A 134767-nucleotide genomic window follows, 5' to 3' on the forward strand; every position below is an offset into this window, starting at 1 on the left:
ATTGCACCATTTGACCCAACATCTCTCACAAAAAAGTGGGTCCATGGTGCAAATAAAATTGGGGGGGGGGGGGGGGGGGGGGGGGGGGGGGGGGGGGAGTATAAATCAAGAAAAACACTTGCTAAAGCCAAAATGCAATTAAAAGTATATTCTTCATAAACAACCGTAAATTCTAACATATTAAAATTTTATCCAAGATGCCAAATCACATTCCATCTTCCAGCTAAAGAAGCTGCCGGAGGTCAACTTCAGGCCTCCACCCTGCCACACTGACAGTAATTAAGGGTCATTCCAAACATAACACTTCAAATGAAGAAATTTTTAAGTCCTTATAGAACATGTATGAAAGTTAGGAGTCTCTAATCTGCTGGTTTGGCCATTTAGTAGCCAAACTACTGACAAACACATTAGATAGGAGCTAAAACCAATCAACCATATCCTCTAGAGAAGATTTTTAAGCTTTTCTACACTTAAGATCTGCCTCGCCTAAGAAAGGTGTGTCCTCTGCCTTACATCTCATTCCTTTTAAAACTAAGACTAGGATAAAGAAAATTAGTATTCCGAACTAAAGAATGCTTCTTTCCTAACATTACATCTGAAAAACTATGCAAGAGACACAAATTTGACAGAGCAGATTTTAGGAGCTGAGCTGCTCAATTGCAGCAGATAAGCTGGTGTCCTTGGCATCATGCTAATTCTTGTCCAGGGATCAGGGTTCTCAAAAGTTTTGGCACAACAAAGTTTTCTCAGCCTGACACTCTTTGCTATTATCAATGCTAGAACAGGACCCTGTTGAATTCCCATTATTGCTCAAGTAGTCAAGTACATGCCAACCTTTTTTTTTTCTGCTCTATAAACAATAAGCGTTGGATAACAACAATTTTATGGATGGCTTCAAGTACTAAGAAAGTTTTTCTATGACATGCTTTCCACAGAGTTTAAACAACATAATTTTAAGTGGCATTGGCACAAGTCAATAACTTGACTTGTAAACATAATATCACACATAAGTACATAACCTCCAAACCCTATTCTCAAAGGAAAATTTATAACAACAAAAGCGCATACAGCCGATGACAGGTCTATATAAAGCTCCACTCGCATACCTAGTACAAATTGGTGTTTTCATCCCACTCAATTACAAGACCAACTTCCATCCAAGCTCTACGATTCAAAAAATATTACAAATCCGGCATACATGTCAACCCAGCTTGATTTGCACGAAATCCCGATTAAAGAAAAACCTTTTTAGAGAAGTAATACCAAGACATATTAATGACACCTAAATGGTTTAGCATTCACTGGATACAATTTCAAAGTCAATGAACTCATTCTAATTAGCTCAAGAATAACACATTACTCAATTCGGCAAATTTAACCACATCATTCAAACAGCGCAAATCAATCAAATCTCATCGAAACACGAAAACAGCTTAATGCCAATACAAGAACATAAATCAATGGGTAAGAAAAAAAGAACCTTATCATCCAATTGAGCAGAAGTAGCACAAGGCATCTTCTCCAAATCAACAACCTTGCAATTCGAATTCGACGCCCCACATTTTCGACGCTTGTAAGTTCGAAGCGAACTCCCTTCTCCACTACCACCACTACTACTTGAACAACCATGCAAAAAACCATTCACCTTATTACTACCATTACTATTACCATGAACACTACCATTCCCATTACCATTCGTTTCAATCACCATATCTTCAAAACCGCCACAAATTTAGGGTTTACAACAACCCCAAATTCAATTCAATCCCACCAACTTCAAATACACTCCACAACCAAACAAAAATCAAAAACCTCCCCAAAAATCACCAAGATCTTGCGACATAACCCCTTGAACAATCTTTAAACCCACTTAATCCAAACATTGAAAAATCAATCGATTCACTGAGCAATCCCAGAAAGAGGCAATTCGGAAGTTGCAGAGTAGAAGAAGTGAAGTAGAAACCCTAGAAAGTGGAAATCGGCGACGGAACCCTAGAAAGAGGCGGTAGAGAAGGTGGTGGTGCCGCTGAATTGAGGAGAGAGAAATAAGAGAGAGAGAGAGGGTGGTTTGGCTTATCTTTTGGTATTTGAATTTTAAAATGTGTTGTGAAAAATTATAGAGCGCTTCAAATTCTTTGGTGCTAATACTATTTTTGGAGGGATTTGGGGTGTTTAATTTTGTGTGATTTTATTAATTGATTTGGGAAAGGTGGCTAGTGACGAAAGTGAAGAGAAGGGAGTCAAGATTATGGTATATGTACTTTTCCGCTTGGCTAGGGCTATTTATGAATTGATTGAATCCTAAGGAGGAAGTAAATTATTACAGTACATCAAAATAATTCTACATTTATTTATGGTAATAGGTTTACTCGTGAGTTTCACATTTAACTTGTCGTAATAGCTTTGTTGTACTTTATTTGTGGTTTAGTGACTTTATTCTTTAACGGCTTTTGTTATGAGAGATAGGATAAGGATAAAAAGATAATAAGTGTGAAACTAATACTCCTATTCCTTATACCATATTTGCTAATGTGTTCACTTTTTAGATTAGTGGTTTATTACTTTAGATGTCGTATTGATTTTGTAAAAACACCATTTGTGAATTCAATCCAACTTGTTTAAAGTTCTAAATACTTATCAGGTGATAGAAGTTAAAAATTAAGAGTATCTTTTACATGTATGGGACAACCACCAACATATCCAAAGCATGTTGGGTGCTCTGCTTTAGTGTGATTGACGAAGGCTAGGTTTGAAAATAAGAGACGCTATAAAAATTAACTTGCATACCATGCTAAATACAACACAGTCGATTTAGAACATTATTCATGTGCCCTAACTAAGTTCGACAAGTTTTAGTTGTCACGAATTGTTGTGAGCCTTATAACCTTTGCTTGCATGCAAAAATCACCGATTATCGAAGTGACCAATTGGCAATTGACCATAATATGTACATGCGACTATCATGTTTCTTAATCACTCCCGTGCATAGGAATATATGATTGTCAATAGGGACATTGTCTCACGCTTATTTGCCCTACACATTCAAATAACAATTATCAAACACAGCAAAACTTACTTATAATCATCTCAAAACTTAACATCTCCATAACAACCAAATCGCCAAACACGACACATTCTTTGCAAACATATTTTAAGTACCTAATCCGCTAATCATAATATCAAACGCATCACTCCAACACTCTTCAACTCGCCCCAACGGGGTTTTTCTCCAAAGTACCCTTATTCAATCATACTCGGGAGCCCTCCACACGGACAGATAGGATCATAGGATAGTAGGACACTTTGAAGAGAGACAGACACACAGACTGTAGTAGTATGGAGGACGAGAGAATGAACAGGGCACAAGGATCAAGGAAGCAGCTTTCATTGCGATGCCTGTCGTGCAGAGAAGAGTACTGCTCAACCGACGCAGGAACCTGCAAAGAGTGCTACGAAGAAGCCAGCGAAACGGAAGAAGAGCTCAAGAGTGAGATTGAAGATCTCAAGGCTAAAGTTGCTTTCCTTCGCTTAGGCTCTTCTCCTCTCGACTCCCACAAACGATCTTCCTCCATTGGCTTCTCTGACGTTGTTTTGGTCGCCTCTGATGAATTCCACACCAACCCAGTTTCTCTTCTTGCTCATAAAGCTGTTTTGGTTAGTACCCATTTGCTTGTTTTTGGGAATTTTGTTGATTTGCTCAATTGCCTACCAACTGTTTGATGTTTTGCCTCAATGAGTTTGGAATTCACTTTTGTTCATTTTGTAATTTGTTTGTGTTTGATTGTTATTAGATTAAAGCTGTTAGTTTAGGCAATTTTAGCTTTTTAAGTGTTCAATTATGCCTTTGTAAAGATCTTGTTTTAATGGGGTTTTGGGAGGTTTGAGATTTTGGCAATTTAAGGGTTTATAAGTTCTAATACTGTCACTGTTATCGTTGCTGTACTGTTATTTTTAGGGTTTCTACTGTTATTAATCTCAATTACATCTGAACTTTTGAGTCAATTTTGTGAAAGTTGTGGTGGTAGTTTATACTTTATAAAGCATTACTTTGCTTAAATTTGAGAAGAATTCATTGATAAGTTAAAGTTCACGGCTGATAAGCTCAAATAAGTCCAGTTTAAGGATAATAAGGACTCCGTAAGTTCAATTTATATCGACAATAAGCAAAGTTTAAGGCCAATAAGTTCAGTTGACTAATAAGTTTATACAAGTGAAAATGTGAAATTTGATTGAAGAGAACTCACCCTAAGTTATTATGGGTTTTAGGGATTACACACTACATTACCTGTTCAGATGTTTTTTTTCCTCCCTTCGATTTTCCTCCCTTCGATTTTTGCCTAACTAAAAATTTATCACCTTCTGCGCCCTGGGTTACCATTGGCACCGTTTGTCAATCTGCTGAAGTTACTGTAACATGAAGTCGGGATTATTGATGTCAATGGCTGGCCAAAACAATAATTGTTGCTTTAGCAGTGTTTTGGATTTTGTGAATACATATCACTTTGTCAATCAAGGAATGAAAGTTGATATCAATTACTGTACTTCCAACTGATCTGACCTCTCTTTTTGTTGTTCTCATTAATGGTTATCCAGGCAAGTCGATCCCCAGTGTTCAAAGCTATGCTTGAGATTGAAATGGAGGAGAGTCGTAGTGGCACCATCAGCATCAGTGATGTGTCCTATGATGCCCTGCGAGCTTTTGTCAACTATTTGTACACTGCTGAAGCATGTCTTGATGAGCAATTAGCATGTGATCTCTTAGTTCTAGCTGAGAAATATGAAGTAAAACATTTGAAGATGTACTGCGAGAAGTTCTTAGTGTCCAAACTGAATGGGGACAATTCAGTTGCTAGCTACAGTTTTGCACATCAGCATAATGCTAATCACTTGCTTCAGTCTGCTTTGTCCATGATCATTGAGGACATGGACAACTTGACCAAATCAGAAGAATACACTCATCTTGTTGAGAAGGATCCAAGGCTTGTGGTGGAAATATACGAGGCTTACCTATCGAAACAAACTAACACTGCTGCTAGAAGCGATTGATCATGTTTTAGTTGATAATGACTTGTTGGCGATGTGGATATGGATTAATTGTGTATGTAATTTGTGTAGGAAAGTTTGGATTATGACTAGGCAGTGCACATAAGGCTATGAAGCAGTAGGATCTGTATCCTGCTTTCCATTGTTAACAGATTCAATTTGTGAGTAACATTGGCAAAATTTTGAGATCATGTATGAATCTCCTGATAGAAGCTCGCATTTTGCTGTCTTTTTAAAGGAACCAAATTAAATCACAATTTGCATTCACTTTTGAATAATAAAGAAAGTGACTTGTTATTTTGAAACAACCTTAAACAGAAATGCAGCCCATCTGGGGGTGCAATCTCGGGAGTAAATTTGACAACTCCTGTCTATTTGGTTAGTTATTACGATGAAAAAGAGCATAAAAGTAAGCATCAAGGATTAAAGAAAGGCTGATAGTCTAAATGGTGAACATTATAGATCAATAACATAACTACACAACAAAATTTTCTTGGTAGAATGTTTACAAGGTACTGAATTTATTTTGCCTTGATTAAGGCTACAGTTCAGTAAGTGTAATCTTTCTATGCTCCAATCTTTGGAGGTGTGATCTCAAAAAGTATTAGTAATTTAGTATGATACCATTATGCCTATTCGAATAAAAACTATGATACAGGTATACTGCAGTGGGGTTAAGCTATGTTATATTGACCCCTAGCTCGTTAACAACAATTTATGTGATAAATTGAGGAGAGAAAAAGTTGCAAGATGTTTCAACAATTATTAGCTAAAAGGGGTTATCGTTTCTTGCTGCATCTCAAGATCTTCCAACTAGCATGAGGACCCTCGCCTGTGTCATGAAGAAAGCATACCCAGCTCATTGCAGCTGCAAGCTCTTGAAGCTCATCCAAAACAGAGATTGAGTCTCGTACATAAATTTTGCCATCTGGTCTTAGTATACGATCCATTTCAAGCATGATGGTGGATATATTGCATCTGCACAAACGGAATAGAAAAGGAACAAGAACCATTATTCTGTGTGTTTTTCCTAACTTCACCAACATTTACCAGAAAGGGGTAAAAGAATACGCCAAAAGTCTTCCTTGTAAGTAACACATGCTCTGCTAAAATTCTAACCTTTTCCTCTCAATGGAAAAGAGACCGGATGCATGCAGCAAGTCATATGTCCTTGGGTAAGTATCAAATGCCTCGCACCTAAAAAGCACAGCACAAGCATCAAAAAACATCAATCAGATAAAATCAAGTTGCAATGACAATCAGAAGATGGAGTAATACATTATAGACAACATGAGCATTGATTATATAACCATGAAATTTCAAGTAGCTAAAAGTAAAAGACTTGGAAGATTTAGATTACAATAATAAGCTTTGTTAAATCAAAATTCAGGCAACATACCAGTCATGCATAACTCCAAGGAGACCACGATCATATATTACTGGCAAGGTATTGAACCCACTGACTGGGACCACATTCATAACCCAGCAATTAAGATCAAATTCGTGTAAAGCAGCAGCAAACCTATCAAAAACACATTACACAAGTTGCAAAATCTGCAGACTACAACATCCAGCAATTATATGTGCAAGTTAACAGAATTAAATTTGGTTATTTTTAAGCTCTGTTTTAATACCCTGTAGATCAGAAAGTGCTATGAAGCTTTCAGAAAACAAAAGATAAGAAAAGAAATACAGAGAGGAAAATATACCCTCCAAAACCAGCCCTCATATCCATTACATTCCGTATCTTCAACTCCCTCCAGCGAAAGGCACTAATATAACTTTGTATAATTTCCTTCCAATATTTTGACTCTGCCCTCATGAGTTCCTTTCTGGCAGCGAAGGCATCCATCTGAATTGTCTGCAGTCTATCTGGGGGGTGATGTAGGCGCTCAGGCCAAGTGGACACATTGGCTCCAGATCCATTATTAGGTATCTTTGTAATGCAGGCCTTCAGGCCTACATACCTGTCAATTTTTGAGTTGAATTTATTGAGGTAGTTACAGTCTCAAAGTAGAATAACATAACATTGACAGTGAACAGTGGAAAAGCAGAAGAAAGGATTAAATAATCAGAATCTTGCTCCATGCATCCTGGACAGCTCTCCTCGTTTGTATAATATGAGACAGGAGAAGTCACAGGTTGCTTCTCCTCCACTTTCATCATATATGCAAAAATGTGAGGGTCAATAATAAAGCAAAGTTACCAAACATTGTCTGGATCATCTTTAGGGTCACAAAGTGGAGGTTGTGCTCCAGCTTCACGATTCAGGTAACAGCTGTTATTCAAAGGCTTCCTCCATATAGCAATATAACCTTCCTTTTTTATCAGTTCCCAGCAAATGCGCGATGTAAGATTCTCCATTTCTGTAGATATGATAAGGAAAAAACAAAGGCATTCTTACCTTGAAAAGTACACACTTCAAGAAATCTCAACTAACAACTTAAATATTGACCCAACAGAAATTTTGTTTTAAAATGAAGGGTTTCAACCACACTCAGCCTTAACAGCAGAGAGGAGAGGGGGTGCAACTTTAAGATAAAATAAACAATGGTACTTATGACTTATGAGGCATGACATCTAGGTGCAACTACATAATACAGGTACCTTTCCACTGTTCTTGCAATTTAACTTCATGCTTATATACTGGTTGTGCTGCCCAAGCAAAATATCCTCCAGCTCTCAACATTCTATTAACTTCAAGAAGCAAGATTCCATCTGCCAAATTAATGAGCAGATTAAAACTTAAATTGAAAAAAAAAAAACACTGCACAACTACAGGCATCCAATTATCAGTTCATCACAATACAAAATAAAAACAACTAAACCTATTTAGCATCAAGGGCAGCCTGTCATGGTCACAAATCTCACAATTATACATTCCAAATTTAGAAACTAATCAGAGAGCATATAATGATTGCCACATAGCTTTAATAATTAAAAAAATAAATCTCATATGCCTTAAGAGAGTGTCATCTCAATGAAGGTGTGAATAAGAACAAAGTTTAGATGACAAAAAAAATACCATCACGTGTCCAATTTATTCTGCACCTTGAACAGTGAATCAAATCAAAAGCTTGACTTGGATACAACAGACGGTGTGTAGCAAAAACTGATACCATAGCTGGCACACCACGCTCAAGTGCAAATTGAATCTGGTTCTCATGAACATCTTTTGGAGCTATAGAAAGAGTGCTAACATTACGCTGCAGCAAAAATGCACCAAAACTAGCCACCCCACAACCAATATCCAAGACAACTCTGGTATTATGGCCAAATTTTATGTCAGGAATCATCTGCAAATCCAGCACCCACCAGACGGGGTCAACAGCAGATAATTCCATATGGATAAGTAAAAACTTTACTATGTATTGACAAAACGTTCAACCTGTGAAATTTGATCCAAGTATTGATCAGCACCGTGAATAAATTGTGTGCCACCACCAGGAAACACAAATTTCTCTCCCTTAATTAATATCCAATTCTGGCCTCCTTTATCTTCAACCAGCCGTGTGTGAGGTATATTATCAAACCATACCTACTTTAGAGTAATGTTAGATGGAAGATATTCCTCAGGCCAAGAAAAGAAGCAAAAATAAAACAAAAGAACTTCCTCTGTTATTTTAATCGAAAATACGCAAAGTAATCCTTTTTGAGAAGTTACAAATATTTTGCAACATTGCATCACTCTGCTAATGGTTCTCTCTATCTACTTATCACATGGATCCCTCTATCACTCTCCTCTCCTTCACGTTGAAGTGAAAAGGGAATGCATTAAGTACATAATAGTATCCCTTGGAGATGCTTTGGCCACTACCCATTTCAGAATCTACTGTTGGAAAAAGGAGTATCTAGTGTGTTTAAAAGGGAACATAAGGAAGTTGTGTTGATGTAACTGGGCATATAAAAAATGGAATAGAGAATATTAAAGGATAGGGAATTCCCTTGAATTGTTCTGCTCAATGATAAATTCTCTCAAAAGAACATCTTCCAATCATTTTGTATTCCAAATTTTTAATGGCTCAACCAAACTACTGACTACACCTTCTATTATACACTACTTCCTAATCTTACTGATGTGGGTCGAGCATAATGTTACTAAGGCAGTTAGGCAGCCAACAGCATAAAACTTAAATCACAGATCATGTGACAGCAACAATTACACAGCATTGTAATGAATGGTGCCATCAAAGGCTCTGGAATCTAATACATGCATTCTGTTGGTCTGACATATAAGGAAATTGACATAGCATAGTATGCAAGCAGGAAACAGGTACACACACTGAACCACTCCGTACAACTGAAACGTTTGGTAGAACCATAGAGCTAGTTATTTAAATTACAAATTCGCAACGTATTCCTTTTTGAGAAGTTGCAAATATTTTGCAACATTGCATTACTCTGCTAATGGTTCTCTCTATCTACTTATCACATGGATCCCTCTATCACTCTCCTCTCCACGTTGAAGTGAAAAGGGAATGCATTAAGTACATAATAGTATCCCTTGGTGATGCTTTGGCCACTACCCATTTCAGAATCTACTGTTGTAAAAAGGAGTATCTAGTGTGTTTACAAGGGAACATAAGGAAGTTGTGTTGATGTAACTGGGCATATAAAAAATGGAAAAGAGAATATTAAAGAATAAGGAATTCCCTTGAATTGTTCTGCTCAATGATAAATTCTCTCAAAAGAACATCTTCCAATCATTCTGTATTCCAAATTTTCAATGGCTCATTCAAACTATTGACTACACCTTCTGTTATACTCTCCTCCTTAATCTTACTGATGTGGGTCAAGCATAATGTTACTAAGGCTGCAATGCAGCCAACAACATAAAACTTAAAGTACAGATTATGTGACAGCAAAAATTACACGGCATTGTAACGAATGGTGCCATCAAAGGCTCTGGAATCTAATATATGCATTCTGTGACATAGCATAGTATGAAAGCAGGAAACAGATACACATACACACTGAACCACTATGTACAACTGAAATGTTTGGTAGAACCATAGAATCGCAGAGCTAGTTACTGAAATAATTCAAGTATGTAAAGCATAATTAAAGGACATGTTTAGTTAAATTGATAATTCTTATCAGATTATCAAATTTTGGATGACAGAAAATTGGATAAAATACTACACTTTAGCTAGCTCATCATTATATATTCATTTCAGCACCTCCCCAAACAGCTCTAAAATACGTCCTCAATTCGACAAAACACAACTTCATCAATGCAACAAACTATAAGAGTTTAGACTAGCAACAAACTATAAGAGTTTAGACTAGCAACAAACTCAAATTGATCATTCTTTTCTTTTGGAGTATCAAGAGCCACTAAGGACAGTGATGTAGCCTAGACGGCGCATAAAACAGGGATCACGGGATACAATCAGAGTACCTCCCGCATAGACTTTAACCAACTAAGCTAGTTTACAATCGCAACCAAATTGATCACTCAAACACTAAAACATCAAAATCAAAATTAAAGAACATTAAGGAAAATCATAAATTCAATATACCTCATCACGGCTTTGAGGCCACGGAATCGGAGACCGGTACTTTGGAGGAGCAGGAACCAAACAATCCAAACCTTTCCCAATCTCAGGACAATGCCGCTCAAATTTCTCCCCTCTTTCCATCGAATTCAAACGACGAATCACATCAACATTATCCAAACAAGGAATAAACTCCCTCATACTCTCATTACACACCTTATACTTCTCCAAAACCCTAACCCTAACCCTAATTTCCTTCTTCTCGTTTTCTCTCTCCTCGTATTTCCGAGTTATATTAGCAAGCATTTCATCGGCGGATAAATGGTTAATCTCCCCGACATTGAAGGTATCAACCATGGCGCCATTTTCGTCGACAATGCCTGTTCTCTCGAGCACTGGAAATGGCGGCAATGGCGGTGAAGGAGTGAGAGTTTTTAGGGGGAAAGGGGAGGAAGAGAAGGAGGAGAAGAGGAAGAAGAGGGAGATTGAGAGGAGAGAGAAAAGAGTGATTTTGATGAAGGTTGGAGATTTGAGAAGGTCCTTCAATGGAGGTGGGTTGAAGGTGTTCGTCATCATCAGTGGACAGTGGTTTCGTTGTCCTTCAGGTGTTGATGGTGAAGTAGATTTAGTAGGTGGGTCCTGGTGAATACCTAATTGTAGGGTCCATAACTGATTAACTATAGTTTGTTAACATGTTTTTATTTAAAAAAAAAAAAAAAATCTATCACTTAGGCCCCGTTCTTTAGAGCTGCTTTGCTGAAATCTGCTCTGCTCTGCTTCAATCTGCTTAAAATTAATACTTAATATTGAATTATTATAATAATAATAAATATTTAATAATAATAATAATAATAAATATTTAATAATAATAATTAATATTTAATAAGAATAATAATAATAAATAATTAATATTTAATAATAATTAATAATAATAATAATTAATACTTAATAATAATAACAATAATTAATTATTGATATTTAATAAAAATAATAATAATAATTAATTATTAATATTTAATAATAATAATAATAATAAATAATAATTAATATTTAATAATATAATAGTAATAATAATAGTAATTATACTAATAGTAATAATAATACTTTCCCTCAAAAAAAAATAGTAATAATAATACTTATAACTAATAATATTAATTATAATTACAATAATTGATTTTTATAATAACAATTAATATTAAGATAATAACTAATATTTAAAGATAATACTAATTATTAATTTTTAATAATAATAATAATTAAATAATATTTAATAATAATAATAATTAATATAATGATAATAATAATTAATATTCTTCAAAAAAAAAATTAATATTTAACTTTAAAAATTTAATGATTATAATAATAATGCGATAATATTAGTAGGAGTAATAATAATAATAATAATAATAATAATAATAATAATAATAATAATAATAATAATAATAATTTTATTATTATTATTATTATTATTATTATTATAATAAATAAATAAATACTAATAATGCGAGAAAAGAGGTTGACATTGGATTGGCCGGAGGGAACGACGAGGCCCTCAGACCCGCGGATGTGTTACTTTATTCCTGGGATCGTGGTCGCGATGTCTGTGTTGATTTGACAGGGTCTTCTCCTTTGACACAGTCAGGGCTATCTGACTTCATTCCTGGGCGGGTTGTGGATGATGCAGCTCATCGGAAGCGGGTTAAGTATGAAGCTCGATGTCAGATGATTGGATATGGTTTCATTCCCTTCTCCTTTTCTTCGCTTGGGGAATTAGAGAAAGAGGTTGTTGCGTTACTAAAGCGGATTCAGAGCTTCTCGACGACGCAAGACATTGGGGCTCGTGCTGCAGCTCATATCTTCACTAGGGTAGGATTTGCAATAGCTAGAGGAGTGGGGGCCCAGATTGTATCTCGGCTTCCCACTAATTTATTGTAGGTTGTATGACTTTTGTTTTTGAGATAATAATAATAATAATAATAATAATAATAATAATAATAATAATAATAATAATAATAATAATAATAATAATAATAATAATAATAATAATTAATATTTAATAATAATAATTGTTATAATAATAATAAATACTAATAATAATAATAATTAATATTTAATAATAATAATAATAATTAATATTTAATATTTAATAATAATAATAATAATTAATATTTAATAATAATAATAATAATAATAATAATAATGAAATCTGCTCTGCTCTTCTCGGCTCGGCTCTGCTGAAATCTGTTCTGCTCTGCTCTGCTGAAATCTGCTTTGCTCTGCCCAGAAGCTCAAAAGAGCAGGGCCTTAACCCGCTATTTTTATAAATTCTATGCCATGTCCTTAGTTTTTGAAATTTCTATATAATAACCCGCAAGTTCATTTACGAGGCGTTTGGTTGGAAGGATGGGAATAAGAGGGATAAGAAGGGAGGATTGATTGGTGGGACATGGATAAATAATCTTTATCCCATGTTTGGTAAGTAGGAGAAAGAAATTAGGAATAAGTAATAAATTTATAAAAAATACCCTTACTAACTTCTACCCTTCTCCTTACTTTTTCAATTTCATTAAGGGTAATTTAGTCTTTAAAACTCATTTTAATCCCTTCCCCTTATGCCACCCCCCCTAGTTATAGAAATGGAGGGATAAGTGGGTGATTTAATCCCTATCCCTAACCCCCTTATAATCCCCATCCCTCTAAACAGACACTACATTCCTTCCATCCCTAATTTTATCCTTGTCCCACCCCTTTTATCCCCCTAAACAAACACCCTCTTAGTAACTAACTATACAATATCCTTACTCCAAAAAAACTATACAATATCCTTGTCCTTATCCCACCATTAACAAATTCTTTTAGTAGGGCTCACTCTTAATTTTTTTTAATCAATAATCTACGTGTTAGACTGTTTAATAAATGTTCCATAAAAAGTTGAAGGGCTATTTTGGCTCTAAAGGGTTCAATTGAGCTCAGATTTGACAAATATGAGACGTAAATACCTCGTATTGAGTATTAAGAAATGTCTCAATTTGCGTGTTTACATTTTAATATGTAAAACGAGGTATTTAAATTTGTTTTTTTGGCAAATCTAAGCTCGATTTGGATTCTTAAGGACCTAAATAGCCCCTAAAACCTTTAACGGAACATTTTACAAAGCGCAAAAATCAATTAAAAATATTAAAAATTGGAGAGTGGCCCCACTAACGAAATTTATTAACGGTTTGGATAATGGCAAGGTTACTATATAGCCACTAAATGAACTTGCGGGTTACTATATATATAAAAGTTTTAAAAAGTAAGGGCACATGTACAATGTAGAATTTCTAAAAGTAGCAGGTTATATTGTATAATTTCCCCCTTTTTTTTTTGACAAGCTATACTCTGTACTTCCGTAATTTATTGCCAATATAAATTGAAAATCTTGCACAAGTTGATTCGGTTTAGGTTAGCCAGCAAGGTTTAGAACGAGAGAAATGAGTAAGGGCTTGTTTAGTTTATTTTATTTTTGCTTATCTAAACTAACAAATTTTGAGCTTTACGATAATCAATATAATAAGGAAAAAAATATCGCATGTGTTTGGTAACTACTAACTAACTTATTTGAGCAAAATTAGCTTATTTGACCAATATTAACTTATTGACTATTAAATAAGCTAATTCAAGGTGTTTAGTGGGAACCTTAATTATTTAATGAGCTTATTCCACTAAATAAGCTTTTTTTCAAAAGGAAAATTGCCCGGAATAATCTGACCTTTTGCCCGTCCGCTGAAAATAATCCCACATTTGGATTATTTTTAAATAATCCGACCTTTATACCCAATCCGCTTAAAATGGTCCTAGGTGACCAGCAACCGGTTGAAGAGGTAATTTTTTTTTTAATTAGGTTTAATTTACACGTGTCACTACTTAATTTGTCCAAAATTAACAAAAACAATTTTAAAAAAAAAAGTAAAATTAATTTTTTTTTTTTAAAAAAAAAACCATTACCTTTCAGCACCACCATCTCCACCACTACCCAAAACCAAGAGCCCAGAACCACCGCCACTGATTCGCCGACCCGAAACCACCGCCACTGACACACCAACTCGAAACCACCTCCACTGACGCGCTTACCGGAACCCCAACCCACCCCAAAACCCCTTTCGAAAAATAAAAAACCCACGACAAATCAAAAAATCTGGGATCGGGATTGGGGTTGGGGAGGTCGGAGCGATTGGAAAAGGGGCGGTGGACGGGGGAGGGGCTGGGATTGGGCCGGGAAAAGGATTTTCGAGGGTTAAGGGTTGCCGGTGTTTCCATTTTCGTGGGGGGGGGGGGGGAGGATTGGTGGTTCTGGGGGAGGGGGAGTGGGGTCAGTCTCGCGTCGGATCGAGGGGGGTGGTAGGGGGCTGACTGGCCGGAGCCGCGTGGCGGGGACAGCGGTGACTTGAGTGGTGTGTGGTTTCGTGAGGGAGTGAGGGGTTTAAGGGTGGTTTCGTGAGGGGTTTGAGGGTGGTTCAGGGGAGGCGGTTTGACGCTGGTTCAGGGGATGGGTGGCAGGGGCGGTCGGCGCGCTGGAAGGGGTGGCAGGGGTGGTCGGTGCGCCGAGATTGGTGGAAAGGGAGGTGGTTTGGCTGGTGGGTGGTTTCCAAAACTAATTAATTGTTATTTTAATTTTTTGTAAATTTTTTTTTTGGACTAATTGGGTGCCAACACGTGTCAAGTAACTTGCTATAACAAGTTAACTGACCGGTTGGGACCATTAAAAAACATCGGGGGGTCGGATTATTTAAAAATAATCCAAAGGTGGGATTATTTTCAGCGGATGGGCAAAAGGTCGGATTATTGCGGGCAATTTTTCCTTTTCAAAATGCTCTTTTAAAGAGTTTTTTCAATTAGCTTATTCAATATTTATGGTGAAATGACATTTAAACCCCCATTTAATTAAAAAAAAAAAACTATATGAAGTACATATTCCACAATTAGCTTATTGGTCATTTCGCATAATCAATCAGCTTTAAACAACAACTATTTACCAAACACTTTTCTACAATAAGCTAATAAAATAAGTACTTAATCAAATCCGTTAATACAATCAGCTAGTTAAAATCAGCTAACACAATTAGTTTCAGCTTTCAGCTTTTCCCCAAACACGACCATCAAGTGAGATCTTGTTAGATTTGTAATAATGTGTATTTTAATAATATGCAATTTTCATAATTTTTTCATTATGAAATTAAAGATACTTAGCGAATTGTACATAAATTGATGATCTGATTTGAACTTATGTTTTTTATCTGATCTAATCAGATTTTATTTTTTCTAAAATAAGTAAAACTAAGTTGAATTAAACAAGGCCTAAATGGAGTAAGTAGTATAATTCCATCTTTTGATTAAACATTATGGTGATGGAATTATACACTAGAAGTAGTAGTAGTAGTTATAATAATAATAATAATAATAATAATAATAATAATAATAATAATAATAATAATAATAATAATAATAATAATAATAATAATAATAATAATAATAATAATAAATCACTATAATGTTTAATCAAAAGACAAAATTATACTAATTAATACTCCATTTAGGCTTTTTTTAGTTCAACTTATTTTTAGATTTCACCCCTCAAAACTTTGATCAACGAAGCTAGTTGTGGATGAGAAGTGGTAGTAAACTACAAGTAGCAATCATTTCGTCAATTTAGTTTTAGACTAATAAATGGTGCAAAAGGCTTTGCCCCTATCTATTCCATTCACCAAGTTCTTAGTTCTTATTCCATTTAGAGATTAAGGTTGCTCTTCTTAGTTCTTATCGGGGCAAATAAACTTTGATTGTAGAGGGGGATAACCTAATCATAATCATAATGATTAGTGAATGCTAAAAATTAGGTCTGAAATGTACACTGAGAGATTACTAAGTTTACAAAATTGTATAGTGCTCATTCTAGCTACTAAACAAAAAATTGTAAATACAAAATGTTTGATAAAAATAAATAAAATAAAATATGCATTTTTATGAATTATGAGTTTAAGTTACTTTTAATTAAAATTGCGGTGCTTCTATGTAATGTTCAACTATCCATAAAAGAGTCCAAGCTCATATTAATCGATTCAAAGCATAGAACATAATTAATAAGAACAAATTAATTTAAACTTAATCCTTAAATAACAAAAAATATAACAGTTGATTTGAGCAAACTTCACGGTGAAGTTAGATGTCACTCTTATTAAAAGCTTGATCAACTAAACTAGCCGCATTGTTAATTAGTGAAAAAAAATAAGCGTCAATTTGGACAAATACTTAATTTTGCCACTTAGAAAAGAAATTTCATCAACATTTCAATAACACCATGTTACATGTATGCAACACCGAAGACCAACTTGAATAGTATGTCAACGTTTTTTTGATTACATGAAAATTGCATGTGCATTGAATCTGATTTTTATTTTATTTATAGCAATTGGTCAACCATTTTGTATTTTGTATTTTTTTTTTTTTTTTTTTTGAGAAAATTGGTCAACCTATTGATCACAATGGTTTTCCTTAAAATGTTTTATAAGTCGTACATACAAATCTACAACCGGACAAGGTTATGCTTTTAAATCTTGCATGAACCATTAATAGATAAACACGTGTCCATGCATTGTGAAAAGTCAAGGTTATGGTTTTTTTTTTTTTTTTTTTTTTTTTTTCACCGAAATTGCTCCTTAACTACTTGGAACTACCTTGGAATTTAGTGCATAGATTGACCAAGATAAACAATACTCGTAATAAACATCATTTGTTCAAAGGTATGTACCCTAAACGTGTTGATTTTATACATTCGTGCCTATAGTTATGGTAATGCTTATTAAATGGAACGCCAATCTTGCAAATGTCAACTAATATTATTATAACTTAATACTGGTACATGATATTCTTGCACATGTTATTATTTTTATATCATGGATTTTAAACGAAACTTCATTGTTTATATATTATCATATAACCAGTCGCCAACTATGCTTATTGGAGATGTTGTTGGAGAATTTACCTTATGACAGTTGTGGTTATAAGTTTGAGCCCCATTATGAGCATGAGCAATAACTCAATAAAGTCTTTTGGGGGAGTGGGAGAGAATCCTCACCCCCAAGTTGTCTTTTAGGGTGTGTTTTATTCACATGATTTCTACTAATTTGAACTTATTTAAACTTTTTTTTTTTAACTTACCTGAACTCATTAGACTTTATTAAAACTTATTTTAGTTGTAATTTAAACTTGGACAACCCTTATCAGAATTTATTTTTCTTGAACTGAACTTATCTAAACTTATTAGACCTGAAATAAATAAAAGGCGAACAGTAGTTGAACAAGTAATTTTACTTGGTATTACTCTGGAGATACTAATTGGGCTATACCATTCTTAACAATATAATATGCCTCATTAAGAAAACTAAAAGAAATCAATCTTGAAATTTGCTTTTTTTTTTTAAAAAATTAATTTATTATTATTATTATTATTATTATTATTATTATTATTACCTTTTTTTTTTCCGTTTGTTTACAATTCATTGAAAAATGAACAAATTTCCTACTAAAATATGTTCAGATAAGAGTTAATAATTTCAAATAAGCTTTCAGAAGTAATAAGTTTAAATAACTTAAAATAACGTGGATTAAACACATTTGTAAGACAACCTTTTATTTTCATACCACTTAAATTTGTGCCCATGAATAGAGAATCAAAATTTTGTAAACACAAATTAAAGTAGGGAGTATATGTATATATATATATATATATATATATATATATATATATATATATATATATATATATATATATATATATATATATATATATATATATATATCTTTATTTGTGATGACCACATATCTTGTGGAATAAGGGGCTACCATTTGGTGGACTTGGTGAACTAAAGATGTGGTTCATGATAGAGTACATTACTTCTGCTTGGAAATTATCCAAACTTAAAAAAGAATGAGCATGTAGTTAATTGGACTTAGGCCCTATTCATTTTAACCTTAATAAAAGATACCTAGTAAAAACAATTTCAGTTCATTAAAATTAAGTTTAATTTGGTAAAAATAATTTTAGTTCAATACAAATCAATAACTTTAGGAAAAATATAATAGAAAATTAGTAAAAATAATTTCAGTATAGCAAAAATAATTTCAATTCAACAAAGATAAGGTTAAGTGATCATAGCCTTAATTGACGGTTTAATTTTGTATTCTAAAGTAAAAAGATTTGTAATAAAATACTGTAATTATAGAGAAACTATAGAATTCAAAGTTGTCAATCAATATTTATATCTTCATTGTCTTTCACTGATTAAACCAAATATAGAAAAAATAAAATCCCTGTCCATTCTCTTCTCTTCCTTTCCTTGGCAAATATTGCACCAAGTGAAGTGTAGTGCACGAATTTGTAATTATATTATTGCTTGTACGAGAGTGAGTAGTAGTTAATTGCTTGTCTTTGCCAAATTGCCACAATCAAGGGAGCCGTATACATCCAAAAAGACGTATCCTAAGCTCCATCATCTATCGGCATATAAAACCAAGCTAAGCTTAATCTAGTGGTAAGTTTGTCACCTTACAATCAAAAGGTTGTGGGATTAAACTCCACTAGAGGCAATTTGGGGTGGGGATTCCCTTACCCTTCCCCCCCACTTCAAAATTGTCTAGCTCGCTAACCCGGGCCGGGTTGGACCTGTGAAAAGTTCCGATCCGATAGGATCCTTCTCCTTACCGTATAAAAAAAAAAACTGTCGGCATATAACTACGAGTATGTCAAAAGAAAAATGGAGAGTTTAACTATTTATCAATTTATTTTACAGCGGAGTAAAGTTTGACTTTTGCAGAATATATTTTCGCCGTTATTTATTTATTTTTATTATATATATGTATTTGTATTAATAAACTTATTTTTAAAAAAAGGAGGAAATATATTACCTCTGATACGCAATTTTGAGGTATTATTTATGTAATATAAAATATTCCAAAGTTGCACGTAACACTTAGCGGAAGTAGTATACGAGTATATTCCATGCGTAGAAATTTGGATGATTTTCTTTTTGTATGATGTCCAACTGATCATGTCATCATTGCTTGGTCAATATTGACTTATTCATTTCAATTTCTTCTTCCGCCTGTTCTCAGCAGCTAGTTTCAGCTAAGAAAGAAAACGTCCATTGTTTATTATTGCCATCCTTATGAACTCCACAATATATGATCTTAACAAATATATACATAACTAATTTAAGCAATTGAAACAACATCAGTTAAATGAAACAGCCTAAACTAGATTGTATATATTTCATAATAAGACAGGAAAATCCAATGACTTCAATGATAACAAATCACAAATTCATACCAAACAATGATATGAAATGGATTTCATTTTAAGCCCATATTATTATTGTTACACAAGTTCAATGTGCAAGCATCATTGATTTAAACTCACTAAAATCTACAAAACCATCACTATTAACATCATATTTACTCATAATTCTATCACAATCTAAATTATCCCACATTCCCAATTTCCAAAGCACACTTTGAAGCTCTTGAGGAGAAATAAGTCCATCACCATTCAAATCAAACACCTTAAATGCCTTAAACAAATCTCTATCCACTTCTTCATCCTTCACTTCATCATTCTTCTCATTTCCAACATTATTATTGCCCAACAATATCATGTCATAAAAGTAAGAAAACTCATCAAAGTCCAAACCTTCCTTACCCACCAAATAGGCAAGCTCGTCTTCACTAACGTGTACACCGGTCTTATCTAGTAGCCAAACAAGCTCGTCTAGGCTTAACAAGCCGTCTTTGTTTTGGTCGAGGGAGTTGAACATTTGTTGGACGTCGGATGTGCTTAGAGAAGCCATGGTGACACAAAACATCTATGAGAATGCTAGGAAGATTGGTGGAAGATTATATTGTAAGGTGTTTTTTTCAAGTTGTTATGACTTGTGTTTAGATTACATAGACGATGTATTTATATATACAAAGAGAAATGAAGGATATGAATGACATATACACGTACAAAACGTTAGCCAATATTGATGAAATCGTTAGAAGGTATGCAACCACAACGAAAGTCACTAGGAAATTTCTAGGAAGACGATGAAAACCGTGGGAAAAAAAAATACAAATTTCTTTCTATTTTTATCTCTTAAAATCTTAAATTATATAGTAAAATTTGTTACTCCGTATTACTTTGATGAATATTTATTTAATTGTATTGTAAAAAGGAAATTGAACCTTCAATATTACCTAATAAAACAATGAAAATAGTCAATCTTCCTCTTTGGGCTAAATTTTAAGCTTTTAGCTCTCTTGATCGATTACGACTATTACGAGTATAACATGGATAAATTTTGCAAAATTACAAATATAACCCTTTAATTAACCGCTATATATACAAGTTTAGATAAACAATATGTGGCCCTACCAAATTGGAGGAAACTTTGTAGTGTGTGTTAGTGATAAAATTGGGGATGATATATGACGATTCCCCCTGCCTTTGATACAAAGCTCTGTCTAGAATATATACAGTCTGCTCTAAAGCTGAGAAAAGAGTGCTACCTAGGAACTAGAGAAGCATTAATTACAAAATAAACTGGTTGTACGTTACTAATAGGAAATAGTTATCTCTTAAACTTCCTATACTCCCTCTCAAGTGGGAGTGTGAGGATCACGAACACCCAACTTGGACATAAGAAAGTAAAATTGATCAGTCCCTAGTGCCTTAGTGAAGATGTCAGCTAGTTGAAGAGAAGTCCGTATATGAGCTGTACTAATAACCCCGGCAACCAAGAGCTCTCGAACAAAATGACAATCGATCTCAATGTGCTTAGTTCGTTCGTGAAAAACAGGGTTTGCAGCAATGTGGAGTGCAGCTTGGTTGTCACAAAACAAGCGAACTGGTTGACGATGAAAAACACCTAAGCATGAGAGGAAGGAGCGTAACCATTTGACCTCGGCACAAGTAAAAGCCATGGAACGGTACTCTGCTTCCGCCGAAGAACGAGACACGGTTGCTTGCTTCTTTGTCTTCCACAAAATAGGAGAAGTGCCGAGGGTGAGAAAATAGCCCGAAATTGAACGACGTGAAATAGGGCAACTCGCCCAATCGGAGTCACAATAAGCATATAGTTGCAAATCATTGTCTGAACTAAGGAACACACCTTGACCAGGATGAGTTTTAAGGTATCGCAAGACTCGAATTGCTGCCTCGTAATGTTCTTGCAGTGGAGATTGCATAAATTGAGATAGAATGTGGACAGAATAAGAGATGTCTGGGCGAGTGATGGTGAGATAAATGAGGCGGCCAATGATACGTCGATATTTGGCAGGATCTTGATACAGAGGACCTGAAGCAAGAGCCAACTTATGATTCTGAGGTAATGGAGTATCTACTGGTTTGCAAGACCCTAAACCAGTTTCAGCAAGAATGTCAAGCGTATATTTGCGTTGAGACAAAAACATTCCTTCCGAAGTTCGAGCACATTCAATACCCAAAAAATACTTAAGAGGACCCAAGTCTTTTAGCTTAAAACAATCATTCAAATACCGCTTAAAAGACGAGCAAAAAGCTGAGTTGTTACCAGCTACCAAAATATCATCGACATAGACCAAAACAGTGAGAATATCAGTCCCCTTTCGAAGAGTAAACAGAGTATTATCAACATGTGATTGTTGAAAACCATAGAGACGCAAAGCGGAAGTCAATTTGGCAAACCAATTTCGAGGTGATTGACGGAGACCATACAAAGATTTTCTAAGGCGACATACTTTGGTTGGAGATGTCGTAGTAAACCCGGGAGGTAGTTTCATATAAACCTCCTCTTTAAGATCACCGTGTAAGAAGGCATTGTTGACATCAAGTTGATGAACTTCCCATTTCTTAGCAACCGCTACGGCAAGAAAAGTACGGACACTTACCATTTTAGCTACTGGGGCATAAGTATCAGTAAAATCCTCCCCTTCTTTTTGATGATTACCCAGCACTACAACACGAGCTTTGTCTCTCTCAATCGTACCATCGGGTTTGAACTTAGTCTTATAAACCCATTTACAACCAATGGGTTTCTTTCCCGGAGGTAAATCGGTAATTTCCCATGTGCCATTTCTTTCTAGAGCCTCAACTTCATCTTGCATGGCTTTACGCCATCTAAACTCTCGAACCGCCTCTTTATAAGAAGTAGGCTCAACATTAGAAGTAATGGCAGCCAAAAATTTTCGATGATCAGTAGAAAAATTATTATATTGAACATAATTGGCAATGGGAAATTGCATACCTGAGGATGTCGAAGGAGTAGGCGTTGTTGCTTTAGAAATGGGGGGTGAAGATTGAATCGAGTGGCATATATAATCAGTCATCCAAGAAGGAGTACGTCGCACACGAGGAGTCAGATCGGCAATGGAGCTCTCAACAATTGGAGTGTTCTGATCTTGATTATGGGTGACTATGGGAGAAGTTGGTTGGTGAGGTGTGGTGGTGCTAGTTCCAGAAGGGTGTTGTGTTTGGGGTGTAAGTGTATTTAGCATTTGAGGGGATTGAATTGGTGGAGTAGTATTTGTAATAGTACTCCCCCTGTCCACATAATCTAACCCAATATCCCAATTTAATGACACATCATCAATGCAAGCAGGTAGTGGAGTTGTAGGAACTTGGGCAAAAGGAAAAACATTCTCCATGAAGCGAACATCTCTAGAAATAAAAATTTCTTTAGTTTCCAAATCATAAACTTTCCACCCCTTTTTCCCAAATGGATATCCCAAAAATACACACTTCCGACTCCGAGAGGCAAATTTGTCCTTATGACGTTGCTTATTATGAACGTAGCATAGACACCCAAAAACTTTTAATAAGTCAAAGTGAGGAGATGAACCAAAGAGAAACTCATATGGTGTCTTGCCTTCTAAAATTTTCGTAGGGGTTCTATTAATAAGATGAACAGCAGCCTGCACACTTTCACCCCAAAATTCAATTGGCAAGGATGCTTGGAACCGAAGAGCTCGAGCAACCTCTAAAATGTGGCGGTGCTTTCTCTCAACCCGACCATTCTGTTGAGGAGTTCCTACACATGAAGTCTGAAATAGCATGCCTTGCTCATCAAAAAAAGGTAACAAAGGCAAAAACTCTGTTCCATTATCAGAACGCACCATTTTAACAACTTTCCCAAATTGTGTTTTTACCATAGCGAAGAAACTACGAAAATAACTAGGAACCTCAGTTTTGTCCTTCATTAAATACACCCAAACTGCACGTGAGTTATCATCAACAATAGTGAGAAAGTAGTGAGAACCTGTAGAACAAGATTTTGTATATGGACCCCAAAGATCACAATGAATCAAACCAAAAAGTTCCGAATTTTTATTATCACTAATAGGAAAAATAGTACGAGTTTGTTTTGCTCGATAACAAACATCACAAGCATCCAACATTTTCTTAATTTTGCTATTTCTACAAGAACTAGAAATAAGAGACATAGTCTGACTAGAAGGATGTCCAAGCCTTTGATGAAGGAGCAAAGTAGTATCAGCAGTAGTCACACAAACACGAGCCTCTTGTGCCACAGACTTGAAATAATACACCCCATTTCTAAGCTCACCCATTCCAATCGACGTCCTCGTATTGCAATCCTGAATCACACACAATTTGTCAGTAAAAGTCACAACACAGGGAGATTCAACAGCTAATTTTCCCACAGAAATAAGGTTGCATTTGATATTTGGGACATATAAGACATTGTGGAGTACTATTTCTGTACTCAAACGAACACTCCCTTGCTTTATTGCATTTGTCTGCATTCCATTTGGCAAGTTCACAGGTTGATGAGTTAAATCAACACAATCAAATAAAAATTCCAATGTCCCTGTCATGTGGTGGGAGGCCCCACTATCTAGTAACCAAATACCATTATCAAACATTTTCTTACCATTCATAGTTGATGCAGAGGGTGAATCAAGGAGATGGAGTATGCGTTGCACTTGGTCTGGAGTAAAAGCAGGAGCTAAAGAAGAGGGTGCTGCTACATTGGACGCTGATGCAGCATTTGCCGTTGGTAGAGTGTTAGCCTTGTTGTTTCTTGGCTGCCCTCGACCTCCCCCTCGACTACGACTGCCCCATCGACCACGTCCACGACCACGAGTGCTTGTTGGGTAACCAAGACGCTCAAAGCAATGGTCATAGTCATGACCGATTTTGTCACAATAAGTACAAGTAAGAGGAGCTAGAGGTGGTTGTGATAAGGGTGCAAACCTTGGTTGAGTAGTAGCCACACCAGGTGTTGGAGATTGCATAGCAAAGCTCAAAATATCATTCTTATCATCCCGACCTCGAATAATATTTTTGTGTCTCTCCTCTTGTGTGACTAAGGAGAAGGCACGGTTAAGTACAGGAAAAGGATCCATCCCCAAAATCTGAGTTCGAATACTACGAAATTCCTCATCATCTAAACCCATAAGAAAATCATGAGTTTTGTCACGCTCGACCCTAAGTCGAATCTTAGTAGCAGCAACACAACTACAACCACAAGTTATATCTTCAACACCATATAAAGCATCCCAAAGAGACTTGAATTTATTGTAGTAATTGACAACAGTCAAGCCTTTTTGACGAAGTGTATGATACTCAGTTTTCAGTTGATGAATACGAGGGCCATTCATGACAACATAACGTTCCTTGATATCATTCCACATATCAATTGCTATTTTATGACCAACAACACTAGGTTGGATAGAGACGTCAATAGAATTAAACAACCAGCCACATATAGTCGAATTATTTGAACGCCAAGCAATAAATTCATGTGATGTTTCATCAATTGGTTTAGCAATTTCACCATTAATAAAACCTTGTTTGTTCTTACCCTCTAATCCATTCATGACTGCCAAAGCCCACACATCATAATTATCTCCATTCAAAATATACTTGGTAATAGACATACCTGTGCCTTCAAAAGGATGAAGATAATAAATTGAAGAGGGGTCATGAATTAGCATTGGTGCCTTCACATTTGTCTCGCCTCCCGTCATTGTGAGAAAAAAAATGAACTCTTGTGTGAAAAAGGTTGAACAGAAGGAACCTAGAAATTCAATATGTGAAGAAAAAGAAAAAAAAATTGAGGGTAGAAAAATTGGATCTTAAACCCTAGGCTTTGATACCATGATAAAAATTGGGGATGATATATGACGATTCCCCCTGCCTTTGATACAAAGCTCTGTCTAGAATATATACAGTCTGCTCTAAAGCTGAGAAAAGAGTGCTACCTAGGAACTAGAGAAGCATTAATTACAAAATAAACTGGCTGTACGTTACTAATAGGAAATAGTTATCTCTTAAACTTCCTATAGTTAGGCACACTCCATGAAATATCATTTGTAGAGGATCAACATCCCTCCATCTTCCCCCGGTGTGACCGGGGTTCAATCCTCAGTTCCTCACCCCCAATCTCATGCGATAGAAGGGGCATTCCGTATCTTACCGTATTATAAATATTTCTCCGTAATATTGATGTTCTAAACATGTTTATTTATATTTTATATCCTTTCTACATAAATTTGCTAGGTAATTAAGAAGAACACTTTACTTAATCAGTACTTGTAGATTGTTCAAAATTTACAGGAAATTTTCACGAGGTATGTATCTTTGGATTTAAAAGAATCCAATAAATGTATAGACAATACGTACTCTACGAATATCATCATTATGATTTAATAAATACATAACATAATATAATAGCACACCCATAATTGGCATCCATAGAGAACTCTACTTAATTCTCGATTCTGCTTAATATCGAGTTCTCTACGAATACTTTTATGCTTTATTAACTATATAGACATTCTTATGCGTCAAAGTAATACACTTAAAGAAAAAAAAGGAAGAAGTAATGAGTTTGACCTACAAATTCAAAAATAAAATACGGTATAAAATAATTGTATAATACTTCCTACAAATTACCACCACCAAAAAAAAAAAAAAAAAAAAAAAAGACGTATGCTATCCTTACACCCATTAGACGTCAGAAAAAAGATACACCGACCACATCTTTCTTTATCGTCCAAAATTGGGTAATCTACATCACAAAGACGTTAAGTATGAATTTCAGCCTAAATTGAACGTGGTCTACTCATTTTCATACCACCAACACTTCCATGAGATTTTTTCGACAATACATGACGTACCGTTGAGTTTAATTTTGATCCAGCCATGACATTTACAAACCTTCTGGAAGCTTTAAACAAACCGCCCATGTTAGTTTGAAAACTATTTCCTACACATGACATATCATAATACTTTGTACTCCGTATATTATTGTTTGGTACATCTAGATTTACCATCTAATATTCTAATATATATATATATATATATATATATATATAGAGAGTTTTTTCCCGAGTTTTTAGATAGTCACATAGGATTTAATTTTTTCAGCGCGCCATGATAGGGATGGCAACGGGTCGGGCTCGGAGCGGATTATGCTAAATCCGACTCCGACCCGACAGGAAGTCGGAGGTTAAATCCGACTCCGACTCCGACATCCGAATCCGACTCTGACTTCAATATCCAACCTCCGACTTCGACTCCGATCCGACCCGACTCCGAGTTTTTTTTTTCATTATTCAATATACTTTGAGATGTTGGGCTATTTGGGCCTTTACAACCCACACTCAATGCCACCATAACCCACACAAAAATCCACTATCTATTAGAGTCGGAGTCGGATAATCCGTTAAAGTCGGACATTTGTCGGAGTCAGATTTTTTGTAGGATCCGACTTCAACCCTCCTCCGACTCGGAGTCGGATTATTTTAACGGAGTCGAACTCGGATTACTTTTTTCTCGGCGGATATTTTACCTCGGATCGGGGCGGAGTAGAGTCGGATCCGGATTAGATTGCCATCCCTAGCCATGAAAGATGATACTCCCTTCGTTTTTAAATACTTAATCCATTTCTCCATGAGCGGAGTTTTAGTAGAAATTGAATAAAGTAATAAAATATGGAGGTAGTGGGGTAGCTGAGAAAATAAAAAAAAAATTGTAAAAAACAAAAGTAGTGAAAGAATAGGAGGAGAGAGAGTATTATGTTGATCGAGTTCACTAAGTATGAGAAATGAATTAAATATTGTAAAAGCTTTCCAAAAAAGGAAATGGAGCAAATATTTAAAAACGGTCGGAAAAGGAAAGTGGAGCAAGTATTTAAAAACGGAAGAAGTACATTTTTAAGGTAGCCAATTAAATACGAGATTATTAATTTCTTTTAGAATTAAATAACTTAAATGACACGTAAGCAAAATTGGCGAATGAGATTTCCCAGATTAAATTAATTAAATATAAAATATTATCTTTTGTTATCAAATTATATATATATATATATATTAAATTCAAACAAACCGTGCGTCGCACGGGCTTCATATAGTATAGTCATATACATAACATTTTTTACCAAGCCAACCTTAGTCTAGTGAAAAGGAGAGTACCTTCTAACCATGAGATTGGGGGTTCAATCCCCACTAGTGATAATTTGTTGAGTTAAGGTAATAATTGGGGACTAAAGTTTTATACTTTTCACCTTTTGGGACCCGAACTTTTTTCTTTCACCGTTTGGGACCTAAGAAAGAATTTTAAACAAATAAATTAACTATGGTTAAGCATTGGGACCCACTAATTATTTTAGGTTGAATTTATTTGCAAAGAGAATTTTTATTGGTTTCTCCAAAATAAAAAAAAAAAAAGTAACCGTGTTTACCCAATTTTTTTTTTTTAAAAAAGGTGTCTTTTCAACTCTCATTGTTCATCAGAGTAGTCCTTCATCATCAACCTCCCTTTGAAAAAAAATTGAAGCTGATTTTAGTGCAGATAATTAGCGGTATATTAAGCATCTTAACACAAGTAAGTTGTCTAATCTTGTACAAATTTTTTACTTCAATTTTTTTTCTTATAAGTTATCGCTAGGTTTAGGGATTTTTTGTAAAAAAAAAATAAAATTATGGGTATTCATGAATTTTGATGTTAAAATTGACAATTAGTGTTGCTATAGTGTTGAATTTATTTGTTTGTTCTTGTATTTGAGAATGTATAATTACAGTTTGGGGTCAATTTATGCCTAGTCAAATTTATGCTCTGCAATTCTCGAACATGGTACTAGTAAAATTATCAATTATATAGTTTGGCAAGATAACATCCACACCACTAGTAGAATTACCAAGTATATAGTTTTGATACGAAAGGTTAAAAGTTAGGCAACTAGTTTACTACATTCTCATATTTAATAATTTTAATTATATAATTCATGGATCAGACGATCAGATGAAGAATTAGTTAACCGTTTCAAACTAAATCAAATGATTGTACATTGATGCAGGGTTTTAGTTACCGAACCAATAACCATACTAACTAATGAGAAATAGAACATAACTTTTGGAATTTTGATGTATCCCTGCGAAAAGGATAATGCTCACCACCCAATACCTCACGATGTTTATTTGGTTTGGAATTATTTTTTTTTTTTAAAAAAAAAATATATATAACTCCAATTAATGCTCAAGTTGGTTAGTAAATTTTTCAGATGGGTTAAATGGCTTGAAATTTAACCACAAGTCTCAAACGGTGAAAAAAAAAAGTTTAGGTCCCAAAAGGTGAAAAGTATAAAACTTTAGTCCCTAATTATTACCTTAACTCATAATTTGTCAGAGTGAGATTTCCTAATCTTCCCCTCACTGTTTTAAATTGTCTAGCTTGCTAACTTGGGCCGGAAGGACTTGTGAGAGATTCCGGCCCGATATGGCCCTTCTCCTTATCAACCACATAGGGCCCTTCTCCTTACCATAAAAAAAAAAAAAAAAAAAGTGACACTTATACAACGTTTCTTTTCATTTTTTTAATGCACATTTTATTAATTGGGTTTACCATACTATACGTTCTGTTACATTATGTATATTATTTAATTTTTTTTAATTTAATTTAATTTAATTTTTTATTTTGAGACATACCAATCACATACTGATGAATTGATGATGACTACATTTTCTTTACCAGCCTAAAACCGCTACTGATATTTTAACGGTCAATATACGTAAAATTGCTAACACCAATACAATATTTAATTACTTCATAGGTCTTTAGTAACTAGAAACAATAAAGCGTGAATGGATTTCTACAAGCTAAAGAAACTACGACCTCATATTTCTTTTATACAAGCAAAGAGAAAAAAAGACTAATCTAATACTTCGTAATAACTCATCATAGTATATATCGTCACAATTTTCTTTTACATAAAAGAGGCATATTTAAAGTACGAATTTTGGAGAATATTTGGCCTTCCAAGAAGCGAAAGGCGTATGATAACAAAATCATATATTGTGGATGTCGATGTGACAAACGCAAGATGAGGCAAGTTTAATCTAGTTCTAGGAAGAAGAGATACAAATTACGTGATTCAATTTGTAGTCCAAAATAGAATCACGAGTGTTAGGATTGAGGAAATAGGGATGGAAGTTGCAGCATGCCTGCAACAGATAAAGACGTCCATAAACTAGCTTAGTTTGTTGCTTGGTACAAAACACCCACTTCGCTACTCAATTTTGTCATTTACTCCGTACTAGATTAACAACAACATTTGCTAACTAATTTAGACCTCGACTGTCATGGAAAATAACGCACAAGAGTACATACGACAACATTATTTTAAGGCGTTGTAAAGCCATTGAAATACTACCTCCATTTCATATTATTTGCAACGATTTGACATAAAGTAGAGGGGAAAAATGTCAAATCGTTGCAAATAATATGAAACGGAGGTAGTAATCGAATTAATCCGTAAAAAATAATTAGTTTTCAACTTAAACAATCTGATCGATTCGTGATCCAAACACAAAACTGACCCATACCCGACCTGAAGTGGAGTTAACCTGAACTTGACCCGATACCTGAATTGACTCGACCTGAATTAACCCGACCCGAAGTTGACCTGATACTCGAATTAACCCGACCCGAAATTGACCCGAACCCGAAGTGACCCGACCCGAAGTTGACATTGATTGACCCGAACGGACCTGAAACCCGAAGCGACTCGAACTATACTCGAAATGACCCGATCCAAAAATAACAAATGCTCAAAATGATCTAAGTGATTTAGGGCTTGCTTAATTACTTTACCCAAATAACCACCTATTGAAATTAACCTAAATTAAATAGTATAGTATTGTGTGTATAATACTCTTGAAATGTGTGTGTAATTAGTACTCGTAATTCATAAAGAGTTCCATTTGATTAAAAACACTAGTTATTGTTATTAATACTATTACTCTTAACTTCTTCTTTTAAGTGTTACATTGAATTTTTTTTTTCCCAGTATTCACTTTATCTAATTTGAATTTTGAAACAATCCAGTCTTGTGTATATAGTACTGTGGAATTGTCTAATGAATATATTATTAATATTCAATTGTTATACTTTATACTTATTGATAATTATAATATATCATTGGTCAAATTTCTACATCGACGACATAGACGAAGATTAATCGGACCTGAATTGACCCGACCCGAATTTGACTCGACTTAAACTTGGTCCAACCCGAACTTGACCCAATAATTGAACCCATAGACTGACCTGACCCGAACTCGACCCGAATTACCATTGACTCGAAACTGACCCAAAACCCAAATTGACCCGACTCAAACCCGACCCGAATATTGATTGAGCCGAATTAACCCAACCCAAATTGGCCCGACCCGAATGACCCGTTTGATAATTCTCTTGCTTATACCTTTTGTATAAATCTAGGAATGGCAACGGATCGGATTCGGGTCAGATGTGGCTAAATCCGAATCCGATCCGTTTAGTAAACGGACCCAGGACTCGGATCCGAATCTGAATCCGAAAAATCCGAGTTCGAATCTGACCCGACTCATAATTTTCGGATTCGAATTTGGTCCATTTATATGAACCTCCGAAATGATCCGAATATTTTTTTTTTAATTTTTTTTTTTTTTGGTAATGTCATATACCTATAATTGTTTGTATTGTCATACCAAGTAAAGTATAAACATAACATATTTAAATTATGAACTAAGTTACAAAACAAAATTTTACTACAAGACAAGCAAACAATTGTCCCAAGTTATAAAGCATATGCTCATACTCTCGGACGGACCCGGATCAGACTCCGTCGAACTTTGAGCCGTGTCCAAGTCCGATCCACCTCCTATTCGTATTCGGATCTATTTTTATCGGATTCGGACTTATTTTAAACGGATTCGGTTCGGATCGGATCGAATTCGAATCGAACTCTGATTTCCCTATGTATAACACTTGTATTACAATACAATTGTATATTTAGCTAATCCGGATTGGTTTGGAGCTTTGGACTGTGTGAGGTTCCAAATTGATAGAACAGTTCTTCCCACCCAAAAAAAAAAAAAAAAAACCCAAAATTATTTGCCACAATAGAGCTACCCCAGTAAGTCTTTCTTTCTACGTTCTTACTCTGCAAGCATCTGAAGAAGTATTTTGAGACTCCTGCATGCATCTTTGGAAATCACCTGCAGTGTTCCATGAAAAGCTATATGTTGCTATCAAAGATGAGAACTGGTGATATGTGATCTTTTTTGCTGCGAGCTTGTACCATATTTGGTTGCAAAGAAATCAGAATGTTTTCAGCAACAATTACCATAAGCTGAGTCGTAAGGGAGATAAAACCCTAAGATGCTTGTTGAGCAATTGAGCAGCAAAAGAAATTAATGCTTATTTAAGCCTATTAGAAATTATGGTTATAATGTTGCTCCCAGCCCTTCCTAGAAGGCAGGGAAAAGTTTATGCTGATGCTTTTGCTAAGAACTTCACTCTTTTTGCGGTTGAGGTTTCGAGTTATTTCTGTACTATACTTGTTTCTCAAAAAATAAAAATAAAAAAAATAAAAATTCTGTACTATACTAAACTAAAGACTAGGTTGAGGTTTTGAGCTATTTCTGTACTATACTATACTAAACTAATGACTAGATTATCATATCATGACACAAGTTCGAAAAAGGCCAACCTGATTCAAGACTTATTCACACAGCCTGAATTCTTCCCAGTTTGAGTCCCCTAAGGCCCAAAATATATTCATTGGTTGCACCTCCTTGAAAGCGGATCACATCAGAAGTGACAGCATCCTCTGATCGATTGCAGCATATGGTCTCGAAACTTAACTTCAGGAATCCTCTCCTATATCGAATTACCATGTTCATCAATAATAAAGACAAGTAGTCCAGTATCTTGGCTACTTAGGTCAGACCCATACATTGAACTAGTACATAGCTCATAGCTGGACCTTGGAAAAAGAATTCAACCCATCTAATAGAAGAGCTGAAAGTATTTTTACATTTAATCCCCATAGAGTTCAGCTCTCTGATGGGCAAAGGTCATCTAGGCTTTGCATATTCCTGAAAGTCTTGGCAAAAACTTATTCTGATTTGAAAATCGGAAAGACCAACAACACAATGCAATGTAAAAGTAATGTCCACAAGGGGTGAAAGAAGATCAACTATAGTTTTCTGCAAGCTCTTCAAGGCATAGGCATTACTCCCTTCGTCCCACTTGAACTGCCCCATTTGACACATCTCATAAAAAAAAGGGGTCAAATAGGGCAATTCCACAGGGATGGAGGGAGGAAATTTTGAATACCTTGAAATAGTAATATGAGTTCTCATATGAGCCACATAAAGACCTTCCACATTGACAAAGCTTTGACTTGAAAAAAATCAGTTGGGATTGATATGATGGCATTACATAACATTCTTCCAAAATCATCACAAATTACTTGAGCAAAGTAATCAGTAAACAAGATTGAGCAACAGACCTTGTCGTCCAATGGAAAATTTGCAATTACAAGCCTTCATACGGCGTGTATATACTTCCACAAATCATAAACTTTTACTCATAGATGTAATGCTTATGTACAGCAACCCGGATAATATAGACAATTAGATAGCATTATAGCTAAAAAACATTTAAGTAACAGAAAACTTCAGAATTGCTACTTAGCCTTCACCTACCAGACATCCATGGCGCAGGAATAAGCTCTTCTCATAATCAGTTGGAACAAATCCATATGGAGGCACTATTTTCCTCAGCGAAGGCCTTGAGAACACCATCCAAGCAACAATGTCACGACTCATTTCACGACACCAATTCAAGTTGATTTCCTTCAACCTTACACAATGATAGACCACTTCTTTCACTCCTTTGGAGGTTACTCCGGAGCACCCCATAATATCCAAATACACAAGAGCAGGACACTTCTTTGCAATCATCATCAACCCTTCATCATTGAGCCCTGACCCGGATGCTCGGAGAAATTCTAATTTACGAAGTTTTGCATCCATGCCGAGACTTTTAATTGCCCCACATCCATTCATATGTAAATGCTTCAAACTAAGGCAGTTGCGTAAAATTTCACCAATGCCTTTCCGTGTAATACTAGGACAATCACTCACATCTAGTAGCTCCAGGTTTGGGCAGGAGTATGCAATTTTTTCTAGACATTCATTGCTCAAAGTCTTGTTGGAACTCAAAATAAGAGCTCGAGTCTGTGGGTTGGTAGCATTACTGACAGCAAATTCTTGCTTTCCCATGTCTGTTTTCTCCATTTCCAGATTGTCCAACAGCGGGCAATTTTTAAGCATGGTAAAAAAGCCAGAACTCGTCACCCTTGAGCAGAAATTAAGCTTAACAGTATTAGCCTTACGAAGGAATTTCGATAGATCAATTATGGTTCTATCTGTGATCCAGTAAACACCTTCCAACGCCAAATATTCAAGGGAGTGATAAGTACGCAAAAGCGACAAAACCCCAGAAAAGGTAAAGTCCTTACAATGGTACAAAGTAAACTTCCTCAAAGGAATGGAAGCTTTGACAATCGAAAACAGCAATCCATCCGAAACAGCCATATACGAAAAATCAAGCACAGACAAGTTCTGAGCACAAGCAAACGAATGAGCAATCTCAGGAACACCCAAGTCCATCCCTAAAAGACCAACAGATTTCAAATTCCTACAATTTTGGAATGCAAATGCCATCCCAACTTGAGTAACAAAAGTGCAATTCTTAACTACAATCTCCTCCAAATTCAAGCATTTCTCTGAAAGACTGATCACAGATTTATCAGAAACAAAGTAATTTCCAGACAAATTAACCTTCCTTAACTTAGTTAACTTCGAAGCAATTAGATCAATTCCATCATCAGTAATCCCTAAACCACCCCCAGAAACATCCATATCCCCATCCCCAGTTACACAATAATCATCCTTAGGATCACTAACATCCAACTCTTCCAAATTAGCCATAAACTGCGAAACAACCCCCAAATCGGAATCATTCATAATCGAAAGATTACGCAACACGAGTGATTTTATAGAGCTGAGAGATGATCTGGGAAGTTGTTGAATCGCATTACAAGGGAAATAAGTGTGATTAGATAGATCAAGGGATTGAAGTGGAAAGTGGGCAAGTGAAATTAATTGAAGAATCGAACTGGGTTCGCCATTAAATTGAGAAAGAGAGATAATTTTGAGATTTGGAAATCGATGAAAGAGTTTTGGGAGGAAATTTGAAGTGGGGTTTGAGATAATTAGGGTTTGTTTAAGACGATTTGTGATTGAAAGAAAGGATTTTGAAACAAGAGATAAAGGTTCTAAATATAAATCATGATCTAACAGTGAGATTATTTGTTCCCAGATTTCTTCTGGGACATCAACAATATTTCGATCTTGCATTTTTTTGTCAATGAAATTTCAATCAATACTTAGAAATTTTAAAGAGAAAAACTGAAATTACCTGGAATTTGATCTGGGGTTTTGATTTGAATTGAAGGATGAATTCGAAAAAGTTGAAGATCTGGGTATTTTAGCATAATCAATCGGAGTGAGATCATATTCTGTAGTACAGAAGATGAAGAAATGAAGAGGAAGAACTGAAGAAGCAGCCAAGCAAGTGTGAGTGTGACGAAAATTGTACTGCAGAAAGCAGTACTATAGTGTTGTACAGTATTTTTCATTTTTCTAGGATATGAATTATGGACACGTGGTGGGTTTTGTTCGTGATTTTACAAACCCAATTGCAATTGTTTATACGTATTTTTGGAAAATAACGAAAGTATGGAGTACTGATCTTGCTATAGAGTTGTCAATTTGGCTCGATGGATGGGGGTTAAGTTGAGTCGGGACTCGGGATAGAGTTGTCAGTTTGGCTTGATGGAGGGGGATTGGATCGAGTCGGGTTTAGATTGTGTTAAATTATTATGTACCGCATTTATAGATGGAATATCAAATTGTTTAAATATCAAGTTAAATAGTACGGAGTATTAGTATCTAATCATGTTGAATCGTTTTTAATATTTAGGGCATGTTCTCTTATGTTGAAATTCAGTTCAGTTCATAATTTCTTTCTCTTATAAAATATTCATTTCATTTCAGTTCAGCTCAGTTGAGTTCAGTCAATAAGAACAGGCCCTTAGTGGAGCGATTTCCATCCTAGTTAATTAAGGAGTTCATAATTCAATATAAGGGGCAGATATAATGCTAGTAACAATGTTTTTGTTGTATTCAGCTTATATGTCATGCACTCATGCTAATACTTACGGTGTAGTTGTCATCTTATGAGGTACACTATTTGTCAGAAAAATGTACTAGTATTAAAGAATGAACTATATATAACGGTTCCACGAAATTGAAAAAATAAATACGAAGTATATATTGTCATGTTTGTATCAATGTGTACTTGGCAAAAACCTATGATGAATGAACTAGGATGAATGAACCGCAAGCTGAGTATTCTTCTACAAAAACAATTTTTAAGCACCCTTTTGACCAATAGTTAAGGTGGCGTACAATGAATGAATAAATGTACAATTGAAGGCTGCTTTGGGAACTTCACACACTAAACTAAAATTCTCTTTATTTAGTAAAAGAAAATACATCAAGGCTTCAAGGAGTATGTTCCAGGTTCATGGAAATTTCCTTCAAGTTGCTCCACTTTATTTATTTTAAACCCTCTGATCCTAATTTCTTCAGGAATGGAAGTGTCCTTATAATCAACATTTTCTAAGATCCAACCCGAGTTTTTCACCGAACCTTCCACTTTCACCTGTGAAAAGATTAGAGTAACGACCAAAAGTAAGAATATAACCAAAGAGAACCAAATTGGAAATTTGTTTTCCCATCTTTTATTCTTCTATCTAGAGTGCATGTGGATTTGGGTGCTTAAATCATACTTATTCTAAAAGAGAGCTCACATTGTAATGGGTTTTTGGAGTAACCTAGACTAACAATGCAACTTTCCAAGAATTATGAATAAGTTCATACCTCGGCACCATCAATTGAGTCTACAACAAGAGCTCCATCTAAGGAAAGTTTTTCAATGAAAATATTTTTGCCCTTGAGAACCATGGTAGACTTCTGTGAAATGGAGCAATTTTCTTTAAATTTTCTTTTCACGTCTGAAAATGTAAGTGCCCATTTTGGCTTCCACACAATGCGAGGCCAGACCTCCACTTCTTGTCCATTAAACACATGCATTATTGGGTCACCGGGCATTGTAGATAAACTAAGGGAAAATCGTCTGCGTTGGTTTGGACATGTAAGACGGAGACCCGAGGGTGCACCGGTGCGAAGAGTGGAAGAGTGGGACCATGGAGGGATTAAACGAGGAAGAGGGAGACCAAAGATGACTTGGTTGGAAGGAGTGAGGAAGGATATGAAGTGCATGGATTTACGTGAGGATGAAGTTTTGGATCGTAAGGGATGGAGGAGAAAGATTTATGTTGATGACTACACGGAATAATCAAACTTGGTTCATGTTAGCCGACCCCACTTTTGGGATTAAGGCTTTGATTGATTGATTGATTGATTGATTGATTATTGGGTCACCGATTTGGACACCCGCCTAACAAAGAAAGCAGTTGATTAAAAGCCGGATCTAATAGAGTTTTAATAAATTACTTGTGAGATATCACACCCTCATGGTGGTAACGATTAGCAAGATCAACAAAATAGATACCTTTCTCAATATAAGGCTGTGTGCCCTGTAGATAGCCATTTCACCAGAAGTTGCACTATGGTATGGATTACCCTTTGGAACCTTCACCAATAAGAGAACAATCAAAATCGCATCGGTCTTCATGATAACAAATTGACACTCTCCCTCAGTTCTTTTTTTTATCTACCCATTTACTATTTATTTGGTCAAATTTTTAACCTTTGGCCACTTAGATTTTAGTCCTATTGCATAATTTCTGACATTCATTAAAGATGATGCAAAATTTGGAATATGAATTAAAAGTGCTTTCATTGAATAAAACCACACAAACCATTTCTATTGAGGTTTCATAATTCATCATCAGAGGGCCTAATATTTATATTGGAAAAGCTATCAAGCATGCATATCATGCAGACCATGTGGAATTGTGGATGAAGTTTTAATAGATCCATTTAGTATTTAATTCCATGCTCACTCTACTCTTATTCTGTCCCTCTCTGAGTCTCTTCTTAAATTAGGTTCACAGGCAGGGGCGGAGCCTAGTTATAACCAATAAATAGCTAATATTTGTCCTACATATCATGATGTTAGTGATAGCCTAGTTGATTTGTTGGAGTTTTTCATGGTTCTTGTTGGTAAAGAGGTCTAAGGTTCAATTCCCCACTTAGAGCATTTTTTTATTTTTGCTTTTTTTTTTTTGTTACTTTATCGTTTCTTGGCCCCCATAGATTTTTATTACAGGCTTCGTCCCTGTTCACAGGTATTTTTCACTGTGAATCACTAGCACATAAGCAAACCATGGATTCCCTTATACGAAGTATGAAACTTCATGCTCACTCCACTCTCTTCGGCTCACTTCTCAAATTCAAAATCTATTTGGGGAAGTAGAAGCAGCTAATTTTTCATCATCTTAATTCCTTATATCACTTCAATTGTAAAAGTAAATACAATTTACCTTTGCGGCATCCTCAGGATTGTTCTTCACAGGTGCATAAGCAAGCCATATATCCATCACCTAAGCAAAAATGAATTGATCAAGCAAATTTGTGTCAAGATAATCCCAATAACAAGGATGATTATTACATATAGAAAGGCTGCAACTTACTGTAAACCCAACCCTTGCAGTTGGAGGCAAAGTCTTAGGGTAATCTTGCATCATGCACTCCAATCTCGTAGAAGATTTGAAGGAAGTTTTTGTAGCGTCCTTATACCTACACAAGGATAGACTTTGGCGATTAAAACCTCACCATCATATTAACTGGAAACAAAACAGTGTAGTAACAAGAAAAGTGAGAGTATATAGAACTTCTATTTCATGGGCAAACAAATTTTAGTGAAATAAGTAAACAGCAGTGAGATGTGTGACAGTCTGGAATAGAATTGAATGACATATTGGCAAATTTCAGGAAACAGAAGATTACTTGGGGTTTACAAATTCTTTGATGGCACCTCCTGTCTTCTGAAGTTCCTCAATGTATGATTCAAGTTCCAATATTAGCTGCAGAGTAATGTCACAACCTCATTGGTTAAAATTATTAGAAAAGAAAAGCAAAGCAACCAATATATGTAGGCACACAACATATTCCTTCCCCCCCCCCCCCCCCCCCCCCCTTCCCCCCCCCCCCCAAAGCAAGTTAACAAATCTCTACCAACAGCATTGAATACCATTTAACCACCATCCTATGTATCTAAAATCATTCAGTAAATGCACATGCGCCTTACCTAAATGCAGGAAGAGGCAGAAAATAACACTTTCTGAGGGGTGCATGAGGATAGGAAAGAAATTCGGTTCAGACTTTACCTGATTAATATTTCCGGGAAAAGGTGAAAACCCATTCTCAGAGTTGACATCTCCTTCAGGATTGATAGTTGCTCGGAGCAGAGGGTCAAGTTGATTGTACTCAACATTAATCACCATTGTTCTCCCTGAAGTTCACCTTACACAGTCAAAAAATTGTAACATAGGAACATGCTGAGTACTGCATCTACAAGTACATTGATCACATATATGTGATTTTATCTTTATTTTAGAATACATGCCAATATCACAATTCACTTGTAGTGAATGGCCAATATCTTTATCGTAACACAAAGGCAATAGCCTTGGCATCGCCATGGAGCATTAATAAACTTATTTGATCATGAGAAGCACGGAAAATACATGAGGAATGTTAGAACATAATAAAGTCATTGCCTTATAAATAAATACTATTCAGCTTTAAGCACAACAAAATCAAAGGAGAACAGACACTGACAGATTATTGAACTCAAAGATGTGACAATGTGACATCATACATGCTTTAGTGGGAATGGAAAGAGTACTTATCAAGTCACTTTTGGCAAAATAAATGCAATATTCTTTACCAAAACAAAGAAAGGTACAATTATCTCTTTCAACATCCCATTCAATATGAATCCAATGCTTAGTCAATAGGAAAAGATAAGCATGTACACTGGTCACCCATCACTTGTAACACCTATTAATATTACTGCATCCCAATATCCCATATAAGTTTGCAACCTTGCTTTCTTTTATTGTCCTAAATTAATAGCACAAAGGTCTTTTCAAGTGCACTTTTACTTTCTTCATCTATCTGCAACCATACTGCATAAGCTCCGTGCCAAATTCAAGTGTGCAAATTAATTCCGGATGTAGTATTTAGGAAGAGTGTTAAATTGTAGGAGTTAAAACTTATGCACCAGATTACTATAAGATGAATGGAATGAGGTTGTGGATGAATGGAATGAGGTTGTGATAAATATGTTAAATCTAATCCAATAAATTAACTAAATACCATCAGCATGTGTAAGCTTAGCAATGCCTCCAATAGCTTCTTTTGCTTTTCGCGGAACTGCAAGAGAATTAACCTGGTACTGTCTAATGGCACTGACTCCCAGTGATGCTGGAATTGCCTACAATAGCAAAATTATAAAGAAAAGGAATGAGCTGACAAAAAAGGAAGTGAAAAAAAAGTGCAATCAATGTTTTTCTGGCTCTTCATTAGCAGTTCACAGACTTCACACTTATGTTGATGCAAGGGTGTGAAACTGTGAACTATAGAACAACACATAAGGTCAGGGTTCAATGCCGTTGGCATTTAGGAGTGACTCGGAATCAAACCGAACAAATTTTTGTCAGGAAAATGAGAAAATGAAGTAATGAGCATTTAATATGGAAAATAGAAGGCCACTGGGGCTGGAAACATGACCGCTAAAAAAAGTTATATCAAGTGAAAATACATGTCCCACAAAATTTGCTCAAGCTCTTCATTTCCTGAGCAAACTTGCATAATTTTTTTTTTTTTAAAAAAAGCACACAAGGACAAGGTCAATGTCTAATGCTGTTGGGAATGACTTGACCTCAAATAAGATATATTCTCGTCAGGGAAATAGAAGAAACAAGCATTTAAAAAGAAGGCCAGCCGGAGACATGCTGAGTGGAATATTTTGACTAATTCACGAACTAACCAAGACCCAGTTAGAAGTACCTCTTAAAGCACAAACACCCTAATCTTTAATTTATAAGATAAATAAAATATCACATGTATTGAAAGTCAAGAAACAACTATACTGTATAAGATTTACCACTTTATAACATTAACCTAAATCCACAACAGGAACCTATCCTAAAATATGCCAAAAATGTGAAAACACCCTATATCATCATATTAATATCACATTATACTCCCCCGTCTCAAATGCTTGTCAGTATTCTAGAAAGATCAAAATCAATATACAAGGAAATAACAGTTATAATTGTTTTCCCCAATTTTTATTCATTGATCTTTATTCATGCACTAGTTAGGTTGTCATTGTTAGGTTTGAGAGTGTGGAGAACGGTTTCAAGAAGGCTAAGGGGGTGCATAGCTTAGGAGATTAAGCTATGGGCTATTGCTTGGTGTTAAGCAATGGTTGATGACAAAGGGCTGACTTCAAATGGGCATATCTCAAGATCTAGAAGTGATATTGAGATGATTCAAGTTGGAGGTGATAGCTCGTCTCAAGAGCTTTCCAACGACTGGTCATAAGCTCGATTTGGTTAAGAATCGAGGGACTTATGGCTGTTTTAAGAAGAGATGTCCGCGCAGTGCGAGAGTTCGACCAAACTCATGAAAGGTTCGGTCGAACCTAGTTACTTCTGAGTAATTGAGGCAGAATGTGTATCCTTTTGATTTCTAGAGCAGGTTCGGTCGAACCAAGGAAGAAGTTCGACCGAACCACCTCATGTTCGACCGAACGTGGTTCGGTTGAACTCTGGGAAGGTTCGGTCGAACCATAGAGCCCCTGTTCAGCGACGCGATTTCTTTTATTTCGCTCGGGATGTAATCTTAGCCGTTGATCTTTTAGCACTATATATATTCTTGTATTGTCATTGTTGAGTGTTTGAGAGGGTGAGCTTGGGGTGGGAGCTTTAATGGTGATTGAAGCTTGTAATCTACATTGTTTTTCATCAAATTGTTACTCCATAGTGGATTGGTGGGTTTTTCTCCCGGTTCTCGGGTTTTCCACGGTAAATTCTCCTTGTCTCGTTTATTGCTTGTTTTTCCGTCTTCGTTGTTGTTAATTGTCGTTAATCGCAAACTTAGCTAGCACGTTCGTAATCCCTTTCAGTCATTGAAGCAGGAATCTACAATTGATATAATTTTTATTCTTTTATGAGTTTTATCTCAATGTATAATCCGTCGACAAATCAAATTAGCAATTATTCCAGTGATGCATACCAATTTCCTTTAGGGAATTGGCAATTGGAGTAGGGATTGAGACGCTATCCCTGTACCTATATAGTCACTACAGATTAAGTCCCAGTGCCAATCAATTTTACAATACACAATCAAGCACTTATATCAATCTAAGAAACACTGCTTCCTGTCAGACCAAAGAACAAGGGGGGAGGGACCAATGAGCTAAGCTAACCTTGAAGAGAAGTCCATTTGTATCTTGGAAGAACAAAACCCATTTTACACCAGCATCATGCCTAATTACAAGGCATTCCAAAAACAAAAAACAGAATTCAGGCTTCCTCAAGTTAACAAATCAGAATTAAATGTGAGTAAATTCTTAAAATAGCACAAAAATTAAATGCCTTAGGGAAAGGAAATAGGTTAGTAAATCAAGCAATTGATATAACAAGAAATTTATATCTTCTCTAATGGGTAATACAAAAATGTATGAACCCCACAATAAGAGGAATACATACCATTTTTTTAGAAGGCCACTTGAATACAAAAGTGAATGTACATCACCATGACCATGAGGTTTTGTCTGCCACAACCAGCAGCAAGAAAAATTTAGTCCAAGAGAGGTTACATAACTTATGGTTATATACAATTGATTCCTATACGTGACAATATATTTAGCACCTGAATTCTGTACTTATTTTGTGGGTCCACAGCAAGCCTGGCATCATTATCAGCCAAACAAGCAACTTTTTCCTGAAAGAAGTTCCCATATGAGCTTCTTATAAAATCAATATTCAAATAGTTCAAACCCAAAATGTTTAGCATTACCTGCTTGATAAGTGTGACTTGTGATGGTTTCATTCCAAAATAAGCATTAGACTCCAACAGCTCCAATGTACGTGCATGAGTGTCATCAGAAGTCATAATAGCAAAAGGAATCTCCTTTTGAGGTTCACCTACAAATTTAAGGAAAACTTGCAATATTAACTAGGAGTATACAAAATTATTACCAAACAAATTGGTTCACTTGGCCCCAAGACATTAGTCGTACATAAATAAAATACAAATGCTTCTAAACAGATATTAGTCCATCTGTCACTACTTATATCTCAGACAAGCTCATTCTGCTTATATCAACTTTGTTGTCCCATAATCTTTATACAGTATCGTCTGAATTTATCATTGTCCTCTTAGGCAAGTAAACATCTCAGCAATGGGATAAATCAGGAGCATTACAATGTAAGAGGACAAGGCAACCCCACTCAGACAAGAACGGCTAAGGGTGGGAAACCTTCTAGTCTTAATTTGTATCAGCTACACAAATGAGATAAAAAAAAATGGAAAAAAAAAAAACTTCAGCGGCACTAGATGACAAGGAGACCTTGAAAATTGCTTTGTTCCTATATCTGGTTGACTGGTTCCACCCTCTCAGTATGTAAGAAGTCTTGGAACTCTCTTCAAAAAAAAAAAAAAAAAAAGTCTTGGAACTCAAAGCTTCTTTCATAATTTCTAACAAATTTAACAAAAACATTGGCGTTGCCACCACACATGTCATTTGCCTTTTCTACCTAAATCCCAGATACTTCATCTAAGAACCAGACATACTGTACCAGCATACATAGATTCCCTTGCTCACCAAATCACTGAGCAGTGATACGGGTCATTGATGTCTGCAAGGAAATTATGATTTACTACGTATTTTTCATTATGGCCTTGGAGATCGGACACACTTTTTATTGAAAAACTAGCTGGGATCAGAGACTGCAAGTGTAATTAGGCCCCGTTCACTTCACTTTATTTTTGCTCAACTGAAATTATTTTTACTCAACTTAAATTAATTTTACTGAACTGAAACTAATTTTGCTGAACTAAATTTTTTTTTACTGAATTGCTATTATATTTCTTCTTTAAGATTACTGATTTTTACTAAACTGAAATTATTTTTACTGAACTGAACTTCCTTTTTTTTTTTAGGAAAGAACTGAACTTACTTTTACTGAACTGAAATTATTTTTACTGAATGTTATATTTTTAAGGTGAAGTGAATAGGGCCTTGGTGATCTTGTAAAGAAGTTGTCCAAGAAATGCCTTCATTGAGGCGGAAGTTCAGTTTGAAAATGAATACATATAGTGTGAATGAAACATGGTCAGGAGGAAGTAATTAGCTAATTAGGTTGTCATAGACAGACTCACAAGAAAATACAAATGATGAATTGCCTCTTCAATATGGCAGATGGACAAGTGTAAGACAGTAAGGTACATATGTGACCAGCAAGGTGAGATAATATTTGATGAGGATTTGGTTCCCACTATGCCTATTAAAGTTGTTACTGATGTATACTTGGCTTCACATTTGTTTTGGCACTCAGATAATCAGATTTTTAAGAATCTGAGATCTAAACAATAGCTTCACAAATTCAAGGTGAGAGATGTCTGTTCATAGTACAAGTGAAACAGGGAAGGAAAATAGTCTACTGATCTACCCCCTCGTCAGCCTGTCTAGCAGTTTCGTAGTATTTCTTTCAGAAGCAAAGAAAATAAAAAACTAGCAGCTTTGTGTGGGACTGTGGGATAGATATAAAGCGGGATCATCAATGAAAACAGCTAAAGCTTATTACTCAACCTATTCAAGGCAACACTCCAAAGTTTCTTTCAATTAATTAATATCATCCCCTTAGCTCAAGAAGGATATTACATAAGCATAATACCCAAATATATTGCTTGGCCCTCGGATAATTCCAGATCCTAACATTGGAATAATGGCTAGCTAGTCTTCACTCTGAAAGTTCCTATTTCGATGCGATAATTAGAAGTGCTACAACACCAACAGACCGGCAGAATGAAGAAACAGGATAAAAACCATCTCACATTGGAAGAGAACGTCAGCTCCTGTTGGAGCATGCAGCAGTTAATCATGGAACCAAGTGTTTATCTCTATCTAGATACCAAAGTGCATTTTTCACTTCCCAGCAGTATCATAATGTTCAAGGATCTCTTAGAAAACCTAAAGCTAGAAAGGGTCATCATGCATGCAAGAGAAACAAATGGACTCACTGTCAAAAACATGGAAATCGACTTTTACCAAATATATAACTCTGCCTGCAAAAGACTAGAACAGACTTTAAATTAATAGTAGAGAGCATTTTTCAGAAACCTTCGGATAGTTTGCAACTAGCTTCTTGAAGAGCAAGAATAGACTCTATGTACAGTTGTAAGAAGCATGTTCCAGTGGAGGTTTCAGAAGGAAGAGCAACCTGCAAGTGCACAGAGAGCAATAGACTCTAAATTAATGTGACTGTCAGATTTTACAAAAGAACACATCTACGCAACAAATTTGCTTTCCAACAACAATAGCAAAAGAAAAAGTCCAAAATTTTCATGCACCCAAAAAAAATTGTTGTTGGACATAACAGACTAGATACCACAGTATAAAGGAGATGTAATGAAAGTGGAAAAAGGAACATATAAAGTACATATCCAGGAGGAAATGGTGAAAGAGGGTGGTTAGTGTCTTCCAAATGCAAATCACCATTATATAGGTTGCGTAAGAAAATTCTGAAGCAAACTCTTCTAGAACCACACTTGCTTGCTTATCATATTTCCTTAGGGGGGTGGGGGGGGGGGGAGTTGAAATTTGCAGAATATTTATCACCTTGATTCCGTTGTATCCAAGACGTTCTCCAAGTCCCCCAGCAACAAGAACAAATGCAGCGTTTTTTGCTTCCTTGACGCCAGCCTCTTCATATTTGATGAAGTTCTCGTCAGCAAAAGTCAGATTTTCACCTGTTGGAACCTATATGATTTTTTTACAAAAAAAATGTTAAGAAAAAGAAGGATTATACGTAGTATTAACAGCTCAGAAAAAGGAGAACAAGTAAAAGAGGATAAGCAGTTCTCTAAAACGGAAAAGTAACTAACAGATACAGATTAATCCAGTTTTGATAAACTTATCAACATGTCAATCAGCTACTTCCACCAACAAGCCACACACAGCAACTCTACATATTTCCTATCCAATCAAAACAAAGAACATAAATTGTCCCTTCTCAGCACATCAAATCTTTATAGTAAACAGATGCATGTTGGACTGTACAAAGTATCAAGTTCAACCCTAGGAGGTAGTACAGCTATAATCTAGAAAGTAGTGACCCAGAAAAGAAAAGAGAAATTTATAAAGCAAATGAGTCCTTTCCCTATTCAAAATAGTCTTTATCTTTTCCCTTCGTTTGACTCTTCTGTGACATTGTGTAATTTTGTAGTACCTAACTTAGACTGAAAACATTGTATTACACGAGCACAGTTGCTTTAATGGCTATGTTGTTTGCAGTTGAGACAAATTCCATTCATCTCACTGTGGCTACTGAGGCAGCGATCTCCCTTCTTTGACTTCCTTTTTACCACATGATATATTATATATACATACATCAGATTATTATTTAAACCCAATTTCTGATTGACACACTATGGTCTCTGCAACTCTGCCTCGCTCAGTGGCTCTTTCGATCTCATTTTGTACTTTTAAATGCTTCTTCTTCAGATCTACTACAGCAATTTATCTTCAGATAATCAAGATCTGATGGTGATTTTAAAAAAAAAAACTTTGTAGTAAATTTCTATTTCTTTCTCTATGTTACACATAGAATCCCTGATTGAAACTTCTGGTCACTAGAATGTTCAGCCACTGAAAGATTTCAGCTAGCTTTTATTAATGGCCTTATGGGAATGTCTGGATTCTGGAATTCGGAAATCATCTACCTAATTCATAATCAATTTTGAACTAGGTGGACAGATCTAGCAGGAAGCCACGCAACACCCTGGACTAGGCAAAAATAGCTTGCTTTACTGGCTGGGAGAGTGATAGTCATGAAACTCACAACTGTAGTCTACACATTAAGGAAAGACATACATTGAGGAACCGAAACTCAGAGCCGAACAAGTACGCAATGGTAGCATGGATATAATAGATATAAGGAGCAAGTAACATTTAAAAGAGAGGAATCAGAGAGTTTGTTCAAATCAACTGAAACTCAAGACTTACAGAAGGTGTAAAACCATCAAAGGGATTCTTTCCAGCCTTTGAATCTGCCAGAAGTTCTCTAGCATTTTTTATATATTGCACAAGACCACCAGGATAACTGGCATCAAGGCGAGCAACCTGGAAAAACAGCTAGTAACATTTAGAGGTTGTAAAAGATAACAAAGAAGATATCACTACATTAAAAGCAGTATCTACAACATAAAGCACCATAAGGACATCAATTCACGGTCATCTTCTTCATAAACATGATTCATAAAAAATCAACTTTAGAATAAAATAAAGCCCCTATCAAGCACATTATGCAAAAATAATATAGAAATTTTTAATAAAAAAAGATGAGAGAGACAGAGAAAGCAATATATGCACTCCACCATTATATTCTAGTTTTATGGTACTCAACGCTTCATTTCACTTCAAGAATCCGCGTTGGATCCTCAATACTACACCATAGGTCAACTTAGACGCTTCGTTTCAGACCAAAACCATTGAAATCCTTCAAGAGTCGGACTATTAGAATGTACAAATGTCAGACTCAGACATGAGCATCTAAGCCCAGGTAACATAGGTCAAGTTTGTAATACATCCTTTATAAAAAAAATATTGAAAAAAATTATCAGTTGCAAATGTTCTCATCACAAGGACGCCAAGGAATTGTCTCTATATATAAGAAGGAAGGGAGGGATTGAGCATGCCATCAAACTCATATACCCTAGGAAACAACATGCATCAATGTGGAAGCAACTCAAGAAGCCATAGAAGGTTAAATCTTTTTAGTATGTTTTCATTATTAATACTCTAAAGAAAATAAAATCTTAGACTACGAGTTAGGAAGTAGCAGCTTAGGACTGATAAAACAAACAGTAGCAGGGTAGAAGCCTAGAAGCAGTAGTAACAAGAAGACAAGAACATTTTGATTGTTTCTCAAATCTACATTGGTCTAGTTTATTTAAATCAAGATTAGTGTTTTTGTTTAGAACTTATGCAGTCACCATAACATTTGTAAACAGCAGCTGCAGCATGTTGACAATTGCTATCAATTTCAGGCCAGATTAACCGATTTGGTGTATGAAGGAATCTGATCTTTAACTGTTAGTAAAAGGGGCTTAGCTCTAATATTACAATAATTTAAAACAAACTAGAATGTAACTAAAATAATATCTGAAGTCAACTGCAGGAAGCAGTTAAGAGCTTCAATCAATCATCTGCAGGACAGTGACAAAGGTAAAGCTTACCCCTAGTGAATTTAGGACCGAAGTTCAGATTTTAATAATAATGTGACAACTTTTTTTTTATGATGATTAGCCTAAACTCTAAAGTGAACCCTGAGATTAGAGAAGTCTATCATCTGAGTTTGGTAAGTTAAAGATCGTCCAAAACTAGAGAACCAGTTCCCAACCTTAACCTGTTCCTTTGCATGGCCAACAGGAAATAGGGCTACAGCTGGTCAGCTAGGAAAGATGAAAGAATATATATATATATATATATATATATATATATATATATATATATATATATATATATATATATATATATATATATATATATATATATATATATATATATGTGGACCAAACAAGCACGTCCACATAAACTATCCTTCGCTTTAGTAGCTATGAAGTAGCAAGCTAGCCAAACCCTTTTCAAATACAAATTTACAAGTCTGCAAACAGTAACCTTTTCCAAGAATCCAAGTCCCCCCTATGTCTTGGGTGAGAGTCTCACTAGAGGCATCGAGGCATCGGTTATGGTTCCATGTGGTATGGTATGGCACGAGTGTAACAACTAGAAAGCCCACACATTAAGGCCGGACAATTTAACAGGTAGAAATGCTTGAAAGGGAATCATGAAAATGATATAATACACTATAAATTTTTGGGTAATGCTATATATAAGCATTTAGTATACTTTCTTTTTTAGTATTAAGTTGGGAATTTATCGACAATTCACGAGTAAATCGGTGTAATGAATGTTTATTAATTGTCAATTCTTTCCATTTTTAGCTTCTTATATGCAGCCTTTTTCCTAAATTTTTTTTATATGTAGAATAATCTAGGGGGACAAAATTTCATGTAATCATATAAATTACATATATACTAGTATAACACAATTATAATTACTCCATAATTAATGCTAAGAGTGAATTTTGAGCTCGCATTTGCAGTAATAGTACGGAGTAGTAGTTTTGAAATTCCATTTGGGAATATATACATGGTAGTATGGTACATCCTAACAAAAAAGTACAATACTTTTCATACCTGATTCGAAGTACGAAATATGTTGTATACAAAGGACTCAATAATAAAATGATTGTTCACAAATCACAACAAGTGTATCAATTATCAAGTAAAATTATGTTATATGCAGCGAATTCCTTAAAAATGATCTCTAACCAATGTGGCCGATTAAAGTGGGACGAGAAAGTATAAAATTATCAAATATCAATAAATCTTTAATGCTTTAATAGTAAAAAGTAGGGAAAAAAATCAGATTCAATGAATTAACCTGATCAAAAAATGCTCCTTTCTCATCATCATCAACACCAGGTTGAGGCCAATTATCAAACAAATGACTCTGCCCATTCTCAATCAACACTTCCGCTAATTTAACCTGAATTCAATTCAAATAAAATGCTACAAATTCATTACCAAAATTACACAAATTAAACTTCAAAATTTTTTTAAAAAAATGATGATAATTGAGATGAAATTGATACGCGCATGATTAGGAGAGAGAATTTGGCGGTTTTCCCGGAAATTAGGACAACCCAGTTCGGAAATGTCGAGGTTTGAGAGTTGATCGGCGGTGGAATCAGCCATTGGAGAGCGATTCAGATATCGGAGAAAGGGAGATATCTGATAAAATTATATGGATTTAGAATATTCGAATCAGGTGGAATAAAAAGGTGCTCTCTAAATAGCTTTGATAATTCTAAATCAATTTAAGACTTCATCTTCGAGAAAATCCCAAATTCATAATGATAATATGGAGTGCAACTTTTAAATAAATCGGGTGTATAAGTTAGTTTTAAACTTTTTATAAAGTTAGTTTTAAACTTTTTATAAAATAATTTAAAATTATCTAGATCAAATTCTGAAATTGTTGCTTAAAATTATCATGTGGATCAAGCAACAAGATTTAGGAGTATTTTTTTTTACAATTTATGTTATCATATTCATATGATTTACTACGTGTCTACGTATATAGGATAAAGATTATAAATATTTATCCTTTTGCAAGATATTATTAGAGTTTGTTAGGATTTAATTTTATCTTTTATTTTATTTTATTTTTTGAAAAACCCCTCAAAAGAGAGTTTAAATTAATGAATCAGATGAAGCTACATCAAGAATATGCGGGATTACATTATTCCACACTCTTTGACTGACTGGATGTGGATTAAACTACGGAAAGGGATACTAGCAATTAGGGTAAACCTAAAACTTAGAAACGAAAATTCTCTCTAGAATGAGCCACAACCATTTGCCTCCAAATTCATCTGAAATGGTCGATCAATTGATTCATCAAATAAAAAACCTAAAAGAAAAGTCACACATCTCTTCTTTAATCAGGAGGAGAATTCTGGGCAAAATCAGAACAATTCTGAAATGGATCTTGAGGATGGAAATATTCTGAGAAGTCACCAAAGTCCTTTTGCAGATATAGCCAAGGAAGTTCCTCAAAACCCTAACCCCCTTCCTTCAATTGCTGCTAATCCAAAGTCCTTTAGAGATCTCATACGAGACACTCATCTAAATTCTACTGCTGAGATGGTGAGCCATATAGAGATTGAGGATGATGAGATCTCAGATGATGATGAGATGCCTGAAGGGGTGGAAGACAATGAAAGGTGCCCTGTTATCCTCTTGACAAAAGAGGAAAAAAAGGCTATGCGTAAGCCATGGAAGCATACTCTGATAATTCGAATGTTCGATGGAAGCCTTGGATACATGGGACTTATGAAAAGACTTAAGAAGAAGTGGTCTTTGAAAGGTGAATTAATTCTAACAGACATTGGTTGCAAATACTTTATTGCAAGATTCAACAATGTAGAAGACTATAACTATGTGTTAACGCAAGGACCATGGCTAATAGACGACAAATATCTTACCATTCGCAAATGGTCTCCAAATTTTATCCCAGAAGAAGCTTCTATCAATGTCCTTACATCATGGGTTCGAATACCCAATTTGTCTGTGGAATACTTTGACAAATAATTCCTTAAGAAAATTGGTAACAAAATAGGTAAAGTCATCCGAGTAGACAGGTCTACAGCTTATGCAGAACGAGGTCAATTCACTCGACTAAGTGTAGAAATAGACTTGTCGAAACCATTACTTGCAAAATTTTGGCTGAAGGGAAGAATTTGGCGAATACAATACGAGGGAATTAAGATGTTATGCTACAAATGTGGAATGCTAGGCCATGTAGAAGATCAATGTGCATCGAGAAATCCCATTGATAATATGGTGATTGATCAAGTCAATAGTCAAATTAATAATGTCGAAGTCCAACAAAAGGCTCCACCTGCCAAACCAGAAGAACTAGATAATTATGGGGATTGGATGTTGGTTAAAAAACCAGGTCGAAAACGTAGTCCACGAGTAGATAAGCCTGGTCCAAACCAAGGTAAGGAGGGTCAAACCTCAACTAAAGGCAGTGGTCAAAATTCCCTTAATAACCAAGCTAAATCAGCGGCGGGAATTTTTGGGTCGAAATCAAGTTTCGAAGTTCTTGAGGAGCAAGATAATGCTCAGAATATGCAGGTAGAAGATCCTGTGTCAAAAGATATACTTCAAGGAGCTAAAGATTTGGGAACAGGGGATTCTGTTAACAACTTGAATTTATCTTCCCAAAATGGTGTGCCAAATATTCCTACAATTAATCTAGGAGATAATTCACAAGATAATCTCAAGATTTTCCAGAATTCGAATCCCTTAATTTTTGGGAAAAATAGCCAAGAAAAGCGTGTGAGTAGCAAAGTAATTTACAAAAAAAAGGAGTTAGGAAAAGCTACCAAAAATATAGGCCAAAATTCTCAACCTTTAGCCCCGATTACAAACTTGGAAAAAATAAAAGAACTCAGCCAATTACAATCTTCCAAAAATAAACTAGGCAAAGAAAACTCAAGTAACTCGCCTTCAGAGTCAAGATTACAGAAGACACAAGAAGCACCAAAAGAGAATTTTGAAGAAGCCACAAAAGATGAATCAACAAAGAGTATCTCACATGTTTCCCCCACCCTCAGATGTAGTTCAACTATCAATCCCGACGGAGAAAATTCTGTGTGTGGGACAGCCTATGGAGATCTCGTATTTGGGCATAGCCGACCCCCTGACGAATGTGCTCGAGGTAATAATGGAGTCTTGGATGGAACCAATACCGGAGCCAATGGAGCTGGTGGTCACATTGAAGATACCCAATGAAATCAACCGTTTGATGAAACTCATCTCCAATGCATATGTAAGTACCTTACCATCTATTCCAACTATAATGGAAGATACTATTCCGAATTTAGATCCATATTCCCAATCTATTTCATGCATGGTATGGAATGTTCAAGGGGCGGGAAGTCGTACCTTTATTAGTGCTTTAAGAGAAGTGGTGCGGAACCATCGTCCAAATGTGATTACTCTAGTTGAAACCCATATGGGGGGCCAACAAGCGGAACGTATTTCCAATATTCTTGGGTATACAGGGCATACAAGGGTAGATGCCCAAGGCTTTAGTGGGGGCATTTGGGTTTACTGGAAACCAGAGTTAGTAACAATTGAGCCAATTTATCAACATAATCAATTTATTACCATGAATATTCGAAGGATAGGTGAGGAGCCGTGGTATTTCACTGCGGTTTATGCAAGCCCCGACCCGGTTAAAAGAGGGGATCTTTGGAATGAATTAAGAAATTTTGTTGCTACTCACAATAAACCTTGGATGATAGCAGGTGATTTTAATGATACTCGTTTTGCCCACGAAAGGAGTTCTAGTTGTCCTGAAACAACTAGACGAACAATAAAATTCAATGAATGGGTGGAGAGTATGGATTTTTTGGATATTGAATTTTGTGGACCAAAGCACACATGGGCTCGTGGGAATTCGTTAGAGACCCGAACCAGTGCTCGTTTGGACAGGGCTTTGTGCAACACGGAGTGGAGCCTCCGTTTTGCGAATGCTGCAGCTAAGAATCTTCCAGCCATTCAATCGGACCACTGTCCGATATTGATATCCCCCAACGGCTTTGCACCTATAGCATCTGTTAATAAACCCTTTAAGTTTCAAGCGGCTTGGTTAACACACGACCATTTTCGTGATTTCTTAGAGCAAAAATGGGATAAATTGAGTCCCCTTGTACCTTTACTAAAGAAGGTAGGAGAGGATTTGCAGGAATGGAACAGGGATGTGTTTCACAACATTTTTAAAAAAAAAATAAATTTGTTAGCCCGCATCTCAGGTGTACAGCGTAGTCTAGCGGATCAGCGTTCGAGAGACCTCATTAAATTGGAGGCAAAATTACGCAAGGAGTTAGATGAGGTATTGGATCAGGAAGAACTATTGTGGTACCAAAAAGCGCGTGTGGAATGGATTCGAGATGGTGACCGCAACACTTCTTTCTTTCACTTAAGTACAATTGCAAGGCGTTGGAGAAATAATATTACAGCCATCAAAGACTTTGAGAGTGGTGAATGGATATATGGCAAGGAACTTATTAAGCAGAATATTGTGAATTATTTTCAGTCACTGTTCTCGGCCGAGGATCATCATCCAACTGGAACTCTTCCCACGGGTATCTTTCCAGAATTCAGTACGAGGGATTGGGACTTGCTATCAAGACCTTTTGCTAGATGTGAAATTGAAAAGGTTGTATTTGAAATGGGCGCATTGAAGGCCCCGGGGCCGGATGGGTTCCAAAGTTTATTCTTTCAAAAACATTGGGATCTAGTTGCGGAAAATATCTACAAAGTTGCCCTTGACGCCTTAAATGGCAAAGGCTTGCCTGCAAATTTAAATGACACTTTCATCGTTCTCATTCCCAAAGTAGACAAGCCGGAATTAGCAAATCAGTTTAGACCAATAAGTCTATGCAATGTAGCCTATAAAATTATCACAAAGGCTATTGTAAACAGAATCAAGCCCATGATGCCTCATCTAACTTCCTGTACGCAAACTAGTTTTGTACCGGGAAGACAGATAACAGATAACATAGTTATTGTCCAAGAGGTTATACACACTATGCGCCAAAAGAGAGGAGGAAAGGGACTCATGGCGATTAAAATTGATTTTGAGAAAGCTTATGATCGCCTCCGTTGGGATTTTATAAGAGACACCTTATATGAAATCCATTTTCCCCCTTTGATGATCGACCTTATTATGGAGTGTATTACTACCTCCTCTATGAAGGTATTATGGAATGGTGAACCAACCCAAGCTTTCAAACCAGGAAGGGGAATCAGACAAGGAGACCCCCTTTCTCCCTATATTTTTGTCCTGTGCATGGAGCGCCTTAATCAAATAATTGAGGAATCAATTATTGAAGATAGATGGAAGCCAATTTATGCAAGCAGAAATGGTCCAAAACTCTCAAATCTATGTTTTGCGGATGATATAATCTTATTTGCTGAGGCCACAATTGATCAAGCCATCATTATTCAAGAATGCCTATCGAGATTCTGCAGCAACTCGGGACAGAAGGTGAGCTACCCTAAGTCTCGAGTATATTTTTCTCAAAACATGCGTATGGAGCAAGTTACAGAAATATGTCACGCTTTGGGAATTGATGAAACTGATGATTTGCGAATGTATCTTGGTATGCCTACCCTTACTAGTAGAGTTACAAGAGATATTTTTGCCTACTTATGTGAGAAAGTTGATAGAAGATTGGCTGGATGGAAATCAAAATACATCTCTCTGGCGGGAAGAATTACCTTGGCAAAAACGACTTTGACGACCATGAGTTCATATGCAATGCAAACTGCCAGACTCCCTAAATCTATTTGTGATGACATTGATAGAAAAATCAAAAGATTCATTTGGGGAGGGGATGATGATCACCGCAAAATTCACTTAATTTCTTGGGATTTCTTGCAAAAATCGAAGGAACAAGGTGGTCTGGGTGTAAGGTCAGCTAGACAGACAAATGCGGCTTTCTTAACAAAGCTGGGTTGGCGAGTATTAACCGAGCCAAATGCTCTTTGGGCCCGAGTTCTTCGTGCAAAGTATTGTAAGGGAAGATGTGATCATGTTTGAAGCCAAAGCTAATATGTCTAATGTGTGGAAAGGAATTGCTGAAAATTCAACCTACATTGCGGCTGGAGCAAGAGTAGCAGTAGGTAATGGTGCGTCTACCCTTTTTTGGGATCATAATTGGGTTATACCCAAACCCCTTAGAACGATGGTTGCAGCGGCTATACCTGAGAACATAGAGGGTGCGACAGTAGAAGAGATGTGGGATTCTAAAACTGGGTGGAAATGGGAAGCCTTTGCTGACTTGCTCCCAACTGATATTCTCCGAGTGATCGAAGCCCACGCACTTCGACAAGATACTAATGTGGGTGACTTATTGTATTGGGAGGGTGGAAAGAAGGGTAAATTTTCTATAAAATCTGCTATGAGAATCATCAGACGAGATGATGACATTGGTGATGATGGAACTTGGAAGTTAATTTGGAAAATTAAAGTCCAACAGCGTGCTAAGGTTTTCCTTTGGTTGGCTATGCATGATAGATTGATGACAAACACAAATAGACTAAAGAGAAACCTCACTAACTCACCATGGTGTAAAACGTGCAACAACTTTGAGGAAAACACCCTTCATGTCTTGCGAGATTGCCAGGCTGCGAAGGAAGTATGGAGACAAGTTGGGGGTCCGGCCCTTGATCCTACTTTCTATCAAGGATCATTGAAGCAATTGATCGAAATATCAAGCATCAAGTTCGCAATAATTTGTCAACTGAAGTATGGCCAACATACTTTGCAATCACCGTATGGTGGATTTGGAGATGGCGTAACAATGTTGTATTCGAAAGAACTCAAGACATTCCTATAGATATTAATCAATTCCTGCTGGCTCGTTTTGAAGAAGTATGGCGTGTCTTAGGAGAGGATAACAATGTTACCTCTCAGCAAAACCCAGCCCGGAACGAAGCTTTTATTCGATGGATAGCTCCCCCCATAGGATGGCTAGCCTTAAACACTGATGGGGCGGCAAAGGGGGCGCCAGGACCAGCAGGGAGTGGGGGTCTAATTCGAGACTATACAGGAAAGATGATCCATGCATTCTCTCTGAAGATTGGAGATTGTGATGTGTTTATGGCTGAACTAAAAGCAATCGAATATGGACTGGAGCTGGCAAAACGTATGAATGCTGCTAAACTTCAAGTTCAAGTGGACAGTCAACTAGTTGTAGGAGCCTTGAGGAATGACGAAATCAATCGAGGCCAAGGCTACCACATCATAAGCCATTGCAAAAAGCTATTAGAAGAGGGTAATTGGCAAGTACAAATAATCCATATTTATCGTGAAGCAAACCGTGCTGCGGACTGGTTAGCGAATCAAGGGGTAACCTAGAACAACAATATCGAGTTGATTCAATTCCCTCCTATCGAGCTAGGACGTATTCTTCACGATGATATTGTTGGAGTGGCTTGGCCACGTTTAATTTCTATTTAGTTTGTTTTAGTTTATTTTTCCGAGGCTTTGCCTCTCATTTGCATCAAAAAAAAAAAAACACTCTTTGACTGACTTCTCAATGTTGAAAGTGAGCCAATTCATGTGCTAGTGTGCTACACTATTTCCCCCAAGTTTCACAAACGACCCCTTAACATTAACAAAAGAAAAACATAAAGCTAAAATATCATCAATAACAAGATGAAAGGAACTAGAGCTACTGCTTTCTCTAAGCTTGAATAACACTGAGACAATCCCCTTCAACCACAACCTTCCTCACTCCCTGCTGAACTGCGAGCCTCAAACCCCAAATAATAGCATTTGCTTCTGCTATTTTAGTATCCCATTCTGCTATCGGGCATGAGATTGTATGCCTATAAATATGATTATTTTCATTAATAAAATTAGAGAGATGTCTAAGAGTTTATAAAAACATGAAAATTGTGAGCTAGTTCGAGGAATCGAGTTGATTTCAAAACGTTATTTTCTTTCAAAAAGGAAATTCACGCTGGTTTTTTTCTTGTTAAAGTTGAAAAGAAATTTTTTATTATTAAATTAGGTTCACCCTAATTGGTAGTATCCCTTATTAGGGTTTAAACCACATCAAAATGGTCAAATTACCTCAAAATAGAGTTGAAGTTATCCAAAATTGAATAATACTTCCTCTGTCCCAAATTACTCGAAACAGTTTGACTTTTTACACTATTCACACATCTCCCTTTGATCATCTTTTTTAACTATTATATTTTAATGTATAGTTTCTTAATATAAACTTTTTATAACTTATATAAATATATAACAAAAGACATCAACGATCAAACATGTGCATCGACAAACGTGTCCAGTCAAAATGTTGCAATTAATCTAGGACATAAGGAGTAAAGGTTTTTTTTCCAAAAAAAAAATAAAAAATAAAAGCTAAGTTATGCTACAACTATTCAAAGTACACTAATGTGAAGAGATTAAAATGAGTTATGTTATTCAAATTGTTTTGTCTAAACTTATATGAATGAAATTATTATTATTATTAGCTTGATTATATATTGATATGTGATATTATGTAAAAACTGAGCTAAGGTAAAATACAGTCCCTAAACTTTTGTATTTATAATATTTTAGTCCCTTAACTTTCAAATGAGGCAAAATGGTCTCTCAACCACCCAAGCCTCACCATTTTTGGTGGAGAAAAAGCTTAGTCAGCAAAGTTTAGGAACTTTCAAGCCAACTAAGCAAAGTTTAGGGACCATTAAATATGAAGTGTCATTTAGTTATTTATTCTACATTATACCCCTGAGGTATTGACTATTCCACGTTGTACCCCTCCCTTTGAAAAGTTCCACATTGTAATCTCAAGGTCCCAAAAGTGATTAAGTTGTACACCTACTGTTATCCCTCCGTTACATGTTGTCATTAGTGGGGCCCACTTTACACCTATTTATTTTATTTTTCTCGATTTTTGTGCTAACAAATTTCCCATTAAAGGTTGTAGGGGTTACTTTAGGCCTAAAGGGTCCAAATTGAGCTCGAATTTTGCAAAAAAGTAACGTAAAAGCCCCGTTTTACGAATTTTAAATTTAACTATGAGAATTCAAATTCAGAAAACGGGGCTTTTACGTTACTTTTTTGCAAAATCTGAGCTCAATTTGGACCCTTTATGACTAAAATGACTTCTAAAACCTTTAATGGGACATTTTTTAGCACGAAATCGAGAAAAAAATAAATAGGTGTAAAGTGGGCCCCACTAACGGCAACATGTAACGGAGGGATAACGACAGGGGGTACAGTTTAATCACTTTTGGAACCTTGAGGTTATAGCGTGGAACTTTTCAAAGGGAGGGGCACAACGTGGAATAGTCAATACCTCAGGGATATTATGTAGAATTTCCCTTATTTTTAAGCAAAAGTTTAGGGATTTGTGATTTAGTTGTTCCAAAAAGTATACATCAACCTCTAAAATTATACACTCCATATTAATTTGGTCTTAATCTTGCATATTTAAGGTTATACATCAATACAAATAGCCAAAACGTCAATTATTGGGACAAATTATAGTTTCATTATCTTGACTTTGGTGCCTAATCTTGTTGCATCTTTGTCGAATTGTCGTGACGGAAACTCATAGCCAAATGGACCCATGAGGCTGCCATGACCCTTACATGATATGGATTTGAAGTACATAATAAATTAATAACAATCAACTTATTATACACGTGGAAATTTGGTTGTACATAGTGTAATACTAGTATATTATATACTAGATGAAGTCCGTGCGATGTACGATTTGTTTGATTTTTTTTTTATTATTCTTTTTTTATTATATTTATGAGCTAAAATTTGTTATATATTTAGATAAAATTCCTAATATTAAAAAATAATATTTAATATTTAATTAATTTAAACTTAAAAATCTCATTCGTCAATTTTGCTTACGTGACATTTGAATTATTTAATTCTAAAAAAAATTAATAATCTCTTATTTAATTGATTACTACTAAGATGATTTGTAATCCTACATGGCGCGCTGAGAAAATTAGATCCTACGTGGCTCTCTAAAAACTCGGGAAAAAACTTCCCTTTAAACATATACGAAGTATATATTAGATTATTGATGTTTAGTTGTATGTTGTATGTTATAGGCCGCAATTGATGTTTAGTATACTAGTAAATTAATAACAACATACATCATCCTAAGCTACGACTAGTAGATTGAGTAACCAAAGAAGACTGACAATAAACTAAAAAACGAAGTATGTAGTAACAAGGTTAAAGTTATTAATAATGTAATGGTCCAATGCAATATATATGCATGTCTCTTGCGGTATAGTAAGGATGGTCAATAAATATCAGTCGATTTAAGTATACTGTATGGATTGGAAATTTTAAATTAATTGTTGTTAAATGGTCAAGTTGAAGGGGAAACAATGTCAAGTTTCTGTCATTACTCATTTTTCAGTGTAGATTTTATCTAGTGTGCGTGTATGAGTACGCTTTAAGTAAAATCACTCAACATTAATTATGGATAAAGCACTTAATAACATGAATTGAGTGGTATATGGTCATCTACGTAAAACGTAATTGGGGATTGATGACTCATTTCAAGAAAGACAAGAAAAATGTCATAATAATTGTTGCGCATATGTTAAGTTCCTTGATGTATTGATAAGTCGATGTTTTAATGAATGATCATCAATGTTTGAATGATGATCGAGCTACATGAATGTCAAAGTCCGAGGCTTTAGCCAAATAATAAAGATTGAGGGCATGTACGACGTGTATGATAGGTTATAACATGTTCGAATATCATTCTCTAAATAACTCAACTAAATTTTTTATGAGAGCATGAATCCACTAAATATGTATATTTATGAGAGCATGGATTCACTAATAACTCTACTAAATTTTTTCAAACAAAATTTATTACACGAATATGAAATACCTAAATTATATATGAAGAATAATTACCTTGTCAAGCATACAATTCTCCCTCAAATTTTCTTCTCATGTTACGTACTTCATTTTGACATCAAATTTTGAGTTAGACATCTCAACAATATACTCCATAATATCTAACCATTCAAAACTTCAGCAATATATTTTGTATATAATTAACTACCACTAATCCTAACTTGTACAAGTAAAGCTTCACAAATCTTTCATTCAAGAAACAATAACAATTCTCTTGTAAAAGAAATGGCAGCCTCTCTATACTCACTTACTATCATCACCTCCACCATTCCTCTTAACCCAAATCCCTTATTTTCGAAGACATTGCTTCCCCCTATTACTCGAAATCGTACACGACGCACCTATGGTTACACACCAAAAATATTGTGCAAAGTAGCCAAAAATGACGATTTTGATCATCAAAGCCCTAAAACAACAAATAATATTGATGACAACAATAACATCATGCTCGATAGAAGAAATATACTAGTCGGATTAGGAAGTCTTTGCGGAGCTACTACCACCACATTCCCTATTGCCTCCACCACCCTCGCAGCCCCTATTGCCATGGACGTCACTAATTGTGATGTTTCCGAAGATGAATGTTGTCCTCCCATACCAAAACATATTCTCAATTTTAAGCCTCTCGACAACCAAAAGTTAAGACTTCGTCCTGCTGCTCATTTAGTGGATGACGAATACTTGGACAAGTATTCTAAGGCTATAAGCTTAATGAAGAAGCTCCCTGAAGATGATCCGCGAAGCTTCATCCAACAAGCCAATGTACATTGTGCATATTGTGTGGGGGGGCACTATCATCAACTAGGGTTCCCGGATTTCGATTTTCTTATACATGACTCTTGGTTATTTTTTCCTTTTCATAGGTGTTACATATATTTTTTTGAAAAGATTTTAGGCAAATTAATTGATGATCCATCATTTGCTTTGCCTTTTTGGAATTGGGATCATCCTGATGGTATGTATATTCCCTCTATATATACAAACCCAACGTCAACCTTGTATGACCCATTTCGAAATGTAAGTCACCTTCCCCCAACCTTAATGGATCTTTCCCACGACGGGGATGATAATAATGAACTTTCCCCCAAAGAGTTGATAGACTCAAATTTGGCAATTATGCATCGCCAAATGGTATCCAATGCCAAGAACCCAACACTGTTCTTTGGTAGGGCATATCGAGCAGGCGATGAGCTACCAATAGGATCCGGTACAATCGAGTTAATGCCACATAATGTAGTGCACAATTGGACGGGAGATCCAACCCAACCTAATGGGGAGGATATGGGTATCTTCAATGCTGCAGCTCGAGACTCAATCTTTTATGCCCACCATGCTAACGTGGACCGAATGTGGGTGCTATGGAAAACCCTAGGGGGTAAGAGGAAGGACATTGAAGATCCCGATTGGTTGAATGTTTCATTCCTTTTTTATGACGAAAATGCCCAACCAGTACGAATTAGGGTTCGAGATTGCTTGGATCACAAGAAACTCGGATACATATACCAAGATGTTGATATCCCGTGGCTTAATTTTAGGCCTAATTCTTCTAAGATTAAGCAAGATAAATCGTTGTCTGTTGCAAAAAGGAGGGAAGATTTAACATCAGGGATTACACTTCCTAGAACTTTAGACTCTACTATACGAACACGAGTGGCAAGGCCACAAAAATTAAGGAGCCAGAAGCAAAAAGAAGACGAAGAAGAGGTGCTAACGATTAACTTGGAGTTGTCGCGAATGGATAAGTTTATCAAGTTTGATGTATACATTAATGAAGAAGATGATCCTCCTAAGAGGAAGAGTCGTGTGAACGCCGAGTATGCCGGATGTTTTGTGAGTTTGCCACACAAGCAACACAAAACTAAAGATCGTAATAAAAAGACTTGTTTGACAATAGGGTTGACAGATTTGATTGAGGATCAAGGAGTAGATGGCGATGATAATATCGATGTGATATTGGTGCCTAAAGCTGGATCAGATGCAGTTGTCATCACCGATGTGAAGATTGAATTCATTTCTTGATGGTGGTTACATGATTACATCTACTAAATTACTCTCAACTTATTGTCATTTACTCAATCTCATATATGGTCTTATATATAATTAGATGCAAGTAATGCATAGATATGTTTTATCGCGAGTTGTAATAGATAATTTCACATAAATTTATATATGATAATTATAGGAGAACTAAAGCATCTATCATACATTGTTTATTCGAGGTTAGTATATGCTAATTAAGCATTTCCATAATTCAACGGGTTCGTTTCTCAACGTGATATTGCATGAATGAAAATAAAAGCAATAGATTGATTGTCTTTGAATTGTATTGTCCAGTGTCCACCTAATTAATAAATGGAAAATTTGCGAGGAATGTTCTTTTATGAGGTCGACCTTGTGTGGAAGGTCCTTTTATGAAAAAGGTGGCACGAAAGGTCCTTATATGAACATTGGGTTGTGAGGAGGGTCCTTTGACCGTTCTTCGGCGTTGACCAAAATTTTCCGGCCATTTAAAATCACATGCAAATCACGTGACCCCTTAAGTTCCTTTTTTTTTTTTTTAATTTTTTTTTCCTTTCCCCTCTTTTCTCACGATTTTCCATCTATCCCCCATTTCTCCCTTATGAAACTCTAATTTTAGAGCAAAATTAATCCCAAATCTTCAATTCTTATCCCTGAAATTACAATTGAAGGCCAATCAAAGACATTCAACCATAGCCGGTGCTGCGTGCTCTTCTTTCCTCCTCACCTTAGTGTTGTTGCTTGAACTTTTCCCATCGTCTTCTTCATTCTTTAATTTTCGCCGGTTGTTGGTGGGTGGGTGTTCGTGGGGGTCGTGGGTTTGGGTTCTAGTGGGGTGGATGTTCGAGGTGTGGGTTTTAATGGGTGGTTTTCGTAGGTGGTCGGTTCTCAGTGAGTATGGGTGGTTATGGGTAGATATAGGGTGGTTGGTTAGTCTGGATCGGTGGTTCTTTAATTAGATTAGTGGTTCTGGTGAAATTAAACACTATAACAACCATAATTCTAATTCTAATTGTTGTTTCCAAGCTTAATTTAAAGGGGAAAAGGAAAATTAAGGAAAAAGAGGGAAAAAAAAAGCTTAATTTTTGGCCGGAAAAAAATGGTCAACGCCGGAATTTGGTCAAAGGACCCTCCTCGCAACCCAATGTTCATATAAGGACCTTTCGTGCCACCTATTTCATAAAAGGACATTCCACACAAGGTCGACCTCATAAAAGGACTTTCCTCGCAAATTTTCCTTAATAAATTTTTATAGGCAGATCGAAATTGGTATGCACTACAACACTTATTGAAATTTTTTTCCGAGGAAGCCCCGGTTAATCTTTGGGATAAACAAATTTATTTATCACATGGTATTTTGGAAAATAAATCAACAACTTTATCCAATCATCATCATTGTGGGACTTATTTTTATTGAAAGAATTGTTGATTTATTTACAAAATTGTCATGTGATAAACAAATTTTGTATATCTCAGAGATTAACTTGTTGTATTTACCCATTTTTTCCATACAAAGTGAGAAAAAAGTACTTTATTAGGATGGAGGTATATTCCAAGGAAATCATCTTGACACATTCCATTATGAGAGTGTATGTTTCTATACTCTTCTGACACAAATGCTTGCTAATATCAATTTAAGGTGCGACTAAATCTTATTTTTATTTATTTATTTTTAACAAGCTGTACATAAATCATTTTAGCTATTGTACTTCGTATAAATTTCAATTCTATTACGTCTGTAAAAAAAAATAAAAAAAAATCTATTACGAAAGTTCCACTATAGATTCACTTCAATCAATGGTTAGGATCAACCCACAATTTCTCTTAGATTTCTAAGTTAGACCGCTGTATTATACTCCCACAAGAGAGGTTCATATATACACCCGGATGTCCCAATCAACTCTTTTTTTACAGTAAAGTCCCATTAAACTTTGCCAGTAGGCCAGTACGTAGAAAAACTACCATTTCGTGTTGTACTTCGTTAGTTCGTTGTTTATTTTTAGATATCCCCAATAAATATTTACTACGGAGTACTACTACTTGTAACTGTTGCAATTGGACAAAATTAATACGGAGTACTCTTCACTTACTTTTACTTTTCTCACTTTTTGTTTCGCCTTCTCCCGCATTCTCTCTCCGGCGACACCACTCCCACCGCCGGCGACGCCGCCGTCAACCGGTTCTCCTCAATTACAAGGTTAGCTCATTATATTAGCTAAATTGTAAGTAGGTAAAATATATTTGCCTTTTTTTTTTTGTTGTTTTAAATAAAAGATTATTTGTGAAATTGAAATTTATGTACTTTCTTTTTAATTACATGAATTATTGGTTATGTACATTGTTGAATTTCATACCAATTGGGTATTATAAAGGTATAATCTTGCTTATATTTTCTTCAAGATGTTGAGTTGTGTGAATTTGTATTAAATTTTGCATTTTGCATTTTGCAAGTAATTGAATGATCCTTCCTGTATTTTGTTGCGCCCCGAATTTTAGGGTTTGTTTTGATTATGAGTTTTATGTTCTGTGTTTCTGTGTGCCTGTGAATTGTGGTCAATTGCCGGGGTTTTTGAATCAATATTGGTTTGTTTTTTGGGATGATACAGCTTATTTCAGGCTCGGTTTGGTTTGGTTTGGTTCCGGTTTTTACCCCGGTTCGTTCGGTTTTGTTTTGGGTTTGTTGATGTGTTTTATGGTTTGTTTATGTTTGTGGATATATATGCTTGTGAATTGGGGTCGATTGGCCATTGTGGGGAAACTGAATAGCTGTTATTTTCGAGTATTGTGTAACTCTGTGCTAGAGTCAGTATCAGAATGACCCGGAAGTCTTATGGTTTGTTTGTGTTTGTGGATATATATGCTTTGGTATCTTCTGTTGTATTTTGATTTTTATCTTGTGTTATATCTATATGTTTATTGTTTATGTATTATGAATTATATGCTTGTTAATCATGGTCGATTGGTCATTACAAGGAGATTGGAACAATGTTGGTTTTCGAGGATTATATAGCTTTCTAATCATTTGGTTTGTAATAGGAGGGTGACAAGAGAAAGGAGGAGAAAAAAGGCAGGATTTAGCCATGGATATGTCTATATTTGAAGGATCAGATCTTTTATTAGACATGGAAACAAACGCATGTAATAAAAAAAGACGGAGGGGTGAATCCTTTGTTACTGCTCAAGATAATAAAGCTGATGAAGATTATGTTTCATTTTTGGAAGGTTTACAACAGTTTTGGGAAGCGAAGTTTGTGGAGGATGACGATGTTGATCCAACATATATGGAATTCTTGGGAAACTTGAAGGAGTACAATAATGCATATATGTGTGATGTGTCAATAGAAAACGGTGTATTGTCCCCGATCTATTATGAAGATGAATACGAGTCACCTAATCTGATGAAAAGGAAAACTTCACAACCTCGTTGTGGTACTGTTATTCATGAGAAAAGGAACTTACATCAGGATGTCGGTTTAAAATCAACTCGAAAAAATTCCGGTGTAAAGGATAATTCATGTGATGTATTTCCCAGGAGCTTAGATGCAGCTGAAAATCCAAAATCTGGTTGGAAAAATTCCAAAGCTGGGAATGTCTCTGATGGATTCAAGAGGAAAACTCCTATATCTCGCAGGGGTGATCGTGCTAGGGAGAATAGGATCTTATATGTTGATCGTAATCAGAAGAGTTCTGATTCCAGGAATGATCATCTCGAGGAGAATAGGAGTTTAGACATGGATAGTGATCAGAGCAATTCTGATTCTGAGAATGTTCGTCCTTATGGAAACAAGAGGAAGACTCCACATTCTAGCAAGGGCAATTGTGTTAGGGAGAATAGGAACTTAGACGTGGATAGTGATCAGATACTAGGTCCAAAATATTCTGGATCTGGGAAAAAGATGTCTATAATAGTTGATGAAACTTATGAAACGTTCTTGAATAGTCTCCACATCACTGAAGACTCTGTGATATATGAATATGGAGACCTACAGCGAATCTCTTATGAACCCAATGATCAGCAGAAAACTGGTGTTAGAATTAAGAAAGATACAAGACCACCATCATTAACTCGTAAACCTACAACACCAATTCCAGTACCACAAACTCCACCTTCTAGAGCAAAAATTACATCACAAAAGAAATCAACTCCAACAGATAGCCTTAATACACTGAGCACGTCTGTAAGTGTTCTTTTAGCAATATTCCATTTCATCTAAATAGTGCATTTTTTCCCCACCTCTGACATTCACACTAACTTGTCTATTATCTTGATGCTTTCCCATAGAACAAGACGTGCAAAAAGGGGAAGATACAAAGAGTAGATTCTTCTGAGTACTGGTACTTGAATAAAGAGTTACATCGTTACCTAAGAAGACCCTATGAGAGAAAGGAGTTTGACGAGCTTTGGGCGGAATTTAATTCTAAAAAGCCTGTGTCAATTTATAGAGACTCCCGTAGCGGTGGATCTTACAGGCCGGGACATATGGGCAAATCTTTGCTTGAAAAATTTCCAGGTAAGTTTGTTCTTGGTTTGGTTGATTAGAGTGCTTCTTTTCTGTCTTCTCTTTCATCATTGCAGCTTAAGAAAGCTGGGAAACTACTTAATTAAAATTTTAGACTACTTGGTCCAATGAGTTAGTTATTACATGAGATCACTTATGTGAAAAGTTTTTTCTGAATGATTCGTCTAGCTGTTATAAATGATGTACATTTATTTGTTTCACCCAATTTTCTGTTTTTGAAATATTGACTTACCTGTAACTCTGTCAATAAGAATGAAGTATGAGACACTTAAGGTGGTAAAGCAAACGGATAAATTGGTAATACTTTCCAAGACGGCACTGTCATATGTGGCTCTTACTCATAAGAAAATATCATAATTCTTTCTCCTTTTTTTGAATTGCCTGTATTGTGATGCTAATATGCTATTAATGCTGTCACTTGTATGTCCTTCCTTTTCTGCGGTGCAAAGATTAATTGTTTCAGTAGAAGTTGGGTTCATGTGTACTTTTAGACAAACAATTCATATATCTGTTGATGTCAACTTAAAAATTTCTCCATACTATATTATGGTATTTGATGTCATTTTGAATGTAAGAGTGCTATGTGTTTTCCTTTTGCTACCTTGACAATAATTGATATTTGTAAAATAATAGGTAGATAAATTTACCATCTTGAAGAGAGAAAAAATTAGGCCCTGTTTAGTTTGCCTTATCTTTGCTTATCTGAACTTATCTGATATAGTCTGATCTGATCTGATCTGAATGTCAGATTTGACCAAACTTTGACCTTAAATATACGATAATCTATACGGTAAAAATGTAGCAAGTGGGGTTTTGTTAGATTCGTAATAATGTGTATTTTATTAATATGTGATCTTTAGAATATTTTTCATTATAAAATTAAAGATATTTAGCGATAAAAAACTACACATAAAACGATGATATGATCTAAACTTATTTTTTTTTATCTGAACTTATTTTTTCTGAAATAAGTAAAAATATGGTGAACTAAACAAGGCCTTACTTGGCTTTGCGGATGAAACTATAATATAACCATGGATAGTGTAATTTGTGGAATAACCTTTTAATCTATGAGGACCATGACTATATATATATGTATGTATATGTGGCTTGTATCAATAAGTAATCGAGTACAAATCATAAGCAGTTTCTTTTGTTGCTTCTAAGTTTCCTACTTTATTAACAATACGCATAAGGGTTCAAATCAACTGAATTTCTGAAGTCTCTGACTTCTGGTGCACATTCAACATCCTATCTGCAAAATAGTCAAACTGGTGTGTTAAATCATTTTAGAAATATATCTATGCTCGACAAAATTAGGATCCATGACAAAAAAAAATTTAAAATCTTTTCCATCGCCATACCACATTAGTACAAAGACAACAAATGAACAAACTCATTCTGTGCGATGTTTACATTTGGCATAATTTTTAAAGGATGATAAGTTCGTATTGCTGGGTTTCTTTGTAAGAAAAAAAAAAAAAATTTGCTTAGATCGTTTCATATTTTTTGCAAACGATTTGACATAAAGTGTTAGTGGAAAGTGTCAAATCGTTGCAAATAATTTGAAATGGAGTTAGTACATCTAAACTTCAAAACTGGATATACAATAAAGGAAAATAGACTTATGTATGATTGTATGCTAATTTCGTTATCATGTTGCTTTTGTGGCTAAGCAGGTTCCTATGGTTTGAGTAGATAGTTTACTACCTTTGTTATTTATGTTCAACTCACTTTCCATTTAGCCCCCCCCCCCCCCCTCTCCGTTCTCCTATGTTCTACTCATTTGTACTTTATTCCATTTTGGCAAGCCCCCCTTTGCTGTTGTTTTTCTACCAGTCCTTGAACCCTGGACCTATGGTTTCAAGAATCTTGAAAGTCACCACCAGATCCAAAGAGGACTAGTTTGGCAAACCCCCCTCTACTATGCTACCTCATTATATTATCTCCTTTCCATACTCTCTTGCCCTTTTCTTACACCCACCCGCCCTTTTACTCCATCGCTCCTGCTTTATTTAACTTTCTCTTACACCCACTAACCTTTATCAAGCTTTCTTAATTTACGTAATTACAACAATAATATATATGTAATTCCTCTGTTTGTTTTTAGTTGCCACGCTTTACAGTGCAAAATTCAACCATTAATATTTATAATTATCGCTAAGCAAAAATTATAAAAAGTTGATATTTTGAAATTATAAATCGAGACAAATATAACAAGACCCCACATGACTCTATGTCTTATTTTGTATAAATCACAAAAGACGGTCAAAGGAGAGTGTGTGAATAGTGCCAAAGTCAAAACGTGTCAAAAAAAAAAAATAAAAAAGAAAGAGATTAGGTATGTGTGTGTAGGGGTGTTCAAAGTTTGGTCCGCACCGGAAAAATGGACTGGACCGAACCAAATTAATCGGTCCGGTCTCCGGGCCGAGAAATTCATTTTTTTGGACTTCGGTCCGGACCGGTCCAAAACCCTATAAAAACTGGTCTTGGACCGGACTTGTTTTTTGCTTAATATTATACATAAAACCTTTAATAATGATTAAAATTATCCTACCAAGCTTGAAAAATTTTAGTCACACTAGTCTTTTTATACTAAACATACAAAAAAAGACGTTAAAATATTGTTTTTCATTTTTTTTTAATTTCCATAAATCATATAAATTTAGGAAATTTTTAATAAAAATTCTAAAATTGGTCCAAACTAATCCGGTCCAGGTTTTGGACCTATTTTTTGGGTTCGGTCCAGTCTTCGGTTTTTTAAATTCAATTTTTCGGTCCTAACAGTGTGTGTGTGTGTTTTTTTTTGTCAAACTACATATGTTTTTTCTTGCTTATATTATTCTGCAGATTTTTGTCTGTCATTGCATCAATCATTTTCTTATCTTGATGTCAGATCTGAAACTTGAAATAGAAAAGGCACAACCCAATCGCCCCAAGGTTTTGAATCTCCTACGAATGTGTAGATTTTATTTGCAGGTAACAACTCATTTATCTTTTGTTTGTTTTGGTTTCTTCTCTTCCACTTTCTTGAAGATTATGTCACTAACATAAACTAGTTTGAGATTAAATTTATTTAGCCCCTGCTGTTCCTGGGATATAAAAGCCCACCAACAAAACTTGGCTTCTTCATATATTAGTAGTTTTAGTTTTATTTATTTATTTATTTATTTTGGTCAGTATGGTAGCATGCTTTCAGTTCACACTATACCCAAATAGAAATAGTATGGCCTTTATTCTAAAACAAAACTGTAGAGCCATATTGGTTGTAGAGTAGACATAATTGGAAATGGAAAATCTCTCTTTGTTGGTGATTTTAGATCATCATCCTGTTCTTCCTGTGTGAAATTTCTGGTCCTTGTAAGAGATAAACTGTGTATGTTAGGGGTCAAGCCAAGTCATTCAGTCTATTTTACTCCAGACTTAAGGCCCGATCTCAGTGTTCATCATACATCATAACCACTGGGTTTTTGTATAACCTCTTTTGACTATTTTGCTTATCAATGGACAAGATCTTACTGAAATGTAATGATAACTCTGTCTGTGAAGTAAATAAAATCTTTGTCAATTAGTTGTCTTTTGAAAATAAAGGGTCTAATCTTTTGGAAAGTATTGTCTGCTTCCATCAATGTTCTTGTGACTGCTTCCACCAATGATGTTTTATTTACCTTAACCAGGGGAAGGAAGTAGCTGGAAGAAAGAAAATCTCTGTACTAAAATGAAATAATATGGAATTAGGAAGTTAAGCTTAGATATTTTAAGCAAGAAAGCAGCATAAGTTGATTGAAAATTTACAGTTCTGATCTTCATAAATTATGGCAAACTGTGCTAGACATTTACAGATGCATGGTCTCATTCCAGTGAAAAGCATGCTGCCTAGGAGCATTTTAGCTTGAAGATATTTGTGCCTTTGTGGCAATATATGTAAATATTGAGAGGAAGTTGCTTTTTGGCAATGCCTACCTACGTTTGTTTTTCTATTTAGTGCAGAACAACATTGTTTTAATGATTGTTTTTTTCTAGTCTTCTGACAATATTAGCTTTTATTTTTGGCACCAGAAAATCCCTTCAATTCCCAATGGAGTTTGTGAGCCTTGGAAGGATGACCAGACTAAGAAAATTTTGCCCAGATCGTCCTGAATGCCCATAAAATGGTTCCACTTGACTGTGGTTGTGTGGCACGTCATGGTTTATTTTGTAAAAAGTCTCGTATCTAATTCTGATTTTTGCTTCAGTGAACCATGCTGATGATATACACGAATGTTAAGCAAATGGAAGAAATAGGTTGTATATTAGTGAATCATCTGGCTCATTGAAGATCCCTTTTTGTATTACAGTAAAACAAGCTTCAATGTGTAATAATAATATGGTTACATCTTATTACATACCTGTTTCCACTATCTGATTCTTGATATTACTGTACATCTGGTAGCTCATTGCTGTTGAATTTCATTCGCGGTTTTCCCATGCTGAAGTTTAATACTCTTGAATTCATGTTGTATTTTATCTCACCGTCATAGAGCATCTTTCTGATGTAATGCTCTATGTCCGATCCAATGAGGCGAAGTGTGTATTCTGTCAGAGGTGCACCCTGGTTTCCAATCAAAGGTTATACTGTCAGAAAATTCAGCAGTTTTACTGACTCAGATATATTGGACAGTATGCAATTTTGGCACTGCATGTATTTAGCGCTTTCTACTGATTAGTGATTACTGATTCAGACCTCTGGTAGCAAAGTGGACCTAAAGTTTCCTATTTTTGACTCCATCAGCCACTACCTGTGAGTTTTCCAGTAGAAAATTCTTAGTTTCTTTCTCAATTTCAGTATCAAATACGCAGTATTATACCAAGTACAGGGTTACATCTGAGACATTTTTTAGAGCTTAGGATACTAAATTATTCATCACTATTCAATATTTACGGGGGTGTTTGCCTGTTTGGCTAATGGCTTTTTGTTGGCTTTTTAATGTGGCATGACCAGTCGTCTATTAACAAATAAAGGGAGTATCTTTTCACTATAGAATTTGGCTATGATTAGAAAATTTTCATTTCAGAGTTAAAGCTGTTGGGATTGGTTATGGAAGTACTTGAATTTTCTAACTATTTGATTACACTAATATGATTATAATTAGCCCATTTGGCTGAGGTAATTAGAGACGATACCTCATAATGATCGACGAGCTCCTGGAAGTAGCTGTAAACCTTGTTGCAGTTGTCATCAGTCCACAAGAATTCATTAGTTGGATCAAGAATAAGGGTGAGTTTATCCATCTGCGTCTGATCCATCGCGCAGGTTTCAGGGTCAATGTAGGCAGCATAGATCCTAACATGCCTGGTCACACTGCTGAGCCACTGCCCTCCATATTCTCTTGCTAAGTTTCTGTTCTTGACATTCACTTGGGGTTCAATTGGAGTCGGTATTTTCTGCTGTTGCTTCATTCCTTCTTGCTCTTCATTTTCATTTTCTGCCTTCAGTTGCTCTGATTCTTGAACTTCAGCTTGCTGTTGAGCTGAAATACGGAAGCTGAGCCTCTTTGGCAGGGCTTGTTTGCTTCGGATGTTCGAAGAAAAAGTAGGGAGTTTTATTGAAGGTATGTATGATGAAGCAGCTGCCATAGTTAAACAAGTTGCTTTGGTTATTGTTCTGAGGCATAGCTTCCAATGTATTTGAGTCCTCTATTTTTTTATTTTTTATTTTTTTGATTTTTTTTTGGATAAGATGTAAGTTGTGTTGTTTTCATTTTAGGGGAAGGGGTTGAAAATTTGAGATTAGATGAGAACGGTACAAATTACAATATGACATTCCGTAGAGCTTTTTTTTTTTTTTTTTTTTTGACAATTTAATTTAGATAATAAAGAGCATTTTGAGTGGAGCAAAATACTCCAATGAATTAGAAAAAGCCCAAATGTCAATACAATGTAGATAGTGATATTTGTGACTTAATACCATTATTGAAAATTTACTCCCTCATTTCCCTCTTCAAACCTTTATGGAAAAATCACTACCTCATTTTCTACAATGACTGTTAAATAAAAGTGTGTAATGTTTTTTCTTTCATTTTGATGATTAAAGAATGATTATTAGTTATTTAATTATTAAACGAGGAAAAAATAATTGTGCATCTTACAACCTGGTGTATATACAAAAAATTTCACAAATTTTAATGATAATATCATTTGCATTTTACCACATTTGCTAAAATTTGTTCCTATTATCCTTTTTTTTTTTTTTTTTTTTTTGGTTACTTGACATAAAGAGCATCAAGAGCTGCATCCTGTATGATGTGGAAGAAATTGCCTTGATGTGTTTAATGATCCTCCAACCTTGTAGCAACACAAGTTCAAAACAAGCTCAAGAGGAAGTTCTCAAATGATTGGAAAAATTATCCCTTCTGTAAATCTCACTATTCATTGATCATTACATAAAGTACAAATGTTATATAGTATAATCTCTACAACTTTACAAGGCGGTATATTAAATAAAAAAGAAATAAAAAAAAAAAGTATACTACACAATCCCTCCTCTCCCAATGAGCACCCCAAGAAAAAAGGAAAAGAAGAGGAAATGCATATAAACAAGACATTTACAGATGACTGCATCTCCATGACATTCCTTGTCCTTTCAATGACTGCAGTTAGTGGCGTGTTTAAGGACTAATAAAACCTAAGATTTACCTAAAGCCTACCCAGTAAGCGAAGAGGCTTTATCAGTTCGTCAAAATCATCCAACTGAGAATTCTGAGGGCCGTCCTCAGATAAGAAGGTGTGATCACTCGTCGGTCCATCCTCTTGTGCTTCATCATCACTAACATCAAGGCTGACAAAATCACCCAAGTCTCCTTGAATGAGAACACTATTGACTTTGTTGGGTTCAGCATGATTCTTAAGCATAATGGGTTTTGTCTCAGGATCTACAACCACTGAGAGACCAGAACCAAAATAACGTCCCTTAGCATTCTTCTGATCTCTCTGGCCTTTCCGTTTCTTAGTCTTTCCTTTCTTTGGATGGTAAAGTTTGCATTTTGATCCTTGGGGGCAGCTACCGGAGGCTTCAAATTCGGGGCAGATGTAACTGTGCTTCTTCCGGCACTGCAAGTGTGTAGACAGAGATTTGTTCTACTTGTTTCTATCAGGTAAGTCGACATGTGACACTCACAAGCAAACAGAGAAGTTTGGTTGAAGAAACCAATAAATGAAAACATAATAGTCAATTTGAAATCCCAAAACAAAACTTGAGATACCCTTCTGATAATTGTGTCACAGGACTTTATTTATGCATGCCATGAAATGAATTGTTAATATAATCATGATGGTAAAAAAGAATCCTGCTATGATAGACCTAGAACAAGCTGGACAAGAAAATCTGACAATATCCAGAGAAAACACGACAAACAATGCCACATCCACCATTGCAAAGTCGAACCAGAATCCAGAACCCATATATGTGAAGATGTATGCACTACCTCCAACTAATTTAGTATCCTAAGATTGGTAAGATAGAGCCGGTAAGGAAATGTCAGGCAGGGGAGGAAGAAAAATCTTCTGTACAAAGGTAATAGCATTGAGATTAAAAAAAAATGCTACTTGTCTGTGCCTCTATTTTCTTTTATGTTCTTAATATAATTTTCAAAGTAAATGTTGTTTAATCAAGTAAATATTAATCATACTTTCAAAACGCAAAAACTACACAAGCAGTAGAGTTTGCAATACCAAGGAATTTTCCTTCTAATCTAGTTTGGAAATAATGGGGCGTTTAATAATAGAAAGACATGAATGAAGGGGACAAAAAGAAACTATTTTGCAGAAAGAGGATAATGATTTGACAACAAAGACATCATATTTTACCCCCCTTGTCCATAATTACACTTTTAACTCGTAAACTTTAACCAACAAAATGGGAATGGCAATTAATGTGCAGCGGCTAACTAAAGAAAATTATTCTAGACAACTAAAAAAAGGAAAGGTGGACAAATGCATTTGGACAGAGACAAAATGCAAAGGGCTAATGACTTGAAAAACAAAGATTTAAATATATTAATGTTAGCAATTAATACCTCATTCCCTTCAGCACAATAGCCCCTGAGGAAACTCTCACATATAGAGGCTTTTGGATTCACATTGACATGACGATAAGGACACTTCTCATTGGAGCATAAGCCTGCATGAGAAGGCAGTCAACATTTATGCCCGTTGTGATACTAATCAAATGCATAAAAGATAGAAAACCACCTTGCAGGAAAAATGAACAATCGGGCATTCTTTCCGGAATAACCTGCATCACAGATATAGAATTAAGCAACAATGGTCCAAAGACAATCATGCAGACAGAGGGCATAGCATGATAGACCTTATGAGTCAATTTGCAATCCAGATCGGCACATAAACCCTTCAAAAATTTGGTGCAGACAGCAATTTTGGATGGATCGTGTATAAATGAACATTTTCCTTCACCCTTGTTGCATTTACCAAATCTAGTGAAAAACTGGCAGAATTTACGTTTTTTGGCTAATCGCATCCTAGCAGTGTGCAAACTCCATCGAACTTTTTCACTAGCCAAAATGCGAGTGCGCCTCTTTGGGTCTCTAACAAGTTGGTTGCCATTGCCAATCCGAACATACCTACCAAATAGGAAGATATTTATCCAAAACCAGAGGGAAAGAGTGAGTTTTATTCCAAGAAATAACATTCCTGCAAACAGTTGCTAGTAGTATTGACATACTCATCACTTCCAATTATTAGCCTCTTTGGCACATAAGTTTTTCTGACATCCTTATCTGTCTTTGAAGCAGTAAAGTCTGATGCTTCCTCATCTATTCAACAATTTATGGTTAGTTTAAATACTATTGAATATCAATCATAAATAACAGATGAATTCTTAAAAGAAGATTGAGGGAAAGGAGGAAATCAACAGGATAATCTGAAAGGTAAATTGATACCATGTGGATCAAAATTCCAAGCAGCTATGTAAAGGAGCATTAACAATTAGCAACACAAGGCCACCCATTAATTTAGTTAAACTTATATATAGAGCATTAAGATATCCTCCAGCAACAGTAAAATTTAATATCTATATTGAGCGAAGATGAATGTCACTCACAAATCACATCCTTTAGCAGAAGAAATATAGAATGCCTACAACTACAACTAAACGGGATGGGAGCCAACAATTGACTCACTACCACAAGTTTTAAATAATCAGAGCTTAGTAAAACTGCACTTTGACACACTCAAAAGCTGTCCATGACCATCCTCACACAAGACTAAAAACAACTCTAACCATGGCCTTCTATGACCGCATATTGTAATTCTTTAGCTGTATCCTCTATCAGGACTTAACAGTTTATGCTAGCTAATTTTCTAGTGGAGTGACAGTAGAAACCATCTAGCACATCCCATTATTCCCAATCGGCAACAACTACACAAACCACATTCTAAAATACAAAGAACTGAATAGATGCACAATGTTCGTATAGCACTAGGTGACTATAAAAGCAAGTTGCTAGGAAGAAGCATCTATCAGCTGTTGATCCTCTACATCCCACAAACCCCTTCCAAACACAAGGATGCACGGTGCAATACTTGGATATAAATATATTGACCAACTACTATTAACGACAGCATGAGAATCAACTTCTACCTCCTGATTTTGACATAGCTATGAATAGGCTACCGACTACCCCATTGATATACCTCTCGCTGGATAAATGTTAAGAGTCTATGTTGTAATTGAAACAAAACCAAAATTTCTTTTTAGCTCTTAATCATATGATGAAGGAAATTAATGAAGCAAAAGAACCAGGGCAAAGTAAACTAGAAACCTGAAATCCTTTGAAGTGTCCTCCTTGAAGGATCCATACGGTATCGAAAAACGCCAATACGAAATATTCTTTCTCCTGTTCATCACAAATATTTATAACCAGATCAACTAGAGTGGTGAAGGTTGCAACAAGACCATACCAAAATACACAATACTTAACCAGGGGTATAGGGGAAGCCCACACTACGAATTAGTTATTTATGTCTCAAAATAGATTACAGAATACATCATGACCTAAGAATCTTGTGATCAACCTACCTGCTTTAGAATTAGTTTGTAAGGATCCAGATTTTTGTACAGAATTCATTGCAGCAACTGCCTTAGCAGCTTCCTGTGATGGTTAATAAACAAACTAGTAAGACAAAACGGAGTACAATACCCAATTACACACAAAAGAGCCATAGGAAAACAATATCATTTGTAATCATCACATTGAAATAATGATTTGACTAACCTCTCCAACCTTCTTTGAACGCTTTTCCATGGACTTCGACCATTTTAAACTAGTTCCAGGAAGACTTATGACCTTTGATCTTCTTAAAGAAAAACCACGACTCGACCTTACATACACAGCACCCCTCTTTTTGGAAGAAAGCAATTTTCGACTAAAAAACAAACCACATAATTTCAGTCATACAAATGCATCCACAAGCAAAACCATTGAAATAAAATCAAATTGATATAGCATATGCTTTCAGAAAATAGAAGCATTTTAAGAGCTGGCCGAGGTCAGCCAGACAAACCTCCAATAAGTAGCTCTTTTCCAAGGTAACAAGTGGGACAGCAGTCTCCTTGATCTCATTGAATCAACACCTTTACCACAGGACTTGGACTCACCCAACTTCCAAACAAGCGAAAATTTCGTAGATTTAACTGCATAATATAGAAAAATTAGTATGGACTCTTTTCCAGGTAGATGATTATAATATGACAAAGAAAAAAAAATTACGCACGCAGACAGAAGCTAAAGCCAGATGGAAAATTCCAACTAATTATTAAAAAATATTACAAACATAAACTGCTATGTAATAATCCAGTATTCAGTTAATGAACTAAAGTAGTCAGATGGGAAGGCGAGTAATAAGATACCTTTATTTGATAGTCTTTTGGTAAAACTTCTGCCAGAGGAAGCATGAAAAGCCCTTTGAGAAACTGACATGGGATTATCTTTATTTACCACAGCCAATTGCTGAATATTGCCATCAGAGGAAGCTCTAATGAGTTGGTTTTTTCTTCTCTTGAAGTAATTGACATCGGAAGATGTAGCTGTGCCCTTGTCAGTGTTAAGCAAAGATGATTGTGAGGACTTTAAAGCAGCAATCAATTGATTTAATTTGTGCTTAACATATATCATCTTCTCTGAATTCGATCCAACCAAATCTCCATCACTCAAAATAACAGGATCCTCCAAATTTCTGTTCACAGCAGATTCAGGATCCATTAAGGAATTCAATGCAACATCAGGAGATTTAAGTGCCTCTTCACTGTCAGTTCCTACAGAGTGATCCACATGTAAGGAAGATATGCATTGTCCAGAGTATACAGCATCATTATCTGATGTCTTACTACTGCAGGGTAATGGAGGTGTTTTTGGCATTTCAATGGGGGCATTTCGCCCTCCTTTCACAAGCCCATCAGGTAACCCAGTAGACTCAATCATCACAGAGCCCACAATCTTGCTGATCTTGTCTGTCTTATTTGGCCTTGGCCGATCGATGGATGCACCAACAGCAAGAGAACCTGAAGTGGATGCACCAACAGCAAGAGAACCTGAAGTGGATGCACCAACAGCAAGAGAACCTGAAGTGGATGCACCAGAAATGGGATTTCTTACAAGACTGTTTCCTTTTCGTATGTAAGAAGTGTCCTGAACCTTCACAGCTTTACTAGACAGTGCCCTGTGTGGTGGAGGAATTCCCACGGATGGCTTTTTTGCAGGTATGTTAGCTGTTAAGTTACTTGTTCGATGCCATGTACGAGGTTTTACTGGAAAAGTCTGTGATTTAGAGGGTTTAATCACGGCTGAAAGATGGCTGGTGGAAGGACTTGCTTCAGAACGGGTTAGCACATTCTTCCTCTGTCTGATCATGAAATTTGAGCTGGATTTTGTAGTCTTTTCCTGCTTTGATGACATCAATACACCTTTCTGAGCAAATGGCTGAACACCTGATGTTGCTGATATACCTGGCTTCGAGCTTTTCTTACGACTTTCAGGAAGCAGATTGGCCTGGGAGGTAATCGAGCTCTGTTTTGCAAAAGGTTTACTTGATTTTTTGTCATCCTTACACAGCTTCTCACCTGAGGTCACATGAATCACTGGACTGGCAATTGATGTATTCAAGGATGAAGGAAGAAGAGAGCAAGCCTCAGTTAGGCCCGAATTGGATGGTGTATCCAACATATCAAAGTTAGCAGTAACTCCGCCATGAGTAGATTCAGCATGTGACTGCAAACAACCAGACAAAGAGGACAGATTAGAATTTAGAGCAATAGCACCATCACAATCCAAATTCATTGCCAGAGATCCTTGCTCTGCATCCCTGGTATGATCAGCCGGCAAGCACTGCAAATTACTCTTTCTCTCAATTGTTGTCAACGTATTGAGCCCATTTCCATCATCGGCTCCAGCCGTCATCAAAATCTCATCTACCTTCTGATGACACCCGGATTCAGGCAAATTAGACTGCTCTACGTCTGGTGGGGTACTCTCTGTGATAGATAAACATGAATCTGTGCACAGGAAGTCAGAGATTGAATTGTCAGCTAAGTTACATGTTTCTGCACACAAATTGCTGGCTGCTCTGCCAGCTGCACCTTTCCCAGTAATTACAGACTTTTGTAGTTCAAATCTCTCTGAAAATTGTGGTGAATGATTGGCGGAGGGCTCATCAGCTACCGGTGTCAACAATTTTCCAGACACGGGTAAATCAGAACTCTCAAACTCTGGTGCATCAGAGAAAACTGATTCCAATGGATATACTTTCCTTTTCTTACCAAAACTAGAAGAATGCTCAATTAGATCTAAATCAGGAGGGTGATTCATGAAATTCATACCCTTCAAACAACTTCCAGCAATTTCATTCCCATGTGCAATATCTGATTCGACACATGCTGACCCTGAAACTGCAGAGCTATGTTTCTCCACAGGATGGGTTGCATTCTCAATAGGAAAGCTTAAGTTCACAACCAATTGACACGATTCCGATATTCTCGAATCTAAAGAGTTTGGCTCAGTTTTGGATTTTCTCTTTCTGTTGAGTTGAGAGCTATCCTTGTTAACAGGAACAGCCAATACACCACCTGCATCAACACAAGTCTTTGAATTGTCTTCTTTTCCTAATGTGGTATCATCATTGACTAACATGGTCTCTGAACCTTGACAATGTTTCTCCTGAATGTCATTTGTATCCCTGACATCAGAAGCACTGTTTTTTACATGTTCTAAGCTAACGGTAACATCATCATTGTAACTGAGGGAGGTTCTTTTGTCACTACAGACATCAATTGAGAAACTTTCCAACTTTTCATAATCCTCAGAATACTTTGATTCTGGCTCATGATTTCTATCAGAATACAAACTCCCTAATGATAGTCCAATAGTAGCATTTTCAGGTGAAGAAAATACCTGATCTTCACAAGACTTAACAGCATCAGTCAATGGGCATGATAAATCCACTATATTTTCTTTCTTTGAGACATTAGCTGGAATTGAGACAGAACTCATGTTTTCTACAAAATCCAATGTATCCACGTTTCCACGACAATTGTCATTACTATCCACATTGTCTCCAACACGTATCACCAACTCAGAGGAACCTTCCTCAGAACCATTATTGATGACCAATACAGGAGCCATATCCTGATCCTTGACACTGTCCTTTTCAATATATACGTCTGAAATAAATTTCTCCACAAGTTTTGTCACGTCCTCATCAGGATTAGAGATTTTCTGCTCATCTTGTAACATACCCTCCATGTTTCCATGACCATCAGAAAATCCAATCCTCAGGGATCCTGGTGAACCAGGAAGATGTTCAGACATTCCAATCTCCCTAATTCTCTTAGAAGAATCAGATGCTTCAGTAACAGGATGACCTAGAACTCCCCCTTGATCTGAAGCAGCAGAGGATTTACTGAAATCAAATTTGCCCATATCCACTAATATGTTCAGAGCTGAATCAATAACATTGCCGCCACAAGAAGACTTTGTCTCTAAATTCTTTACAGAGACATCAGAAGGCATAGAGACATCAGAAGGACGATTGGCTGAACAGTCAACATTTACAAGCCCACTATCTGTCTTTGTGGACACTGATCTAGATAGGCGGGAAAGAGGACTATTGGCTTTCCTCTTCTTCCTAGCAGTACGCGAAGATACATTATCTAATCCAGCTTTCTTATTAACCCTACCCAAAACCTCACCTTTCGAATCTGCCTTAGAAGTAATACCTCCAGACACGCTACTAGATCCACCAGAAGACAATTCTGAGCGACTACCGTGTACCTCTAGATTATTTGGACTGCCAAGTCTCTTCATGATAGAAGACACTCTAACCCTATTCTTAATATCTTTCTCTTCCCTTTTAGATACAGAAGAATAATCAGTAAGACTCCCTACTTTTGGCAGACTATCACCATCTATTCTAACACCTAAATCAGTCAATGAGTTATTCACATTACATTCTACCCCAGAACAAGAAGGGGCAGCCATGATCGGCTTGGCCACTAAAGCATTTGATTTAAAAGACACGTCAAGCTCGACAGAGTTTCTCACTCTCTCTTCACTCACCCTACAATCTAAAGACTCTGAATTCAACTCTTTTCCTTTGTGTGGACTAGGAGTTTTATTACTGGCATTATTTTTATCAAACCTATTCCTAAAACTACTACTATGTTGCTGCTGTGGTTTCCCTGGTTGTATCCTAAGAAATGCACTCTTCTTCTGCACATTCTTCTTAGGAGTACCGCGATTACTATATTCTTGAACCTCTTCCTTCCTCCCTCTATTACTTCCCTTATCATCAACCTCAACCCCTCCAATCCGAAACTTGATGGGAGACCGAGACACTTCCCTCGAACCACCACCGCCACCGCCACCACCACCACCCCGCCTCATATTCACATTCTCCTCCAACACAACATCATCCCTACCACCCCTCACCAATCCCTCATCATTCAACGACCCTCGACGACATTCACTACTCCCCGAATTCAACTCAATCTCCTTCCTAGCCGGCATCATCTCAGGATAATACTTTTCATGATGCTCAAACTCACGATGATCACGACCAAAATCCCCTTCCAACCTATCAAAAACCCCCAAAACCCTACGCTCATCACCCCGATCCCGGTCCCGTTCCCGATCCCGCCTCAATTGATACTCAACCCCATCAGAATGATGAACCCTAACACGAGATTCTAAACCCAATTCCTCCCTAAACCTAGGAGGACTTTCAATCTCACGCCTAACCCTATGAACAAATTGAGTAGGAGAACGACACACACCAGGCGACATCGGCGAAACCCTAGAATCCGACATCGGCGAAACCCTAGAAGCCGACATCGGCGGAAGCGGCGGCGGCGGCGGGAGTTGAGATGCCCGAAATCGAAGCTGATTTTCAACATCAACATCATCAATCCCATGATGATTATGATTATGATTATGATTATGAACATGATGGTAATGATTAGGAGGGATTACCCGAGTCGGAGATCGAAACCCATCTCGATGTTCATCTTCCAGAAGACGGCGATGATGAAGATGAGGCTGTTGGTGGGGGTTATGGTGGTGTTGGTGAGGAGGGGAGTTGATGAAATTGAAGGGGGTTTCAATGGGGGAATGATGAGAAGGTGGTGGGGGTGGAGGAGGAGGATGATGAACGAGGCGAGGAGAGAGAGGATGATGATGATGGTGGTGGTTGTGGTTGTGGGGTGGAGGAGGAGGAAGGTGGCGTTGCGGCGGAGGTGGGAAGTGATGAGGGTGGTCGTCGGGGAAAGACGGCGGCGGCAGCGGCGGCGGCGGAGGAAGGTAGCGAGGTGAGTCGATGAGTTGAGGGTGTTGGTGGTGGTGCTGTTGTTGCCGGGGTTGTTGGTGGTGGCGGTAATGGTGGTGGTGGTTGTTGTTGTGGTGGTTCATGGTGGTTGAGGGGAAAAGAGAGCGGTTATTTGGAGTAGGGGGTTTGTTTGAGAAGTAGAGGAGTTGGAGTTGTTTACAAGAAGAGTGGTTGGTAATGGTTTTGTTTAGGGAGATTGAATTTTGACTAGGACTATAAGAGGAGTCTTTGATGATTTTTATTGGTCAACATTACAGTGGATTCAGGGATAACAGGATGATGAAGGGAATAAGGGTTGATATTTTTAATTTTTTTGACGGCCGTAATTTAAGGGTTGATACTTGATATTAAGCCGTGGGATAAGGGGGCTTTGATACACTATTACACTTGTCGTGTTTTGGAGAGTATTGTGGCTATAGATGTCATTGGGTTGGGTTAGTTTATGACACAACACGACATAAGTTAGGAGGAACATAAGTACAATATGGTTATGATACATTGATATGTTATTGTTTGTGTTAGGTTACTAGGTTAATCCCGTGCGATGCACGATTTTATAATAAGAATTGAACACATATTGAAATAAAATAACTACTTCCTCCGTTTTCCTAATTAATTTTTGATTAAATATGAATATACAATTTCCAAAAGTGCATAATTTTCATATTTAATTAGGAAATTTCAATTAAATTATATTATTAACTATTGTTAACAAATCATAAATAACTAAATAACATAATATCTATAGAAAACCAAAAATTTAAAAATTCAAATGGAATTTAATTTTCAAAACAATGTTAAATAGGGTAGCTTGTAAAGGAAAAATATGACATCATCCATGTATTTTGGAGGGAAAAAAATAAAATAAGAAAGTGACACGTAGGCAATGATGACATCAGCGGTTGTTACTTTAGTATATATATATATATATGGGTTGTGCCTTTTTAAAACACGACATTATAAGAAAGGTAAAATAAGTTATACGTATTTGACTTAGGTAGGCAAATAATGGTACATCAGCACATGTGCTTCAAGGTTGCTTGAGTTGCACTTTTGACAGGTAACTTATGCAAGTTTTGTACATCTTTTAAATTTTTTAATATAGTATACAATTACGAGCTAAACTAGATTGATATCCTATATTAACAAAAACATGTTAATATCACCAAAATTCCTCTCTCCTCCCCTCACATGGATATTTTTTCCTGCTCCCTCCTCCATTCCCATGGCCACTACTTCCTTCTATCTCCTTCCCTCCTATGGTCATGCCCAAAATCGACCACCTTGACGACTCTAATGTGGTCAGCCTGTCGGCCGACCCACATAAGACACCCTAATACAAATTATGAAAAATGGGCCTATACTAACCCCTTAGGAAAAGGGATTCTCTCATACTGATGGTGTTGCGGCAGTCGGATGGTGGTGCTAACGGTCATGCGATGGTTGTTTGGTGTTACTAGAGTTTGTATGGTTGTTGACCGGTGAAGCTAAAGGTTGTGCGATGGTCAGCTGGGGTCGAATGGTGAAGCTAAAGGTCGTTTGGTGAAGCCAAAGGTTGTGCGGTGGTGCAGTTGATAGAGGGGCGAGAAAGGGGGTGTGGTTGCTAAATTTACAAAATTATCCTTGGCGTGGCTACTAAATTTACAAAATGAACCTTAATATTAACAAATTTTGTTAAAATAGGATATCAACTTGTATTTTCTCTACAACTTCAAGCAAAATGTAGCAATAGTAGTACTAATTTATGTCATTCTATGCTTAATTAACATTGCTTTTTTTATATGAGTTGTGTCTTATTTCAAAAACGCTCAGACACCAATTGCAAACTCCAAACTAGAAACTCCTATTTCTTATGTAAATTTCTTCTTTTCTTAAGAACCACCTAAGAAACCCCCGTTATTGATGCTCTTATCAGACCACGAAAATTTTGAAGGACTCCAACAAAAGATAGTGGTTAACTGATTACATGATTTAGTACACATTACATGGTATTTCATAGTCCATAGTATATAACCCAAAAATATCTAGTTATAATTTTTAGGAAAATTTGGATTTTGGTACCTCGAAAATGGGGGTAATTGAATTTTAGTACCCATCTAAAATTTTATTTTAAATTGGTACCTCAAAAATGACTAAACTATAGATAGCAGTACCTCCGTTAGCATTCTGTCAACTTTGCCGTTAGTGGGTCCCATTATCAAATTATTTAATAATTTAATTTATTAAAAAAAAAAAGAAAAAACATTTAATTAAAAAAAACTTAAAAAATAATTTAAAAAAAAAAAACTTAAAAAAAATAATAGTACCCCGCCACCCAGCCCTGCCTCCCCGCGCCGACGCCACCCCCCCACCAGCCCTGCCTCCCCGCGACGACGCCACCCCCCCCACCACCAGCCCTGCCTCCCCGCGACGACGCCACCCCCCACCCACCTGATCTGAAAACCACCACATCGAAAACCCCCTCCCTTTCCCGTCGCCGATTTCCCTCCTCTTTCTCACTCTTGGCTGCCTCGACATCACCCCTTCCCCCTTTCCCCCAAATCAATTTTTAGGGTTTTAGGGTTAAATTTCTGGGTTGTGGGTGGTGGGTTTCGGGGTTCGTGGGTGGTAGGGTGATGGGCTTCTGGGTTCGTGGGTTGTGGGTGGTGGGTTTAGGGTTCGTGGGTGGTGGGGTTGTGGGTTTCGAGGGTTCGTGGGTGGTGGGGTGTGGTGGGTTCCGGGGTCCGTGGGTGGTGGGTTTCTGGGTTCGTGGGTGGTGGGTTTATTGGCACCCGTGCCTGGCCGCGGCGGCAGCTGCTGTGGCTGGGCTTCGTGCCTAGTCGCGGCGGCAGCTGCCGTGGCTTGGTGGTCGCCGTTGGCTGGAATAAGGAGGGAAGCGTGGCTGGTGGTTTTTTTTTATTTTATAAGTTTTTTTTTTGTTTTTTTATTTTTAAAATGTTTTTTTTTTAATAATTTAAATTATTAAATAATTAGATAATGGACCCCACTAACGGAAAACTTAACGGAACATGGACGGAGGTACCAAAACCTATAAAGTTACACTTTTGGAGGTACCAATTTAAAATAAAATTTTAGATGGGTATTAAAATTCAATTTTCCCCATATTCGAGGTACCAAAATTCAAATTTTCCTAATTTTTAAAGGTTGTCAAAAATGTTTTACTTGTAAAAAAAATAATTGAAAACGAAGAAGATAATGTCTTATCTAGTTATCTTGGATCATCACTAGTTTTGTGTGGTTAGGAAAACAATTGATTGAAAATGAAGTGTAAGATAAAGAATAACCATTGATATCGTTGAGAGGGAAAAAAACAAACAGGTCCAGGATTAGCATTTTGCAATCAATAAGCCCTAGCAAATGAAACAATATCAACCATAAGAAAGAATACTAAAGTGCAATATCACTTTAGTTACACAATCAATCTCAACTATTTCATTTTCACTTTATTATATAGTACAATATGTTACATATCTATGTACAAGATTCGGCCATATATTAGAGAACTAACAGTCTAACAGGCCTTTTACAGCTACAGTTTCAGCTTCACAGCTTCATTTCACTATCTATCTTACACTTGACAACAGAAAACATACCAAAAAAAAAACCACCGAATAATGCATCATTTCTCGCAGTCAGATATACTGTAAGTAAACCCGACAACTCCTTTGTTACTACATATACAAGCAAATTAGGCCAAGAACTGGTAGGGATTAATTGTTGATCTCAGGAAAAGGGAAGAAAAGGATATCATATACAGAAAAAATTGAGTTGTCATGTATAGTTAGGATCTCCCAAGAAAAATTTGCGTCTCAGTCAAGGCTTGATGAGCGACTCCACCTGCCTCGGAGGTACTCTTCAAGTGAAACGTGTTGCTCCAAGCTGCTCACGGAGAGAGAATCATCCTCGACATCAAGCAATGCTAGACTAAGGTGTGACTGGAGATCAATCTGTGTAAGACCATCCTCGTCCTGCCTGTCAATGTTGTCTGAAGCGTTGACTTGGAACCTTGCCCATTTTATAGTATCAGGGTCCCCTTGCAGGAGCTTCAGTATCTGTCTCAACCAAGAATAGCAAATTAGAAAGAATGAATACAATCGTTCAAATAAACACAAAATTAGAAATTTGGAAAAATAAAATAGAGGTATATGAAACATATAAGATACGAGGGAATAAATTTGTGCCAATCTATCTCACAAAAATAGTGATATGCTTCTGTATGACTCTCCTAAATGAAGTTTTAAAGGAAAAATAACTTCCGAGTAAAAGAGATACAGGTTAAGACCTTATTTTTACCATAACTATATTCAAGGGAAAAAAGACATTCACAAAAACAAAAAATATGCTGCTTGTAGATATTTTTCTCTCTAAGGATGGCAATGAACAAAGCCTGACCCTCAGTCCTACCTCAGGGAACTTCCCAGATCAGTCACAAACTTAAATTTTTACTAGTACAGTACATGGAAATACAGCTTGTGGATATAAAAATGAGACTATAAAGTGCTTTAGTCGTAATCCTTGTAAATTCAACTTCTAAGCATAAATCAAATTGCAACTTACAACTCTCATGTGAGGCCGAGCTCGTGGTGTCCGTCTGATGCAAAGGGTAGCAGCCAAAACCATTCGTTCAATCTGGTCTTGGTTATAGTTACTGCCCAAGCAAGGGTCTAGCAACTTGGAAACTTTACCGCCATTTAGAATTGGCTTAGCCTGATGACAATGAACACTCATTATATTAAGATGAAAAATCAAAACATAATGCACAGTGTAGAGTATCCATACAGGAACAGGAAGAGTAACCTACCCACATAACTAGGCTCTCTTCACCTTTTGGTAACTCATTGCTTATGGGTTTTCTTCCTGAGAGAAGCTCAAGAAGCACAACCCCGAATGCAAAGACATCAATTTTGTCCGTCACTTTGCCGTACATGAAGTATTCAGGGGCCAAGTAACTGCAAAGATTAAACACATTTCAAATTATGCACCGACATTTAAATTATTTATACATGCAGGAAAAGGTGCAAAATTATAAAATCATGTTTCAAAAGGTTAAAAGCATGTTCACATGTAGTGATGGTTACAGAAAACAAAGACAAAATTTAGAAGTTTCCGAATACAGACCCAAATGTTCCAGCCACATCCGTACATGTAATATGTGAAGAAGTTGATGCCCGCTTAGCAAATCCAAAATCAGAGAGCTGAAGACAATAGAAGCAATAAGTCCATGAGCATCCATAAAAAGAGAAACCAGAAAAACTTGCACAAGTTACATAGCTCATTACCTGTGGTTCAAAATCCTTAGACAACAATATATTTGATGACTTCACATCCCTATGAATTATTTGTTGACTGCTATTATTGTGAAGATAATAAAGCGCCTCAGCCACACCCAATGCCACCTTGAACCTCTCATTCCAACCAAATGCAACAGGGTCTTTTTTGTCACCTGCAAACAATTATTGAACTATTTATTGATATCACATCCAACTATACACAGTTTCTAATAACATCATGATTAAAGAAATGCTTGATCAGCAAACTACCATGAAGATTCTCTTCGAGGCTTCCTCTGGATAAAAGATCATAGACCAGTAGAAGGTTACTATCCTCAAAACAGAACCCAAAGAGGGAGATTATATTCTTATGATGTAAGGAAGTAATTATCTCAATTTCCATCATAAATTCCTGTAATACGTCCTCAGAAGGTTTTAAGATTTTCACTGCCAATTCTTTGCCATCAGAAAGAGTACCTCGATAAACCCAACTACTGCCTCCTTTTCCAATCAAATTATCTGTAAGCAACAAATAATAAATCATTATGAACTATAATGATTATCTACATGATCATTGAAATGTATAAATTTGGTGTCAGAAGTCAAACCAGGCATGAAGTTTGATGTTGCTGACTGAAGCTCCTCATACTTGAACAACCTACATGTTGAGGAATACCTCTCATGAAGACCTTTCAATTCTCTGAGTACACTTCTAGAATCTTCATCCAGAGTGTGAGATGGGATTTCAGTGCTAAATGGAACCATAGCATTATTCTGTACTCCTTGATCGCAGGAATCTGCATCATGCTCTTCGTGATTTTGTGCAATTGAAGATGAGCTTACAGTGGACATATAATGTCTGCTGGGCAATGATGTTGCCCATTGCACAACGGAGATATCACGTGAAGAGGATGATGTAGAGCCTTCTCTTGCAGACAACAATCTACGTCTAAGGAGTGGCCAACCCGGTCTAAGTTCAGGCAATTCTTTTACCAGCAACGAAACTGAGCTTGATGCTGCTTCCAACTTCTGGAATGGAACTAAAGCCTTAGGGTTGTCTTCTTGATTATTATCACCAGGCTCTTCAGTCATGCTGGTGCAAGGGAGGGAACTATTTGAAGAAAATGAATGAGAACAAATACAACAAGTCTGTGTTGTCACCATTTCTGGACGCAAAGCATCAATTTTTAGCCTGGTTTGCTCCAAATCTGCATCTATACCTTCATCACGTCCCACTTCAGGTGAAATATCTGCATCATCATTGTTGAGTATTGAGTTGATAGTTGATGATCTTTGAAGTCCTTCCAAGATACTATTCTGCTGATCATTGGCCCCTGAATAACATGAAATATTCAGATATCTATCTATCTACTAAAATTCAATTAACCCAAATGATCAACCCACACCCAAGCTGTATCCGACCTGATGGCCCTTTTTATACCTGAATTGAAAATGACTTGATCCAACATGAATATTAATAGGATCGAAATTGATTTATTCCTTTGTAAACTACAATGTACAATAGACATAAACGTGACTAGACCCCATTGACCCGGACCAAATGACTCATTAGCTAAATTATCCCAAACTGAACCCAATCCAAATTATCCTCTTCTACCTCCAAACATATGTAACGACATTCAGAAACAACTTGAATACAAACTAAGTGGATAGACTGATTATAACCTTTCGAATCCTTGCGTTTTCCTGCAGCAGATGCAGTGGCTTCTCTTTGGAAGACAACTTTCCCATTACGAACAGCAAGAACAGAACAGTCCTTAGGTAATTTCTTGGCACAATACTTGGCCACTGAAGTAGATGAGCGGATGGTGTGATGTTTAACAGCAGTACCAACTATAACTTTATTTGCAGCATATGAATTCGCTTCATGGACTATAATTTTACGGACTGATGAACCACGGCATATCTTCAGCTTAAGATCAACCTACAAACATAGATACCAATTTAGCAACTTAGAATCAGCCCCACAAATTTTACTTGTGCAGGACTCAGCTTATCTTAGTAGGCTCTGTCTGATCCAAATATTTCGAAGAAACTAGTTATCCGATTTTCATTTATTTGGTTTGTATTGTAAGGTAAATCTGTTGGGAAATTAAAATACTTCTCAAACTATTTTCCTCCTAAAAAACACAGCCTTTACTTTGTTTCCTTTTCTGCCAAATTCTGCACAGCCAATCACAGATCAGACGCTTACCTGTTTCAAGTTGCAAAAACCTTCATATACACCAAGAACAGAATCAAATGCCTTCACCAGTGAAAGAAGCGATGATTTACCATCATTATCAAAAATTTCTGTTCATAAGTGAAACAAAAAAAAAAACCAATTAATCTCAAAAATCTCTAATATCATAAATTACAATTAAACATACAAGAACACATCATTGCATTTCCCAAAAAAAAAAAAAAAAAAAAAAAAAAACATAAGAAACCAAATATTTTCAACAGTAAGTTATACGTAGTACAAAATGAGAAATCAAAGAGAAACATCCACATTTAAAATTCACCATTACTGCCCATAACATCAAATTCAATGACAAAATCATCCAATTTTTAGTATTTATTTTTGTTACAAAGAAATCAATAATTTCTGGCTTGACCCCAGAAATTTTTAAACATTTTAGAGTAAAAACAATGAGAAATTTTGGAAAAACACCCAAATTTGATATCCACCATTGGTGCTCATAACATTCAATAACAAAATATCACACCCATAAAATTCTACCTAAAACCCAGAAAAAATTGCGCCATTTTAAGAATACCCACATAACAAAATCACTAGAAAATGTCAGAAAAATACCTAAAACTAAAATCCACCATTGGTGCCCACAACATTCTAATCCAATATCATAATCAGTTTAATCACACCCACCAAAATCTACTTAAAACCCAGAAAAATTCACATTAATTTAAGAACACCCATATAAAAAATTCACAAAAAACTTCCATAAATTAGTCAAAATGATAAAGAAAAATTTACCGTTTGGAGCAAGAACATGAAGAGCAAGCACAACATCACCAGGTTGAGCAACTTTAACAAGAGACCAAGTAAGCAACTCTCTACTTAAAGCATCCATCTTCACCCCGACAACCACCGTCTGCGACGGCCCATCGCCGCCGTCATGATCAGTCGGAATCATTTTCCGGCGAGAAATTAATTAATTGAAAAATGTCAAAGTATATTGAGAAATGTTACAATGATGATATTTTAGTAGCTTGTAAAATTGGGTTAAGTCCATAATATATGATTTAGAATCAAATATTTATATAAATGGAAGATAATGAAGGTAAGTTTGGTTTGGGGTTTAAGGTTTAACCGCCGTCTGGTTGCTTTTCAAGGTCGAATAACAGATTAGAGGAGAGAGAAAGAGAGCGTAGTGAGTACTAAATATTCTTACTTTCTGGTTGGATGAAGGCACTTTGTAGAATGGGAAGGTGGCTTGGATTTTTCGATCAGCTAATTGCCTGTTGCCTAATTTGTGGGGCTTTTTTTTGGTGCTACTTCTTGTTTTTATGTTTTTTTTATACGATTTAGAAACATGTCTTTTACTTTTTTTAATTAAAAAATAATGTAGACGTCAATTATCAAATTATTAGTAAATAGCAACATAATAAGTCTTGACATGAACTATCTAAAATATAAAATCGAATTTGATAACGTATAATTTAATGGTATTCCGATGTTGATTATAACCTTTGCTGGTAGTACTTCCACCTAAGAATAGGATTGAAAGGAAACTTGGTACGAATTATGTTATGTTAGGTTTTTAGGACTTTAGGTACTTTTATAAACAAATTCAATAAATCTTAAACATCGTTAAAAAATATGAATTATATATACATAAAAAATTAAAATTAAAAAAAAAAAAAAAAAAAAAAAAAAAAAAAAAAAAAAACCCTTTATATCTTAAATATTGAGTTGTATAGAACTATAGATCACTCAATATTTGCATGATCTTATTTTATAAAAACAATTAATAGGATTAGGAAATACTATTAAACTACCTAGGTAGTTATATATAGAGTATTAATTATGCATATTTTTTTATATCTTGACATTCCAATAGTGGCCAAATGGGATGTTTTTTTTCTTTTAATAACAGCCAAATGGGACTTCAATATAATTAACTACATTATAATTAAACTTACACTAGTATAATCTTCATTCTTTAATAGATTAAATTGGAGTTATGGAAGCTATGTGGGGTTGGTAGGGTCTAAGCGATCATATAGGTAAAAATGTTGACTTTATAGGGGGGCTATGGTACATAGTGAAGGGATGAAGGAAGGCTGAGGGGGATGTTTTGCTCTTGCTTGTCAATAGCAACTTACATAGCCTAGAAGACTAATGTGTCAATCAAAGAATCGAGTGATGTCTAAGTATACATTACCCATTTTAGCAAGATTGCTTGTTTATGAATAGTAGTCTCCAATTCTTATCCCTTTATCTTAGATTAATCTTATACAAAGTACAAAGTATTTAGCATTTTCAAACCATATGAAAATTTTGTATGATTATTACCCATTTCTAGCTTTTAAATGTGCTTTGTATTTGCTGAAATTTTTTTATTGTTTACATGTGAGTTGTCTTACATTGAAAAAAGATGAGCGAAATATCATCTTAGATTTAGAAAACTACTGACCTACTATGTGAGACTTCCTTTGAGCTTATAAGTGATTTGAACACTCCTCTAATTGTTCACTTCATCTTAATTTCAGTCCATTTCAGTTTAGTTAATGTGAACAGGCTCTACATTGTGTGTTTTGCTCATTTCAAAAATTTAGTTAAAGAAAGACTAAAATTGAGTGCAGCTTAACTAATTTGATCTTGTTTTATCTTAATTTCTAATTTGATAAAATTTTGACATTTTTTGTAGACTAATTAATTATCCAAATAAAATTTTGTTACTCTTTTATATGTGTACTCTTCAAATATTAAACCTTATTAAACCTTATAATTAGTCTAGTACAATTTTAAAGATTTTTTTTATTTAACGGTAAGTAAAAACAATAAAGCAATTTAATTTGATCATTTATGAAATAAACAAAAATTTAAAATAGAACTCGACATGGCCTAAACTTAATCAATTGAGTAACCTTACAAAGTTACAATTAATGAATCAAGTACGAGTAGCTTAATTATTGTTGTACCACAATTGCTTAGAATCCATTAATAGTTCTCCCAAGAAGCTTGGATTCATTTATAAGGTGGGCAACAAAGCAAAGTTAACCGACCAATTTCCCTCGTGACTTTCACAACGGACTCATTTAGCAGTTGGACTTGAGGCTCCAATGACCCGTTACATGTGACTCCTTCAATTTATTGCATTCTTACGCGTGTCCTCTCCTCTTTAGCTCATATTTGTACGTATTACACTTAAGATGGTCACACGTAATAAGACCAAAAATGTTATTACTTGATATGCAAGTTAAGCTAATTACTTAAAAATCGTATCCAAATTATATGTTATAAGACTTCTAATAAGTTACATTTTGAAATTTTTATACTTGTACGTATGCAACCGTCTCATATAAGAATTTCTTTAGTTAGTTATTGATGCTATTGCTAAATTTAATGTGTTAAGAATTTTAAGACAATTTAATTGATGATGGTTAGAGATAACGCATAAGAGATTAGATCAATTTTAACAATAACGGTCAAGAAGGTTTACATCCTCAACTTTTATTTTTAAATTAATACGGATTAAATGATAAAATGTTGCTTTTTTTGGGTAGTACTATAATCTGAATTTTGGGATGGGTGATTATGTTGCAACTTATGATCAAGCTTGGAGTTTATTCAAGTACAACAATGAGCTGAGAATTGATTAATAGATAGAACTAAGGGTCTGTTCTCATACGTTGAAATTCAGTTCAATTCAGTTCAGTTCAGCTCAGCTCAGCTCAGTTCAGTTCAGTTCAGCTCCTAATTTCCTTTTTTTTTTTATAAAATACTCATTTGAGTTCAGTTCAGTTCAGCTCAGTTCAGTTCAGCTCAGTTCAGTTCAGTTCAGCTCCTAATTTCCTTCTCTTATAAATATTCATTTCAGTTCAGTTCAGTTCAACTCAGCTCAGCTGAGCTCAGTTCAGTTCAGTTCAGCTAAGTTCAGTCAATGAGAAGAGGCCCTAAGTAAGAGTTTTGTTGCTAGCTAGCTAATTCAAACTTAGTTAGAGTATTCTTATCTTGAATTTTGAGACGGATTTACAAATTTTAATTACTATAATTATATATTGATGATACATATAATAATGTAACGACTAGCTATTGTGTATATTACTTGACGACTTATTTTCTAAGAATAACTTTTATGTAATGATTCATACTCCGAAATAAATGGCTGTGAATCCACCTCTGTCACATTAATACTAGTAGATGAGAAAATATCCAATAAAATGGCGAGTACTAGATCTATGTCACAGTCTATAACCAAAAGTTATAGCAACAAATTAAGGAGAAATGTCCCCTTTTATCAACTGTTTATTAAGTGATAAGATTTCAGAATCATCTCATAATCATATTCGTTAAATCATCAACACAATATAAGTGAACAATTATCAAAAAGATAAATTAAAAGAGTAACAATGAGTATTCTTGTGATTAAAATAAACATAATTATAGTAGAAAACAATTTAGTTTAGTGTTTTCGGATTACAATCAAGTGCACAATTGATTTTAAACTTTTTTTTTAAAGGTAGTTAGTCATAATGATGATATTATTCCACTAGAATTAGATTAGTTTGTGGATTGTTGTTTGCCTCCAAATATTTTCACCAGAAGTCGCATCAAAAACTTAAAATGACATATCAACTAAAATTTGTTCCAAACATCAACTTGGATTCATTTGTTTCACCTTCAATTCATACCATTCAATTTATTGGTCTATAATTTAAAACAAGTAGTTAGATAAGCTAAATTTACATCTTATTTTATGGTAAAATTAATACGGAGTACATAGATTACCAAAAGTTATTACTCCATACTAAGGACTAATTTGGATAATAAATAAGGCTTAAATAAAACATGGTAAGAGACGTACCTATTATAACCGATACTTCTTTAATTCTTTTGTCCCTTTTAGTTGTTCCTTCTTTTTAGGTTGAATGTCCCTAAAGGTTGTTTATGCTTTGAATCTTGTTAGTTTTTATTGTTTGGTAAAGGGTTTTTATCATATAATCCAACTATGTTTGACTATGCTTAAGATATTATTTTTATTTTTAACTCATTATATACATGTCTTGCTATTGTATTTATTATTTCAGTTGCACATATCATATATGACATGATCACATGAAGTCTGAAAAATGTTATAGAATGATCATATAATGTAATGTACCAATTGGTTGTTGGTGTAGTGGTGATTGAGACTACACTTGATAAGGAGGACCCGTGTTCGATCCCCCGCAACAACGATCAGGAGGGGACTGGAACCTAACCACCCAGACTGATCCCGAATCCGGATTAGCCCAAAGGATGAACCGGATGGAACACCAAAAAAAATCATATAATGTAATGTAATTTTTATGATAAATTATGTTGCTTCTATTAAGTTAGAATTTTGTTGTCACAAAACGCACTCACCTTAATTACTAAAATAAACAAAAACTATAAGGAATTGGATCTTATTTTAAAAGATGCAATTTTTTTATTTTTTTTATTTTTTTTTTTGGTCCATACAATGAAACAAACGTAATTCATTGCCACATAATAAATTTGTAAAAGGGTCGTATGATGTCATTATTACTTGAAGATGAATTATGTGCTACAAAAGCGACTTTCACAAGCTTCAAATTCAATTACTGAAGATTGGGAGAAATATCAAGGGCTTTCGTAATCAATATATTTGGCACCATTCATCTACTTGGACTATTTCATTCACACATTACTACGTTAGTCACTACTTAACATTTTTAGCATGTGAGTGACATTATTAAAATTTTGATGTGTAAAAGGTAGGTATGTCTCCTTTTCATGCATATAATGACATGAATGGAGGATATTTGATTAGGTTTGCTCTTAGAGTTCATATCCTCTCTCATTCCAATAGACGGAAAACAAAATCAATTAAATCAGGTTTAATACGAGTCAATTTAGTCAAACCGTATTAGATAATAATAAATAATCCAATTTTTTTGCCCTGTTTGGATCGATTTATACGATATAATAATTTAAGGTCAATAGCTAAATAAATTATAATGAGAGTAGATCTCTCTTAGTCATAAAAATTTTGAGACTAGGTCAATTTCGGTTTGGTCAAAAACTCAAAATTGAGCAGTTTGTTTCAAATTTAATGTTTATGGATCGGATCATCTTTGGGCTGGGATAGGTTTTTTATTAAAGAAGGCAGATATTGGGCTAGGCCTACTTTTATCTGGGCTAACTTTTTAGGGCTTTTCAATAATTTAGTCCTTGCTTGCTTGGGCTTCAGAGTTACATTCTAATCTACCATCTTATCCACTATCCTTTTTTAATGTTTTGAATTGTGTAAGATTGGGCCAAAATTATTTTCACAAACCAAAACTCGGTATGTCCCTAATATTTTGCCCATTGCCAATTTTTGTTCAAAGTTTAATACTTCATCTGTGTTTTTATAAGTGTCACATTTATCAAATTCGGCCGTGTTGTAATAAATATTACACTTCTCTTTTTGGCAAAAAACTACATTAATACTTCCTCTGTTCTTTTCTACTTGACCTAAATTTCTTTTATCACGCTTGCCAATGCAAAACTTTAACGATCAATAACTTAAATTCTCCATAAGTAAAAATTATAAAAGTTATATATTATGATAGTACTTATTGAGACGAATCCAAAAAGATCTTACATAAATATATTTTTCCTTACATATTATTCACAAAAGACGGTCAAAGGAGGGATGGTGAATAGTGTAAAAAGTCAAAGCGGGTTAAGTAATAAAGAACGGAGGAAGTATATGATATTTCTTGCCTCTCATGGTCTCCACCAAAACTCACTACTACTTTTTTATTATATCTTTCCTCTCACATTCATTACTTTTCAATAAACTATAAACCCCACTATCTTTCTTTTATAATTTTTTTAATACTTCAACTACCCCACTTATCTCTTATTTTATTTAAGTCAATTAAATTGCCTAAAACTATGTACCGGTCAAACAGTAACACTGAATATAAATTCCCATTAACGTATAAGAGATAAAACAGTCATGTGGAATTTTGTTGATCCATCTCATTGTATATTTTATTAATATAAATTTCATAATTTTATTCGTATAGATTTGAGATATAAACGTTTTAAAACATGTATTTGAGATTGTGAAAAGTCAAATGAGAAAAAAATTAGGGACATAGCAAATAATAAAGAGAGGTTTCTGCCAAATAGCTAAATGATAGATTGATGCCCCCTATGGCCCTATACTAGAGTAGTTTATACTTCATTCATTTTTTTTCCTTTAGGCTCGGTTTGTTTTGGAGAAATTGTTATATACATCCGGATATATCGTACACCCATGAATATTTATTCTCTTTTTTATGATTGTTTTTTCATTTTATCATCAAATGAAAAATTAAATTAACCTTATATATTAGTTGGGTGTACGGTACACCCGGATGTATATGATCGAAGCATTTTTCAAACAAACTACTCTGTACATGATTTTGATTTTCCCATTTTTTTTGTTGTTTGTATATAGGATGGAAAACAATGAATTTTGAAGCTGGAAAATAAGTTTAGGCTATAATTTTCTATGTTCTCAATTTCCAAAATTAAAATGATTATTATGGAGTATTGAAATAAATTGTATTACTTTTTAAAATCAACTAGTCTTCTGCCCCGTGCGATGCACGGGTTATTCATATAAAATTGTATTGATAGATAAGTGAGGAAATATCAGTAAGTTATTATAGGGTATAATATGTAATCGGAAACATGATTAAACAAATTAAAATTTTGGAACTTTAATAAAAAAAAAAAAGGGTTAAAATTAAAGAGAGAATTGGAAAAGGTTGAATTAAAGGAGAGAGATAAAGTGTGTATGAAAGATGAATTATAAGTTTAATGAAAGAATTAAAAAAAATGGTGTAATAAAAAATTAATAGTGTAAGATGACATGTGGCACTATGGTTAGAGAAATGTAATAGAATGGATGGGACATGTGTCTTTCTTTTTTTTTTTGAAAAAACATGTGTCTTTCTTAGTTTCTTGGTTATAGTTTTTAAATACTAAAGTATAAATAAATATAGATTATTCAACCTATATTCATGACGCTATCAATAAATCATTTTTAAAAAAAAATAAAAATTAAGGGGTTGTTTGGTATCATTTTTGGTTTTTAGTTTTCTCTTTTTTTAAAATTTGCTAAACGCAGCCTAGGTTTACTTAACGTAACCCTTTTTCTCCATATTTTTCAACCCTCACAATTCACAAAGCTCTAAAATTTAAATTCCCTCTCTTTTACCTAAATATAAAATCTTAATAAAACTTAAAATATTTGCAATATAAGTACTACATACAATTTAAAATACTCATTGGCTAGAATTGCAATGAATGATTATTGTTAGCCATGGTCTATCAATTATTTCGACTTGAAGGACCTCAAAAATGATCTAAGTTTTCAATTTTTTTTTATTTAATTTTTGAGTATATATCATGTTAAATGAGTGAACAAGATAGGTCATTTTTGGTTACATTGAATAAAATTAGAGTATCAATTTCACGTATTGAACAAAATATTGAACTCTATTTCACACATATTGAACAAAATAGAATATTGTATTTCCCACAAATTAAACAAAATTCTATGCTCTATTCCACACAAATTGAACAAAATCCTTGCGCATTGCATGTATAGTCTCAATTTTAGCCCAGTTATACAAAACTTTTAGTCTATATAATCTAGATTATTCGTATCCTAATTTGATTTTTTCACTTTAACAAAAAAAATCCCAATATAACTATATAAGATTACATACTCTTGATTTCTCAACATGTTTTATCCATGATTCTCTTAAACAAAAAATGCAGCCCTTATTATTCAACAATGATACCAAAAAATTCTGAAATAATACACAAATTTAAATATAATTTGCACTTCGTACTACAAAATTTCGTATCTTTTGAATCTAAGAAGAAAATGTTACAAGGAATTTAGGGGAATTATTAACTTTCATTGTTTGATTATTTGACTTTAAAAGTGACAATCCAAAATGAAATGGGGAATGGGATTATGGTATTGATTTGAATGACGCTAAATGAACTGGAATATTGGGTAAATATGAATTGAAAGGGTGAGGATTAAAGTTTTTGGGTTTTTAGGCTGAAAAAAGAGAAGCGATTAAAGAATGAGGAAAGGAGGAATGAAGGGAGGGTATATTTGGTTTTTTAGGAGGGTGTGTTAAAGTAGATAAAGGTTGTATTTAGCAACCGTGAATTAAAAACCAAAAACAGGTAACAAGAAAAAGGTGTTTCTACTTTTTTGTTGTCAGTTTTCAAAATTATTATGATTTTAATAAATTTAAATAATTTTTGAGTCATTATGTGACATATATTATATACTTTTATACAACAAAAAACCAAAAAAACAAAAAAACACAACAATGTCAAACGAACCGTAAGCTTTTGTACTATGCCTAAGAACTAACGGCTTGATTGTTTTCACATATTTAAGTGAGAGATGGAGATAATGTTAGTGAATAACAATAATTCCTCATAAATACCTATAAATTCGTAAAAATATGTAGAAGCTTACCGATAATAAAAGACAACTAATTTTAACAATTACTCCCTCCGTCCCAAAAAGAACGACTCATTTGGCCAAAACTTTGTCCCAAAAAGAATGACCCATTTACATTAAAACACCACCAATTTGCAACAATATTTGTGCAAAATTAGCTTCCCCGTATAAAAATTTGATTTTCCATGTTATTTTCTTACTTTCTCTCTCTATTTTTTTACAAACCCCGTGTAAATTTATCTTTCCAATATACTTTTACTTCTTTTTACTTAACTTCCTTAATACCCGCGTAATCAACCAAAATGGGTCGTTCTTTTTGGGACGGAGGGAGTAGTTAATATGTTAAAATGTATCCAAAACTCGAGACCATCTACATAATATATACTTCCTCATTTCTTTTTATTTGCACAATAGACTTACTTTTTATGAGAGATTTTTTTAGGTTAAATGGAGCAAACAATAAGAGACAGAGGGAGTACATATAATTTTATTTTATTTTATTATTTTTTTTTTTTTACGTAAGTGAGTAAGCGGTAATTATGCAAGTAATTAATAAATTAAAGCTAATGTAATGAAAATGAGACCCACCACCACCGACCATTTAGAGAGATAGGTCCAACTAGTTCATTTAAAAAAAAAATCCGTAATGGAGGCTGTACTCGAAGTTGCTTTCATTCAGCCGTCCCACATGAAATTTTGAGCTACTTGCAAACGGACGCTTTTACCTACGTCATGCTTCACATTATCCATTAATATTAATTTTAAAATGTTATACGTAACTTTTTTTTTTTTTGTTTTTTTGTTTTTCTTTTAGGACAAGCGAGCTAATGCATTTTATTAATCAATGGACAAAGTGTCCGAGAGAACATAAGGAGCAATCATTTCATGGCAATGGTTGATCCAAACTTGTTCGACACCAAAAGACATTAGCTTAGCAAGGTAATGGGCTACATTATGCCCATCCCTTTTGACATGAGACCAAGTAAAAGACGTAAAAGCACAACTTAAAGACAGAATATCCTCCAACACATTATCAAAGTCAGTGTAAAACGCAGCAGCCTTGGACAGTCGATTCACGAGCACTTGGCAATCTGATTCGAGAATAATTTCTTTGTAACCAAACCTTTGCGCAAGCTTCATGGCATGGAGAAGAGCCTTCCCTTCTGCTATCTTAGGTGGCCACCAAGCCTTCACCCTTCTTGTTGCTATAAACAGAACCTTTCCTGCATGATCACGAGTTACCATTCCCATGCCCACCCATCCCTCGACACACAAAGATGCATCTGAATTTACCTTTACCACACCTGCAGGAGGGGCAGCCCATTTCCTCTAGCTGGGTCGGGACTGACGAGAGGGAATTGCATAAATTCTTTTGCTGTACGTGCCAAATTCATCAGCTAGACGTCGCACTCAAGCCACCAGCAGGCCATTAGGAGTTTCTAATCCAGCATGAACCTTGCTATTTCTTTATGTCCAAATTACCCAAGCAAGGTATGCTGCTCTTTGCTTGATTTTTGCCTCTAGTGTACCCCATCTCACCAGCAGATCACACACGGTCTCACCATCTTGCGGTCTAGCAGCGGCACAGCCACACTCATCCCATAAATCCCATACACGAGTGCACAAAAAAATCGCATGAGTGGCATTTTCCTCACAACCACACACCACGAACACGCTGCAAAGTCCGTCAAGTGTCGAGTGTGCAACAACATCTTGGTCGGCAGTGTATTCGTGCATAGCCTCCATAGAAAATGCTTAACCTTTGGGGAAGCTTCTAAACCCCAAAGTTCCACCCAAACTTGGTGAAATAGATCAAAATCACAGCCCTTACCAAGCATATATGAGGTCTTGGTCGAGTATTCCCCATCCTTTGAAAACGCCAACGTGATTTTGTCCTTTGGAGCTCTCATACTTAGTGGTATAGCTAGAATGAATTTTCTGTCCCGTTCGTTAAACCTGGCAGAAATAAGCTTGTCATTCCATTCCATTCTTGTAAAGTCCACAAGGTCACTCACCAAACATAAATCCTCAGCTTCAGGGGTTGTTAAAAATCGTCCATTTTCGTCGTCTACCCACGGGTCCTTCCAAATATTCACATTTGCTCCACACCCAATTCTCCAAATTATTCCTTCCTTCACAAGAGCCTTTGCACTCCAAATGCTTTGCCATGAATAGCTACCCGACAGACCGAAATAGGAATCAAGAAAAGTACTATGAGGATAGTATTTCGCCTTCATGACCTTCCCTAAAAGAGAGTCTTCCCTAGATACAAGCCGCCACACTTGTTTCCCAAGAAGTGCAACATTGATAGGTTGTCGTACACCTGTCAAAAATAAATTCCTAACAAAACCAACTAACAATGTAGTATGGTAAGTAGGGTCGAATCCACAGAGAGATGGTTATTCAATCTAACTTCTAAGGTATGGAGAAACTAAACTATGTCACGAAATTGGGATAGAAAAATAGTCTAAATTAAAAGAGGGAAAAAATAATAAATAAAAAGACCTAGGGTTATGGTTCACCATGTTTATAGTTCTAAATCTATCAAATATCAATAACAATTCAATCAATCAATTATCTAGAGCAATTGCTAAGCCTACTGTCGGGTCTTTGACAGGGTAAAGTCGTATCCCCTAATAAAAAATAATTACCTAAATCACTAACTACAGTAGATAGGGAAGTAGGGTCGAACTCCACAGGGAAACAGGTCTTTTTAATTCTAATTAATTATTATACTCTAAATTATCTAAGTAACCAATATTTTTGGGTAAGAATTCTATACTACGAAGAATAAGTTTAGGGAGGAAAGAATCAATAATAAGGAAACCTAGGGTCACAGGTTCACCAATAATTAATATTCCGGGATAGAACGAAGTAATTAATAATTAACAATGCATAGATAACATGATTAACAGGCTCTCGCAATTTATTAATCAACATAGATCTAACAGGCTCTCGCAATTTATTAGACATAAGTTCCTATTAAAAATAGCCTTTAATATTAAATCAACATCTGCTCGATTCATCAATTCAATATTGCTAAACATTCACAATCAAATTACATCTGCTCGATTCATAACCTAATTGCAAAGAATTAAAACAATTCAATAGGAAATTATCATGCAATATCAACAATCAATAATAACAAACTATCCCTTCATATTAATTATGGATCCCCATAAACCCTAGAATTAAACTACTCACTAATCATCATAACTAAACCCATCAAATAAATAATTAAAAGCATAATCAAGAAAACAATTAAAATAGCTGAAATTAAAAAGGGAAGAAATTGTACCAAAGTAAATCTGGAATTAATGAAAGAATTAAGAACAAAAGTTTAGAGAGAATTTAAGAGAGAGAAAAATACTAAGTAGAGAGAGGAAGTCTAAGAGAAAGAGGTAAGTAATTATTCCGTACAAATCGTATTTAAACCTTTCCTAAAACACGAATTAAAACTAAACTAATCAGACTCTAGGAAAACACGCGCCCGATCGAGCGAAGGGCCGCCCGATCGGGCCCGCCTTTTTTACTATGCTCCTACTGATGTGCCGCGCCCGATCGAGCCTAGCTCACCCGATCGGGCGCGCCTCTTCCTTGAGGGCACTAATGCACGCAGCCGCCCGATCGGGCGTATGCTTGCCTGATCGGGCCCGGTCTTCATCTTCGAGGCTTGGACTTCGATTGGGCTAGATTTCTAGGCCCAATCCATATTTCCTCTCGGGTCTCGAATACATGGTCCAAATGCCTCGTGATCCAAATTACCGAGCCCTTAGTCACCGGCTCTCACTGATCCTGGGCTCCAAAAGTGGTCGTGTCCTCCTAGCTTCCGTAGTCGATCCAATAAGGCCCGAGAAAATTCTCCAAGAGTGCAATTTCCTGTAAAATACAACTAAAACTACGAAAACACTAGAACACACAAATTAGTAATAAAAGTGGCCCGAAAGAGCCAAAAACACTACTAATAATGACCACGGGACGGGGATAAAACACTATATAAACTAAACATATCAAACTCCCCCAAGCCAAACCTTTACTTGTCCCTAAGCAAAGAGCTCATCAATGAACATATAAAACATACTTCACCCCAATAAACAAATCAAAAGCCAACGATTCAAGGTAAAATTAAATGAACATGCTTCAACATCAATCAATCTTATTCATCTAATCACCCTTCCTCCCCAACAATTGTCAAATAAAGCAAACCACAAGAGCATATAGAATTCACGACTAGTGCTCACACACTCAACTCTCATTTGTGTGGCGAGTAAAGAATGTACTCGATCGCACTCCACCCAACCCCTCTAATGTGAACAATGCCCTCCCAACTCACACTCTCGTGTGTATAAAAACATTGAACGCTCATCCTACTAGTCGACTCGAAATATGCCAAGTCATAACTTGCATTGAAAAACAACACTTTCACATTTACATAACTTCTATGCACAAGGTCGGAAGGTCTTTTAAGCTTGTAATGTAAGGCTAGGGTAAAGGTAGGATAAATTTGGGATTATGTGAGAGAAAAGCTATGCTAAAAGGGAGCCAAATCCTAATAAAACCCATGATCAAAATAAATAATGATCATACATCTCCTACATAACCAACTCTAACATCAACCAAATATACTCCAAACAAAATAAACCATCCCAACACTTACAATTTCACTCATAAAAATATGATAATGTAGAACTTTGAGTGAAAAACAAACTTTGAACTCATAACTTGAAATATTTACATTGAAACTCAACTTTTTTTTTCTTTTCTTTTGATTACCCTTCACTTAGAACATTTGAACATCAAACATTTTTTTTCTTAGAAGTTTACTTTCTTTTTTTTTTTTTTTCAAATTTCTCACTTTTTTTTTTTTTGAACTTCTTTTTTTTTCCATCACACTTTTATTTTTCTCAAATATATACAACTTTCAAACTCATAAAAACAAAAATATGATCAAGAACAAATTACTTCTCAAAACCCACCCAAATTGTGCAAATAATGTGCACACTACAAATTCCCTCACCTCACTCACTAATAGCTCCCCCAAGCCAAGCTTGGGACTAGTAACCAATGGGGCAATTAAGGCTTGTAATGTGGCTATAAACAATAAAAGGGCACAAGCAACAACATGGGTAACAAGAAGGGAACAAATGTATCTAATACTCTGAAGGCTACCTAAAAGAATGAACGCCTTCGTCCTCCTCGTGTGCATAATAATAAGTCATGAAACACTACTCATAGTTGTAAATCAATACTCAAATTCATTGACATACCAAGAATTATGGAACTATCACACATTTCCTAACCAAATCAACTAGTCAAGCACTATATTCACAAGTAGTTGGGCAAAATTGACGCATGTTTAGGAATCCAAACAATTAGACTTCAAATCATGACCAACAAATCCACAATATTCATCATCAAATACCAAGAATCAAAACAAATTTTCTCAAGTATGGGGCACAGGGAAGTATGATTTACGATTCATTGAAACGTATTTTTGAATTTTTTTTTATTTTTTCAATTTTTTTTGTATTTTTCATATATAAGAAAGCAATAAAAACTATACTAGGAAAGCAAATAAAAACTATACTAGAAAGCAAATAAAGAGAGAAAAGGAAGAGAATTTCCAAGTGAAAGAACACCCCCCTAAGCCAAATCAAGCAATGCCCTCATTGACTTGGGAGAGTAGCCTACTCCTCTTCCTCATCCATCCTAGAATAACCCCCGCCGTGGCTAGAACCGGCTCCTCCATGGCTAGAGCCACCACCTCCATACCCCGAACCACCCGCATAGTAGTTAGGGTCTACATTCCCACCCATACCCCCATAAGGAGCATCACCCCCATATCCGTGGACCGAAGAGTAGTCCACGTAAGTATCATATGCACCGGGGTGAGAATACCCTCCTTGGGGGTATTGGAACCAATCGGGAGTAAGTGAATCGGGAGGAATAGCCCCTCGACGGGCATAATAATCATACATGGGGTAAAGGCTCCTCCCTAGGTTCCTCTCTATAAGACCAACCCGCCCATCTAGGGTGCTTAACCTAGAGTCTAGGTTTTGCATCATACCCTCAACCCTCCCTTGCCCCGTCTCAATGCGGTCTAATTGGCTCCTAAAAGCCGAAAAGTCATATGGGGCATTGGGGTTGACATTGTAATCGACCGAGGAAGTGGGCATGCCATAGGTGAAAGGTGGGGGTGGTTGGTAGTGTGGTGAGTGGTGAATGGGGGATTGGTGGGGTTGTGGTGAGGGGTGAGGTGGTTGAACCTCACCTTGACCATTTATCTCGAAAGTATAAGAGGGCTTCTCCCTCTCCACTTCTAGAAAACTGCTGTTTTCCGACGGAAAAAATCCCTCGAAAACACGTTGTTTTCCGTCGAAAAACCCGACGGAATTCCGTCGGAAACTGTCGTCGGAGAACCCTTCGTAGGAAAATCAGCCTTTTCCGTCGGAAACACTTTTCCGACGAAAATTCCGACGGAATCCTTTCGTCGGAAGGTATTTTTGGGCACTAGAAAAGTCAGTCGGAAAGTTCCGACGAACACAAATCCGTCGGAAAATTCCGACGGAATTTCCGTCGGAAACTGATTTAAAGAAATTAAAAAAAAACACGCCACGCCACCAGGGGCGCGGCGCATCACCACCTCAGAACACCACCAACCCTAAGCCCAAACCGCGCACTCCCTAAACTAACCAAGATCCATCCACCACCACCACCAAACCCTAACCCAGACCCACCCAAATCACCCACTTATCATCATCAAACCCTAACCCAGATTCACCAACCACCACCACCGCACCCTAACCCAGATTCACCAACCACCACCACCGCACCCTAACCCAGATTCACCAACCACCGCCACCGCACCCTAACCCAGATCTTCCCAAACCCTAAACTCACCTAACCCAAATCTCGCTAAACCCAAACCCAGATCCACCAAAATCCTAACCCACACCCTAACCGAACCCACACCCAATCCGACTCACCTAAAACCATCATCATGAATGACTAAACCAAACACCACAACACAAAAATTTAATAAAAAATTCAAAACATTAAAACGTACCTTAAAAATCGAATTAGCTTCAAATTTAACCTCGAACTTGGTTTACAAAGGCCAAATTCGACCATGAAAATTCTAGATCTAGCATTTTCATGGTCGAATTTGACCTTAAAACCATTAAAGTTATATAAGAACTCACCATTTTCAGCTTTACCCACCATAGAAAAAAATCAGAGAGGAGAAGAAGACTAGGGGGTGTGAGAAGAGAGCGTGAGGAGAGAAAGGAGAGGAGAGAGAAAGAGAAGGCGTGAGATGAGAAGAGAAGAGAAGGGCGTGAGAAGTCTGAGAACTGAGAAGAGAAGAGGGAAGAGGAGAGAGGAGAGAGGAGAGGAGGCGGTGAGAGAGGAGAGAGAAATGAGAAATGAAAGGGAGAGGGAATCTGATTTAATTAGGGTTTTGTGTTTTTTTTTTTTTAAATTCATAAATCCGTCGGAAAGGGTTTAAATTCCGTCGGAAATTTCCGACGGAATTAATTTCCGTCGGAAATTTTCGAGGGAATTAATTTCCGTTGGAAAATGTAACATTTCCGACGGAATTTCCGTCGTAAATAAAGAATTTTCCGACGGACTAAAATTCCGTCGGAAAATTCCGAAGGATGTTCGATGGAAATAAAATCCGTCGGAAATTTTGCACTTTCCGACGGATTTTCATGTCTGTCGGAACCATTCCGTCGGAATTTGACTGTTTTCTAGTAGTGTCTCAAATTTGGTCAAGGCGGGGTTGGGTAAGGTAAAGGCTTGGTCTCTCCTACCCGATTGTCGGTGGACAATCCACCAAGTATCACTCCCCACAGGTTGTACCCAGTTCAAACTCCCTAAATAGGGTAGGTCCATTAGGTTCGATCCCAAAACTTTCCTATGGCCATCGGGGTTCCAACCTAAGTGTTTCCTAGCAATATGGGTCACTAACCCCCCAAAGTAAATAAGTGCTCTAGACCTACTAGCCTCGGCCGCATTGGCCGCCCTTTGAAAATGATTGGCTATCCTATGGGGTATGTTCAATTTTTCAGCATTAGGAATTATATAGGATGTCAATAGTTCCAATTCATCTCTCCGAACATTTGCCGGTTCATGCCTCCCAAAAATAGTGAGGTCGACAAATCTTTGCCAAAGCTTTGGAACGGGATGTTGAATCCACGTCCCTTTGGCATGTTGGAGGTTCACTAAATCCTCCCCAGTTAACCTCTTATAGACCACGGCGGTGTGGTCTTGAGAGGGCTCAATAGGTTTATCCGATTTTAAATCAAACAACTTTCCAAATTCTTTTAGAGTTAGTCTCACATCGTTGTTTAATAATCGGAATTGTACATGAGTGATTAGTGCATTCATTTTAATAACATTAAAACTTGAGATAAATTCCAATGTTAAATAATCATATGTATCATGGCACATTTGAAAAAGCCCACTCATGCCTATACCCTTAAACAATTTTTCCACATATTTATCAAGGCCTAACCTAGCTAATGTGGGATGATGAATAAAACGGGTAGAGATTACCTGACGATCGATGAGGTTGACCATCCTAACCCGTTGCTCCTCAGAAGTGATGATAACCTCCTCCCATCCCGGAATTTGAAGATCCGGGTTGATTGTTGGTTGTGTGCACTTGAGCTCTCACCCCTTTGGTTCCTTGAACGCTTGGAGGCCATTTCTTTGTAAAATAGTGGTAAATTTGAGGTTTCTCTCTCTTAGGGTTTGAGAAAATTTGAGAGAAAATTGGGGAAAATTAGTGTAGATTGTAGAGGAGGATGAGGGGAGATGGAATATGTAAGAATTTTTGAGTTTGGATGGAAGAATTGGAGGAGATCTTGGATTGAAGTGTGATATGAAGGTTTGAAAATGGAGGTTTTAGAGAGAGAAAGTAAAATGAAGAAGATGAAATAAGGAGAAAGTGAGGAAAGAAAGAAGAGAAAAGAAAATAAAGGGGGGGACGGGCTGTAGGCGCGCCCGATCGGGCGAAGGTTTGAAATTCCAGAACTCAAGTTGCGCGCCCGATCGGGCGAGCTCCGCCCGATCGGGCGCGAACGCGAACAAAATTTTCGCACTTTGCTCGCCCGATCGGGCGAGCTTCGCCCGACATATCTTTTCTTTTTCACTCGATTTTCCAAAAAAGGCGCCCGATCGGGCGAAGATAGCCTCTGAATTCAACCTTGCTTGCGCGCCCGATCGGGCGAAAATAGTTCTGATTTTTGGCATGCTTGCGCGCCCGATCGGGCTGCGTCGCCCGATCGGGCGAAAATGCTGCTGATTCCTGGGTTGCTTGCGCGCCCGATCGGGCGAACCTCGCCCGATCGGGCCCGAGAGGCCCTTTTTCTCCGATTTCTTTTCTTCTTCAATTTTTTTCTAAGTCTTTATACCTGTCAAATTCATACCTGTACAACAACACTTAAAACTGGTGAAATATCACTCTCCTCGCCGCTCTAAAAAAAAAAAACAAAAAAACAAAAATAAGGAAAAAGGAAAACTAGTCTAGAAAGCATGAAATACGGGTTGCCTCCCGCAAAGCGCTGGTTTATCTAGGTCCCGCACGACCTTCTTACCACCTTGAAGCTCATGTTGGAAGTGGAGTTAGGAGAGTCTCCTCCACATCTTTAATGGTAGTGCCTTCATGATACACTTTCAACCTTTGGCCGTTTACCTTGAACTCTTCACCTTTGTCATTCACCAACTCCACCGAACCAAATTTGTTCACCTTTGTGACAGTGAAGGGACCCGACCACCTAGACTTCAACATTCCTGGGAAAATCTTCAATCTAGAATTAAAGAGAAGAACCTTATCACCCGGTGCAAACTCTCTTGGTAAGATCCTCTTGTCATGCCACTTCTTGGTCTTCTCCTTGTAGATCCGCGCACTATCATATGCCGACAATCTAAACTCATCCAACTCATTGAGTTGAAGAAGTCTCTTCTTACCCGCGGCCTTAGAATCCATATTAAGCTCTTTGATCGCCCAATAGGCTTTGTACTCCAAGTCTACGGGAAGATGACATGCCTTACCATAAACCAATCTATAAGGTGAAGTACCAATCGGTGTCTTAAATGCTGTTCGGTATGCCCAGAGTGTGTCATCAAGCTTCATGCTCCAATCTTTCCTTGACTTGGCTACTACCTTTTCTAGGATCGCCTTGATTTCCCTATTAGAGACCTCAACTTGACCACTAGTTTGAGGGTGGTAACTAAGCCCTGTTCTATGATATACGCCATACTTCTTAAGGAGGTTATCCAATTGTTTTTCATGGAAGTGGGTACCCCCATCACTAATAATAGCTCGTGGAACACCAAACCTAGGAAATATGATCTTCTTGAAGAGCTTAATGACTACCTTAGAATCATTTGTTGGTGAAGCTATGGCTTCTACCCACTTGGACACATAATCTACGGCTACAAGTATGTAACAATTCCCATTGGAAGATGGGAACGGCCCCATATAGTCGATACCCCAAACATCAAATATTTCAACTTCGAGAATCCCAGTTTGGGGCATCTCATGCCTCCGCGAAATGTTGCCAGTCCTCTGGCAAGAGTCACAAGCCTGCACAAAAGTGTTAGCATCTTTAAACATAGTAGGCCAAAAGAAGCCTGACTCATTGATCTTGGCCACCGTTTTAGTGGGGCCATGATGTCCACCGTAGGGTGAGGTATGACAACTGGTAAGGACGCCGTGAACCTCCCATTCGGGAACACACCTGCGAAATAATCCATCTGCACACTCACGAAACAAAAAAGGATCATCCCAAAAATAATGTTTAACATCATAAAGGAATTTCTTTTTCTGTTGGTAGGACACGTCAGGAGGCAGAGTACCACCCACTATATAATTCGCAAAATCGGCATATCAAGGGTGATGCTCTACAACTGCATACAGGTTGTCATCAGGGAAAGAATCATCTATAGGTAAAGAATCCTTACCCTCATCATACCTGATACGTGACAAGTGGTCTGCCACTACGTTCTCTGCTCCCTTTTTATCTTTTATTTCTATGTTGAAATCTTGGAGCAAGAGAACCCACCGGAGTAGCCTTGTCTTTGATTCCGCCTTGACTATCAAGTATTTCAATGCTGCATGATCAGTAAAAACAATAACTTTAGAACCAACTAGATATGATCTAAATTTTTCTAAAGCATAAATAACAGCAAGAAACTCCTTTTCGGTGGTGGCATAGTTGACTTGGGCTTCATCCAAGGTTTTGCTAGAATAATAAATAGCATGAAAAACCTTGTCCTTCCTCTGTCCGAGCACGGCTCCTAGTGCAAAGTCACTTGCATCACACATGATTTCGAAAGGAAGGTTCCAATCGGGAGCACATATGATGGGTGCCGATATCAAAGCCTGCTTAATCTTGTTAAAAGCCTCAAGACACTCGTCAGTAAAAATAAATGGGGCATCCTTGAGCAAAAGTTGTGTCAGTGGTTTAGCAATTTTAGAAAAATCTTTGATAAAGCGGCGATAAAACCCCGCATGACCCAAGAAGCTTCTAACTCCCTTAACATTGACTGGGGGAGGTAATTGCTCAATCACTGATATTTTAGCCTTGTCTACTTGTATGCCCTTATCAGATATAATATGGCCAAGGACTACTCCCTCTGTCACCATAAAGTGACATTTTTCCCAATTAAGTACTAAGTTGCACTCTTCACATCTTTTCAAAATTTTAGCGAGATTAATTAGACATGAATCAAATGAAGAACCATATACGCAAAAATCATCCATAAAGACCTCCATAATAGACTCTATGAAATCAGAAAAAATGCTCATCATGCAACGTTGAAAGGTAGCAGGTGCATTACATAAACCGAAGGGCATTCTACGATATGCAAAAGTGCCATAAGGGCATGTAAAGGTGGTCTTTTCCTGATCTTCAGGGTGAATCGGAATTTGGAAAAATCCCGAATACCCGTCCAAATAGCAAAAGAATTTGTGGTTGGCTAACCTCTCAAGAATTTGATCAATAAAGGGAAGAGGGAAGTGATCCTTTTTAGTGGCGATATTTAATCTACGATAGTCTATGCACATACGCCACCCTGTTACAGTTCTAGTGGGAATTAATTCATTTTTATCATTAGTTATCACAGTCATCCCACCCTTCTTCGGTACTACCTGCACAAGACTTACCCACTTGGAGTCAGAGATAGGATAGATAATACCTGCATCAAGTAATTTCATCACCTCCTTCTTAACTACTTCCTGCATGTTGGGATTTAATCTTCGTTGGGGTTGAATGCAGGGCTTGTAATTTTCCTCTAGATGAATCCTGTGCATGCAAAAATCAAGGCTAATACCCTTGAGATCATCAATACTGTACCCTATAGCCTTCTTATGGGTTTTGAGGACCCCTAGAAGTTGGGAAGATTGTAGGTCAGTGAGTGCAGTACTGATGATCATGGGGTGTAGTTCCTGTTCATCAAGAAAAACATATTTCAAATGAGAAGGGAGAGGTTTCAGCTCAGGTTTCTTGACCTCTGCAGGTTTTGATTCCTGAACTAAATTTACTACCTTCATTGTCTCCTTGGGGCTTAACTCTTCTAAGGAAAGAGCCTTTTCAATATCCTGTACCTCATTACCCCAAACGCTTGCATTGTCGCTAGATAAATTCCCGCAGAGAACTTCCTCTAAGGGATCCTTCGCAAGAACCTGTGGCAAGCTATCATCACAAATATCATCCATTATATCAATTGTATCAATATAGCAACAATTTTCCTCTAACATAGGCCCTTTCAAAACCCTCCCTAAATTAAAGGTAACATTATCGTCACCTACAGAAAGGGTTAGTTTACCATTTTTCACATCAATAATAGCTCCTGCAGTGTGGAGGAAAGGCCTACCTAATATAATGGGTATTTGTGTGTCCTTTGCCATATCTAAAACAACAAAATCAACAGGAATAAAAAATTTACCAACTCTGACAGGGACGTCCTCTAAAATACCTAAGGGGTATTTTACCGAACGATCTGCCATTTGCAAAGTTATATTAGTAATTTTTAATTCCCCCATATTTAATTTAGCGCAGATGGATGATGGCATGACACTGACACTAGCACCCAAATCACACAAAGCTTTATCAATAAAAACATTCCCAATGTGACAAGGGATAGAAAAACTACCGGGATCCTTTAATTTAGGAGGGAATTTATTTTGCAAATAAGCGCTACACTCCTATGTGAAAGCTACAGTTTCTACTTCATTAAAGGCCCTTTTCCTAGTCAGAATGTCTTTCATGAATTTAGCATAAGCAGGTACTTGAGTGATTAAATCAGTGAAAGGAACTGTTACCTGCAGGTTTTTCACAACCTCTAAAAACTTACCGAATTGTTTATCAAGCTTACTCTTCAGTTGTCTATTAGGGAATGGAAGCTTGATAACTGGGCTCTGCACATCTCCTCCCTTATCCTGCAATTTACCCTGCACAGAAACATTAGTAGGGTTAGTATCTATTTGTAGCCCTGCAGGGCTAGAAGGATTACCGTTTGGTATAGAGCGAGGAATCTAGATCAGGAACTGGTCCATCTTCCTTTGGCATAGGAGGTCCATCATAATGAGAACCACTCCTTAGAGTGATTGCATTAGCATGATCTGTAGGATGGATAGGTTGTGATGGTAGAGCTCCCTGCTGACGGGATTGTAGGATAGATGAAAGTTGTGCAATTTGATTGTCCATGATTTTATTATGGGCTAGAATAGAATCAATTTGCGCATCCCTACTCTCCATATGCTTTTGCATATTGGCAAGCATTGCTCTAATTTCTGTCATGGCAGGGTCGGAAGATGATGAGGGTGGTGCTTGGCTTTTCTGGCCGGCATTAGGATGATAATATTTTTGCTGTGGTGGTGTTTGCTGTTGTGGTTGTTGTGGAGGTGGAGGGTTTTGTACATTGGTACTCCGGTATGAAAGATAAGGATGATTTTTATAACCGGCATTGTAGGAATTGGAATAGGGGTTATTTTGCCTATAGGTTTGAAAGGCATTAACTTGTTCCATAGAGCTCCTACAATCTTACTCCCAATGACCTACAATTCCACAATTTTCACAAAAAGCTTCATGGTTAGCAACAGCAGAAACATTAGCTACAGAGTTAGGAGTAGCAGTAAGATTATCTAATTTTTGACAAATAGATGTTAATTGAGCTTGCAAAAAGGATACGGAATCGACATTATGTTTTCCCTTATTTGCAAACCCCCTCGGATTCCCATATTGGGAATTGTGTATTGCCATGTCTTCGATAACCTGTCCTGCATCATCCACATTTAAATTCATAAACCTCCAACTAGCTGCCGAATCTAGTACTGATCTAGAAGAATTTCCAAGTCCATTATAAAATGCTTGGATCAATTGCCATTGTGCTAGATTGTGGTGGGGGCACTCTCTCTGTAGATCCTTGAACCTCTCCCAAGCCTCATATAATGTTTCGTCGGCCTCTTGAGCGAAGTTTTGAATAGCACTCCTTAGCACCGCTGTTCTCTCTGCAGGATAATATTTATTATAGAAATTCAAAGCAAGAGTTTCCCAGTCAGTAATACCAAGTGCAATTCTATTCAAACCATTAAACCATAATTTTGCTTTGCCACATAATGAAAAGGGAAAAAGAATCTCCCTGATTTGGTCTTGCGTGACCCCGGCTTGTCTAATGGTCTTACAATATTGGCAAAAATCTGCGATGTGAAGATTGGGATCTTCACCCTTAGCTCTGCTGAACTGCTTCCTTTCTATCATAGTGATAAATTGGGGCTTGATCTCAAATTGAACTCCATCTAGAGCCGGAGTAGGAGTAAGGTGCGGGAAATCTGTGAGCTTCGGTTGCGAATAATCACTGAGTTTCTTCTGGGCCGTCATCTCTGATTCTGAATCTGAAGGAATATCTGTATCACTAGAATCAGGGGGAGGATCTCTTCGATCGTTGTCCTCCTTAGAACCCGCCAGAATTTGTCTATAGAGTCTCCTTTGCCTATGAAAAGAACGCTCGATCTCAGGATCAAAAGGGATGTCACCTGATCTAGAACACCTGGGCATAAACAAAGAACTAGAGACAAATATGAGATTTGCCTCAAAGAACTAATGTTCTCTGAGGCAAAAAGGGGGATAATCTAGACTACAAAATTATAATCTGAAAATAAAAATAAAAATCGTTTCCCCGGCAACGGCGCCAAATTTTGACAGGGTAAAGTCGTATCCCCTAATAAAAAATAATTACCTAAATCACTAACTACAGTAGATAGGGAAGTAGGGTCGAACTCCACAGGGAAACAGGTCTTTTTAATTCTAATTAATTATTATACTCTAAATTATCTAAGTAACCAATATTTTTGGGTAAGAATTCTATACTACGAAGAATAAGTTTAGGGAGAAAAGAATCAATAATAAGGAAACCTAGGGTCACAGGTTCACCAATAATTAATATTCCGGGATAGAACGAAGTAATTAATAATTAACAATGCATAGATAACATGATTAACAGGCTCTCGCAATTTATTAATCAACATAGATCTAACAGGCTCTCGCAATTTATTAGACCTAAGTTCCTATTAAAAATAGCCTTTAATATTAAATCAATATCTGCTCGATTCATCAATTCAATATTGCTAAACATTCACAATCAAATTACATCTGCTCGATTCATAACCTAATTGCAAAGAATTAAAACAATTCAATAGGAAATTATCATGCAATATCAACAATCAATAATAACAAACTATCCCTTCATATTAATTATGGATCCCCATAAACCCTAGAATTAAACTACTCACTAATCATCATAACTAAACCAATCAAATAAATAATTAAAAGCATAATCAAGAAAACAATTAAAATAGCTGAAATTAAAAAGGGAATAAATTGTACCAAAGTAAATCTGGAATTAATGAAAGAATTAAGAACAAAAGTTTAGAGAGAATTTAAGAGAGAGAAAAATACTAAGTAGAGAGAGGAAGTCTAAGAGAAAAAGGTAAGTAATTATTCCGTACAAATCGTATTTAAACCTTTCCTAAAACACGAATTAAAACTAAACTAATCAGACTCTAGGAAAACACGCGCCCGATCGGGCGAAGGGCCGCCCGATCGGGCCCGCCTTTTTTACTATGCTCCTATTGATGTGCCGCGCCCGATCGAGCCTAGCTCACCCGATCGGGTGCGCCTCTTCCTTGAGGGCACTAATGCACGCAGCCGCCCGATCGGGCGTATGCTTGCCCGATCGGGCTCGGTCTTCATCTTCGAGGCTTGGACTTCGATTGGGCTAGATTTCTCGGCCCAATCCATATTTCCTCTCGGGTCTCGAATACATGGTCCAAATGCCTCGTGATCCAAATTACCGAGCCCTTAGTCACCGACTCTCACCGATCCTGGGCTCCAAAAGTGGTCGTGTCCTCCTAGCTTCCGTAGTCGATCCAATAAGGCCCGGGAAAATGCTCCAAGAGTGAAATTTCCTGTAAAATACAACTAAAACTACGAAAACACTAGAACACACAAATTAGTAATAAAAGTGGCCCGAAAGAGCCAAAAACACTACTAATAATGACCACGGGACGGGGATAAAACACTATATAAACTAAACATATCAGTCTTAACGCTCTCAATTCAACATATGTAGTCCGGTCGCTAACATAATCAGAATTGCTAATTGTAGGTAAGCCTCTAAAAGTAAGATCTTTCGATTCAAACTCTTATTAACAATAATTAATCAAAAAATTGATCAGGTTGCAAGATTAACAACAAAACACTATTGTAGACACCCATTTGTGTCTCCCCAAAACCAAACCCAGTGATGAGTGCCTTTCGCGTCGAATCATAATCGAATGAAGCGAAAGTGTGGAAAGTCTAGTGTTGCAGATAATTTTAATTTCTTTTCTCTTCTCTCTGTTTTTGAAAATTTATTTTAAGAAAAACAGCTAATCCAGTTTGGTTGGTCCATGATATGGGTCCAATAGTAGTGTAGTTGGATGGGGCTTGACAAGAGATTTCCAAGGATATATTATAAGCCCAATTCCGATGAATATTGAGGAAATTATGGCCAATTTACCAAACTGGGCCCGCTTTGAGCTTTATATGCGGCCCAATGATTTAGAGGAGGGCCTAATATGATTTATCATTCCTAATGCAATTAGGAATGGTTTTAGTCTTCTAGAAGGTTCTTTTCATTCCTAATTCAATTAGCATTGATAAATTGACTTTTGTTGACTTTTTAGAGTTTTAATTAAAATCAAAGAGCATTTTCGAGTAAAATATACGATTTTATCCTCCAGTGCAGCAAATTTATCTGATTTTCGAAAACGCGTCAAAAACAAGCCTGACGCCCGACTCCAGGCATTGGCGCCTGGAACCAAGCTTGGCGCCAGCCATTGGCGCCTGGCGCTAGTGTTGGTGCCTGGCGCTAGTTAGTCAGGGTTGGCGCCAGCTCTGTTTCGGTTGCGCCAGGACTCTGTTCTGTTAATTTATCTTTTTGGCTGATTTTCTCTACAAATAACGTATTAAAAACTCTGTTTTCATTCACCAATTCTCATCAACAACCAATTCTCATCAACATTTGTCTACATTCACCTACAATTAGTTTTTAATTCTCATTCTCTTCTAATTCATTCATTCATCAATCAATTCATCTTTCTCTTTTCTAAAATTGCTTTTCAAATACAAAATTCCGCATTCACAAGATCTAGAAACACCTAGCCATATTCGAAGTTGCCTTCGCCCTAGACGTGAAAGGTTTAATTTCTGAGGATTTGGTCCCAAATCTCTATTTCAATTATTTAATTTAATTGTTTGTTTATTATTTTCCTTGAAGTTACTAACGTGTGTATTTTGTTATTAGAAAGAGGTACAAGGCATCAAAGTAAGTACTTTAATTGATTTATTGATGTTATGATCATGTACTGTTTATATTGTTATTATAATATTCCTAGTATCATGTCTAGGGTAATTTTAATATTAAATATGATTGTTATGATGCTTCCTATGTTCTTCCTAATACTTATGATTGTTAGTATCATGTTAGGGCTAAAGATTTGATTTTTATTGCTTAGTGACATACTAGGGTTTGTTATTAATCTTGTTATATCATGCCCAGGATCTTGCTATTTTCATTATGCTCTAACATGAATATTATGATTATGATTATTATAATTATTGTTATGATGATTATTTTGTTATAATTGTTATAATTATTATGATTATTATTTTTATGATTATGATTATTATTTTTATGAATAAAGTAGAGGCCTATTATTAGGGCAGGTTCAATCTCTTTTAGGTTGGATTTGTACCTTCATCCCCGAACCCTTATTTGGTTCTAGACCTTATGGAGTTGACGATCTCTTGGATCGTTAAGGGGTGTAACCTTCACCCTGTGAACGGTTTACAAGTTCCTAAAACTTGTTGGCGACTCTTTTGCTCTATCTTCTTCCCTTTTGGACGCCACCGTACTTTAGTGTATGATCACAGTGAGGTTCAAGCTAAGGGGTTTAACGCTTGAAATTTATTCCCTACAACTATCAATTAGAGAAATCAATAATCAAAATATTAAAATTATCAATCAAGATTCATAGTATAAACATGGATTCCCAAACTCTAGAAATAAAATTACTCAAACATGAAATAAATAATTAAAACTAGATCTAAGGAAGAAAACATAATTAAAAATAAGAGATAGAAATAAAATACCTCAATGAATAAAATTAATAAACTCAAGAACAATCCATGGAGAATCCATGGAATTGCTCATGAGAAAAACTAGGGCAAAGAAAACGAACGTAAAAACGGCCTAAGGGAAAAATAATAATCCCTTCAGTATTTATAAACTTCCTAAATTCTAATCTAAAAATAAATAAAGAAAAGAAATAAGAAAATACAAATTACACAAGTTGTATTACTATTAGGCGATAGATGATGACGTGGCACGAAGATGATCGATGCAATCGAGGAACGAATGAAGATATGCAGAGGAAAAGCCTCGTGGGCTGCTGTGGCTGGTCGGCAGAACCTGCGGCCGCAGGGTGGTGGCCACGCCCTGGCAGTAGCAGCAGGGAGGATCGAGTGGGCGCGGGGTTTGGTCGCAGGGTACATAGCTCGGATTAAAACAGCCATAACTTCTGTTCTAGGAGGCTTCTTGGGGCATGTGACATATCATTGGAAAGATCTTCAAGTCTAGTTTCCAACGCAATTTGAATCGCATCAATAAGATATGTAGAACTCAAGTTATGATCAAAAGAGTGAGCAAAGGTCAATTTTGCCCCTTAGTAAAATATCGTTTTTCTTCATTTCTAACTCAAATTCAATTCCGAAAAGTGCATAAAGACCCTTGTGGATTCTATATTCATTCCTCATGCATATAAATCTTAAAATCAACATCCATGAACATGGGATCTTCGATTAATAAGCTCGATTCGTCGGCTTCCATCTAAATATCATCCGAATCAACTCCAAACACTTCGAAAGCGTCTAAATGATCACTGAAATCACCTGGAACATTATGAAAAACACAAATGGAGCGTAATAGAGTACAAAACAAACAACTTATGCATTTACGACCTAAAAAGCGACCAAAAGACCTAAAAAGCAACTATAAACTTAGCATAAACGTGCCTACAAATCCTATATAAATGTGATTTATCACAACATTGAAAACCTCTAAGTCCTTGAAGCCCATACCTCTAGAGCATTTCGGAGTACACATTACATCCCATGACTTCCAATGTATTTTCCATTGGGAAGTCGAGTCACTGACAGGGTAAAGTCGTATCCCCTAATAAAAAATAATTCCTAAATCCTCTAACTAAAGTAGATAGGGAAGTAGGGTCGATCTCCACAGGGAAACAAGTCTTTCTATTCCTAATTAACTAAAATAATCTAGATTATGAAGTAACCAATATTTATATTTGAGTATGAAACTAAACTACAAAGAATAGGAATAGGGAGAAAACAATATATAAAAGGATCTAGGGCATAGGTTCACCAATAAATAATACTCCAGGGTAAAACATAATAATCAATCATTGACATTGCATAAATAACATGATTAACAGGCTCTCGCAATTTATTAACCAACATAGATCTAACAGGCTCTCGCAATTTACTAGATCTAAGTTCTTATTGAAAATAGCCTTTAATATCAAATTAACATCTGCTCGATTCATCAATTTAATATTGCTATACTTTTACAAGCCGCAATTGTAAAACATTAAAACAATCCAATAAGAAATTATCATGCAATACCAATAATCAATAATAGTCAATCATCAATGCATCAATTAACCAGATTGTAAAGGGCTCTCGCTACGTATTACAATCACACAATTAATTTACCGGTATTAAATCTCATCTCTCGAATCTTGACTTAACCATTTATAAATTAACTTGCCTATTGAAACTAGACCTAAACATTAATTCTCATCTCTCGATTCTTGAATCAATATTGTCAAACTCATGCATAAAAGATAGGCCTAATCTAGTCACATAACATTAAATCAATCAATAGGAAATTAATCTAGCATTGATAATCAACAACAATAATTTACCCTTTCATATTATTTATTAGATCCCCATAAACCCTAGAAATTAAACTACTCACACATATTAAAAACTAAACTAATCAAAGCAATGAAATAAGACATGATTAAAGGAATAAAATAAATAACTAAGATTAAAGGAAGATAAATCGTTACCAAAAATAAATCTGGAATTAAAGGAAAAATTAAGAACAAAGGTTTAAGAGAAAAGAATTCTAAGAGAATAATTAAGAGAGTAAAGAAAGAGTAAAGAGAGAAGAAGAGATGCTAAAATCGTATTACGGAGGAGTATTTATACTCCGTACAAAAATCCTAAGCTAAAACAAATTAAAACTACGTTAAACATCAACTAATAAAACACGCGCCCGATCGGGCGAGACACTGCCCGATCGGGCGCGCCTTTTTGTCTCTAATACTAATCTCGCGCCCGGCCGGGCGCGTCACCGGGCGCCAGACTAAGCTTCTCCCGCCTGGCCGGGCGCGCCTCCGGGCGCCAGCCTTTTTGGCCGGGCGGCTCATTTGGGCCACTATTTGGACTTCGATTGGGCTCCAATTCTTCGGGCCAATCTGGGTTTCCTCTTTGGGTCTTGAATACTCGGTCCAAATGCCCCGGTATCACCTATACCGAGCCCTTAATCACCGGTTCGATGGCTCTAACCGGCCCTGGGCTATAAACTCTGGTCGTGCTTCTCCAATGTTCGTGATTGCTCCAAAATATCTCGGGAAAATACTCCAAAAGCATAAATCCCTGCAAAAGTCAACCAAATCTACGAAAACACTAGAAAACACCAATTAGTAATAAAAGTGGCTCTAAAGAGCCAAAAACACTACTAATTATGACCAAGGGACGGGGGTAAAATACTATATAAAATAAATACATCAGTCACCCCAAAAGAACCTTGCCATAGCCGACCTGATATTATGAATAACCGAGCTAGGAAATCTGTATACTCCCATTAAATAGGTTGGAATTGCTTGATTCACGGCTTTAAGGAGCACCTCTTTTCCGGCCCTGGAGAGTAACTTTTCCTTCCAACCCTGAAATTTCTTCCATATTCTGTCTAAAATAGCACCAAAAATAGCCTTCTTCGATCTCCCTACCACAGTAGGGATACCCAAATATTTACCATGTCGATCAACACGTTTCATATTGAGTACCCCAATCAAATCATCTTGTTGCTCTGCGCTTACCCCTCCACTAAAAGACACTTCTGACTTCTCATAATTAATTTTTTGCCCGGATGCTACTTCATAGCGGTTGAGTACATTAACTATCACTTCGCATTCCTGTCGTGTCGCTCTAGCAAAAAGTAAACTATCATATGAAAACAAGAGATGAGATATAGCAGGCCCACTCCTACTCGCTTTCGCCCCATGCAACATATTAGTTTGAATTTTATTATGCAACATGTGGGAAAACGCATCAGCCACCAATTCAAAATAAACAAATAAGGAGAGAGAGGATCTCCTTGTCTCAATCCCCGGGTGGGATTAATAGCTCCACCCACTCTTCCATTAATAATAAAAGAGTAAGAAACCGAAGTCACACAATGCATTACCAAATTCACCCATCTACCGTCAAATCCCATTGTGAGAAGCAATTTCTTCAGAAAACCCCATTTGACTCTGTCATATGCTTTGCTCATGTCTAATTTCAAAGTAATTGTGCCCTTTTTACTCTTACTTCTTTTCTTCATTGTATGAAACAATTCTAGTGCAATAAGAGCATTATCAGCTATAAGTCTACCAGGAACAAAAGCACTCTGATTTTCTGTTATAACTTTAGGAAGAATCGACTTCAACCTAAGCACAATCACTTTCGAGACCAGCTTATACAATACATTACATAAGCTAATTGGCCGGAATTCGGACATATTTACAGGGGATTTTACTTTCGGAATTAAAGCAATATTAGTACTATTGACATGCTCCAGAGTAGAAGTGCCACATAAAATACTACGAACAAAGTTAAACACATCATCCCCAATTATATGCCAAATTTTTTGATAAAAGATAGCATGCATACCATCCGGACCAGGAGCCTTACAGGGGTGCATCTATTGTAGGGCTAGAAATACTTCCTCCTTGGTGTACGGCCTCATGAGCTCTTCATTCTTGTCACTAGAGATTACTGTCTTCACATGTTGCAACACTTCTTGAATGTTGACATCAGAAGGGTTAGAGGAGGTGAAAAGTTGCGAGTAAAAATTACCAACAATCCCCTCAATAAATCCTCATCCTCCTGCCAAATCCCATCCTCATCGTAAAGTCCCTCGATTGATTTTTCTTCTTCCTCTGAGAAGCTTTGTGATGAAAATAGCTAGTGTTGTGATCGCCATCCCTTACCTCCAAAACCCGTGACCTCAGGAACCAATATGCCTCGTGTTTGCAATGAAGCTCATCTAATTTTTTCTCAAGCTCTTTGCACCTCTCGCAACTCTCCATCGTCACCCGTTCTTGCTGAGCCGAATGTAGAGCTTTCTCCACCTTCTCGATTTGCTGCCCCAAGTCATCAAACTTCTTCTTGCTCCACACTGCCAAATTGCTGCTCGTGAGTTTAAGTTTCCCCATCACATCACTACCTCCCGCCTCCTCCGACGCTTTCTTCACCACATTCTCACAGGAACTATCTAGTAGCCAGGATGTTTCAAATTTAAAGCTCTTAGTTCGGTTTCCTCTCCTTCTCGGCCTAGCAGTCAACCTCAAAACAATTGGCACGTGATCCGAGCGATGCCTCATAAGATGCTCAACCGAAGCATGGGGAAATAAACTAGTCCAAGTAGTCGACACTAGATATCGGTCCAACCTCTCCCTGACCCGAGTGTGGACGGTTCGACCCCGTTCCCATGTCCACCATTGGCTTTATAGCCTAAATCACGAAGATCACAAGCATCCATAGCTTCTCTGAATCCCTTCATATCCATCCTCTCACGATCAACACCGCTTTCCTTCTCATCATAAGACAATATTTCATTAAAATCCCCACCAACCACGATAGGTAAATTTGTCCCCTCACAGAGATGTCGCACCAAGCTCCACGTACGATGCTTGTTTCCTGAATCAGGCCACCCATAAATCCCTACAAAAAGCCACTTCTCACTCCCACTCATAACCTCTCCACAAATATGATTTTGGGAGAAAGAAATTAAACTAAAATCCACGAAATCCGCACTCCAAAATAATCCTAAACCTCCTGACTTCCCTCTACTTGCTACCCTAAAAGAATTATTAAAGCCCAACCTCCCTTTAAGACCCTCCACCGCCTCTTTACTAATTTTGGTATCCGAAACGAAAACCAAACTCGGGCATAAAGTAACACTTCACCTCCGGAGTCTTCAAACTGTCCAAGGGTTGCCCAAACCCCGACAGTTCCAACTTAGGATACTCATTGGAGCTGACGGGGTTAGAACTCGCCAACCTCTGTCGAAAACACAGATGTCTTAGGTGATTCGGAACTACTTTTGCTTCGTTTCCTAACACCTTCTACACTATTTGCTAACTGCTCCATCACTTCTTCAGCCCCCCTTTTTTATGCCTCCATCTTAACTCCTCTCACCCCATCATCCACCTCCATGCTTACTTCCCCCCATGCCTCGCCACCCTCTTCCATCCCTTTTTACTCCCCTGCTTAGTCCCTGCTTCAAAAAGAAAAGTAGAGGAGCTCTTTTCCTTTCCCACCTTCTGTCCTTCAACAGACCCTTCTTTAATCAAAGAAAGGTTACTTTCATTCAGTATTCCAGCCGAATAAGCCAGCAGCAACGAATCAGGGACCCCACCTCCTTCCCCACTATTACTTTGCATCTTATTAATTGCCCCATCAGTCAACTGTTGAATTTGCTCTGATTTATCATCATTCTCATGTAAAGCATGTTATATCCGAGGCCTAAGGTATCCTCCTCCAACTCAATAGTTCAATACAACCTGTAAAAGTAGAACATAATCCGTAAATATAATTTGATGGTAAGGAGTCTGCTTCAAAACAAGGCATATTACTATGAGTAATGTTATATGTAGCCCTATATATAAGCATTAAATATACTCTTGAAAATTGTATAAAATTAGGAATTCATGATCAAAAACACGCGTAAATCAGTGTTATTAGTATTTATATTTTGATGATTTTTTACCTTTTTGCGATTTTTAAGTGAAAATTTAATTTGCTCTGATTTATCACCATTCTCATATAAAAAAAATGTTACTATGTAAAAAATAAAGATCACTATGTAAAAAATAAAGGTCACTATACTCCGTATTAAATATAATGCCAGTTATGTACTTACGTGTGAATAAACCTTAGTTCCACAATAATATTACTGTGAAACAAGTCCACATCAAATTTTCTGTGAACTATTTGATGATTAATTTAAATTTGAATTGGATGATATTCCTGATAAGGTGAATGTATGTAGAATATTATGTTTTACTAAATTTGTAATGTTAAGTGAGTTTTACTACCTAGTATCTAAGAAAAATTATTTGATCAAGTATAAGAATTTATATGTTCATTTTAACAAAACTATTTGGTAAGTAGTAATTTTTTTTATATCTTTAAAAAGTTTTACTTTGTATTTTAACCTAACAAAATCAACTATTTTCATTCTTATCCATATAATTCTATGTTTTTAGAAAAGTAAGAAAGAGAAAATTTTAATCCGATTTGAATTTTCAATTACCCAATTCAAGGTGTATAAAAATATATTCATATAAGTAAACAACTTTTTTTTAAAAAACATATATCATTAAATAGTATAATATTTTTATGTTTTTGTCAACCAAACAACTTTACATTTAAAGGATATTTTAAACTTATTTTGACAATCAAACAAGTACATGATTATGTGAGGTGGTGAAACCTTCACTTTCCATGAGTTCCGGCGTGTTGGCCAAATGTTTGATTTTCATAGGTTGATAATGTGTAACTTAGTAGAATATTTAATTTAATTAAAAATTATTAGATAAATCTATAAAAATAGTTTTGTGTTATACTTCACATATCATGTATAGATTGATAAGATAAATAGGATAAAGATAAAGGCAAGATGAATAGAAATATATCATGTATAGATTGATAAGATAAGTAGGATAAAGATAAAGGCAAGATGAATAGAAAGAAATTGGACACACAATATTAAACGTGGGAAAAATTATAAAGAACTCTCATATCTTACATAGCGGTATTTGTAGGTAAATTCTCTCTAAGCATGGAAGGACACTCATAGAGTGTATGAGAGTATCGGAGTATCGGAGGATATGTAGGTAGAAACATATCCCAAATGATGCCCAACACCTTATATTTATAGGTGATGTAAGGAGGTTGAGGAAGTGTGTGAAATTTTTTACACACAACCTCTTCAAATTGTCCACATAAATCGAGAATATTCACGAGTATTCACTAGTTCTAGATTCTTCCACCATTCTCAATTAATTTCTCAATAGTTTTAGAATTTTCTAGAAATCTTGAGAAACCTTGATATATAATGAGTTGGGCTATGGAATTTGGGCCATACAAAGGGTCATAAAAACTAAACTGAACTGAACTGAACTGATGAGAAATTAGGAGATGAACTGAGCTGAGTTGAGCTAATCTGAACTGAAAATAAACGTATGAGAACAAACTCTAACACAACAATCATCGAATTATTAAAAGTTTTTTAAAACCCTCTAACAAATAGACCAATCTAACCTATAAGATCTCCAAATATGCACAAACTATCCATTGTCGACCGAATCCACGAATGATCATCTCTAGAATGGAGCTCATACATTCAACTTTTTAACTACATCTTGGGTTTGTAAAATTAAAATGAAATCAACAAAAATTTCCCAAAATTCCTATTCTTTCAAATTCCCCTCACTTTCCTCTCGGGAAAAAAGGAGAATGGGCCCACTCATTGACAGCGATACTGCCCACCTTCTTCTCATCACTAATTTATTCCTCTTCCACTTGAACACATCCAAATTACTTGTATATAAAAAAAAACAATTAAAAAAAATATAATATATGCTCTGTTTTTAGCCGTCAGCAAAGTCAAGCTACAAAATTCCACTCATTTCAGGTAAGTTTTAAGCATACCCTTTCTCTCTTTTTATTCAATTTTCATCTTTAATCTTGTTATTGATGTTATTTTACATAATTATTGAATTTTTGATGTGGGTTTTTCTTGTTAATTTAGATTATATTTCATAATTTGGTTGTAGCTGTGCATAATACTCAATCATTGGACTTGTTAATTTTCTGGGTTTTTCATGTTTTATGCTGGATTGTATTTTTTAAGATCATATCTTAACTAAATTGAGAAATGAGAATAATTTCAGTAGTTTTTTCCGATTGAATTGTATTATTGTTGAGAAGAATTAATTTGGGGTTTTAGTGTTAATATGTAGTGAAATTTTATAAAAAATTCTAATGATACTGCTCAATCAGATGAATTTCATGTTTAGACTAGTATGCTACATATTCTCTTGAACCTTGATGCTTTTATATTGGAGGAGCTTTATATTTGAGGTATAGAAAGGTATGCCTTTTTATTGGCAGAAGTGAATAAGTTACTTTTGTGTAATTAGTTTGATAGAAGTGGAGTATCATATTGCTGAAAGTTTTTCTTTTTAATTTGTTATAGGGTCTTAACTGATTACTTAGAGATTATACCGGTTTTCGAGTCGATGTGAGCTTCATGGATTAAAATTGACATACTAATGAAGTTGAATATTCTATATTTTGTCACGTAATTAACATGGTTTGCTCACTTGGAGGTGATATAAATATCTCTAATTATGGAGTCTGTTTATTATTATATGGATGAGGTCATGGTGAAAGTAAGATATATAATGCTCTAATATAGTAAAATGTTCAATGTAATGCCAATACCATTTGCTTGAATCTTATAATCGATGTGGTCTATTGCCTTGCTATTATATTCGCCGGGAGGTGAGGGGGGATGAAGTTTTTACTTTAGTTTTGGGACTCATGAGTAATGACTGTATGGAAATTTTAAAGTTTTTGCTTCCTATATTGTGTTCATTATCAGACTTTGTGTACTGTTCTGAAATCTGTGTCCTAAGCTTATTTACACCCTTCAGTTGTGTATTGTGTCTTATTTTGGTCGTGCTCGCCCCTTTGCTGTTTAACAGGAAGCTTGTTAGTGTGTGATTGATCGGATAAGTTTTGAGATACTACCTACATTACACCCTCGGAGTTTATATTGATGATACAATGCAGTTGTATCATCACCCCTTCTCTGTGGATAGCCAAAAGGTGAGGCTTGCACTGGAAGAGAATCAAATTGATTATACATCATATCATATCAATCCTATCACTGCCAAGAACATGGATGCATCATTCTTCCGGATGAACCCAAGTGGGAAGTTGCCTGTGTTCCAGAATGGTTCTCACATTCTTTACAACACGATTGAGATACTGCAGTAAGCGATTTATTTTGCCATTGTTTTTTCTTTTTTTGTCAATTTTCAATACCTCTAGCAACAAATTTTTTTATCCTTGAAGCACTCATATGGAGTTCAATGGACACCGTCGCTGTATATTCCATTAGTTTGAGGATATGTCTTTGATACATGTTTGTTTTTATTGCTGATTTTGTACTTAATTCGGTTATGCTATCCTTAGTTCAGGGTATTCAGTTTTGGATGTCTATATGTTGTTATTCTAGGACGTTGTAGATGTCAAATACTCAAACATACCATCACCGTAATGACTCTAAAGAGGTTCCCACTTATGAGGTAGGGGGTGGGTCACATTTGCGTAGCCTTTTCCTATACGATTGTAAAGAAGCTCTTTTAAGTCTTGCAAAAAGACAGTATCCATTTAACCCTTGATCATAAAGGTAGACCTCCTACCTTTACAATTTAGTGAAATACTATGTATTTGATATTGTCCTTAGTAATTCTAGTTGAAATATAGCCCATCAGAAAGTTTCATGTATTCACGTGTCCTAGAAGATTTTCTTTCAATTATGCAAAAAAGGGAATGCTATCAAGCCTTAGGAAAATGTAGGAGTGATGAAACCTTTGCAGCGTATAAGGAGGCTAAGAGCAAGGCAAAGGCAGCTGTTCGCCAAGCAAAAGAAAAGGCATATCAGGAGGTTTATGAAAAGCTTGATTCCAAGGAGGGAGAAAGGATCATTTATAAGATGGCAAAGAGAAGACAAGAGGCAAGGAAGGATATTGGCATGGTGAAGTGTGTCAAAGATAAGAACCAAATGGTCCTAGTGCAAGAGGAGGGCATCAAGGACAGGTGGAAGGGGTACTTCGATGAATTATTTAATGGAAGTAATGGAGTTGTGATAGGAGATACCTCTATGAGTGATGAAGAAATCAACATGGAGTATGTGCGAAGGATTAGGAGAGTAGAGGTGGAGATTGCACTGAGGAAGATGAAACCTAAGAAGGCGGTTGGCCCTGATGGGGTACCGATAGAGGTGTGGAGGTGTTTGGGTAAGATTGGTATTGATTGGTTAACAAACCTTTTCAACAAGATATGGACGGCTACAAGGATCCCACAAGATTGGAGGAAGAGCACCTTGGTCCCGGTTTATAAAAACAAAGGAGACGCTCAAGATTGTTCTAACTATCGAGGAATTAAGCTTATGAGCCATACTATGAAGTTGTGGGAAAGGGTGATTGAACAAAGGTTGAGGGCATGCACAAGCATTTCAGATAACCAATTTGGTTTTATGCCTGGGAGATCTACTATGGAGGCAATCCATTTGATAAGACAAATGATGGAGTTTTATAGGGTAAAGAAGAAAGATCTTCATATGGTCTTTATTGATTTAGAGAAGGCATATGACAAGGTGCCAAGAGAGATACTTTGGTGGGCAATGTTGAAGAAAGGTATCCCACGAAGGTATGTAGACCTAGTTAAGGATATGTATCGGGATGTGTCAACAAATGTGAGGACATGCGGAGGGTTGACAAAAGATTTCCCTATTACAATCGGATTGCATCAAGGGTCTGCATTAAGCCCTTTTCTTTTTGCAACGGTTCTAGATGAATTAACTAGACCAATTCAAGATGAGGTTCCATGGTGTATGCTGTTCGCAGATGATATCGTTTTGGTGGATGAGACTAAGGATGGGGTTAATGTCAAGTTGGAGCAATGGAGGCAAAGGTTGGAATCTAGAGGGTTTAAGCTAAGTCGGAGTAAGACTGAATATTTGGTATGTCGTTTTGGCACTCAGAGGGGGACAAGCAATGAAGTGGTGAGTTTGGATGGAAAGGATTTGACCATGAGTGAATGTTTTAAGTACCTAGGGTCGATCATCCAGAAGAATGGTGACATTGATCAAGACGTGACCCACAGGATTAAGTCAGGGTGGCTTAAATGGAGAGCGGCCACGGGAGTGTTATGCGACCGCAGCATTCCCTTAAAGTTGAAGGGAAAATTCTACAGGACTGCCATAAGACCAGTGTTGCTCTATGGTACAGAATGTTGGGCTTCTAAGAAAGAGCATATTAAAAAGATGGAGGTTACGGAAATGCGCATGTTAAGGTGGATGTGTGGAAACACTTTAAGAGATAGAATCAGAAATGAGGTTATTCGCAAGAAAGTAGGTGTGGCGGACATTGTAGATAAATTAAGGGAAAATCGTCTGCGTTGGTTTGGACATGTAAGACGGAGACCCGAGGGTGCACCGGTGCGAAGAGTGGAAGAGTGGGACCATGGAGGGATTAAACGAGGAAGAGGGAGACCAAAGATGACTTGGTTGGAAGGAGTGAGGAAGGATATGAAGTGCATGGATTTACGTGAGGATGAAGTTTTGGATCGTAAGGGATGGAGGAGAAAGATTTATGTTGATGACTACACGGAATAATCAAATTTGGTTCATGTTAGCCGACCCCACTTTTGGGATTAAGGCTTTGATTGATTGATTGATTGATATGCAAAAGATTTATAGTATTGAGTTGATATATAGGATTCTGTAGCATGTTCTGAATTCTGATATGGTTTTTGGTTGATGATTAATAATTAAAAATCCTGTTACTTTAGACATAAAGTTCACTTGCAACTTTTAAATTTTACTTTAAATGTTGGCAAATAATAATGTGAGTTGTAAGATGGAAAAGTTGATTCCATGGAACTCTCCTTTGGATTCCAGGTACATAGAAAGGATAGCAGCTGTCTCTTCAGTCGGAGATGGCATTAAGCTCAGCAGCAGAGAAGTCCTTGAATGGATGCACAAAATCCAGGAGTGGAATCCCAAATATTTCACGCTCTCTCATGTCCCTGAGAAACACCGTCTATATGTTTCTAAATTCATAAGGCGGGTGATTATTACTAGGATGTCAGAGTTTCCTGATCTTGCAAGTGCCTATCACCTTAGGCTCAGAAATGAATATGATACAGAAGAGAAGTTGAAAGATCCAGAGGTAATAAGGAGGAGTGAACAACATTTGGTTAGGCTACTTGATGAAATAGAAACACACTTGAGCAGTACTTCATACTTAGCCGGAGAAGAGTTCACCATGGCAGATGTCATGCTTATTCCAATATTAGCTCGTTTGGTGCTCCTAAGATTAGAAAATGAGTACATTAATACTAGGCCAAACATTGCGGAGTACTGGAAGATGGTGCAACAAAGGCCAAGCTACAAAAGGGTGATCGGAAAGTATTTTGATGGTTGGAGGAGGAAAAAATCATTGACGAAAACCTGGTGCTATATTCATATGAGGAGCTTGTTGAAGAAATATTAAGTATACAGAGGTTTGAAGATAATAAAATTTCTGGATTTTTATTCTTTAAATGTTATAAATTGAGTAGGGAGCCCTATATTTATGTTGTACAGAAGACACTTCAACCATTTTTTCTTTTGATTTTGTAATCATTTTGCATTTTGTTCAATTTTGAAGGTGTAACATGGGTATGTATGTAGATTTTCGAGCTCAAATTAATTAAAATTGTTTTGTAAGCCGATTTGAAATAAAACGTAATTACCTTGTGCTATGTCAGTATGTCTATAACTTGAACTTGAACTTGAACTTGCCCTTCTTTTCTTCAATGGTGGGTTTTAAGGCTTTTTTTCCCTTCACCTTATTTTATAAAATTTTGTTCACCTAAAAATCTAAAAGGTTATTCAATATGAACTTTACTTCCTCTGTTCTTTTTTACTTGACCTGTTTCTTTTATCACGCTTGTCGATGCAAAACTTTAATGATCAATAACTTAAATTTTTCATAAGTAAAAATTATAAAAGTTATATATTATGATAGTAGTTATTGAGACGAATTCAAAAAGATCAAACATGAATATATTCTTCCTTACATATTATTTACAAAAGACTATCAAAGGAAGAGTGGTGAATAGTGTAAAAGTCAAAGCGGGTCAAGTAATAAAGAACGGAGGAAGTATATGTTAAGGTCAAATCTCATTTAAAATGGTTAAATTTGATATGGTTGAATTTTTATATTCTTGAAATAATGAAAGATTAATACTTGAAAATATGCATGGACTAAGACATGGAAAACTGATCCATAGGTCATAGCTGATTACATGACCCGAATTACTCGACCCAGAACCTGATATGGACATGAAATGTGGCCCAAACTGACCCAAATTGGAGTTGTTTTGACTTGATGCCCGAAGAGACCTAATCCAATTTTACCTGATATCCAATTTTACTTGGTCTGAAAATTAGTTGATACACGAAAAACTGATCCATACAAACTCAATACCCAATGTGACCCATAAAGACCCAATACTTAATGTGACCTGAAGCGATATTACCTGATACTTGAAATGATTTTATCCGAAATACCTGATTGACCAGATTCAAACTTGACCCGAAATCTAGACCAGAAGTCCAGAACTCAATTTGACTTAAAAATGATCCAATTAGAACTTGTCCCGAAGTCGACCCAACCCAACTTGAATAGGTCAAACTTGACTCGAAGTTTCAATTAGACACTTGTCCAATTATCTAGGAACCAAACATATTCGATACTCACGGTATGACTCAATCTAACCCGACCCAAATAAAACATTAGACCTAAAATGACCTAATCTACACTCGACTCAAATGTCCAGTCTACATGGACTCATGTAGACAAGTCCAACAACTTATAAAGAGTTACAATAACATTTAATATATATTCCCTCCGTTTATATTTAAGTGTCCCACTTTGACTTTGATACTATTCATATAATCATATGCATCGCTTTGACCATTGTTTGTGCTTTACACGTAACATAAAATATACTATCTCCGTTAACATATACTTGCAACTTTGGAATATTTTATGTCTCTCAAATAATACCCCAAAGTTGCAAGTATATGTTAACGGAGGTAGTAATCAAAATATTCATTAGAATCGTATCAAACCATAGTTTTCAAATATCAATTTTTTTATAATTCATACTTATTGATAGTTAAATATTTCAATATATCATTAGTTAAAGTTATATACTACATAGTCTACATTGACAAGTGAGCCAATCAAAGAATCAAAGTGCCGCACTTAAGGGCCTGTTCAGCTCAATTTAGTTTAGCTCCAATCAGTTCAGTTTAACTCTTAATTTTCCTCTCTCATATCAGTGCAGCTATAATCAGTTCAGGTTAGCTCTAGTCAATTTAATTCAATTCAATTCAGCTCAGACCGGAGGGAGTACTCAATACTCCAAATCTCCGATACTCTCATAGTACAATAAACGACAATAACACAAGTGAGTAAAAAATTTGTACCAAATACACAAGAACCATTCCAAAAAATGAATTTGTTGAAAGAATTTGAGCATAGGAGATTCCGGAGGTTACGAGTACGTAAAAAACCCTAAATTTCCTCAATTTTAGTAAAAACGAGAGCATTTCAAACCATTATTATCTGGGCAGAGAGGCTAATTGTTGGCGAATTTGGTATGGAGATTTTAAACCTTAATTTCCGGAATTCAGAAAAAATAATTGTGAGCATGCAAATTCTTTATTTTTTTACATGAATTTATTAGAATTATTTGCGACGTTGATGTTATGTTCTTAAGTTCTTAACTAATTACCTAAGTAATTGTAATTGTACATGTTATTTTTTTTGGTGAAGTAATTAAACATGTTAATAACTTAGGCTTTATTTGGTTCAATATTAGTAAAGGAAAAAAAGAGAAAGGATGGGAAGGGAAAAGAAGGGAAAGAAAGGTGATTTTATTTTTCAATATTTGGTTGATGAAAGGAAATGAAGGGAAGAGAAAGGAAATTACTTTTATTTTTCTCTTTCCAGTCAAATTCCTCCAATTTTGGGAGGAAAGGAAAGCCAAAATTTTGTTAAGAGACTTTCCTCTCACTTCCCTTCCTTTCCTTTAGATTTTTATGTCATTTATTCAACCAAACATGAGAATATGATTAAAACAATTTCCTTTCTTTTCTTTTCCATCCAAATCCCTTCAACCAAAAAGGGCCTTAATGCTGAAATTAATATCTATATTAATGCTAATTGTAATGCTGGAAGTCCAATTCTTGAATTTGTTTGTTTTTTTATTTTAAAGAATATAAAGGACTTTACTGGGCCGGTACCTCTCACAAATTTAGCCACTTCAACTTTGCATGTCATCAATGGAGAGTAGAGGGGGAGGTAAGGGAATTTCCCTACGGCCCTACTCCAAAGCATTTGTAATTGGTGGGGCTTGAACTTGTGACCCGGTGAGTTCCCCACCAACTCCACCAAGCATGCTTGGTTAGAAGAGGGACAATTGTATTACCCCATAGTTTTATGTAGACAAATATACAAGATTGAGAGTGTACAAATTATATGGTTCAAACTCTCAATATGCAAGGAGAGTCAACTACATAGTTCTTTCACTCTATCTATTGCTCTGTAACTCATAGTAAAAAGGTAACCGTTTTGTGTTTTACAAGTTTGATTGCAAGATTTGATATAGTTGGTTCATCTTGTAACCTTGATGTCCACGAGGTCGAGTCCTCCCAACTGTAGGTGCTTAAGTTAAGGGTGTAAGTATCTTTTACCCTTCTATGATTGGGGTTTAGAAGTCAATAGGCGGAGTTAATGAAATATGCTTTATGCCCTTAAAGTCATATATGAGCTACCAATGTTGAAAGGCTTCAACCTTGTGAGAAATAACATGCAGGGGTGTTAAATACCATAATTAAACTTCAAGCAAAACTATACTTTAATTTGATGAGTTATTTTCTTCATGTGACAGATCTATACTTCTAGAAGAAATCAGAACTTGGGTTTTTCTTTGCAATGCCAAATTGTCATAGAGAATTCAAGGCATAACACAACACGTCTCTGATAAGTATAGTATGTTAAAATTCCTAGATTTTAATTGGAATTTTAACAGTAGTGCTACTTTCTTTTAAGGGTAGTTGAGCCACATTTGACATTGATCAGTTGTTCAAACTTTGTAACCTTACACAAATTGGATCATAGTATGAAGTTAGCACC

At 36.1% G+C, this 134767-nt stretch overlaps 11 protein-coding genes and 2 pseudogenes across 18 annotated transcripts in view; 4 read left to right on the plus strand and 9 right to left on the minus strand.

The window, feature by feature from the left end:
• Positions 1-2194, minus strand: part of LOC145639204 (PHD finger protein EHD3-like) — an 8488-nt gene extending 6294 nt beyond the window's left edge. Inside the window, exon 1 of the mRNA XM_081690378.1 lies at positions 1481-2194. Within this exon, the coding sequence (XP_081546504.1) occupies positions 1481-1711 (231 nt within the window). The 5' untranslated portion in view covers positions 1712-2194. The remainder of the gene's footprint in view (positions 1-1480) is intronic.
• Positions 2195-3222: 1028 nt separating this feature from the next.
• On the plus strand, positions 3223-5271 carry LOC145638106 (BTB/POZ domain-containing protein At4g08455-like). The gene is made up of 2 exons (XM_081689060.1): positions 3223-3654; positions 4594-5271. The coding sequence occupies exons 1-2, from the start codon at positions 3337-3339 to the stop codon at positions 5044-5046; spliced, it is 771 nt and encodes a 256-aa protein (XP_081545186.1). The 5' UTR covers positions 3223-3336; the 3' UTR covers positions 5047-5271.
• A 317-nt stretch (positions 5272-5588) lies between these two features.
• On the minus strand, positions 5589-11129 carry LOC145639205 (putative methyltransferase PMT10). Its single transcript, XM_081690380.1, has 9 exons — positions 10566-11129; positions 8432-8581; positions 8069-8339; positions 7651-7761; positions 7250-7409; positions 6753-7010; positions 6443-6565; positions 6163-6240; positions 5589-6021 (listed from the first exon to the last, which is right to left on the minus strand). The coding sequence occupies exons 1-9, from the start codon at positions 11115-11117 to the stop codon at positions 5823-5825; spliced, it is 1902 nt and encodes a 633-aa protein (XP_081546506.1). The 5' UTR covers positions 11118-11129; the 3' UTR covers positions 5589-5822.
• An 8747-nt stretch (positions 11130-19876) lies between these two features.
• Positions 19877-20493, minus strand: LOC145639206 (putative calcium-binding protein CML44 pseudogene; annotated as a pseudogene).
• A 12790-nt stretch (positions 20494-33283) lies between these two features.
• LOC145638107 (F-box protein SKIP2-like) lies at positions 33284-35626 on the minus strand. The gene has a single exon (XM_081689061.1). It carries the CDS (start codon positions 35304-35306, stop codon positions 33573-33575), a length of 1734 nt encoding a protein of 577 aa, XP_081545187.1. The 5' UTR covers positions 35307-35626; the 3' UTR covers positions 33284-33572.
• Positions 35627-36258: 632 nt separating this feature from the next.
• LOC145638108 (UDP-sugar pyrophosphorylase 1-like) lies at positions 36259-50276 on the minus strand. Of its 4 annotated transcripts, XM_081689065.1 has the most exons (18): positions 50001-50275; positions 49786-49890; positions 47284-47400; positions 45898-46038; positions 45400-45499; positions 43074-43201; positions 42927-42998; positions 42764-42828; positions 42481-42541; positions 40362-40479; positions 39368-39492; positions 38988-39064; positions 38672-38777; positions 38522-38581; positions 37588-37668; positions 37443-37473; positions 36894-37102; positions 36259-36675 (listed from the first exon to the last, which is right to left on the minus strand). In XM_081689065.1, exons 1-18 carry the CDS (start codon positions 50097-50099, stop codon positions 36508-36510), a joined length of 1863 nt encoding a protein of 620 aa, XP_081545191.1. In that variant the 5' UTR covers positions 50100-50275; the 3' UTR covers positions 36259-36507. The 4 variants fall into 4 exon arrangements, with proteins under 4 accessions (XP_081545191.1, XP_081545188.1, XP_081545190.1 ...); XM_081689062.1 differs by lacking the exons at positions 36894-37102; positions 37443-37473 and having other exon boundaries at positions 50001-50276; XM_081689064.1 differs by lacking the exons at positions 36894-37102; positions 37443-37473 and having other exon boundaries at positions 49997-50275.
• Positions 50277-60633: 10357 nt separating this feature from the next.
• LOC145640498 (polyphenol oxidase I, chloroplastic-like) lies at positions 60634-62427 on the plus strand. Its single transcript, XM_081691769.1, has one exon. The coding sequence runs from the start codon at positions 60634-60636 to the stop codon at positions 62425-62427; it is 1794 nt and encodes a 597-aa protein (XP_081547895.1).
• A 2052-nt stretch (positions 62428-64479) lies between these two features.
• LOC145639208 (uncharacterized) lies at positions 64480-71142 on the plus strand. The gene is made up of 5 exons (XM_081690384.1): positions 64480-64624; positions 65650-66605; positions 66710-66938; positions 69844-69926; positions 71007-71142. Exons 2-5 carry the CDS (start codon positions 65709-65711, stop codon positions 71085-71087), a joined length of 1290 nt encoding a protein of 429 aa, XP_081546510.1. The 5' UTR covers positions 64480-64624; positions 65650-65708; the 3' UTR covers positions 71088-71142.
• On the minus strand, positions 68032-72624 carry LOC145639209 (NAD(P)H-quinone oxidoreductase subunit M, chloroplastic-like). 2 transcript variants are annotated; one of them, XM_081690385.1, is made up of 3 exons: positions 72111-72622; positions 71336-71538; positions 68032-68202 (listed from the first exon to the last, which is right to left on the minus strand). In XM_081690385.1, exons 1-2 carry the CDS (start codon positions 72561-72563, stop codon positions 71362-71364), a joined length of 630 nt encoding a protein of 209 aa, XP_081546511.1. In that variant the 5' UTR covers positions 72564-72622; the 3' UTR covers positions 68032-68202; positions 71336-71361. The 2 variants fall into 2 exon arrangements, with proteins under 2 accessions (XP_081546511.1, XP_081546512.1); XM_081690386.1 differs by lacking the exon at positions 68032-68202 and adding an exon at positions 70727-71191 and having other exon boundaries at positions 72111-72624.
• Positions 72625-72762: 138 nt separating this feature from the next.
• Positions 72763-83327, minus strand: LOC145639207 (uncharacterized). Of its 3 annotated transcripts, none has more exons than XM_081690383.1 (10): positions 82466-83327; positions 77854-82375; positions 77508-77637; positions 77219-77369; positions 77023-77095; positions 76766-76840; positions 75667-75757; positions 75177-75565; positions 75002-75105; positions 72763-74036 (listed from the first exon to the last, which is right to left on the minus strand). In XM_081690383.1, exons 1-10 carry the CDS (start codon positions 82898-82900, stop codon positions 73623-73625), a joined length of 6384 nt encoding a protein of 2127 aa, XP_081546509.1. In that variant the 5' UTR covers positions 82901-83327; the 3' UTR covers positions 72763-73622. The 3 variants fall into 3 exon arrangements, with proteins under 3 accessions (XP_081546509.1, XP_081546508.1, XP_081546507.1); XM_081690382.1 differs by having other exon boundaries at positions 75177-75219; positions 75295-75565; positions 77854-83326; XM_081690381.1 differs by having other exon boundaries at positions 77854-83327.
• A 2894-nt stretch (positions 83328-86221) lies between these two features.
• Positions 86222-91514, minus strand: LOC145639211 (protein kinase STUNTED-like; annotated as a pseudogene). Its single transcript, XR_014114850.1, has 10 exons — positions 91086-91514; positions 90303-90400; positions 89774-90032; positions 88696-89421; positions 88358-88606; positions 88097-88260; positions 87936-88012; positions 87619-87766; positions 87375-87524; positions 86222-86869 (listed from the first exon to the last, which is right to left on the minus strand). The product of XR_014114850.1 is annotated as a protein kinase STUNTED-like (transcript).
• A 9136-nt stretch (positions 91515-100650) lies between these two features.
• Positions 100651-101058, minus strand: LOC145640500 (uncharacterized). Its single transcript, XM_081691771.1, has one exon. The coding sequence runs from the start codon at positions 101056-101058 to the stop codon at positions 100651-100653; it is 408 nt and encodes a 135-aa protein (XP_081547897.1).
• A 25248-nt stretch (positions 101059-126306) lies between these two features.
• Positions 126307-131321, plus strand: LOC145639212 (glutathione S-transferase TCHQD-like). Its single transcript, XM_081690387.1, has 3 exons — positions 126307-126417; positions 127493-127783; positions 130477-131321. The coding sequence occupies exons 2-3, from the start codon at positions 127575-127577 to the stop codon at positions 131069-131071; spliced, it is 804 nt and encodes a 267-aa protein (XP_081546513.1). The 5' UTR covers positions 126307-126417; positions 127493-127574; the 3' UTR covers positions 131072-131321.
• Positions 131322-134767: the final 3446 nt, after the last annotated feature.

This window comes from Chenopodium album, chromosome 7, assembly GCF_948465745.1.
Source record: "Chenopodium album chromosome 7, dcCheAlbu1.1, whole genome shotgun sequence".
Lineage (NCBI taxonomy): Eukaryota > Viridiplantae > Streptophyta > Magnoliopsida > Caryophyllales > Amaranthaceae > Chenopodium > Chenopodium album.

Excerpts from the sequence above, each read along its gene's own strand:
- LOC145640500 (XM_081691771.1), bottom strand. The coding sequence starts at position 101,058 with ATGGTAACTCGTGATCATGCAGGAAAGGTTCTGTTTATAGCAACAAGA.
- LOC145638106 (XM_081689060.1), top strand. The coding sequence starts at position 3,337 with ATGGAGGACGAGAGAATGAACAGGGCACAAGGATCAAGGAAGCAGCTT. Across the intron at positions 3,655-4,593 it reads TTGCTCATAAAGCTGTTTTG|GCAAGTCGATCCCCAGTGTT; the intron begins GTTAGTACCCAT and ends ATGGTTATCCAG.
- LOC145640498 (XM_081691769.1), top strand. The coding sequence starts at position 60,634 with ATGGCAGCCTCTCTATACTCACTTACTATCATCACCTCCACCATTCCT.
- LOC145639205 (XM_081690380.1), bottom strand. The coding sequence starts at position 11,117 with ATGATGACGAACACCTTCAACCCACCTCCATTGAAGGACCTTCTCAAA. Across the intron at positions 7,011-7,249 it reads GATGATCCAGACAATGTTTG|GTATGTAGGCCTGAAGGCCT; the intron begins GTAACTTTGCTT and ends AAAAATTGACAG. Across the intron at positions 6,022-6,162 it reads TTTTCCATTGAGAGGAAAAG|ATGCAATATATCCACCATCA; the intron begins GTTAGAATTTTA and ends CCGTTTGTGCAG.
- LOC145638107 (XM_081689061.1), bottom strand. The coding sequence starts at position 35,306 with ATGCAAGATCGAAATATTGTTGATGTCCCAGAAGAAATCTGGGAACAA.
- LOC145639209 (XM_081690385.1), bottom strand. The coding sequence starts at position 72,563 with ATGGCAGCTGCTTCATCATACATACCTTCAATAAAACTCCCTACTTTT. Across the intron at positions 71,539-72,110 it reads AGCTCGTCGATCATTATGAG|GGTGCACCTCTGACAGAATA; the intron begins GTATCGTCTCTA and ends ATTGGAAACCAG.
- LOC145639208 (XM_081690384.1), top strand. The coding sequence starts at position 65,709 with ATGGAATTCTTGGGAAACTTGAAGGAGTACAATAATGCATATATGTGT. Across the intron at positions 66,939-69,843 it reads TTTGCTTGAAAAATTTCCAG|ATCTGAAACTTGAAATAGAA; the intron begins GTAAGTTTGTTC and ends TCTTGATGTCAG. Across the intron at positions 69,927-71,006 it reads TGTGTAGATTTTATTTGCAG|AAAATCCCTTCAATTCCCAA; the intron begins GTAACAACTCAT and ends TTTTGGCACCAG.
- LOC145639212 (XM_081690387.1), top strand. The coding sequence starts at position 127,575 with ATGCAGTTGTATCATCACCCCTTCTCTGTGGATAGCCAAAAGGTGAGG. Across the intron at positions 127,784-130,476 it reads AACACGATTGAGATACTGCA|GTACATAGAAAGGATAGCAG; the intron begins GTAAGCGATTTA and ends TTTGGATTCCAG.
- LOC145638108 (XM_081689065.1), bottom strand. The coding sequence starts at position 50,099 with ATGGCTGATTCCACCGCCGATCAACTCTCAAACCTCGACATTTCCGAA. Across the intron at positions 45,500-45,897 it reads TTGGATACAACGGAATCAAG|GTTGCTCTTCCTTCTGAAAC; the intron begins GTGATAAATATT and ends GTGCACTTGCAG. Across the intron at positions 42,829-42,926 it reads AAAATAAGTACAGAATTCAG|ACAAAACCTCATGGTCATGG; the intron begins GTGCTAAATATA and ends TGGTTGTGGCAG.
- LOC145639207 (XM_081690381.1), bottom strand. The coding sequence starts at position 82,900 with ATGAACCACCACAACAACAACCACCACCACCATTACCGCCACCACCAA. Across the intron at positions 75,106-75,176 it reads TTGTTCATTTTTCCTGCAAG|GCTTATGCTCCAATGAGAAG; the intron begins GTGGTTTTCTAT and ends CTTCTCATGCAG. Across the intron at positions 74,037-75,001 it reads ATTGTGCTGAAGGGAATGAG|TGCCGGAAGAAGCACAGTTA; the intron begins GTATTAATTGCT and ends ACACACTTGCAG.